The sequence below is a fragment of the Oncorhynchus nerka genome, linkage group LG15 (assembly GCF_034236695.1).
Source record: "Oncorhynchus nerka isolate Pitt River linkage group LG15, Oner_Uvic_2.0, whole genome shotgun sequence".
Lineage (NCBI taxonomy): Eukaryota > Metazoa > Chordata > Actinopteri > Salmoniformes > Salmonidae > Oncorhynchus > Oncorhynchus nerka.
In genome coordinates this window covers 77,043,257-77,187,435 of record NC_088410.1, presented here as the reverse complement: position 1 = coordinate 77,187,435, position 144,179 = coordinate 77,043,257, and the positions used below count along the sequence as shown (strand labels likewise).

Below are 144,179 nucleotides of genomic sequence, written 5' to 3'. Positions count from 1 at the left end.
TGAATTTTTCATTTTTTATTTGCTTTGGGATTGAATATGTTCACTCATTACAACTTTTCCATGAAATGTTAATCAGGAGTGGAGTGTTTATTTTGCCATATTAAATACATTAAGTCAAAAGCCTCGTACTTGACACCCAACAGTTTCCTCGAGTTTTGGTGTAGGGTGAGATGCCTAACAGTGACAGAACTAGCTGTATACACATTTTCACTAGTTCAGCAGTAAGGCGATTCCACGGTAACAGAGTGATGCTGAGACTCAGATTTTTCACTTTAAAAGGTATGCCAAACAAATATCAATGATTTCAAAGTTAAACAAACCATGCAAGGACTACTTGAACATTTTACTAAAACATGTTTAATTAAAGAACAATGCAGATGCAAAATTTGGTAACAGAATGACGGTTTATGCCGTTGGTGCCATCACTCATCGTTTGACATACATTTTAAAGTGAAAAATCGGCATTATTTTGTTACTGTGGAATTGAAAAGTATTATACACTTCCTACAGCCTACTACAGTATGTCTCTAGGTAAGCTGATGCATTTCTGCATGTGAATATTTTCTTGTGTTCTCTGACCCTCATTGGTGTATCATTTTGACAGCCTTATTTCAGCTGCTAGGTTCCTCATAGCCGCTAAAAGTTCATATGGTTACACATAGTATATCTCAGTCGCTCTACAACCCTCATCCACACACCTGATTCTAATGGTTACACATAGTATATCTCAGTCGCTCTACAACCCTGATCCACACACCTGATTCTAATGGTTACACATAGTATATCTCAGTCGCTCTACAACCCTCATCCACGCACCTGATTCTAATGGTTACACATAGTATATCTCAATCGCTCTACAAACCTCATCCACGCACCTGATTCTAATGGTTACACATAGTATATCTCAGTCGCTCTACAAACCTCATCCACGCACCTGATTCTAATGGTTACACATAGTATATCTCAGTCGCTCTACAACCCTGATCCACGCACCTGATTCTAATATTTACACATAGTATATCTCAGTCGCTCTACAACCCTGATCCACGCACCTGATTCTAATGGTTACACATAGTATATCTCAGTCGCTCTACAACCCTGAGCCACGCACCTGATTCTAATATTTATCTCACATCTAGTCCACACATCTAGTCGTATATCTCAGTCCCTCTACAACCCTGATCCACGCACCTGATATCTCAGTCGCTCTACAACCCTGATCCACGCACCTGATTCTAATGGTTACACATAGTATATCTCAGTCGCTCTACAACCCTGATCCACACACCTGATTCTAATGGTTACACATAGTATATCTGTCGCTCTACATCCCTGATCCACGCACCTGATTCTAATGGTTACACATAGTATATCTGCCGCTCTACAACCCTGATCCACGCACCTGATTCTAATGGTTACACATAGTATATCTCAGTGATTCTAATGGTTACACATAGTATATCTCAGTCCCTCTACAACCCTGATCCACACACCTGATTCTAATCAACAGGTTACTGTTGACGTATATCTCATATCCCCTGATCGGATTCTAGTTATTGGGGTCAAGTTTGTCTCCACCTTTGTGGATTGGTGTGATCAGTCCTTGGTTCCAAATATTGGGGAAGATGCCAGAGCTAAGAATGATGTTAAAGAGTTTTAGTATAGCCAATTGAAATATGTTGTCTGTATATTTGATCATTTCATTAAGGATACCATCAACACCACATGCCTTTTTGGGTTGGAGGGTTTTTATTTTGTCCTGTAGCTCATTCAAGGTAATTGGAGAATCCAGTGTGTTCTGGTAGTCTTTAACAGTTGATTCTAAGATTAGTATTTGATCCTGTATATGCTTTTGCTCTTTATTCTTTGTTATAGAGCCAAAAAGATTGGAGAAGTGGTTTACCCATACATCTCCATTTAGGATAGATAATTCTTCGTGTTGTTGTTTGTTTAGTGTTTTCCAATTTTCTCAGAAGTGGTTAGAGTCTATGGATTCTTCAATTACATTGAGCTGATTTCTGACGTGCTGTTCCTTCTTTTTCCGTAGTGTATTTCTGCATTGTTTTAGTGATTCACCATTGTGAAGGCGTAGACTCAGGTTTTCCGGGTCTCTTTGTTTTTGGTTGGACAATTTCTTTCTTAGATTTTTGCATTCTTCATCAAACCATTTGTCATTGTTGTTCATTTTCTTCGGTTTTCTATTTGCGATTTTTAGATTTGATAGGGAAGCTAGAGGTCAAATATACTGTTAAGATTTTCTACTGCCAAGTTTACACCTTCACTATTACAGTGGAACATTTTACACAGGAAATTGTCTACAAGGGATTGAATTTGTTGTTGCCTAATTGTTTTTTGGTAGGTTTCCAAACTGTATTCCTTCCGTCAATAGCATTTCTCTCTCTCTCTCTCTCTCTGTCTCTCTCTCTCTCTGTCTCTCTCTCTCTGTCTCTCTCTCTCTGTCTCTCTCTCTCTGTCTCCCTCTCTCTCTGCCTCTCTCTCTCTCTCTCTCTCTCTCTCTCTCTCTCTCTCTCTCTCTGTCTCTCTCTCTCTCTCTGTCTCCCTCTCTCTGCCTCTCTTCTCTCTGTCTGTTCTCTCTCCCTCTCACTCTGTCTTCTCTCTCTCTCTCTGCTCTCTGTCTCTGTCTCTCTCTCTCTCTCTCTCTCTCTCTGTCTCCCTCTCTCTCTGCCTCTCTTCTCTCTGTCTGTTCTCTCTCCCTCTCACTCTGTCTTCTTTCTCTCTCTCTCTCTCTCTCTCTCTCTCTCTCTCTCTCTGCTCTCTGTCTTCTCTCTCTCTCTCTGTCTCTGTCTTCTTTCTCTCTCTCTCTCTGTCTGCTCTCTGTCTTCTGTCTCTCTCTCTGTCTCTCTCTCTCTGTCTCTCTCTCTCTCTGTCTCTCTCTCTGGCTTCTCTCTCTCTGTCTCTCTCTTTCTCTGTCTGCTCTCTCTGTCTCTCTCTTTCTCTGTCTGCTCTCTCTCTCTCTCTCTCTCTCTCCTCTGTCCCTCTCTCTCTGTCTCTCTCTCTGCCTCTCTTCTCTCTGTCTCTCTCTCTCTCTCTCTCTCTCTCTCTCTCTGTCTCTCTCTGTCTCTGTCTCCCTCTCTCTCTGCCTCTCTTCTCTCTGTCTGTTCTCTCTCCCTCTCACTCTGTCTTCTCTCTCTCTCTCTGCTCTCTGTCTCTCTCTCTCTCTCTCTCTCTCTCTCTCTCTGTCTCTCTCTCTGTCTCTCTCTCTCTCTGCCTCTCTTCTCTCTGTCTGTTCTCTCTCCCTCTCACTCTCTTCTCTCTCTCTCTTCTCTCTCTCTCTCTCTCTCTCTCTGCTCTCTGTCTTCTCTCTCTCTGTCTCTGTCTTCTTTCTCTCTCTCTCTCTGTCTGCTCTCTGTCTTCTGTCTCTCTCTCTCTCTGTCTCTCTCTCTCTCTCTGTCTCTCTCTCTCTCTCTGTCTCTCTCTCTGGCTTCTCTCTCTCTGTCTCTCTCTTTCTCTGTCTGCTCTCTCTCTCTCTCTCTCGGTCTGCTCTCTGTCTCTGTCTCTGCCTCTCTCTCTCTGTCTCTCTCTGCTTTGATCTCTTCAGCTAATTCTATTCCAACTGTAAGATGCACCTGGAGTGTACAGCTGCTGCTAGAACAGACCGTTTCTGGGATTAGATATGATTAAACCTTGTTTCATTGTTTTTCCCCTCCTTTCTGCAGTTGGAGTACAGCATGGATTAGGTACATTAGAAAGAGGAAAAGACAAAGGAAGAAAAAAAGCCATATAGGCATAAAAAAGAGGTTGGAGAAATAACTTAAGTGAGTGTTGATGTGAATGTATGTGGGCAAAGCCTATTAATTTCATTGAACATGCTGTTCAATGGTGTTCAAATTCTGTCACCCCCCCAAATCTAGGCTGTATCACATCTGGCTGTGATTGGGAGTCTCATAGGGCAGCGCACAGCCTCCGGTTTGGCCGGGGTAGGTCGTCAATTGTAAATAAGAATTTGTTCTTGACGGACTTGCCTAGTTAAATAAAGGTTAAATCAAATGTAAAACATTCACCTGTAGGCAGTGCCCAAATATCATCCTTATAACACTGACTCCTGCTCTGTCCTCATAGGAAGTAGCAGAATAATGCTTTTCACAAGTTCACGTCCATTTTGTTCGGAACACTGTATTTCCTAGGTGGTAGTGAAATATGGCGTCTATAAGATGAGGCTGTGCTCCTAGACTGTGTGACAACAGGAAGTGACTGGTTACCTGTGGGTGTTTTCACACTGCTGTGTTTAAGGTGTGCCAGGAATGACACGGCTAGGTTCTCTGAACCTCCGCTTCAAGGTGAAAAAAAGTGATTGGCTTTGGCACATTAGCGTTTAGTTCATGCAGTTCAAAGGCTGAGAGGGGGAGAGTGTGAGACGGTGTGTATTTGGCTGGGTAACCAACTTAAGATGGAAATCACATTGGTGATTAGGCATGCTGAAGTTACTCACTATCTTCACCTGTGGCCTCCCTAATGGGTTGTGTATGTGTGTGTGTGTGTGTGTGTGTGTGTGTGTGTGTGTGTGTGTGTAATGTTTTTGTTCTAGAGGTGTGTACTCACGCTAATCATCCAGCATCACCTGAGCCTCCCCTGCAGCCGTTTGTGAGTGTCTGTGATTCCCTGTGTGTGGTTGTTTGCAGATGGTATTCACTAAAACTTTTGTGTTCCTTGCAGCAGTGTGTGGTGCATTTCAAGCATGAGTGTTTCTGCTCTGCCTCACCTGTGTCTCCCTCTTGGCCAGCGTTAGCTGCTCACACAGCTAGAGAACAAAGAACACCCTTAAGGACTATTTGTCCCATCTTTGGCATGGTGTACCTCATGGAGAGGTCCTGTTCCCGTCACATTTCAGCTCCAAATCTCCCCATTACCTCCAGAGAATTCATGAAAGGTCTTATTGTCCACTTGCAGTGGATATACCCCAGTGTATGGCAGTGCTCTTCCTTCTTCCAGTCTTTGATCTGCTAAATCCACTTAAGGCAGTGTTGTGATGGGCTCCCCCCAGCGTCACACTGCCTCACAAAGGTCTGAGGAGCAGGTCCAGCCACTCCACTCTGGACCTGCCACTCACTCTCTGTTCATAAGGAGATGTCTAAGCCCATGTGGAATGTCAGAGCACCTGCTTAGACATGATGTGAGGCTGTAGGAGACAGGACTCATTGTGGCCCTCTTTAAGAGCCCCACACTGTGACGTGATTGGTTGTGAGTGGCAAATCATCCTCTCCTCCTCGCGCCAGCGTTCAAGAGGCACAGTGGGAATGACCCCTCTTCATGTCCTTGGATTGGTTTCATCCACACTGCTATCACACAGGCTAAGGCAATCATGCACCTCACAAATACAGACACACCGAAACACACACATGCCTAGCTCTCCGGGGACTCAAAAAGTCAGTCATCATGGACTTGGCTGTGGCATTGGAGCTCTGGGTTTCCTGTGTGTGTGGGGGGGGGGATTGTGTCTCAGCCTGCAGGCAGGCCTCTGGGAACAGCCAGTCCCCTGTGTCGTGAACACAAGCAATGAGAAGCCAGCGAGAAAGCCCAGAAACAGGCTCCCACTTCTTAACGGAGTTATTTCCCTCTGTGTAGAGCATGAATCCTTGTATTACAGAGGGCAGGCTATGGAGCCAGCAGCTGAGACCTGTGCTGTGGGACCAGTAAACATTGAACTGGGGAGATGAGGAGAGAACATTAGAATGATGAGCAGGTCATGCCATCAAGAACACCTTTTGCTAAGAGTGGTAATAGCTCCCTGGGTGGACTGAGCTCTGAATGATGTGATTGTTTTTCTATGGTGGTGAGGTGGTTTGACTGCAAAGCACAATATTGACAGTGCCATTTAAATTGTATGGTGCAGGTGAGTAGAGTAGGGAGCATTATTTCAGTAATCTTTAGGTAGGTCTAACCATTGACTAACATCAGTGTTTCCTGAACTCAGTCCACCAAAGCTTAATGATTAGTTGATTATTTGAATCAGCTGTATAGTGTTAGGGCAAAAACCAAAACATGCACCCCTTGGGGTCTGAGGACCGAGTTGAGGAAACCCTGGCGTACATACTACAGTACTAGCCTGGGTACCAGTCTGTTAAGCTAACATACCACTCCACTCTGTCATACCAAAGATGTTTAGAATGACAAGGAATGGAATAATAGCTCACCAGACGGTTACCCAGACTACTACAGTACTATGGTTGCAATGAAATGATCATATCCATAGAGAACTATGAGCTATAGGGGTCTCTTAAAAGCTCTCCAAGCCCATATCTCTGTGGAGACTCAGGAAACACTAATAACTTTGGTATAACTGCTGATCATGGACTAGCAGCAGACCCCATCAGACCTCAGTGGCCTGCTCAGTTCATCATGCTCAGTTCATCCCTCATTAGGCCTCCTTGACCCACTATACTGTAGCTGAAGATTTGCTTACAGTGCATTACTTTAATGCAGTCAATGATATAGTATACTGCACATCGTAGCTAGCTGTTCCACTTTCCTGCTTATAAGACCATAGCATAATGTGGGCCGTTTCTACTTGGTGTCAGGTCCTTTGTTCACTGAGTACTGGGTCTGGCTGGGCCAAGCCTTGACTTGTACAATGGGATGTTAATGGTAGGGAGAGAAGTCAAGGTTCTGGAACACTGTAGTCTAAAATGGAGCAGCAGTTCAAAGAAGCATTTTGACACTACAGAGACACTGGATGCACAGTGTGATGTTTGAACTGAACTCGGTGTCAAAACGCTGGACTTTTCCTTTTTTTTTATATACTTCGTTTAAGGAGCCCAGAAAAGCACACTAATGTTTTCTGGACATGAGTTTGCTTGTTCACTTAATTTCTTTGTGTTTAGTCTAACTGGTTGGGTAGAGAGTGCTGTTTTTATGTGGTGACAAGCTATAGGCTACTCCAGGCAAGAAGCTCCAGTCAAGAAGCAAGAAGTTGTTTCATTTTCATTTTAGAAAACAAAATGTTTTTTGTTCATGTTTTGCATAATTAACCAACTGTGAATGACAGACATGTTTATTAACACTAAGTGAACGCAAGTTCTCTTGACACATTGTTTTTATCCTTGAGGATGTTTAGAGAGTTATGTCTCAGCCTGCTACATTCAGTTACAGGCATGATAATGATACCTCTTCATTTCAATATGTGGAATAAATACTGCTTGTCACTGTGTTGGAGCATTTATTGCTGTGTCACCAGATGCCAATAACAGTTGGAAAACAATTGGAATGTGTAGTTAATGTTGCTTTGAAATGTTTTTCTTTGAGTTGTCGGGATGCTGTTGGTGAAATGACACCCTCAGAGACTTGTGTATTGTCTTAATTTGTTTGTTCTTATTGTCTCTGTTTACCTCAGAAGGCTCAAAGAATGAGATCCCTAAATAACTTTACAATTGCTGGGTGTAATAGTGTTTTGCGTATCTAATTAACCCTTGTGTGGTGTTCATGTTGTTGTTATTCACCCAATGTCCGCGGGTCTGATGGACCCACAACGTTTTTGGGTTTTTAAAACAATACAGCCATAACAATTGATGTAAAAACAACTTAACTTAGATGTTGACTTATATCAATTACAAGCAATATAGACGGCATACATGGTTAATATTTGCCATTTACCTCTGCTAGATCACATTTATCAATAAAAGCTCGTATTTTTTAAATAAAATGTGATTTTTGTTTACAAATCAATTATAGTCAAGACATGGAGTGGAATAAATCATGTTTATCTTGAACAAATATAAATGAAACCAGGTTTTTATCACTTAATGTTTATTGCTTTGAACTGAACAAATTGGAAGGACAAATGTTACATCCAGTATTTTACAGAAATGATAAATGAGCCCTATTGAACACAAATGAAGTCCGGTCTACACACCACATGAGGGACAGTTTTACTGTGTGTGTAATGCAAATGTATTTCTTGCACTTGATACATGTGTGTTGTCGTGTCTTTGGCTATGCCGGATTAAGTGATATGACATGCTATTCTATAAAATAATTTCTCCGTAATTAATATTACCTGATTGAGCTAATCATGTAAATGTAATTAACTAGAGAGTCGGGGCACCACAAAATAATATTTATAGAGCTGTTATCTTCCGAATAAACTCTTAAAGTCCTAGTCATATTTTACATCAATAGCAGTCAAAATGAATCACATTAATTCAGTCTCATCTGAAAATTGTAAATTCTTGTTTATCTTCACGAACCCTGGCTAACAAGTTGAACCAGCAATGCAAAATTGCGTTTCATTATTTATTTACTAAATACCTAACTAATCACACAGAATTACACATACACATAATTAATCATAACTTGATTACAAATTACATCATACAGGAAAACGTCCCTAGCGGGCGGAACAGATATGACAGCTTGTTACACAAAATAAAAGGGGTTGGGTTTGAGTGAAAGAGCGGGAAGACTGTGGAACAAAGGGCGAAGCTGTGCTATCGTAAATACAGTATCTTATGCATTCTAAATTACCGTCCATTTGGAAAAGGAAAATGCAATAAATATTTACTCTGAGCTGCGCTTCAGTAGGTTGGTGGTAGATGGAAGGCCATGTTGCCCAACCGAGTCCTTTGAAGAATGTCTCTGCTGGTAAATTAGATGCGTTGTAGTAACGTCGTTGTGTGGTAGACGGGATACCCTGTCTGTTCCTTCCTAACCTGCGTTTGCAGCTGCTGTTGCTAACTCAACGGCTAGGAGGAATCACTTCTGTAGTGAATAAGAGTTCAAAGTTCATACCATTTGCAACCAAAGCTCACGCTGATGTTGGCTTCGTTCTGTAGTTATTATCTGAACCATTCTGACATCGGACCATCGTCCTCAACTCCTCAGAACAGGAGGTTCTATTATCATCAAGGCTTTATATAGGAAGGGAGAGGAGGGCGTGTTTGAAAAGTTTTATAGCCCATTTCCCTTCACAGGGGCGGGCCACTGATTGAGCAGAGCCCTACCTTATGAAAAAAATCACATTTCATCCCATCACGAATAATTTTATATTCAAACATTTAAATTGAACAACAATTCCATGTGAATCTGATAACTCTGATGTGTAGACTTTCCACTGTAGAGTTTATGTCATCTTCTCATTGATGAGAATGTCTCAGATGACAACCGAACTGACATCATATTCATTAAGTACCACCGCATATGTTCAATTGGTCGGATTACCAGAATATAGTTCATTTCCCCCCACCTTCTGATGTTCCCAGAATCTCTGTTAACCAAGGGGTTTGCAAATGTAACATCAGTAGGGTAGAGAGAGGAAAAAGGGGAAAAAGAGGTATTTATGACTGTCATAAACCTACCCCCAGGCCAACGTCGTGACAGTGTTTTTTTATTTGATTTAACCTTTATTTAACTGTGTACTGTTTCATTCTGTCTTTCTCGGGTCCACACACATTGCAGCACTTCTTGTTGCTACTGGCTGAAATCTAGAATGATGAAAACACTTAGGAAAGGAATTTTACTAACATTTCACTCACATATATAGTTACAGCAGGCCAAGGTAGGAGAGTCAGACATACATCACTTACTTATGGTATTGGAGTTGTTGGTTCTGTGAGTCGGGCAGATGGGGCACCAGCATCCTCCTCACGATGGCTGCAGACGCTGGGGTCCTTGGGATATGTTGCCTCCTCTGGATTTGAGGTCTTACCAATGCCTTGCCCGTCTCCTCTGGAGCTTCCCTCTGTTCCAATTTGTGTTCAACGCCATCCAGATGACAAACACGTTGTACGCCGAGATGTCCAAGATGTTGAAGAGCATCACAAGTGGCCAGCGTAGGGTTCTTCTTTTGCAGCTGTAGCCAGTCACCAGCTTGTCTAAATTGTCCACTCCTCCTTTTATGGCCTTGATGTTCCTGGCCACAGATTCTGCCATCCCTATGCAGCGTACTCATGAGTACCACATGTTTGCCTTCCTTTGGCACGTAGGACACGACGACTTGTCGGCCGTGAACACAAACTTGAGCAATTGATAGGCCTGTTCCGTGTATTCATCAGCTCAGGTGGGAGCTCTGGCTTGTTTTTTCGTACTGTTCTTACCATCGTCAGCTTCCTCTTGAGGAGCTTCTGTCCCAGCTTGTGCAAAGTAAAAAAGTTATTGTATGTGATGTTATAGTCACGGACTTCCTGTGTCACATCCAGGACAACCCGCATCCCGTGGTCCTTCTCAGGGGCTCCTCCATCTGGTTTCCCTGTATACACTTGCAAGTTCCACGCATATGATGAAGCAGCATCACAGGCATCCCACATCTTGATTCCATATTTTGTGGGTTTAGATGGTATGTACTGCCTGAAGCTGCTCATCAACAGTAACGTTGGGCCCAGGGTTGTACAACAGGGGAAGGCGGTCCACCCACTTGTCCCACACTGATCTGATTGCAGCTAGCTTGTCTCTCTGGATAAGAGTGTCTGCTAAATTACTCAAATGTAAAACGTTCCATGGTTTGATTGTGAAGAAACCAAAATACAACTTGCTTTCACAAGAGTTATAAATAATTGTTTTGGAATGCCCTTTACACACACAGCTTGTTATCTCACAGTAAAAGAGTTGACATGGCGTTCAGTACAATTTCTCGATTAAGGTTAAAAACAAGAAATAAGGCTGAATTGTGATCAGATTTCAATCTCCTCTAAATTGCACCTGCTGTCTATGTGAATGGCCCTGAGAAGAAGCACTTCATCCCAGCTGAAAATGTGGCGCCAGACAACCTGAACGGGAAGATTTTAATTTACTGTCCATTTTGAGATATTTACTGGACCCATGTTCACTGGGTGCGTAACCCATTAGTGCATCCACCCATGGTGCTCAGAATGACAGAAACCACATTTAGATTATGGTAATGCCTCTTAACAGAACATGCAACTCCTGTAATGAATGTGTGAAAACCAATAGAACAGGAGGGAAAGGGCATATGAGGAAGTCTTTCATAGGCAGCACGCGTGGCAAAAGACCTAGCTGATTATTGAGTTGCGGCTGTCAATGAAAAGCATCTATTATATATATATAATTTAAAATCTTGAGACAAGAAGAAGGGGAGTGGTGTGTGGCTTCTCTCCAGAATGTCTGCGCTCAGGTCTCCAGCATGCACTCAGCTGTCTCCTGTCTATTCTTGCGCATTTATTGTTTCATTGTGCGAATTGTTTGGCACCCGTAGTAAATGTACCTTTAATCCCGCTCATTTGGTTATTCATTTCTGTTAATGCATTGTGTTAAGAGGCCTACAGTCACTTACCGTTCTCATTCTTGGAGTGGAATCGTTGTTTGCAGAGTTCACAACCTCTTACACTTGTGAGAAACAAGTTTTAGATGATTTCCTAACCATCATGTTTGGAGTGCTCCATCTGAGCAATGAGCATGGGTCTGGTTTCTCTGTCTTGTTAGTGTTGAGGGAGCATGCACACATTGAAGTAGCCTACCTGCGTGTAAATGTAAGAATGTGCCCATTTTGGGTTGTTTTGATTTATTATTGTTTTAACTCACCACGCCCACCACTAGTAAGCTGAGCATCTCAGAAATGTTTTTCTTCACCTCACACAGTAAGTGAAATATTTTTTATATATATATAGATATCATTTTTTTTACATCCACTGCAAATTATAGCCTAATAGTTCCTCGCAGTAGGCTAATTTGAGTAATATTTCCAACAATCTCCTCGATAGTCTCGGTGTGAAAGAGCAAAATATCATGATCTGATGATCCCATATATCCAGTGGAAAAGTCATAAAATAACTTTGACTGATGAGCTCACTGTCATGAAAACTCCAAAGGCCCGGAATAGGCTAGTTGATGTAATGTTGCAAGTTCGCTAGACTGCTTCAGGCTGATCCAGTTGATTGATTTGATACAATGTTTCACTTCACTAGCGATCGCTCAGGTCAAGACATATAGAAAGGGAGGTAGACAGGCAGAGTAGAGAGATGAATTTCCATCAGGATATTTTCTACTGTTTTTATTTGTTGGCTTCATGTATTTTTAGTTAGTTGACAATGGAAGTTATAGGCCAACAGCAGCTTTGGCCATCTCTGAGTTCCATGTACTAATTTAGGCTATTTAGGCCCCAATGATCACAACGTGTCCATTTGACAGAGGCTGGCGCTCTCGCATTAGTTGTAACTTTTTATATTTTGTGGTCATTTTAATTCCGATCAACCATGTGACACAGATTTTTTTTTTTGAGAAAGAAAATTATTATTATTTAAATGAAACTGTTCCACAAAAATGCACGCTGGCACACAGATAAATTGTATGCTTCCCCAAACTTGAAACTCACAAGCCACCAAGAAGTCTTTATAAAATCATTTCCTCCATGTTTTTATGGTTGTATTTTCAAGTAAGGTAAGACATGCCTCATAATATGAAGTGAAACATTCAGGGTTCAAACAATTTAAGTATGTTTTCAAAATGCATAGTGCCTCCAGCTCACATTGAAAAGTGGTGTGCGACACGCTAATAGCCTACCTACCATTGTTTTTTCTCCCAGTCAATTATCCGGCAACAATTATTTATCTGCTTAAAAAATACAGAGCTGGCAAATATCGGCTCACGGAAACACTGATTCACAAGCAGCCCGCACAGTCTGACACAGTTATCATACATGTGTGTTATATGGAAGGTTAATTTCAGGAAAGATTAAGTTATGGAGGATTTTATGTGTGTGATTGATCTGATCACACCTTCAATGAGCTCATACCGGCAAGCGGTACCGGTGCGCCAAGTCTAGGTCCAAGAGGCTTCTGAACAGCTTCTACCCGCAAGCCATAAGACTCCAGAACATCTAGTCAAATGGCTACCCAGACTATTTGCAGTGCTAATTGAGCCCTTGCCTCACTCTTATTGCTACTTTCTTCGTCTCAACAGCAGACCCAAGATAGGGCAAGGGACTAAGTAGCCCTAGAAAGGCCTTCAGATGCCATAGGAGCACAGCCTATGATTTAGTGACCTTCTAGAAGTCCAGCTTTGCTCCTATAGGAAAAGTCTGGACGGCTCAATTTTTTTCTCATGTTCTATAGCACCTCACATTTCCCACACCACATGATTGTATTAGATTGAAAACCTTCCTCAGTCACTGACTGTGTTAGTCAGCAACAGGAGGTAGATTTTTCCTCTTTCCAATGTTTGGAGAAAGGGAACACAATAGTTCCTTTTCACTTATGAGGAAAGAGAAAGGGGGATACCTAGTCAGTTGTACAACTGAATGCATTCAACTTAAATGTGTCTTCTGCATTTAACCCCACCCCTCTGAATCATGAGGCACACTGCCTGAGGAGGCAGTCTCAATGCTACAAGGAAATTCACCCAGAATACTCTGACTGAACACCCCCACTGATCATTAATATCATAGCATGAGAAGCTTGGCCATCTTTCTGCCTGCTTGCATGTGACTGAACATCCTGATGGATCCATGTTACAGTAAACAAGGGTGACGCCCCTCATTACTGCCCTGGCCTTGATGTGGCGTGCTGTGGTGTCCAGCAATACGAGCTGCCCCTCACAATTTAACGGATGATGCTTCCCTCCATCCGGACGGACGGGTGTCAGTCAGGCATCCGTCCATCTCTCTGTCTGTCCGAGCGTCTCGGGGGGGCTTCCGGCGTGTAACGAAACATTGAGCTGATGGTGTGGCTAAGGCCAGGCTCATTTCACGACTCTTGGCTTTGATGTACACACATGCTGCTGTTGGCTCATCTGAGACCAGATGATGAGATCAGGCCTGCTTTATGGGCAGTGTACTACAGTACAGTGTAGTGCAGCAGCATGTCCTCTGTTGTCCTCTGTCACAGCCTGACGCTATGTCAACACGGAGGAGTCTAAAGAGGGGCATGCCATCGCGGTCAGGGGTAGCGTCATGTTGATAGATCATGGGGTTCATTGCTGTGGGAAAGATGAATAAAGCCGCTTTGAATGTTACTCTAATAATGAGAGCGGACTTTGTCTATAAGCTGTGGCTCTAAAACCTAGAGAGATGTTGTTGGTTGTCTATGAGAACTGACTGTGTTAGCCCCGATATGACTCATCCCATGGCACACAATACACAGGAGATGAATATCCAATCCAGTAATTCAATAATCAGACATCCCTTTATTTGAGTTGGAGGGCAACACCGATGATAATTTACCTGACACAGCCAAGGCTATAGCAAGTGATTAGGTCAGGTTAATCAAATCAAACTTTATTTGTCACATGCGCCGAATACAAGTGTAGACTTTACCGTGAAATGCTTACTTACAAGCTCTTAACCAACAGTGCATTTCAAGAAGAGATAAGAAAATATTTACCAAGTAGACTAAAATAAAAAGTAGTAATACAAAAAGTAACATAATAAGAATAACAATAATGAGGTTATATACAGGGGGCAGCAGTACCGAGTCAGTGTGCGGGGGTACAGGTTAGTTGAGGTCATCTGTACATGCAGGTGGGTTGAAGTGACTATGCATAAATAATAAACAGCGAGTAGCAGCAGTATACAAAAGGGAGTGGGGTGTCAATGTAAATTGTCCGGTGGTGATTGTATTAATTGTTCAGTCTTTTGGCTTGGGGGTAGAAGCTGTTGAGGAGCTGCTTGGTACTAGACTTGGCACTCCAGTACCGCTTGCCATGCGGTAGCAGAGAAAACCGTCGATAACTTGGGTGTCTGGAGTACCTGACAATTTTATGGGCTTTCCTCTGACACCGCCTATTATATAGGTCCTGGATGGCAGGAAGCTTGGCCCCAGTGATGTACTGGGTCGTACACACTTCCCTCTGTAGCGCCTTACGATCGGACGCCGAGCAGTTGCCATACCAGGCGGTGATGCAACTGGTCAGGATGGTCTCGATGGTGCAGCTGTAGAACCTTTTGAGGATCTGGGGACCCATGACAAATCTTTTCATTCTCCTGAGGGAGAAAATGTTTTGTCATGCCCTCTTCACGACTGTCTTGGTATGTTTGGACCATGATAGTTCGTTGGTGATGTGGATACCAAGGAACCTGAAACTCTCGACCCACTCCACTACAGCCCCGTCGATGTTAATGGGGGCCTGTTCGGCCCGCCTTCTCCTGTAGTCCACGATCAGCTCCTTAGTATTGCTCACGTTGAGGGAGAGATTGTTGTCCTGGCACCACACTGACAGTTCTCTGACCACCTCCCTATATGCCGTCTCATCGTTGTGTCGTCAGCAAACTGTCGAGTTTGGCCATGCAGTCGTGTGTAAACAGGGAATACAGGAGGGGACTAAGTACACACCCCTGAGGGGCCCCAGTGGTAAGGATCCGCGTGACAGACGTGTTGTTGCCTACTCTTACCACCTGGGGGCGGCCCGTCAGAAAGTCCAGGATCCAGTTGCAGAGGGAGGTGTTTAGTCCCAAAGTCCTTAGCTTAGTGATGAGCATTGTGGGCACTATGGTGTTGAACGATGAGCTGTAGTCAATGAACAGCATTCTCACATAAGTGTTCCTTTTGTCCAGGTGGGAAAGGGCAGTGTGGAGTGCGATTGAGATTGCGTCATCTGTGGATCTGTTGAGGCGGTATGCGAATTGGAGTGGTCTATGTGTCCGGGAGGATGATGTTGATGTGAGCCATGACCGGCCTTTCAAAGCACTTCATGGCTACCGACGTGAGTGCCACTGGGCGGTAATCATTTTCGCTTCCTTGGGCACAGGGATTATGGTGGTCTGCTTGAAACATGTAGGTATTACAGACTCGGTCAGGGAGAAGTTGAAAATGTCAGTGAAGACACTTGCCAGTTGGTCCGTGCATGCCTTGAGTACATGTCCTGGTAATCCGTCTGGCCCAGCGGCTTTGTGAATGTTGACCTGTTTAAAGGTTTTGTTCACATCAGCTGCCGAGAGCGTTATCTCACAGTCATCCAGAACAGCTGGTGCTCTCATGCATGCTTCATTGTTGCTTGCCTCCAAGCGAGCATATAAGGCATTTAGCTCATCTGGTAGGCTCTGGGCAGCTCACATCTGGGTTTCCCTTTGTAGTCAGTAATAGTTTTCAAGCCCTGCCACATCCTATGAGCGTCAGAGCCGGTGTAGTAGGATTCAATCTTAATCCTGTGTTGATGCTTTGCTTGTTTAATTGTTCGTCTGAGAGCATAGCAGGATTTCTTATAAGCGTCCGAATTAGTCTCCCGCTCCTTGAAAGCGGCAGCTCTAGCCTTTAGCTCAATGCGGATGTTGCCTGTAATCCATGACTTCTGGTTGGGATATGTACGTACAGTCACTGTGGGGACGACGTCATCAATGCCCTTATTGATGAAGCCGATGACTGAGGTGGTGTGCTCCTCAATGCCATTAGATGAATCCCGGAACATATTCCAGTCTGTGCTAGCAAAACTGTCCTGTAGTGTAGCATCCTCGTCATCTGACCACTTCCGTATGGAGCGAGTCACTGGTACTTCCTGCTTTAGTTTTTGCTTGTAAGCAGGAATCATGAATATATAATTAGTCAGATTTGCCAAATGGAGGGCGGGGGAGAGCTTTGTCTATGGAGTGAAGGTGGTCAAGGATTTTCTTTTTTTGGTTGCACGTGACATTCTGGTAAAAATTTGGTTAAACTGATTTAAGTTTGCCTGCATTAAAGTCCTCGCCCACTAAGGGCGCCGCTTCTGGATGAGCATTTTCTTCTTTGCTTATAGCCTTATAGAGTTGGTTGACAGCGGTCTTGGTGCCAGCTTCGTTCTGTGGTGGTAAATGGACAGCTAGGAATAATATAGATGTGAACTCTCTTGGTAGATAATGTGGTCTATAGCATATCATAAGGTACTCTACCTCAGGCGAGCAATACTGTGAGACTTCTTTAAAATTAGACATCGCGCACCAGCTGTTATTGACAAATAGACACAACCTCACCCCTCGTCTTACCAGAGGTAGCGTCTCTGTTCTGCCGGAGCATGGGAAATCCCGCTAGCTCTATATTGTCTGTATCTTCGTTCAGCCACTTCTCGGTGAGACATAAGATGTTAGTTTTTAATGTCCCATTGGTAGGATAATCTTAAACGTAGCTCATTAATTTTATTATCCAATGATTGCATGTTAGCAAGAAGAATGGATGGCAGTGGGAGTTTAGTCGCTCGCCTACGGATCTTCAGAAGGATGCCCGATCTGCGGCCCCTTTTCCTGCGTCTTTTCTTCATGCAAAAGGTGGGGATCTGGGCCTGTTCCAGTGAAAGCAGGATATCCTTCTCGTCGGACTCGTTAACGGAAAAAGTTTGTATGTCCAGATGTTATTTTCGGTCATAAGAGACACTAGCAGCAACAAAATGCAAAAAAAAGTAACAAAACAGCACAATTAGTTGGGAAAATGTAAAATGTCAGCCATGTTTTTCTGCGCCATCTTAGTAGCGTATTTGTCTGTGCGTTTGTGTGTGTAATTTATGTGTGTGCTTTTCTCAGTTAATTATGGTTAATATTCTCAGTAGCCTGTGTATATGTTGCTGCTGTTGGTGTAATTTAGATTCCTCTCATTAACTCTGATCTCTGACAGGCTGATTCCTCAGCCCCTCCAGCTCTTCCAGCATGGACCCCTGTTTTTGAGCATGAGGTCAGGAGAAGCACCCTCTGTGGGCAGGAGAACATGCTGCAATGAATTTGATGAGTTGTAACCAATATGATGGGATATGTGCCCATCCCTGGCTCCTCTCCTCTAGGCTTCTGCATGTCCTAGTCCATATCACATCATGTTTGTCCACTCTGTGGGAATGGAGGAGAGAAGGTCACTTAGATGGCGCTCTGGAAAACAACATCTGGGAACACTGCTGGATATGAGTAATGTTTGTTTTTTAGTGATCTGCTTTCTGCAATTCAAGTAAATGAACTCCATCTAAATAAAAACCTGATAACTAACTGAAGGATATGTGTTATAAGGAATATGCTGTTTATTTAGGTTGTGTTGTACCGCTGTCTGTTTCACCTTTATCCCAGACCCCCTCTCCTCTCCCTGTTAGGGTTGGCTATACTGAGCCTCACTGGCAGCAGTTCAGACAGATTACTGTCACGGTAATTGGCTTTTCCAGACCTGATTTGATACTGTATGAGCTTCTTGTCTGATCCGTACACCTCTTTACTGCAGTAATGGAAAGATGATGAGGCCCACATGAACTGTTTTTCTCATCATATTGCTGGTGAAATCATACGTCTCGTGTTACCCCTGTCAGGAGCGCTGCTTTATCACAGTCTGAACATGTGCAGTATAGGGAGAATTGCATTAAAAATAGAAATGTCGCAAGAGAGAATTTATCCAATGTGCTTGTGGAACTTGAATATGAACCTTAGATTTATCATAGTAGCTGTTACCACACATAGTAGTTAGTCAGTAGTTTCTTGTTGACATTTGTCTAGAGGTGTGTGTCTGAGAGACACAACTATTTTACTGCACTACACTACTATTAATACAGTCACAGCACTGCTACCAGTCCTGACACTGCTAGCTTTCATGTCCTACTTTAGGTGTAACCTGACTGTTACCAGACAAGTTGATACAGCATCGTCTCCTTCAGATTTATCCCAACAGCTGTGGTAGAGCTGACATGGCTGTGTCTCTCCAGTTGCAGGTGCCTTAAGCCCTGGGTGTGAATGAGCGGGTACATGCTGGAATTAGAATGCACCTTAGTGAATGAGAGAAAGCAAACGGACCGCGAGTACCAATGCCGTCATGTGCTTCAAATTAGAAAGCAAGTCGATTTTTCTCGCTTCTACGCAAAGCAATGCTGTTAAAGTGAGCGGATAAATTGCCTGTTTGTGCATTGTTATATCTGGAATTGTGACGTGTATAATTAAAAGGTGCGTATTTAGTGTTAAGTTTAGCAGCAGGTGCCAACAATACATATTTTAAAAGAATAACTTTAAGCCTACCTTTGTTGATTTCAAGTACAGGCATAAAGCGTAGACAGGCTACAGATGGGACACTCGAGGAACTCCGTTCAAGAGGGAATACTGTTCTGTAGAAATAACGACACTTGATAAATTCTTTATAAACTGCTAGGATATATTAGCTACAACTCTCCTCACGTTCATGAGCGAACAGGAGGCAGGTACGGTGAGTCATAACAAACACAACAATAACTGACAAGGGCTACGTAGTGAACATAACAAATGCAACTGTTTACTATGGATTATCATGGCGATTAAGTTGGCATATACGTTATGCAGTGAATGTGCATTGATGCTCTACTCTCGCACAAATTTTGATGCGGTTGACGGCGCATCTCTGTGCGGTTTCGGCTTCATCCTAAACATTGAAGAGGACGCTGTGCTACATGTACTAGAGCTGTGTGATATGGACAAATCCATTTCACGATAAATAGCCTAGATTTATGCGGTAGCGATGAATAGAACGATACGTTTAACAATGCACCACAGTTGTTTTTGTTATATTGTCCTTTAAACTACTACTACTAGTTTGATGGTTGCAGCCATCAATTGTCCCATTAACAATCACCATATTAGCAAACTTATTTCATTTCACACTTCATTGGGCTAGTTATTGGGCTAGTTATTGTAAAGAATGATGTCAGCAAAATGCGTGCGATAAGTCATTAATATGGTCTGGGTCGATCATTTTCAGTTTGTTGTCCCAGCTCTAACATGTATTCATATCCTCCTTTGTTTCCTGGAGCATCTGCTGTTGGCAAATATTGCACTTTTACTTTCTTCTCCAACACTTTGTTTTTGCATTATTTAAACCAAATTGAACATGTTTCATTTTTTATTTGAGACTAAATAGATTTTATTGATGTATTATATTAAGTTAAAAATAAAAGTGATCATTCAGTATTGTTGTAATTGTCATTATTACAAATTTATATATATAAAAAAACGTCCGATTTAATCGGTATCTGCTTTTTTTGGTCCTCCAATAATCGGTATTGGCGTTGATAAATTATGATTGGTCGACCTATAGTTGAGACGCAGAGCATCCAGCTTGATGATGAGCTTGGAGGGTGCTATGGTGTTGAATGCTGAGCTGTAGTCAATGAACAGCATTCTTATATATTATTTTTGTCCAGATGGGATAGGGCAGTGTGATGGCGATTGCGTCATCTGTGGACCTGTTGGGGCGGTATGCAAACTGAAGTGGCTCTAGGGTGTTAATCGCTCCCTAAAATACTTCTGTGAGCAGGCCTTTCTAATCGACCTGGCCCGGGTATCCTGGAAAGATATTGACCTCATCCCGTCAGTCGAGGATGCCTGGTCGTTCTTTAAAAGTAATTTCCTCACCATCTTAAATAAGCATGCCCCATTCAAAAAATGTAGAACTAAGAACAGATATAGCCCTTGGTTCACTCCGGACCTGACTGCCCTTGACCAGCACAAAAACATTCTTTGGCGGACTGCAATAGCATCGAATAGTCCCTGCGATATGCAACTGTTCAGGGAAATCAGGAAAGCAAAGGCTAGCTTTTTCAAACAGAAATTTGCATCATGTAGCTCTAACTCCAAAACTTTTTGGGACACTGTAAAGTCCATGTGGAACAAGAGCACCTCCTCCCAGCTGCCCACTGCACTGAGGCTAAGTAACACGGTCACCACAGATAAATCCATGATAATCAAACATTTCAATAAGCATTGGTTATGCTTTCCCCCTGGCTACCCCGAACCCCGGCCAACAGCTCCCCCCCGGGCAGCTACTTGCCCGAGTCTCCCCAGCTTCTCCTTCAAATCAGCTGGGCTAGACAATCTGGACGCTCTCTTTATAAAACTGTCCGCCACCATTTTTGTTACCCCTATTATCAGTCTGTTCAACCTCTCTTTCGTATCGTCCGAGATCCCTAAAGATTGGAAAGCTGCTGCGGTCATCCCCCTCTTCGAAGGGGGTGACACTCTAGACCAAACTGTTATAGACCTATATCCATCTTGCCCTGCCTCTCTCTAAAGTCTTCGAAAGCCATGTTAATAAACAGATCACTGACCATTTCGAATCCCACCGTACCTTCTCCGCGGTGCAATCTGGTTTCCAAGCTGGTCACGAGTGCACCTCAGCCACGCTCAAGGTACTAAACGATATCATAACCGCCATTGATAAAATACAGTACTGTGCAGCTGTCTTCATCAACTTGGCCAAGGCTTTCGACTCTGTCAATCACCATATTCTTATCGGCAGACTCAACAGCCATGGTTTCTTAAATGACTGCCTCACCTGGTTCATCAACTATTTTGCAGACAGAGTTAAGTGTGTCAAATCGCTTCCAATACTCTACTCAGCAAACTGGATGCAGTCTATCACAGTGCCATTTGTTTTGTTACCAAAGTCCCTTAAACCACCCACCACTGCGACCTGTATGCGCTAGTCGGCTGGCCTTCGCTACATATTCGTCAGCAGACCCACTGGCTCCAGGTCATCTATAAGTCTATGCTAGGTAAAGCTCTGCCTTATCTCAGCTCACTGGTCATGATAACAACACCCACCCGTAGCACGCACTCCAGCAGGTATATCCCACTGGTCATCCCCAAAACCAACGCCTCCTTTGGCTGCCTTTCCTTTCAGTTCTCTGCTGCTAGTGACTGGAACGAATTGCTGAAATTGGAGACTTATTTCCCTCACTAACTTTAAACATCAGCTTTCTGAGCAGCTAACCGATCGCTGCAGTTGTACATAGTCCATCTGTAAATGGCCCACCCAATCTACCTACCTCCTCCCCATATTGTTTTTTTAACTTTTCTTCTCTTTTTGCACACCAGTATCTCTACTTGCACATCATCATCTGCTCATTTATCACTCCAGTGTTAATTTGCTAAATTGTAATTACTTCGCTACTATGGCCTATTTATTGCCTTACCTCCTCACGCCATTTGCACACACTGTATATAGACTTTCTTTTTTTCTGTTTTGTTATTGACTGTATGTTTGTTTATTCCATTTGTAACTCTGTGTTGTTGTTTGTCACATTGCTTTGCTTTATCTTGGCCAGGTCGCAGTTGTAAATGAGAACTTGTTCTCAACTAGCTTACCTGGTTAAATAAAGGTGGAGGTGATATGATCCTTGATTAGCCTCTCAAAGCACTTCATGTTGACAGAAGTGAGTGCTATGGGGTGGTAGTCATTTAGTTCAGTTATCTTTGCCATCTTGGGTACAGGAACAATGGTAGCCACCTTGAAGCATGTGAGGACAACAGACTGGGATAGGGAGCGATTTAAATATGTCTGTGAACACATCAGCCAGCTGGTCTGTGCATGCTCTGAGGACACGGCTAGGGATGACGTCTGGGCCAGCAGCCTTGCGAGGGTTAACACGTTTAAATGTTTTACTCACATCAGCCACTGAGAAGGAGAGGGGGGGCTTTGTTAGCGAGCCGAGACGTTGGCACTGTATTATCCTCAAAGTGGGCAGAGAAGTTAGTTTGTGTGGAAGCGTGACGTCGGTATCCGTGATGTGGCTGTTTTTGTTTTTGTAGTCTGTGATTTCCTGTAGATCCTGTCACATACATCTCGTGTCTGAGCCGTTGAATTGCAGCTCCACCTTGTCCCTGTACCGGCATTTCACTTGTTTTGATTACCTTGGGGAGGGAATAACTACACTGTTTATATTCAGCCATATCTCCAAACCTCTTTCCATGGTTAAATGCAGTGGGTCGCACCTTCAGTCTTACGCGAATGCTGCCATCCATCCACACTTTCTGGTTAGGGTAGCTTTTAATGGTCACAGTTGGTACGACGATGGACAGGAGATGGCTGGCCTCTACCATCCCTCACAATGCTGTTCTATCCTTCTAGAACAATCTGCAGCACAGGAGATTCAACTAGGCCAATAAACCATTTATTCAAATAAGGATTTATATGTTAAATACACTCTCTATATGCCCTGTAGTGACCACATGATTTATAGTTAAGCCTACACTAGTTTGACCTGGATTGAACCTACAATGTACAGTATATAAGCGATCTGGTATACTGTTAAGCACTTACGTATAATTAACGTATTCATCTTTCTTAAAGCTTAATTGAGCAAGATGTATTTATTGTTTCCCTCTACCTCCCTCCATTACCCTTTTCTGGTTTTCAACACAGCCTCCCCCTGTGAAGGATGCATATTTCAGAGGCAGTGTTTGGTTCACTTCCCTCACCACTCCAGCCCTGCCAGGACACTGACTGTAGCAGTTTATAGAGCCCTTTCACATTTCACATTTCTCAGACCTGCTGTCATAGCTCTGTCTGCCAGGCAGCAGGAGAGAGGGAACGAGAGAGAGTGGGAAAAGGAGAGAGGGTGAGTGGAAGTCTCTCCTTTTTAAAGCCCAGCAGTGATTACATTGTCCATCAGCCGCCAGGATGACCTGCATCAACCACAGGATTGATGTTTGACAGAATAATTAGAAAACTGTCTCTGGTTGTAATCACTGAAGCTCATCTTTGGGTAGCAGGCTTCTATTCAGTAACTCCCCCCACTCGTCCACTCCCCAGTCCTGTCCTAGCCATCCAGGGAGTGCTCTGGGAGGGAAGGAGGGAGAGAGTTGATAGAGTGGTATGGTGGGGGCGTGGGTGGTTGGTGTTTATTCTAGTGGAACTGGAAAGGCACATTGGAGGGAATGGGGGAGAAGTGAGTTAGAGAGCAGAGCAGTCACTGCCACCATCAGCTATGACTGCTACTGGCTCAGTAGGAGTGGGAGGGAACTGAAACAGTTGGGAGGGATTTTGGGGAATGGACTGGAAGGAAGAAAAAGCATAGACCGGCCAGTACCACCAGTAGCTGTTATTGGGATAATGCTCTTGCTATTCTGAGAGAAGTAAATTGAGCCGTTTCCACTACATTACTCCATTGACTACCCTGGCTAGTCTGTTAGGGCTAATGATGAGCTCTTCATTAGGCTGGCCCCTGCTGGACTGACCCAGTAGAGCAAAGGGCATAATATTGGTCCACCTTCCTCATACTGTAAATCCCCTGATTGCTTCTGTACTGACCAATTGCCAGGGAGCCAGACTCCAGATGAGGCCCTCCTCTCTCCTTTGGGCTTTACCCCTTACCCTTTATGTTGTGTTGTCTCTTCTCGTGATGTGTGTTTTTGTCCTAAATTTGTATTTTATTTTTAATCCCAGCCCCTGTCCCCGCAGGAGGCCTTTTGCCTTTTGGTAGGCTGTCATTGTAAATAAGAATTTGTTTTTAACTGATTTGCCTAGTTAAATAAAGGTGAAATAAAATAAATACCCTGGGCAGGTTGTCTCTCCTCTGGGCTTTACCCGGGGCAGGTTGTCTCTTCTCTGGGCTTTACCCGGGGCAGGTTGTCTCTCCTCTGGGCTTTACCCGGGGCAGGTTGTCTCTTCTCTGGGCTTTACCCGGGGCAGGTTGTCTCTCCTCTGGGCTTTACCCGGGGCAGGTTGTCTCTCCTCTGGGCTTTACCCTGGGCAGGTTGTCTCTTCTCTGGGCTTTACCCGGGGCAGGTTGTCTCTCCTCTGGGCTTTACCCGGGGCAGGTTGTCTCTCCTCTGGGCTTTACCCGGGGCAGGTTGTGGCCCTTACCTACCAGAGAACTAGGCTTGTAGCCGAGGAAATATCTCAATGACTGAGGGCTTCTTTCCTCCCCCATCCCTCCCCTGATAATTTATCAGCTCCTCTGATCGCTCTAATACCTGAGAAAACCTATTATGGCTAATTGATATTCTGTAGAGTTCCACGGGCAGCTTCAAAACCTGCAGGTCTTGATCCTAGGCTGACATTAACTGGTCATCTCACTGAAAGACTGCATGCAGGGGGACTTAGAAACCATTCCCGTCATCTGCATAAGTCGAATCTGGTCTTTGGTCGGGTTTTGGTGGCACGTACAGGCGACGACATTATACAAGGGCTTCCAAATGCCACAGAGAGGGCTGGGAAAAGTGCACTAACACGCTCAATCAGTGTATGTATCCGTGTCTTTTTGGAAATTAAATCTTGATAGCACCCATCTGTTTCGCCCTAGTTTCTGGTTTTCTGGCAGTACGGCATCCCACGCCCCAGACCTGTCAGGACTGAACAAGCGGAGGAGAGACGGGGTTTGCAATATGTGTATTCTATCAGTTTCTAAATGACTCATTTAGCCAGAGCCGAGTCACAGCGGAAAGTAGTCATTGCTATTCAATAACTGCAGTGGTTCAGTCATTCACTCAGATGAATAACAGATGAGTGTGTCTGAAAAGCCTTTCTGTTTAGAGCAGAGGAGGCAGTGGGTGCTATATACTGGGGAGGTATTTTGATATGGCACTATCAGGATTAATGCTCTACCACGTTATTTCATTGCCTCTAAATTGCCTTTCTTGCTAAACACCACCAGAGAAGGGATTTACTCAGTGTCTCCTGGCACTTTCTCTCGCTCTGCTCTCTCATTGAGTAGAAATACCTTCCCTTGGGTATTTATGGGTCGCTTCTCCCCTGTTTTGGGCCCTATATAGGGCCTGGCAAGTTTGGGGGGTCAGAAATGAATAATTTGGGGAAATTGAACTAAACTCTTATGGCTGGCAATAATAATAAGGATCCCCTTCCCCCATAAAGGCCATAAATCATATGTTATGGTCATATTCATACAGTATGCAATGTATGTCAAGTCACCAAAAATGCTAACATTTAGTGTGCATGGAAAAGGGTATACCCTGATGGTCAATGTAAAGAAATGCATTCCCTCTCCACATTACCTTGTATGCATCCTCCACATGCTCCGTTGAGCTATCTCACTCATTTACAATAGGAATTGTGAATGGGAAAAGAAGTATGAAGTTTCCCTCACAGGACGGGGCTGATCCACGCACCCTTGTGGGGCCCCCGTGTTGAGGAGGCGTAATTGCCTACCTTCACCACCTGGGGTCGGCTCGTCAGGAAGTCAAGGACCCAGTTGCATAGCGAGGGGTTCAGACCCAGTATCCTGTGCTTAGTAATGAGCTTGGAGGACACTATGGTGTTGAAGGCTGAGCTGTAGTCGATGAACAGCATTCTTACGAAGGTATTTGTCTTGTCCAGATCGGATAGGGCAGTGTGCAATGAGATGGCAATTGCGTCAGCTGTAGATCAGTTGGGGTGGTATTCAAATTGTTGTGGGTCTAGGGCTGTGGTCACCAAGGCATTCCTAGTAAAAAATAATAATAAAAAGTTACAATAAAGCCTTGCATTCCAATTTGTTAGATTTTTTTCGTGCTGTTGGCTATAGGTGCACTTGATTAAGCAGCCCCGGCGCTGGGAAGTCAGTGTTCCCATTTTGAACTATTTCATGTGTCTGAAGTTAGAACTCCGCCTACCCGGCGAGCCCAGAGAGCAAATTAAGTGCACTTATAGGCCTACCACTAGCCAATCTGATAGCTCAGATCACTGCCTGCACAGTTTCTAGCGCCATAGACGGTAAAAAGAAGCCTCGAACACACAGCAAAGTTGATTAGTGTAAGATCTCCATTTTCTTTAACCATGACTAGAGACTCAACGAGTATAGCAAAGAGCTGCTGTTTTTATGAGGAAGTGCATGTTGAAGTTGTTTAAAATGTGCATTCTCCCTATTTCCACTCGCGCTACAACCAGCACTGCAGCTGTAATGAATGAGTACAACCAGCACTGCAGCTGTAATGAATGAGTACAACCAGCACTGCAGCTGTAATGAATGAGTACAACCAGCACTGCAGCTGTAATGAATGAGTAGAGCAAAGTGTTTCTTTAAGCTTGCGTTGTTATTATTAGCTGCTTGTCTTTTTTAATATCGAGGAATATTTCACTTTCTCTGGTCATAGGAATAACACCATCAATTGGAGCATGAGGCAGAAATAATGCAGTGAGACTTAAGTTTCGCCATCAGTTGGAAGACTGTCCCCTTTTCTCAGCAGAGAGAGAGGAGGGACGGCGATTCTCACCGCTGCTTCCTCCCTCCTTCCCATCAGACGGACCATCAGATGCAAGCCATCAGTCCAGTAAAAAAAGAACAAGTTATTATGCTCAGTCAGCTGTGCCTCACAAGTAACACAACAAATGATCCATTACCAGTGTGATCATATACCCAAAATGTTGAAATGTAATTCAAAATAGTCTGAAAAGAACAATTGAAGCATAGCCAATATGCAGTGACAATGTATTGGGCCTATAGCCTACTGCACAAACATCATTGCTAGAGAACTGTTTGGTTAATGGTTAATGTTGCATAGTAAGAGGGATGTGGCTAAATTAATGGTAATTAAGTCTGGCTGTGTAACCGATTTGGCAAAAATCATGCGACTAAACTGAATAAAAATAAGAAACTATACTATTAAACAAAGATAAATGATATAACGAATGATAGTAAAAAGCTTTGGAAAACCTTAAATGACATTTTGGCAAAAAAGGCAAACTAAGCTCCATCATTCATTGAATCATGTCTCATTCATCACAAAACCCAGTGATATTGCCAACTACTTTAATGATTTTGTCATTGGCAAGATTAGCAAACTTAGGCATGACATGGCAGAAACAAATGCTGACCCTAAACATCTAAGTTAAACTCACCAAATTATGAAAGAAAAGCAGTGTAAAAAAATATATATATATTGTCTATCAAAAATGACAAGCCACCTGGGTCTGACAACTTGGATGTAAAATTACTGAGGATAATAGCAGACGATATTGCCACTCCTATTTGCCACATCTTCAATCTAAGTCTACTAGAAAGTGTGTGCCCTCAGGCTTGGAGGGAAGCTAAAGTCATTCTGCTACCTAAGAATAGTAAAGCCCCCTTTACTGGCTCAAATAGCTGACCAATCAGCCTGTTACTAACCTTTAGTAAACTTTTGGGGAAAATGGTGTTTGACCAGATACAATGCTACAGTAAACAAATTGACAACAGATTTTCAGCACTATTAATGCTAGAACTGCCAGAGTCCAACGGTCACTGATGTTTGATTTTAAGTACAAAAACCAGCCCCCCCAAAAAGCAATGTCCTGCTCCTCCATTGACGTTTCTTAAATGTTTGTATTTTACACTATTCATTTGTCAGAATTTTTTAATCACAAACCGAAAAGTATCCAGGGCCTTTTTACCAGTTTTTCTCACACCTATTCCCAACTTAATTCACCATGTCAATGTGCTGTAGGATGTTGGTACCCAGCCAGGCACTAATGCATCTCTCTCTCTCGCTGAATGAATGACGAATGGATGAATTGGTGATAATTGTGCACCTTACTTCACAAATGAATTTAAATGAGGCCTAACTGAATAATAGGGAGGAGGAAGAGGTTGATTTCATTTAGAAAGACAGTAGTGTAATGGTGAGTTTGTTATGCATATTTATCAGCAGCAAAAATGTGTCTTGTGCCTTGGGGGTTGATACCATTCTCTTTTACATTTTACTTTTTTTAAAGAAGCTCTTATGGGACAGTTTTATTTACTATAATCTTATTATCAATCAAATGTATTGTGAGGGAAAGGAAAGCATGCAAAACATTTTCTTGACTCTATCCAGCGAAGAAAAGGATCCCAGCCCACTGAATGAATGACAAATGGATGGAATGGGCGATAATTGTGCAAGTTACTTCACAATCAAATTTAAATTAGGCCTAACTGAATGATGAGGTTGATTTAATTTAGAACAACAATAATGTGATAATGATGTTTGTGTTATGCTTATTTATCACGGTTAGTGCTCATGTTAATCATTTGACTGCATATGCCTTGCAAGTTGATAACATTCTCTTTTATGTTTTACTTTGTAAAATGTAGCAGTTTACAGGACTGTTTTATTTACTGTAACTCTATTACTCATGTAATTTATTATAAGGGAAATTATGCAGTAGGCCTTTAGAATAGTGCAAAATATATCCTTGACCCTTTTGCCTTTTGAAGTTGATGAGCAGGAAACAAACGATGCCAGGCGGCCTGCTGGACAATCGAAACTACACCTAAACTATACTGAAACTACACCCGAACTACACATAAACTATACTGGAAACTACACCTAAACTATACTGAAACTACACCTACACTACACCTAAGCTACACCTAAACTACACCTAAACTATACTGGAAACTACACCTAAACTATACTGAAACTACACCTACACTACACCTAAGCTACACCTAAACTACACCTAAACTATACTGGAAACTACACCTAAACTATACTGAAACTACACCTACACTACACCTAAGCTACACCTAAACTATACTGGAAACTACACCTAAACTATACTGAAACTACACCTACACTACACCTAAGCTACACCTAAACTATACTGGAAACTACACCTAAACTATACTGAAACTACACCTACACTACACCTAAACTATACTGGAAACTACACCTAAACTATACTGAAACTACACCTACACTACACCTAAGCTACACCTAAACTACACCTAAACTATACTGGAAACTACACCTAAACTATACTGAAACTACACCTAAACTATACTGAAACTACAACTAAACTATACTGAAACTACAACTAAACTATACTGAAACTATACCTAAACTATACTGAAACTACAACTAAACTATACTGAAACTAATTTCACAGATAATAAGAGTTAACCTACAGACAAGATTAAATTGACAATAATCTGGTGAGTGACAATATTAGGTCTATCAGTTGTCAAATTGTACATGAAGAGATGGGCGCATCTTATTGACAGATTCAGGAAAAGGAGCATTGCTTTATCAAATCTTCCTTCACATGTACATGGGCCACATGGAGGTAAAACATTTTGATTTCTATATAGTATTTGAAAGAGCATATTCTGCCATTTCTATGACAACTCATAATAAAATGTAAATATGTTATTCTGTCGTCAATGGATGAATGGGTGATAAAAAAAACAGATAGAAACTGGTAATGGTGCATGTGACTTCAGTTTTGGTTAGCCACCAAGTACTTGCTCAATGGCTTTCCATATCTGCTCAAAGTCAAAACCAGGCCATGGGGTGAGTGACTGTCTAAGACTGGATTTGAGACTCTGCCTTACATGGGCATAGGCAGCCATGTGACCATAGACAATTTCTTCACATGAATTTCCCTGGCAGACAAGTTGATTGCAAAGTAGATTAGCCTGCTCGGAACAGGGAACAAACAAAGGCCGGAGCTACCCCCCTCTGCACAAAACAACATACACACGGTGGACAGATGGAAAAGAAATAAGTGTTTGCATCCTCAGCACCATGCATCCAACTGTTGCCATCGGCAGTGACCAGAAGAAGAAATCAGAGATGGTAACAGACTACAATTGCACAAAGGTATAGATCTCTGCCATATACAAATAACCTTTCCATCTGCCAATCACCAAATACAGTGCATTGGGAAAGTATTCAGACCCCGTGACTTTTCCACGTTTTGTTACGTGACAGCCTTATTCTAATATTGATTTAAAATGTGTTTTTTTCCTCATCAAGCTACGCCCAATACCTGATAATGACAAAGCAAAAACTTTTTTTTTTGTTTGTTTTTTTGCAAATGTATTAACATTTAAAAAAATAAACATCACATTTACATATAGACCCAGTCAAAAGTTTGGACACCTACCGGTATTTTCTACATTGTAGAATAATAGTGAAGACATAAACTATGAAATAACACATGGAATCATGTAGTAACCAAAAAAGTGTTCAACAAATCAAAATATATTTGAGATTCTTCAAAGTAGCCACCCTTTGCCTTGATGACAGCTTTGCACACTCTTGGCATTCTCTCAACCAGCTTCATGAGGTAGTCACCAGGAATGCATTTCAATTTCTTTCCTTAATGCCAATCAGAGGTGTTGTGACAAGGTAGTGGTGGTATACAGAAGATCGCCCTACTTGGTAAAAGACCAAGTCCATATTATGGCAATAACAGCTCAAATAAGTAAACAGAAACAACAGTCCATCATTACTTTAAGACATGAAGGTCAGTCAATATGGAAAGTTTCTTCAAGTGCAGTCGCAAAAACAAACAAGCGCTATGATGAAACTGGCTCTCATGAGGACCGCCACAGGAAAGGAAGACCCAGAGTTACCTCTGCTGCAGAGGATAAGTTCATTAGAGTTACCAGCCTCAGAAATTGCAGCCCAAATAAATGCTTCACAGGGTTCAAGTAACAGACACAACTCAACATCAACTGTTCAGAAGACACTGCGTGAATCAGGCCTTCATGGTCGAATTGCTGTAAGGAAACCACTACTAAAGGACACCAATAAGAAGAGACTTGCTTGGGCCAAGAAACACGAGCAATGGACCGGTGGAAATCTGTCCTTTGGTCTGATGAGTCCAAATTGGAGATTTTTGATTCCAGCTGCTGTGTCTTTGTGAGACGCAGAGTAGGTGAACGGAGTATCTCTGCATGTGTAGTTCCCACCATGAAGCATGGAGGACGTGGTGTGGGGGTGCTTTTCTGGTGACACTGTCTGTGATTTATTTAGAATTCAAAGCACAGTTGACCAGTGTGGCTACCACAGCATTCTGCAGCGTTATGCCATCCCATCTGGTTTGTGCTTAGAGGGTCTATCATTTATTTTTCAACAAGATAATGACCTAACACACCTCCAGGCTGTGTAAGGGCTATTTGACCAAGAATGCGAGTGACGGAGTGCTGCATCAGATGATCAGGCCTCCACAATTACCCAACCTCAACCCATTTGAGATGGTTTGGGATGAGTTGGACCGCAGAGTGATGGAAAAGCAGCCAAAAAAGTGCTCAGAACTCCTTCAAGACTGTTGGAAAAGTTTTCCAGGTGAAGCTGGTTGAGAGAATACCAAGAGAGTGCAAAGCTGTCATCTAGGCAAAGGATGGCTCCTTTGAAGAATCTAAAATATTACATATTTTGATTTAACACTTTTATGGTTACTACATGATTCCATGTGTTATTTCATAGTTTATGTCTTCACTATTATTCTACAATGTAGAAAATAGTAAAAATAAAGAAAAACCCTTGAATGAGTAGGTGTCCAAAATTTTGACTGGTACTGTAAGTATTCAGACCCTTTACTCAGTACTTTGTTGACGCACCTTTGGCAGTGATTACAGCCTTGTCTTCTTGGGTATGACAGTTCAAGCTTGGCACACCTGTATTTGGGGAGTTTCTCCAATTCTTCTCTGCAGATCCTCTCAATCTCTGTCAGGTTGAATGGGGAGGGTTGCTGCACAGCTATTTTCAGGTTTTTCCTGAGATGTTCACATCTGGGCTCTGGCTGGGACACTCAAGGAGATTCAGAGACTTGCCCCGAAGCCAGTCCTGCATTGTATTTGGTGTGTGCTTAGGGTCGTTGTCCTGTTGGAAGGTGAACCTTCGCCCCAGTTTGAGGTCCTGAGTGCTCTGGAACAGGTTTTCATCAAGCATCTCTCAGGGCTTTGCTCCATTTGTCTTTCCCTCGATCCTGACTAGTCTCCCAGTAACTGCAGCTGAAAAACATCCCAACAGCATTATGTTGCCACCACCATGCTTCACCCCAGGGATGGTGACAGGTTTCCTCCAGACGTGACACTTGGCATTCAGGCCAAAGAGTTGAATCTTGGTTTCACCAGACCATAGAATCTTGTTTTTCCGTTTAAGAATGATGAAGGCCACTGTGTTCTTGGACCTTCAAAGCTGCAGGCATTTTTTGGTACCCTTCCCCAGATCTGTGCCTCGACACAATCCTGTCTCGGGGGTCTACGGACAGTTCCTTTCTACCTCATGGCTTTGGTCCCACATTTGACATGTACTGTCAAATGTGGGACCTTATATAGACAGGTGTGTGCATTTCCAAATCATGTCCAATCAATTGAATTTACCACAGGTGGACTCCAAATTGTATAAACGTCTCATAGCAAAGGGCCTGGATACTTATTTACATAAGGTATTTCTGTTTGTCATATTTAATGTTTGCAAAATTTTAAAAACCTTGCTTTGTCTTTATGGGGTATTGTGTGTAGATTGAGGACACATTTTTATTTAATCCATTTTTGAATAAGGCTGTAACGTAACACGATGTGGAAAAAGTGAAGAGGTCTCAATACTTTCACAATGCAGTGTATTATCCCTTTTATTATATTGAATATACAGTATTATTATTATTATATATAATTCTAACCTTTTCTATTCTATTTTATGCGATAGGTTGGTGTGGATGCACTGGACCAGATGGCTGGACTGTACTCTGTAAAATTAGGTACTCGCAGCTGGCCTGTTGCGGCATTCTACAACGTGCTCGACATGGCTGCTATCAACGCACACGTGTTGTACAAGCAATGCCTTGACAAGACAATCAGCAGGAGAGATTTCATCATGGATCCGGCATGTGAGCTTCAAGGCCCATGAAAACTGTGTGCAGTGCAGGCGAAGCTGTGTGCTGTCTGGACCTGAAGCATAAAGAGAAGACACGATTGATTCATGTATAAAGACACGGGTCTAAGGTTACAATACAGCGTCCGATAGAATCAACGGATGACTTTTTATATCTTGTCATGAATATATTTCCACAAGTTTTTTTTTGAATACAATAAGCCGTTACTATTGTTCATGCACTGGTGCTTGTCTTTCGGAACACAGCAAATGATTTCACCTGCACACCTGGCTGGTTATAATATTATCCTCATTTTAGTTTCTACTTTGTCAAAAGAAGCTGTATCTGGACTTTATTAGTTACTTTATTAGTTACTAACTCTAATACTAATTTAATCTCCAAATAAAGTTGTTCAAATAGATTACACTGTAATGTTTTTCTATTGTAAGGGACTTTTTCTAGGACTTTGTAGAGTTATACAAACCATATCCTTGACTCCATCTAAACAAATAACTCGTTTTTTAGATGCCTTGGCAGCAGCTAATGGGCATCCGTAATAAATACAGTGGTAGATCTCGGCTTGCATTTTGACTCAGAAAGTGGTCTTGACTCAGAAAATGGTGATGTTGGTTAAGGTGGACGACAGAAGTGAGTGCAATGGGGCGATAGTCATTTAATTAAGTTACCTTCGCTTTCTTGGGTACAGGAACAATGGTGGACATCTTGAAGCATCGTTAACAAGTGTGCGTTCTTAATTGGTGGTTGCATTCTTTCACCGCTACGATGAGCCTGTGACTATGTTTACGCATATCAAAAGAATGTAGCTAGTTCAGTTGTTAGCTCCTGAAGTCAATGTTACTGTGAGGTGTAAATTATATGATTTCATTTGTGTGGGTGCAGTCTGTAGGTTAGGTTGGTAATATATCCAGACCTGTTGTTTGTCCACTCACTGATATGACTGTCTTTGGCTGAGGCATGCATGCCTGTCTGTCTGCCTGGCTGCTTCAGTGCTGTGGGTTAAAACGCCCAGTTGTTTACCCATTAGCAAATGCACTTCACTAAAGAAAAGTGGTGTGTCTATGCAAGCAGAGTGATAAAAAGAAGTTGGAGATGATTTGCCTTGCAAAACAACCCAGCTGCCATTTATGGCTCATTGTCTCCCAAGATCAGGTGCAATCTGAACTGGAATCATTTGGATAATTGACCTTCTGTGTGCATACATTAGAATAAATTAAAATTTGATTGGCCATGTAGCATTATGAACAAAGTAGGAATGTTGGTCTGTTATATTCAGTGCTGGTTTGTTGTGCTAGGTCTCGGAGGTGATTATGTATGCCATTCCCTGCTATTATGCATTCCTTCATTTTAATAAAGTAATCCTCGCTCGGAGCTGAGTTGAGCAGAGCACCACTTTGCTGGCTGAGCTCTGCAATGATTGAAAGGAGAAATATCTGAGGATTGTGTATAGTAATCACTGTTCACATTTAACAATGTCTGTGCGTGTACTATGTGAATGTGTCTGATAGTTTGAGGGGTTTGGATGTGTGTGTGTCTCCCTTTCCAGTCTAATCTCAACAGCGCTCACGCTACCCTCAAACAGTAGTGCTTTAAATGGAGCGATACTGTGTGTCTGTATGCACACGTGGCCCTGCATATCTCTGTTGGCCCCTTCCCTTGCTGATCGACAGCCATTAACCCTTGCTGAAAGGGTTGAGGAATATTTATGTCTGCCTGTCAGCGGTGACATGCGGCCCTCGGGATGAATAATATGGCTGCTGTACAGTCTCTGCCTTTATCACCGCACCATGGCAGCTACATCGTGTGTGTGAACATGCACAAGATCCTGAGGTGAGCAGCAGGAAATGAGTTCTACATCCCTGACTGACATCTGACAATGTCCCCTGCCAGTGCTGGTCTCTGTGCTCCCTTCTCTCGCTCCTGTGGCGCTCCTTTTTTCGGTCAAGATTTGACCTCCTATGTGTTTTCCACCTATTCTCTGTCTCATTACTCTTCTCATACTTGGCAAACTTGAGCCCTTTTTCCACTTTCACTCTAGATTGCTTGCATTCTCCCTCTTTAGGACCACGTATTGACAGTAGATAGATTTCCCATGAAACCATTCTAGTGTCAAATGACTAAATCTCCAGCCTGGATTACTGATGGTAAATTGGACTTTTGCTTTAGAGCCCTTCTTGTTGTGGATTTCTTTTCCTGCCCTCCCATCTGATTAAAAAACTATCGGTGGCAAACGCTGAGGGACGTGACCGAGTGCAGGGTCGTTCGACAGACCGACGGCTCCATCAGATATGCCTCTGTGTTTTAATAGTCACTTCAAACTCAACAACAAAGACACGATCCAACACAGCGCACGCCACCATCTCCATAAAAAAGGGATAGGTGAAGTGCACTACAAAGTGCAATTCAGTCTTTTCCAAAGTCGGGTTCCAAACTCGATGAGGCCCCCAGGGCTCCTTGCGAGCACTCGGTGCCTGGTAGCATAGAGAGAATATGAATGATGTGACCTGGGAAACAGCAAAGGGATGGGAGAAAGCTCTGATCAGAGGCTGGGGTTGTTGGTTCAGTCAGGGTGGGATGGATGGGGTGCAGAAGTACGTGTGTGAGCATGGAGGCCAGCAGCTTGCAGACATGAGCACAAATTGGAATTGGTTTATTTGGTTTTTCTAACACTGACTTAACGAGAAACTTAATGAGACACTAAATGAGACAATCCAATGTCATCAGGAGTATTTATTCCACTTCTGTAGATCAGGCTGTCTACATTAAACAGCCCCTATTGTGTCAATGGATGAAATGCCATTGTTAACGCTGTGCTTTACATTTAACTTGGCCTTGATGTCTGTCCCCAACCACGACCTTCAGAAAACTGTCTCTTGTCTGTACGCTGCAAACTGATAGAGCACTTGGTAGTTTAGTGCCATGTACATTACTCATTGACTGAAGGATTCAACAAGTGAAATAAAAATATGAATGCATTAGGTTTTATAACATTATACAACTAGTTTGAGTGTGTGTGGGTCTGTGTGTATGAGTGGTTTGGTGTCTTTTAAATTTGTGGTTAGCGTCTCGGTAGCTGCTTTGTCTTGGCCATATTGGCGAGTGTGTTGAAAAGTGTCTGAGTGATAGGACGACTTGGGAGATGGGTTCACCGAGAGCCAGCTGTCACAGTTCACAACACCCCCGCTCTCTCACAAGAGAGATGGACCTTGAGGCGGAAATGACTGGCTCCAGTATCAATTCACAGGGACACTGTTGTCCCCCCATCCCCCGCATCTCCACCTTCGCCTGTGCCTCCCCTGGCTTGCTGCAAACCCATTTCTGCCTTGATTGTTTTTTTCTTCAGCGCAGAGAGAGTGTGCTGGTCAGTCACGTGGCAACAGGGCCTGAGGAACAGAAGGACATGGCCATCTTCAGATCTCGCAGCATAGAGAGCTTTTCAGGACAGCAGGATGTGTCAGGAGATGGAGAGAGAGAAGGACGTATTGTATAGGATAGGACATTGTTTTTTAGAGTGGGTTGGTTTGTGCTATGTCACTGTTAGGTCATATCAGGGCTCAACAAATTGTTGACATTTATATTTCTTGATACCTAGTGACGACCAATGCAATGAATGGTTTCTGGATTTGTCATGACATATGGACAGTCACCTACCTGGTGCTTGAGTATTCCAGGAAAATAACTTGGGTATTCCAGGAAAAGGACATGGATTTGGAAGAAACGAGAGAATGGTCTTTGATACAGAATCATACTACTTCTACAGCTATTTTTATAGCTACATTTTCTATACTTTCACACATACAAATATCTTCCAAATGACATTTGCGCACACATTTGTTTATCTAAAGCTTTACTAAGAGGGACAATGTTTGCAGTAAAGACTCAGTAAAGCCATCTTTCACTGTGTGTCGGTAGAGAAGCATCTCCCATCCATTGATCACGTAGGTAGCCAGCCGTCAGTCACTGAGGGTTTCTTAAAATGAAGTGAAACTTTAGATGGCGGTGTCAAGATGTGTTTGTGAGCAGGATTTCTTGACATAATGCTTCATCTCTTTCACTTTGGGCGAGGAGGAGCTGTCATGCTTCAACAGCCCGGATAATTATTTCCCTCTTATCCCCCTCGCCAGGCCCAATCCCAGCCTTCAATAGCATCCAGGCCTGCACGGCACCACGACACGTATACCCCCGCATCTCTATCTCTCTCGATCTCTGTCTGTCTCTCTCGCCCTCTGAAGAGTAGCACACCAGAGGGAATGGATTTGCAGAGAGGAAAATAGCCCTTAGATTTAATAAGATGGTGCCAAAAGAGAAAGCCAGGAGGAGGATACAAAGAAGAACTACAATCAAATGGACGGTCTTATTGTCCAGGCCAAGTGTCCTGTTTGTAGCGCTATACACAAACGTACATATGCTATTTAATATCCATGCTGTGCACGTGTGTTGTATGACTGACCATGTATGTGTTTTTTTGTCCTCAGAAGTGATGAGTCATTTTGAGGTGGGTTCAATCGGTTATTTGTTTTTGGGATAAACTGGGAGCTCCATTGATGTAGTGAGGAGGACTTCTGGTTTATATGGTGATTGCTTCACCGGGTTTTCCAATAGGCTAAGTAAGAGCTTTCAAACTATTGCTCTCACCTACCTGTGGGAAGGTGGTGGGGACCTAAATAGAACTGGGCCCAATACCACAGCTGAACTGCTGATTCATGGTAGATCATTAGTGCCTGTAGGCCCTGTCTGCATTTGGAAAGGCTGCATGTTAACCGTTAGCCCCTGTTTTGGGTGGTGCAGCCCGGACCTGGACCTGCAGGCCTGTCAGAGGAGGCTGCTGCCACCAGATAAAGCAGAACAATGCCCTTAATAGGCCACAGAGAGACCAAGGATTTCCAGATGTTTCTGGACTATCTGCTAGGCTACAACAAAAGAGCTGCGTTTCCTCTGACAGATTAGCAGTGGTCAGCAGGGGTACACTGCTGTTAGTGTGAAGCACAGTGCTAAATGTGTGTCGGCGTGATAATTCAGCAGTACACACTTACCACAGGGATGCTGTCGGCAGACAGAGGAAATGCAATTATGGATGGCTGGTTAGTTAGTTAGTTCAAATGAGCGGAAGAAAATCACTTTTTAGGTGTTGAGAGGTCTATAGGGGAGAAATATTATGGTTTCTCCTCATGTCTATTTTGTAGGTATCATGGGTTGTTTTGGGGATGACTTGTTGGGTTATAATGTTGTGTATATACCAGTCAGTGATATGACATTCATCCTCATATTGTGTTGAACATGAGGCATAGGCATAAAATATAAATGTGTTTTATAAAATGCATTGACACTGGGGATTTGCAGTTCCTCTGTCTGTCAGCGTAGAGTCTACGAGGCTACATTTCATCCAGTCTTAAATGCAGTTCCTCTGTCTGTCAGCGTAGAGTCTACGAGGCTACATTTCATCCAGTCTTAAATGCAGTTCCTCTGTCTGTCAGCGTAGAGTCTACGAGGCTACATTTCATCCCATCTTAAATGCAGTTTCTCTGTCTTGTCATTTCATCCCATCTTAAATGCAGTTCCTCTGTCTTGTCAGAGTCTACGAGGCTACATTTCATCCCATCTTAAATGCAGTTCCTCTGTCTGTCAGCGTAGAGTCTACGAGGCTACATTTCATCCAGTCTTAAATGCAGTTCCTCTGTCTGTCAGCGTAGAGTCTACGAGGCTACATTTCATCCCATCTTAAATGCAGTTCCTCTGTCTGTCAGCGTAGAGTCTACGAGGCTACATTTCATCCCATCTTAAATGCAGTTCCTCTGTCTGTCAGCGTAGAGTCTACGAGGCTACATTTCATCCAGTCTTAAATGCAGTTCCTCTGTCTGTCAGCGTAGAGTCTACGAGGCTACATTTCATCCAGTCTTAAATGCAGTTCCTCTGTCTGTCAGCGTAGAGTCTACGAGGCTACATTTCATCCAGTCTTAAATGCAGTTCCTCTGTCTGTCAGCATAGAGTCTACGAGGCTACATTTCATCCCATCTTAAATGCAGTTCCTCTGTCTGTCAGCGTAGAGTCTACAAGGCTACATTTCATCCCGTCTTAAATGCAGTTCCTCTGTCTGTCAGCGTAGAGTCTACAAGGCTACATTTCATCCCGTCTTAAATGCAGTTAGCAGGCTGGATAATGGAGGCTGAAAAGCCTGTTTCTACTGTGAAGCTCTTTCGCAGTTTGATGTGAAAGAGCCTTGACGGTATTGGAGCAGAGGCTGCTATGATCCTATTATGTGAAGTTTGAATCATTCACTGGGCCAGGTAGAACTCCTCATACGTTACAGGCATCAAGGTTCCCAAAGGATCCCGGTACAATAAACTTGATTCCTTTATGCTCTGCTGCAAGCAAATAAATGGCCTATATTTATCCTAGCTCAAATGATGAGGCTACTGTATCACAGGGGCAATTGGAGAATAGTACAATGTATGTTATTGAATTGCATCCGAGTGGATTTGAATTGATCTTTGTGTGATTTTGGGTTGGTCAGAGTTTGAGTCCGAGCTCGAATCGACTGGATCACATGTAAGATTGACTTTTGAATGGAGAAGGGATTGAACCAAAGGGATTGACCCTAACATTCCTTTCTGCTATTAATCAGTGTGACATTTAAAGAGCCAGATCTACGGTGGAGAGGCTCTGTGGTTCTACTGCAGCTCAACGTCTCTAAAGCCACTACAGTATGTAACCAATATGTCGTCAACCGTTTGCAGAATGGCTCCCGCGCGTCATCCAGGTGCAACAAATTGGTGACGGAGGTGACACCTTACCCCCTCACAGTATAAAGATCATTGAAGCTTGATGTGAATGACATATTTGCAGAGCTTTCTGAATATGGTGTTGTCTTCATCCATTTCCTGAACACTGAGGATTACAAGGAACTTAGAGAGAGTCTTTTAGACCTCTGCTCATGGTGGCGCTGTGTGACAGCAGGTGGATGATCATGTGTGCCTAGTCTTTTAACTCTGTAACGATACATTGGAATCATGGCTAGTGATCACACTTAACCAAACATTTCTCAAAAACTGTGTTGCAACCGTTAAAAGCCTGTTTGGTGAAAGTTGAACTCTTGTACACGGGCTAGGGGGCTGCTCTGTTTAACATGTTTTTGAATGACAAAACTCCACTGAAGTGAAGCCAACTATTTTTCATCCATATTTCTATAAAGTGCTTTTACTTGCATGCGGGCCTACATAAATCATGTCTCATGTATCATTTATATACATAGATGTTAATAGGACACTCGTGAATGGAAGAAATATGGTGCTACTGAATAGAGCTGGGATTGAAAAATGTGCTGCTGATGGCAACAGAATAGGGCTTGTACTGAGCTTCAGAACCAGCATCTTAATATTTATTGCCCCCCAGTGGTGAGGAGACAGAATAGCAGGACATTCACCAGTTTTACCCTGCGCATCCCTGTGTTGTGTTCTGTAAATCAGCCTCAAGCGCTGATGGGAAACTTCAATCACTCTGTGTGTCGCCAGAAACCGGCCGAACCACATGGTGAAGGAAAGATTCATTGTGAGATGTACTTGTCTTACTGAACATGATTTTTATTGAGTTTGATTATCCACAACAGTGCTGTTACAGTATGTCCAGTAAATCACAGCTGGGAGCCACCACGGTGGTCCACAAGTCAGATCATGGGCATTGATTGGGCTTCCTTGAGTGACATTGTATAAAGTTAAACTCGAATGTAATATGTATGTTGATGTGTAGATATACCCTTCCTAGTGTGGTGTCCTTGGAGTATAGATAGTCTAATGAGCTACAGGGAGAAATCAATGGCAGGGCTAAGGTTCAACAGAGCTTGGAGTATTGACAGATCTCACCACCAGAAGCCACAGCGACCTCTGCCTGTCTCTCTTTCTGTCTTTCTCTTATCTATTACTCTCGCTCTCTTTCTAGCTTGCTGTAACTCTCCCTTTCTAGTGCTCTCTCTTCTCGCTCTCCTCTCACTCTCTCCTCTCGCTCTCTCTCCTATTGCTATTTCGCTCTCCCTCCTCTTGCTATCGCTCTCTCCTCTCGCTCACTCTCCCCTTGCTATCTCGCTTGCTCTCTTCTCGCTCTCTTCTCGCTCGCTTCGCTCACTACTCTCGCTCCTCTCGCTCGCTCTCCTCTTGCTATCTCGCTCTCGTTCTCTCTCCTCTCGCTCACTCTCCCCTTGCTATCTCGCTTGCTCTCTTCTCGCTCTCTTCTCGCTCGCTTCGCTCACTACTCTCGCTCACTTCCCTCACTACTCTCGCTCCTCTCGCTCGCTCTCCTCGTGCTATCTCGCTTGCTCTCTTCTCGCTCACTACTCTCGCTCCTCTCGTTCTCTCTCCTCTTGCTATCTCAATCTCTTCTCGCTCCTCTCATTCTCTCTCCTCTTGCTATCTCGCACTCGTTCTCTCTTGCTGTCTCGCTCTCGTTCTTTCTCCTCTTGCTATCTCGCTCTCGTTCTCTCTCCTTTTGCTATCTCACTCTTGTTCTCTCTCCTCTTGCTATCTCGCTCTCGCTCGCTCTCCTGTTGCTATCTCGCTCTCATTCGCTCTCTTGCTGTCTCACTCTCGTTCTCTCTTGCTATCTCGCTCTCATTCTCTCTCCTCTTGCTATCTCGCTCTCGTTCTCTCTTGCTATCTCGCTCTCGTTCTCTCTTGCCATCTCGCTCTCGTTCTCTCTTGCTATCTCGCTCTCCTTCTCTCTTGCTATTTCGCTCTCCTTCTCTCTTGCTATCGCGCTCTCTCTCTCCTCTTGCTATCGCGCTCTCTTCTTGCGCTCTCCTCTCGCGCTCTCTCACCTCTTGCCGCTCTCTCCTCTTGCGCTCTCTCTCATCTTGCTCTCTCTCCTCTTGCTATCGCGCTCTCTCTCTCCTCTTGCTATCACGCTCTCCCTCTCCTCTTGCTTTCGCGCTCTCTCTCTTTCTTTCGCGCTCTCTCTCCTCTTGCTATCATGCTCTCTTTTCTCTTGTTATCACGGTCTCTCTTGCTATTGCGCACTTTCTCTTGCTCTCTCTCTTGCTATCGTGCGCTATCTCTCCTCTCGCTATCGTGCTCTCTCTCCTCTCACGTACTCTTCTCACTCTGCTCTCGCTCTCTCTCCTCTCACGTACTCTTCTCACTCTCCTCTCGTGCTCTTTCTCCTCTTGCTCTCTCTACCTCTCTGTGATTTTGTCTGATTGTAATGCTGTAACTGGGCAGAGGCAGTGTCAGGATTAGACCAATCTGCTGTCTGTGCCTGGGGCGAGAGCTACCTAGGGCCAAGGGGAACACACACTCACACCTCCAGGCTGTGGAGATGACATCTACCTTTAGAAAGGAACATTCAGGCCCTGCTTCAGATCTCACCTACAGTAGCAGGTTGTAAGGCAGACAGCGAAATTGTTTTATGCAAGTTTGGACCAATGAGACTCTCTCTCACACCACCTCTCACTCACTATAGACAGAATGTTCTGTGGAGAAGCAATTTTGTCTGTGCGTGTGTAGTGCATGTGTGTGTCTTTGGCATGGCTGTCCCTGTGTTATTGGTTATGGTACTGGCTCTAATAGTGTGGTATCAGTCACAGATGACAGTGATGAACAACACCTCCACCTGAGGACTGCTTCTCCTTGGAGATTGACAGCTGCTCCACATTAATATGGCTGTCTGACGAACACACACAAACACACACCATGTAGTGTGACCTCAAAGAGGACATATTCAATGGCGAACATATAGAATGTTGTCTGACTTGAATCCAGGAAAAGCACACTCATCAAATGGCAATACAATTCTTGAACCAATATGTTGTATTCCAATGTTCAGTCTATACACTGGCTTTTTTTAGTTACATATGCAGATCTCAAGAATGTGACCCAAAGAGATTGGATTTGGCCCAAGAAGAGTGTGTAAACATCATTAACTCACACACGCACACACACACACACACCATTCACACACACAGTGGCTCTTACAGATTAGAGATGATAAACAAACATGCATGATTAATCCTCTGCTCACACTCAACTTTTCACACAACTGCCCTGAGTAATTACTGTTGTGTTTTGTTAGTGTGATTACCCTGCCTGGTCAGACATCATACAGTCTGGCCTGAGTAATTACCCTGCCTGGCCAGACATCACACCGTCTGCCCTGAGTAATTACTGTTGTGTTTTGTTAGTGTAATTACCCTGCCTGGTCAGACATCATACAGTCTGCCCTGAGTAATTACCCTGCCTGGCCAGACATCACACCGTCTGCCCTGAGTAATTACTGTTGTGTTTTGTTAGTGTAATTACCCTGCCTGGCCAGACATTACACAGTCTGCCCTGAGTAATTACTGTTGTGTTTTGTTAGTGTAATTACCCTGCCTGGCCAGACATCGCACAGTCTGCCCTGAGTAATTACTGTTGTGTTTTGTTAGTGTAATTACCCTGCCTGGCCAGACATCACACAGTCTGCCCTGAGTAATTACTGTTGTGTTTTGTTAGTGTAATTACCCTGCCTGGCCAGACATAGCACAGTCTGCCCTGAGTAATTACTGTTGTGTTTTGTTAGTGTAATTACCCTGCCTGGCCAGACATTACACAGTCTGCCCTGAGTAATTACTGTTGTGTTTTGTTAGTGTAATTACCCTGCCTGGCCAGACATAGCACAGTCTGCCCTGAGTAATTACTGTTGTGTTTTGTTAGTGTAATTACCCTGCCTGGCCAGACATCACACAGTCTGCCCTGAGTAATACTGTTGTGTTTTGTTAGTGTAATTACCCTGCCTGGCCAGACATCGCACAGTCTGCCCTGAGTAATTACCCTGCCTGGCCAGACATCGCAGTCTGCCGCAGGTTTACTGTTTCAGTCTTTTCTCTCCCTCTATCACTTTACTGTAAACATTTTCAGATATGAAGACATCAATATGTGTAAGACGAATTGTAGGTGTACAGCATAGGAAAATCCGTTATAAGTTTGAACATTTCCTAGGACTATAATAACCCTCCTGTCCTCCGGGCCACAGGTGGAGGCCATCCTGGTGAACATCTTCGGGGGCATCGTCAACTGTGCCATCATTGCCAACGGCATCACCAAGGCTTGCCGTGAGCTGGAGCTCAAAGTTCCCCTGGTTGTCAGGCTGGAAGGTGGGTACTGTACAGGTGGTGCTACACCCACAGCTCTACACCCCTATCTACCATCAGTTTGACTAGTCTTTACACTCCCGGCCCACAGCTCTACACCCCTACCTACCATCAGTTTGACTAGTCTTTACACTCCCGGCCCACAGCTCTACACCCCTACCTACCATCAGTTTGACTAGTCTTTACACCCCTGGCCCACAGCTCTACACCCCTACCTACCATCAGTTTGACTAGTCTTTACACCCCTGGACCACAGCTTTACACCCCTACCTACCATCAGTTTGACTAGTCTTTACACCCCTGGCCCACAGCTCTACACCCCTACCTACCATCAGTTTGACTAGTCTTTACACTCCCGGCCCACAGCTCTACACCCCTACCTACCATCAGTTTGACTAGTCTTTACACCCCTGGCCCACAGCTACACCCCTACCTACCATCAGTTTGACTAGTCTTTACACTCCCAGACGCTAGCGTCCCACCTCGACAGCCAGTGAAATTACATCAATAAAATCAATTTAGCCTCAAGTAAATAATGAAACATGTTCAATTTGGTTTAAATAATGCAAAAACAAAGTGTTGGAGAAGAAAGTAAAAGTGCAATATGTGCTATGTAAGAAAGCTAACGTTTCAGTTCCTTGCTCAGAACATGAGAACATATGAAATCTGGTGATTCCTTTTAACATGAGTCTTCAATATTCCCAGGTAAGAAGTTTTAGGTTGTCGTTATTATAGGAATTATAGGACTATTTCCCTCTATAGCATTTGTATTTCATTAACCTTTGACTATTGGATGTTCTTATAGGTACTTTAGTATTGCCAGTGTAACAGTATAGCTTCCGTCCCTCTCCTTGCACCTCCTGGGTCTCGAACCAGCAACACAACGACATCAGCCACCATCGAAGCAGCGTTACCCATGCAGAGCAAGGGGAACAACTACTAGAAGGCTCAGAGCGAGTGACCTTTGAAACGCTATTACCGCGCGCTAACTAGCTAACCATTTCACTTCGGTTACACCAGCCTCATCTCGGGAGTTGATAGGCTTGAAGTCATAAACAGCGCAATGCTTGACACACAACAAAGAGCTGCTGGCAAAACGCAAAGAAAGCGCTGTTTGAATGAATGTTTACGAGCCTGCTTCTGCCTACCACCGCTCAGTCATATGCTTAGATACTTGTATGCTTGTATGCTCAGTCAGATTATATGCAACGCAGGACACGCTAGACAATATCTAGTAATATCAGCTAGTTAACTAGTGATTATGATTTATTGTTTTTTATAAGATAAGTTTAATGCTAGCTAGCAACTTACCTTGGCTTACTGCATTCGCGTAACAGGCAGTCTCCTTGTGGAGTGCAACGAGAGAGAGGCAGGTCATAATGGGTTGGACTAGTTAACTGTAAGGTTGCAAGATTGTATCCCCTGAGCTGACAAAGTGAAAATCTGTTGTTCTGCCCCTGAACGAGGCAGTTAACCCACCGTTCCTAGGCCGTCATTGAAAATAATGTGTTCTTAACTGACTTGCCTAGTTAAATAAAGGTATAAAAAAATATATATATATTTTTTTTACATTTAAATTCGCGCCCAAAAATGCCCTAATTAATCGGCCTTTCTGATTAATCGGTCGACCTGTAATATATATATATATATATATATCTTTATTTAACAAATTCTTATTTACAATGAGGGCCTACCAAAAGGCACTCCTGCGGGGATGGGGGCTGGGTTTAAAAACAAACATTTTAAATTAAAATATATGACAAAACACACATGACAAGAGAGACAACACTACATAAAGAGAGACCTAAGACGACAACATAGCATGACAGCAACACATGAAACACAGCATGGTAGCAACACATAACGTTGCAGTCGCTAGCTGCAGCGAACTGAAAAGACGAGCGACCCAGGGATGTGTGTGCTTTGGGGATCTTTAGTAGACTGTAACTGGCAGAGCGGGTGTTGTATGTGGAGAATGAGGGCTGCAGTAGGTATCTCAGATAGGAGGGAGTGAGGCCTAAGAGGGTTTTATAAATAAGAAACAACTAGTGGGTCTTGCGTCGGGTCTACAGAGATGACCAGTTTACAGAGGAGTATAGAGTGCAGTGATGTGTCCTATAAGGAGCATTGGTGGCAAATAAAACTCAGATAAACACTCCCTGTTGTTGGACACAGGGCTGAAAGAGGCAAATGATTGTGTTCAAATCCATAGCTGGGATTGACTTCCCTGAATAGTGGTGGCAGCATGTTTAGTGTGATCGATACTGCTTTGATCACACACACGTGTTTGTGTTGACTCTGCCAATATCTTTTCATGGAAGACACACACAAAAACCTTAATTAGCGGTTTCACTTTTCACAAACATGTCACAAATTGCCTCTGGCTCTCAAATTGGGGATTGGCTCAGAAGTTCATGGTGACCATTGGGTTGAATCAGAGTCCTCGTGGCGTTTAATCCTTGATTTAGCTGTGGTCATTACGGCTGGGGCATCATAGAGCGGGATTGGTCAGAATCAATCAGCCTAGCTAGCTGCGCTGACCACAGACCCCATAATGGCAGGCTGCTCTTCAAAAGGATCAGCCAGGATTAACTCTGCCACTTTTAATTGGAAAGCCTTTTTTCTGCATCCTTTGGCCACATGGTGGTTGGCTGTGACGACAGAGTGCCACAAGATGTGGAGTTGAGAATTTTATGCCAGTGGTTGATGTTTTATTAATGGGCTGGCTTTCATTCATTGGACTTTCGTTTATTGATGGACACTGCCTGGTTGTCAGGCTCTCCAATGCAGATAGTCATGCCTGATGTTAACACACACACATGCACGCTAAATCTAAATGAGGAACTACTGTCCCCTCTCAGAGACTCTGGCCACAGTGTGTGTGCGAATGTGCATGTGTGGCATGTGTCTTTGTGTATGCATGAGTGTGTGTGTGTGTGTGTGTGTGTGTGTGTGTGTGTGTGCATGAGTCTGCGTGTGTGCGTGTGTGTGTGTGTGTGTGTGTGTGTGGATAAAAGTCCCTTAAACGCGCCACACGGCCTTGTGAAAAAGGGACTATATTCCCTTCAGGCCATTCCGCTGGCTGGCTGTCGAGGCCAGGCACTCTCCTTAATAAAGGAGAATGTGGGGGATATAGACGTTTTCCAATGTAATTAGAATGGACTAGTGGTTCTAGAGAGAGGTCGTGCTGACAGTATCATTCTAGCTTAATCTACTGCTGACTAGCTTCAGACCACACACACACACATCACTGACAGTATCATTACAGCCTTAATAAAGCCATCAGATACTTTGGTCGGGCCATCACTGTCCAGCCGCGGACCACACACACACACGCCACAACAGACACGCCTGTCACATGCCCATTACCACAGACGCATACATAAACTCTCACTCCCTTCTCTCACTTTCTCTCTCTCTCTCTCACACACTCTTAGACACTCTAACATGTACACTTGGGGAAGGAATTATAGTCTGAGTAGTTAGAAGTGTAAAATGAGAGAAGGAGAGCAGGGGAGGTGTTCCCTCCTTCAGGTCCCAGGCTGTGGCAGTGTAGTTGCCTCAGCAGGACAGTCCTCCAAGGTACAATAGGCCCCTGCTACAGCTTAATTTACAATGATCAGAATCTGCTATAAACTCAGGCAGGGCTGTCGGGGCTCATGGTGCTTCTGGAGCCCGTGTAGCTCCGGCTCTGTCTCAGTGCCACTGTTTAGATCCCTCTACTACAACAGGAGGCAAGCTCCCACCCCAGAGATCCCAGCTGAAGGTACTGGACAGGGCTAGTCATTATCACACACTCCTTGTATTGTATAAGGGAGGATGTATTGACCATGTATGTTCATTCAGTACACTGCAGTTATGTGTTGCATAGAGAGAACATAGTTCTTTATTCCACATAGTAGAAATCCATTCTATTCTGTATGATACATATGTTCACCATTCTATTCTGTGTGTGTGTGTGTGTGTGTGTGTGTGTGTGTGTGTGTGTGTGTGTGTGTGTGTGTGTGTGTGTGTGTGTGTGTGTGTATATATATATATCAGCACCATTGTGAATGTCCTTCCTCCTAGTAGTATAGTATAAAGTGTCTCTTGAAGGGACAGGCCTCTGCTGATGTTTTCTTTAGACCTGACTGTGAGGTCTCTGGCAGCACCTAGTGGCTGTAGGTGAAACTACACCTCCCGTACAGTATCAGTATGCTGGGCTGCTGCTGTAGACAGACAGACACTGCTCCCTGCCGCTCATTCTGGAACTGCACTCTGCTCACTGACACAAGCTCTCTCCACACACCCTCCACAATCACACATGCAGAGGCACTCACACACACTCTGTGTTTGTTGAACCCTATGTGTGGTGAAATTCTTAGAAAGTCTGTTGGTGTTAGATCTAGGTGTTTCAGTTCCAGGATTCCCGACAGAGCTAGGAACTAAGTATTTTCCTTATACAATATTTGTCTATAATCTTTTCTGTAAAAATATATTTGTATAGCAGCAGAGTGAAGGCCATATAAAGATGAATAGGAGTGTTTCTTGTCTCAGATTGGATTTGTTTATTAGCTGATAACCTCTCCACGACCTCTACAGGAATATGATCTCTGTGATTTGTCAATCCAAATGAAATTTATTTCAGTTTATTGAGCCTCTGAGTGAAAGCAGTGCCCTTTTCCATATAGATTTAGCAGAGGACAGAGAAGATGCTGTTCGTTTCGAAGACTTTGGATCCCCTATCTGCTGTGTGTCTGCCCAATGCCTTCCCTTCCTCTAATTAGATTACACAATTGATTGCTTTGTGCAGAACTCAAAAAATGTGTTTAGAATGAGTTATTATCTCACCGGACAAAAGCGCTGAAATATTAGGAGTTAAGTGGCGGCGGTAATATAATTCCTCATGAAACTGCTATTGATTAGAACATCCAGGCTCCTGAGATTTCACATATCATGCAATCTTAATTACACACCAGTCAGGAGAGCCGCGCCGACGCGCACACACACACACACACACACACACACACACATCATAGTGATGTGGAACACCTGCGTTATGTAAATTCCCTCCTCCCTGCAGTACCATTCTCACCTGTGAAATCAGTGAATCAGTGAACAGCACATAGACATCTGGGCTCTGTTGTTTCTGTGGGTTGGCCTTTTCTCTAAGGGAGAGCAGAGACAAGTTTGTGCGTAAGCTCTCACTATCTCATTATTTTTTCCTATCTCTTTCTCGATCTAGCTCAACCTCTCCCCCATATCTCTCTTTTTCTGCCCCCCCTCTCTCTCCATCATTGCTCTCATGGTTAGGGCTGTGCTTTGAGGGAGCCAGTGTAGGCCTCAGAGCTGTAGTGTCTCAGGGTGTCTCTGCATGGCTAGAGCTCCACTGGGGCATGATCAGATCAGCAGAGACCCCGCCAGCTGCCTGCCTGCCTCTCCTCTGACCTCCACTGCAGCCAATGGAACGCAGTACATTCCCTCTGCCCTTTTCAAGACCACTGGCTTTCTCACTCCTTCACAGACACATCTGTTCTATTTCACCAATGGAAGTATGCCAGTCATCCATTTCTCCATCTCTTGGTGCACCTGTCATTGGGTTAAGTTCTCCTGTGTTCTGTGTCTTTTTAGTCAGTGGGTGTAGCGGTGTGAGATGCAGCATACAACTCTCTCCTTCTACATCATAGACCATTCACTAACATGAGTGTGTGTGTGTGTGTGTGTGTGTGTGTGTGTGTGTGTGTGTGTGTGTGTGTGTGTGTGTTATAGGGACAAATGTGCAGGAGGCCAAGAGGATCCTGTCAGAGAGTGGACTGCCCATCGTAGCCGCCAATGACCTGGATGACGCTGCCAAGAAAGCTGTGGCCGCCATTACCAGGAAGTAGAGAGCCTCAGCCTTCCATAATACTGACCAGTCCTTTCCCCTCTCTGTTCTGAGCACCCTAGTCCCTCCTAACTCCACCCAAAACCAACCATGCTGGCTCCTGTTCCACTGCACAGGGCATGTACACCAATCCTTCAAATCCCAGTGCAAGAGGCGTCACTACAGTCCCTGGTTTGAATCCAGGCTGTATCACATCCGGTCGTGAATGGGAGTCCCATAGGGCGGCGCACAATTGGCCCAGCATCGTCCAGGTTTGGCCGGGGTAGGCCGTCATTGTAAATAAGAATTTATTCTTAACCGACTTGCCTAGTTAAAAACAAAAAAGAGACTAAATATTCAGCGCATCGCTACGTTTCAACCTCCTGTGTTATGATGATTACCGTAACTGCAATATATCAGGTTGATTTATCATATAGCTTTCATCTATTTTCTGACCATAAAGTTTATACTGTATTTCTGAGATTTGTTGGTATTTGGTTAGGTTTATACTATATTTCTGAGATTTGTTGGTATTTGGTTAGGTTTATACTATATTTCTGAGATTTCTTGGTATTTGGTTAGGTTTATACTATATTTCTGAGATTTCTTGGTATTTTTATGTGGGTGACTCTTTAATTGTGCATTCCATTTTGATGAGCTGAGAAACTTAAATCTATTTCTCTAGCTATATGATTACCTTTTCAAAAAAGCAAGAATAATATTGTATAACATTGGTGTTATTGTTTTATTAAACCATAGTAATACAAAAGGAAAGACAAGGATTTTTCAAAGTAAATGACATGTTCCAGACTGCATTTTCAGATGCCACTGTGAAATCATTCATAAACATATCCCGGTATTCAGGAATGAATAGTAGTGTGTAGCTCACTTGACCCGCCTGGAGTATTAGAGAGCAGCATTTAATGGATTATGATTTTGTGTAATTGTTTATGCGTTGTAGTAGGTGACCTCACTGTTTTGCCTTTGTTAAAATCCAGTTTATTGATGCCTTAATCAGAGGTCCTTAGTATGTGAAACCTCAACCTCACATGAGTATTACAGTATGTTTGAAACAACTCGTATGAAATGTCAAATGTTGTTGCCCTGTTAACTTTGTAATTCCATGTATGATATTAAAGTAGGTCTACTACTTTGATCTATATAGCAGTATGTAACTTTGATAAATCATCTGTGCCTACCTGATGAGGGTAAACTGGTTTGTGAAGCCAAGCAGCCAACACACTGTCCGTCATATGAATAATGCGGTAGAGATAGTTTAAATGATTTTTATAAGCATGAATGTATGTCATTCAGTTGAGATTAGGTCAACTGTACAGTATGAATAATTGGAGAGCTTAATAAAGGTGACTAAGAATTGTCTGTTGATTTATTTGATGCTGTTTGTGCTAATCTGGTTCTAGTTTTGTACCGGGCCTTTAGAAAGTATTCACATCCCTTGACTCATCCCTAATCTGGTTTTAGTTTTGTACCGGGCCTTTAGAAAGTATTCACATCCCTTGACTCATCCCTAATCTGGTTCTAGTTTTGTACCCGGGCCTTTAGAAAGTATTCACATCCCTTGACTCATCCCTAATCTGGTTCTAGTTTTGTACCGGGCCTTTAGAAAGTATTCACATCCTTTGACTCATCCCTAATCTGGTTTTAGTTTTGTACCGGGCCTTTAGAAAGTATTCACATCCCTTGACTCATCCCTAATCTGGTTTTAGTTTTGTACCGGGCCTTTAGAAAGTATTCACATCCCTTGACTCATCCCTAATCTGGTTTTAGTTTTGTACCGGGCCTTTAGAAAGTATTCACATCCCTTGACTCATCCCTAATCTGGTTCTAGTTTTGTACCGGGCCTTTAGAAAGTATTCACATCCCTTGACTCATCCCTAATCTGGTTTTAGTTTTGTACCAGGCCTTTAGAAGGTATTCACATCCCTTGACTCATCCCTAATCTGGTTCTAGTTTTGTACCGGGCCTTTAGAAAGTATTCACATCCCTTGACTCATCCCTAATCTGGTTTTAGTTTTGTACCGGGCCTTTAGAAAGTATTCACATCCCTTGACTCATCCCTAAGCTGGTTCTAGTTTTTGTACCGGGCCTTTAGAAAGTATTCACATCCCTTGACTCATCCCTAATCTGGTTCTAGTTTTGTACCGGGCCTTTAGAAAGTATTCACATCCCTTGACTCATCCCTAATCTGGTTCTAGTTTTTGTACCGGGCCTTTAGAAAGTATTCACATCCCTTGACTCATCCCTAATCTGGTTCTAGTTTTGTACCGGGCCTTTAGAAAGTATTCACATCCCTTGACTCATCCCTAATCTGGTTCTAGTTTTGTACCGGGCCTTTAGAGAGTATTCACATCCCTTGACTCATCCCTAATCTGGTTCTAGTTTTGTACCGGGCCTTTAGAAAGTATTCACATCCCTTGACTCATCCCTAATCTGGTTCTAGTTTTGTACCGGGCCTTTAGAAAGTATTCACATCCCTTGACTCATCCCTAATCTGGTTTTAGTTTTGTACCGGGCCTTTAGAAAGTATTCACATCCCTTGACTCATCCCTAATCTGGTTCTAGTTTTGTACCGGGCCTTTAGAAAGTATTCACATCCCTTGACTCATCCCTAATCTGGTTCTAGTTTTGTACCGGGCCTTTAGAAAGTATTCACATCCCTTGACTCATCCCTAATCTGGTTTTAGTTTTGTACCGGGCCTTTAGAAAGTATTCTCATCCCTAATCTGGTTCTAGTTTTGTACCGGGCCTTTAGAAAGTATTCACATCCCTTGACTCATCCCTAATCTGGTTCTAGTTTTGTACCCGGGCCTTTAGAAAGTATTCACATCCCTTGACTCATCCCTAATCTGGTTCTAGTTTTGTACCGGGCCTTTAGAAAGTATTCACATCCTTTGACTCATCCCTAATCTGGTTTTAGTTTTGTACCGGGCCTTTAGAAAGTATTCACATCCCTTGACTCATCCCTAATCTGGTTTTAGTTTTGTACCGGGCCTTTAGAAAGTATTCACATCCCTTGACTCATCCCTAATCTGGTTTTAGTTTTGTACCGGTCCTTTAGAAAGTATTCACATCCCTAATCTGGTTCTAGTTTTGTACCGGGCCTTTAGAAAGTATTCACATCCCTTGACTCATCCCTAATCTGGTTCTAGTTTTGTACCGGGCCTTTAGAAAGTATTCACATCCCTTGACTCATCCCTAATCTGGTTCTAGTTTTGTACCGGGCCTTTAGAAAGTATTCACATCCCTTGACTCATCCCCAATCTGGTTTTAGTTTTGTACCGGACCTTTAGAAAGTATTCACATCCCTTGACTTTTTCCACATTTTGTTACAACCTGCATTTAAAATGGATTCAATTTAGATGTTTGTTCATTGGCCTACACACAATACACCATAATGTCAAAGTGGAATTATGTTTTTACAAATGTTTACAAATTAATTAAAAATTAAAAACTTAAATGTTTTGAGTCAATAAGTAGTCAACCCCTTCATGGCAAGCCTAAATAAGTTAAGTACACATTTGCTCAACTCATCAGAGGTTTCATGGACTCTGTGTGCAATAATGTTCAACATGATTTTTGAATGGCTACCTCATCTCTGCTGTACCCCACACATGCAATGATACAATGCTTGAGGAGTGCATTTCAACAGATTCAACTTCAAAGACCAGGGAGATTGACCAATGCCTTGCAAAGAAGGGAACCTATTGGTAGATGGGTAAAAAAAATATATTGAATATCCCTTTGAACATGGGGAAGCTATTAATTGCACTTTGGATGGTGTATCAATACACCCAGTCACTACAAAGATACAGGCGTACTTCCTAACTCAGTTGCCAGAGAGGAAGGAAGCCACTCAGGGATTTCACCATGAGGCCGATGGTGACTTTAAAACGGTTACGGAGTTTAATGGCTATGATGGGAGAAAACTGAGGATGGATCAACAACATTGTAGTTACTCTACTATACAAACCTACTTGACAGTGAAAAAAAGGAAGCCTGTAGATAATACAAATATTCCAAAACATGCATCCTGTTAGCAACAAGGCACTAAAGAAATACCAAAAAATGTGCAAGGCAATTAACTTTTTGTCCTGAATACAAAATATTATGTTCAAGCATAATGGTGGCTGCATCATGTTATGGGTATGCTTGTAATAGTTAAAGACTGGGGAGTTTTTCCAGGATACAAAATAAATGGACTGGAGCTAAGCACAGGCAGAATCCTAGAGGAAAACCTGGTTCAGTCTGCTTTCCACCAGACACTGGAAGATTAATTCACCTTTCAGCAGGACAATACCCTAAAACACAAGGCCAAATCTACACAAGTTGCTTACCAAGAAGACAGTGAATGTGGCAGAGTTACAGTTTTGACTCAAATCTACTGAAAATTATTGTCTAGCAATGATCAGGAACCAATTTGACAGAGTTTGAAGAATTTTGAAAATAATAATGGGCAAATGTTGCACAATCCAGGTGTGGAAAGCTCTTAGAGACTTACCCAGAAAGACTCTCAGCTGTAATCGCTGCAAAGGTGCTTCTCCAAAGTATTGACTCGGGTGTGAATACTTATGTAAATTAGTTATTTCTTTATTTAATTTTCAAGAAATATGCAAACATTTCTACAAACATGTTTTCACTTTATCATTATGGGTTGTGTAGATGGGTGAGAAAAATATATTTAATCCATTTGAATTCAGGCTGTACACACAAAATGTGGAATAAGTCAAAGGTATGCCTTTCTGAAGGCAGCTGTCTTATATAAACCTATTTTTGGGTCAAACCTCAAGAATGTAAGTGGTTGAATACTGAACCTGAGTGGCTACACCTCAAATCCAAAAGCTGTTAAGGCTCTCAGTACACACATTGTCTCTTCTAATGAATCTCCATGTGTGTCCAAAGAGGGGCAGGGGAGAGGAGTGACTGTCCTTCATGGGCCGGAGTAGAGTGAGCTGTAAAGAGAGAGAGAGAGATGAAATCCATCCCTGTCAGACAGACTGACTCTGATGGATTATCTGTCACAAGATCTGAGGACACCCACACCCAGCAGATCAACTGCCACCTCAGTGAGTCATACACGCATGTACTGTAGACCCAACATGACCAAAGACAGTTTCTCTCACACACAGAATCATTGAATAAAATGACCTACAAGCCTTTTGCATACACTCTCACACTCACTCTCTCTCTCTCACATACACACACTCATTTTACGAGACTACAAGGTCCAGTCACAGCTCATTCAGCCTTCTGTGTGTGAGAGAAAATTATCTGAAAAGACTCACTGGCAATTTGAGAGCTTGGGACTATAAGGTTATATCTGTAAAAAGAGGATTCTGAGATAATTGTCTTTAAAATTCCGAACCCTCATTGGTTTGAATGGTGTCTGCAAAATGTAATCTTGTATTGTTTTGAACTTAACATGAATTGGGGGTATTTAGAGTACTATATAGGTAGAGAACATTGAACAGAACAAGGCTATGTCAATATAACTACAGTTTAACAAAAATGCAGATAGAACATGAACTGCTCTAGAATTATCTGAATGAAATCATTAGCTCTTGGTAGTCAGACTGGGCTGCTTTTGAAAGGTCAACCACATTTCTGGGAGGTTGGTCAAAAGCACAGGTAGTGAAAAAGATTCAGAACGACAAGCCTTAAACCTGCAGTAGAGAGACCTACAGCACAATAGCTAAGTTGCTATTAGTCATAAGAGGGTAGTTATCACCTTGTTTGGCTTTCCCATTGCAGTGCCATCTTCTGAACAAGTCAAACTTCTTCCCCAGCTTTCCACGGCTACAGTATCCGTGTAAATGGGCTGGATGGTTCAATAATTGCCTTATTTCATGCTCTTCCTACGGTGTGTCAGAAATACCCCGGCTGATGGATTGGACTGTGGAATTTAAGGCTTGTTAAAGTGGGCATTGGCGTTGACATTGTTTAATTCAGCAGCGAGGTAGAGGTCAGAGGAAAATGTGTGCACTGATTTACTCTCCAAAATTAGTGCAGCGCTGTCATATAAATATGAATGAGGAGAGAACCAGTGGAGGTCATCCAATGGATTAGATCATTTACCCCCAGCTCTTAACTTGTTTAATACCTTCTGAGACAGAGAGCAGGCTAACACCACAGACATACTGCTTAGAAAGAGATCTCCATGTTTGCTTATTCTTTCATTAAACTGCATTATTATACCAGGATTGCATTCCTCCCTTTATTCATGCTTGTATTTCTACATTTTGCTTTCGGAAAGCTTTGCATTTGTTTTTATATATCTGTCAGAATTGATGTCAAAACAGTAATTGCCACTTTATGAAGCTGCCTTTTGTGTTTAACTCTAAGCTGAGAGCTAGCGCTCATGAAAACCGTAAGGTCAAGTCGGCCTTGCAGGAAGTAGTGGTTATTCATTGAGTCATATGTTGGCAAGAACTACTAATACATAAGATCATACAAAACACATAGCATTGTAAATTGCATACAGGTATTGTACTTTGCCTTTCAGGGACATTGGTTGTCCAATATAAACCTGTTTCAGATGGCTTGTTTGGCTGCCAAGGCAGTGGACAGATGATAGGAGGCTAGAAGGACAGTGTATGTGTGGGAGGTGGGGGTTGGATGTTGTTATTGAGCATTTTCCGCAGCAAGCTCTACCTTACTACCCACAAGGCCCTCAAAGCAGGACAGTGTCCTTGAATTCCTATGGCTATTGTCACATTACAACAATACCACACTGTAAGGTAAGAAAATCTCCTATTTTTCCTTCACCTGCACCTTTAGTTATTCAGCTTCTAAATCAAACCATCATATATAATATACTCAGACAGGGTTTACGGCAAAAAGCAGCTAGGAGTCTGAATCAAAATGTTGGGGAGAAAGGCTCTAAAACTTTTGATAATCTGTTTGTCTCCATGGTTGTTGTTCAGGTCTTAACGTTTGGCCTTGGCTCACAGACAGGCTGAAAAATCAATTTCCCTCCCAGAATTGTTGCCAGTGTGTCTGTAATTGAAGGACTTTAAAATCGATTGAAATTACCTTCAGTGCCTTCTCAACAAAAAATTGAGCGGTGAAGATGTTTTAAAGTTTTGGTATGAGCCACTTTTCTCAATTTCTTTTGCTATGCTAATATAACCTATCTAACCTCATTCATTGTTTATAGTGAGAAACATGTTCTGTTGTTCAAGGATTTAATGGATTCAGGAACATGAGTCTCTTGACCTCAACTTAATTATTTATTGTTTCTTGGCTTCACCGTTTTGAATATAGTTTTTTGCCAGGGCAACAGAGATTGGGAGTTCTTGCACAATTTTCTAGCATAAACCACGTTTCCATCCACAGTTTCTTTGCAGTAAAATCATACCTCGTAAAATAAAAAAGAAAGTTAGGACGGCTGTGATGGAAACAGTAACTTTAGGTACAATTTGATTAATGACGACAGATAATGCGTTCATTCAACATGGTGGGATCTTTTTGCATTCGTAAAATGATACGAGAAATGGCAGTGGAAACACCTTTATGTGCAAATAATTATATAATAACCATCATATCGAAATGAACTTGGAGTCATGCGATTATATGGTGTGTGGTCCTTCCACGACGACTCGGGAAACCATGCAGTTTATTAGGCTACAGATAAAATAAGTTATGATGAACTTCACAGGGTGGTGAAAGTGCACGATGCTCGTGATGCTCCTTTCCAGTAAATGGGTGATTTTGCAAATACGGGCCTTGTTGTGTCTCAGGGTTAGAATTTTAAGATCAAATGTGAATTTAGATGTTTTTATTTCAAATCCATTAAAGCAGAGAACCTTCAACATTTTTCGTCCTGTCTCACACCCAGACTTTTGACAGTCTGCTATGTATTACACTCACAAAAGTCTTGATCATAAGAAAATATTTAATGCACCTGTTTAAAAAATATAGTCAAATAAGTGGAAACTATATATATATTTCACACAAAATACTTAGTCCTCTCTAAGTATTGGGTCATTACCACCACGACAAGCAAATTACATGATAATAATGTTTTTTCAAAAGTATGTGTTCTTGGTTGCCATGGATGTGAGTAGTGACAGTGGAGAACATGGATGTCATGGAGGGAGATTCACATTTTGATGCTGGGAAATGATTGAAAAATAGAGGTAATTATGACCAATATTATATTTTTTATTGTATGTCATTACCAAAGAGGCTATCATTTCATCAAATTATGTTAGATTTTTGAAATTATGTTTTAATTATGTGTATTTAGGATACATTGTATGCTAGCTGTTAGCATGCTAGAATATCTGCTATTTATGAACAAATACTGTAAAAATGTCATTCTCACCGCACATCCTTACCACCACGTAATGAACTGTGATGGTAAGGACAGAATGTGGTGGTAATGACTAAATATATTAGCTATTACATTTTTACTTACCATAAGACCTGAAAGACACACATATTACATATATGATCATGGTTAAGTTGAAATTGAACAGTTATTTTCTAAATAAGACCATTTCAATTTGTATTATGTGATTTTGATTTATGTGACTTACTATGGTTATTACTGACTTTAATTATCTTTTTTTAAATGTTCTATAAAATGCCCCATAAATCAACCAAGGATAGGACAAGGACATACACTATATCTACAAAAGTATGTGGACACCCCTTCAAATTAGTAGGTTCAACTATTTCAGCCACACCCGTTGCTGAAAGGTGTATAAAATAGAGCACACAGCCATGCAATCTCCATAGACAAACATTGGCAGTAGAATGGCCGGTACTGAAGAGTTCAGTGACTTTCAATATGGCACCGTCATAGGATGTCAACTTTCCAACAAGTCAGTTCGTCAAATGTCTGCCCTGCTAGAGCTTCCCCAGTCAATTGTAAGTGGAAATATCTAGGAGCAACAACAGCTCAGCCGTGAAGTGGTAGGCCACACAAGCTCACAGAACAGGACCGTCAAGTGCTGATGCGCGTAGCACGTAACAATTGTCTGTCCTCAGTTGCAACACACTACCGAGTTCCAAACTGCCTCTGGAAGAAATGTCAGCACAAGAACTGTTCTTCGGGAGATTCATGAAATGGGTTTCCATGGCCGAGCAGCCGCACACAAGCCTACTGTAAAATCACCATGTTCAATGCCAAGCATCAGCTGGAGTGGTGTAAAGCTAGCCACCATTGAACTCAGCAGTGGAAATGTGTTCTCTGGAGGGATGAATCACGCTTCACCATCTGGCAGTCCGACAGAAAAATCTGCACAGTGCCAAATGATAAGTTTGCTGGAAGAGGAATAATGGTCTGGATCTGTTTTTCATGGTTCGGGCTAGGCCCATTGGTTCCAGTGAAGGGAAATCTTAACACTCCTGCATACAATGACATTCTAGATCATTCTGTGCTTCCAACTTTATGGCAACAGTTTGTGGGAAGGCTCTTTCCTGTTTCAGCATGACAATGCCCCCGTGCAGAAAGCGAGGTCCATACAGATATGTTTGTCAAGATCGGTGTGGAAGACCTTGACTGGCTTGCATAGAGCCCTCACCTCAACCCACATTTAATGGAAAGCCTTCCCAGAGAAGTGGAGGCTTTTATAGCAGCAAAGGTGGGACCAACTCCATATTAATGCCCATGATTTTGGAATGAGATGTTCAACAAGCTTTTGATCGTGTATATAAACAAGATCCTAAAAGACACCAGGAGTATCTTAAGAAACAAAAAGAAAGATCGCTTAAGCGAAAAGAAAGTGGTGAACTGAAATCCATCTCACAACTTTTCCAGCGAGATAAAAGGGAAAAAAGGAGTCAACAGAAAATAAACCAAAGAAAGAGAAGATCAACTATCCAGAACAGAGTGGTTATGGAGTCCTACCTGTCAAGGAACACTCCACCACACTCACCTGAAGTCTTACAGCTACAGAATGATGACCTACCTGCCCCTCAAATGACTCCACATCTGTGTGATTGTTTTGGCCCACAGACCGCGATAATTCAACAAAAAGAGGCAGACAAAGCACAACCTGCCACTTCCACCTGCACAGCACCACAGCCACCTCCTAGTGCAATACAGCCCATTGCAGACATACAGTTGAAGTCGGAAGTTTACATACACCTTAGCCAAATACATTAAAACTCAGTTTTTCACAACTCCTGACATTTAATCCTATTAAAAATTCCCTGTCTTGGGTCAGTTAGGATCACCACTTCATTTAAAAAATGTGAAATGTCAAAATAATAGTAGAGAGAATTATTTATTTCAGCTTTTATTTCTTTAATCACATTCCCAGTGGGTCAGAAGTTGACATACACTCAATTAGTATTTGGTAGCATTGCCTTTAAATTGTTTACGTGGGTCAAATATTTCGGGTAGCCTTCCACAAGCTTCCCACAATAAGTTGGGTGAATTTTGGCCCATTCCTCCTGACAGAGCTGGTGTAACTGAGTCAGGTTTGTAGGCCTCCTTGCTCGCACACGCTTTTTCAGTTCTTCCCACAAATTTTCTATAGGATTGATGTCAGGGCTTTGTGATGGCCACTCCAATACCTGGACTTTGTTGTCCTTAAGCCATTTTGCCACAACTTTGGAAGTATGCTTGGGGTCATTGTCCATTTGGAAGACCCATTTGCGACCAAGCTTTAACTTCCTGACTGATGTCTTGAGATGTTGCTTCAATATATCCTCACATCTATTTTGTGAAGTGCACCAGTCCCTCCTGCAGCAAAGCACCCGCACAACATGATGCTGCCACCCCCGTGCTTCACGGTTGGGATGGTGTTCTTCAGCTTGCAAGCCTCCCCCTTTTTCCTCCAAATATAACAATGGTCATTATGGCCAAACAGTTCTATTGTTGTTTCATCAGACCAGAGGACATTTGTCCAAAAAGTACTATCTTTGTCTCCATGTGCAGTAGCAAACCGTAGTCTGGCTTTTTATGGCGGTTTTGGAGCAGTGGCTTCTTCCTTGCTGAGTGGCCTTTCAGGTTATGTCGATATAGGACTCATTTTACTGTGGCTATCGATACTTTTGTACCTGTTTCCTCCAGCATCTTCACAAGGTCCTTTGCTGTTGTTCTGGGACTGATTTGCACTTTTCACACCAACGTACCTTCATCTCTAGGAGACAGAACGCGTCTCCTTCCTGAGCGGTGTGACGGCTGCGTGGTCCCATGGTGTTTATACTTGCATACTATTGTTTGTACAGATGAATGTGGTACCTTCAGGCATTTGGAAATTGCTCCCAAGGATGAACCAGACTTGTGGAGGTCTATAATATATTTTCTGATGTCTTGGCTAATTTCTTTAGCTTTTCCCATGATGTCAAGCAAATAGGTACTGAGTTTGAAGGTAGGCCTTGAAAGACATCCACAGGTACTCCTCCATTTGACTCAAATTATGTAAAGCTTCTAAAGCCATGACATCATTTTCTCGAATTTTCCAAGCTGTTTAAAGGCACAGTCAACTTAGTGTATGTAAACTTCTGACACACTGGAATTGTGATACAGTGAATTATAAGTAAAATAATCTGTATGTAAACAATTGTTGGAAAAATTACTTGCCAAAATTATAGTTTGTTAACAAGAAATTTGTGGAGTGGTTGAAAAACTAGTTTTCATGACTGCAACATAAGTGTATGTAAACTTCTGACTTCAACTGTACATGAGGAACTGATTGGAAAGTGGTGTGTTGTGAAATATGATGAAGACCGTTACCCTGATATTATACAAGATGTTGATGCAGAGAGCTACACTCTAGTCAAGACCATAAGTCGTGTGGGAGCCAACCAATTATTTTGGCCAATGAGAGAGGACATTGTGCAGTACCAACCAGAGAATGTTCTTGGGCTTGTCCCTGAGCCTCATTCAGTGACAAAACGGCATGCGATGCTTGATGGCGCAGTCTGGGAGGAAATCTGCTCTCTCGTTAAGCAGTAAGGGAAACACCTAATCTTGAGTGACCACACACCTGTCTCATGTGTCTGAATCAATAGACTGCAGCCAGTGAACAAGAATTTGTTTAATGTCAACCAGTGTTTCCAACCTTGTACATGCGTTGAATCCCAAATTGTTCTAAAAGATGCTTTAAGTTCTTGAGGTATGTAACCTTTGTTTTTTGAAGTTTTGAATGGTGTGTTCTATATCTTCAATAAAATGAAACATGTACAACTGTGGCATGAAAATGTTTAATGGTATTTTTCATCAGTTGTTTGTCATTCCCACACCGCTAAGTCACAGTGATGAAAAAAGTACCCAATTGTAATACTTGAGTAAAAGTATAGATACATTCATAGAAAATGACTCAAGTAAAAGTGAGTCACCCAGTTAAATATGCTTAAGTATCAAAAGTAAATGTAATTGCTACAATATACTTAAGTATCTAAAGTAAAATTAAAAATATAAATAATTTCTAATTCCTTACATTACATTAAGCAAACCAGGCGGCCCAATTGTCTTGTTTTCTTAATTTACGGATAGCCAGGGGCACACTCCAACACTCAGACATCATTTCTAAACAAAGAATGTTTGTTTAGTGAGTCTGCAAGAATAGAGGCAGTCAGGATGACCAGGGATAAGTGTATGAATTGGACCATTTTCCTGTCCTGCTAAGCATTCAAAATGTTAGAAGTACTTTTGTGTGTCAGGGAAAATGTATGGAGTAAAAAGTACATTATTTTCTTTCGGAATATAGTGAAGTAAAAGTAAAAGTTGTCAAAAATACTGCCTACCCGTACTGCCCACCCGTACTGCCCTCCTGTACAGGCTACCCGTACAGCCTACCCGTACTGCCTACCCGTACAGCCTACCCGTACTGCCTACCCGTACAGCCTATCCGTACAGCCTACCCGTACAGCCTACCCGTACTGCCTACCCGTACTGCCTACCCGTACAGCCTACCCGTACTGCCTACCCGTACAGCCTATCCGTACAGCCTACCCGTACAGCCTACCCGTACTGCCTACCCGTACAGCCTACCCGTACTGCCCACCCGTACTGCCCTCCCGTACAGGCTACCCATACAGCCTACCCGTACTGCCTACCCGTACAGCCTACCCGTACTGCCTACCCGTACAGCCTACCCGTACAGCCTACCCGTACTGCCTACCCGTACAGCCTACCCGTACTGCCTACCCGTACAGCCTATCCGTACAGCCTACCCGTACTGCCCACCCGTACTGCCCTCCCGTACAGGCTACCCGTACAGCCTACCCGTACTGCCTACCCGTACTGCCTACCCGTACAGCCTATCCGTACAGCCTACCCGTACAGCCTACCCGTACTGCCTACCCGTACTGCCTACCCGTACAGCTTACCCGTACTGCCTACCCGTACTGCCTACCCGTACTGTATCTGCCAGCTGTTGGCTAGAGCTCACGTGCCAAGACCAGAGTAGGCACATTTGCTCAACATGTCAGTTTGGTAGAAACACACCACTGGTGGGAAAATGTGTCCACTACGTCATCATGCACCGATTTGTATCCTCAACATGTCAGTTTGGTAGAAACACGCCACTGGTGGGAAAATGTGTCCACTACGTCATCATGCACCGATTTGTATCCTCAACATGTCAGTTTGGTAGAAACACACCACTGGTGGGAAAATGTGTCCACTACGTCATCATGCACCGATTTGTATCCTCAACATGTCAGTTTGGTAGAAACACACCACTGGTGGGAAAATGTGTCCACTACGTCATCATGCACCGATTTGTATCCTCAACATGTCAGTTTGGTAGAAACACACCACTGGTGGGAAAATGTGTCCACTACGTCATCATGCACCGATTTGTATCCTCAACATGTCAGTTTGGTAGAAACACACCACTGGTGGGAAAATGTGTCCACTACGTCATCATGCACTGATTTGTATCCTCAACATGTCAGTTTGGTAGAAACACGCCACTGGTGGGAAAATGTGTCCACTACGTCATCATGCACCGATTTGTATCCTCAACATGTCAGTTTGGTAGAAACACGCCACTGGTGGGAAAATGTGTCCACTACGTCATCATGCACCGATTTGTATCCTCAACATGTCAGTTTGGTAGAAACACACCACTGGTGGGAAAATGTGTCCACTACGTCATCATGCACTGATTTGTATCCTCAACATGTCAGTTTGGTAGAAACACACCACTGGTGGGAAAATGGGGATATTTTCTTTATGGGGATTTTAGAATATTTGCATGAAAACCTGTAGTCAATTGGATGGAAACCTAGCTACATATAAACAGGAACTGAGCATGCAATAGCTGAAATGAACTCCTATATTGAACCAACTGCCTTTTTTTGTACTCAAGAATGATCCATGTGGCTGTTTATATCTCCTCCGAATGAATCTTTCTTTCCCTTCATCACTCTCTCTCTCTCTCTCTCTCTCTCTCTCAGCCTACTGTCCCTCTTCACAGCCACTCTCTCTCTCTCTCTCTATCTTTCTCTCTCTCTTTCTCCCCCTCTCTCTCTCTCTCTCTAGCTCTCTCTCTCTCTTTCTCCCTCTCTCTCTCTCTCTCTCTCTCTCTCTCTCTCTCAGCCTACTGTCCCTCTTCACAGCCACTCTCTCTCTCTCTCTATCTTTCTCTCTCTCTTTCTCCCCCTCTCTCTCTCTCTCTCTAGCTCTCTCTCTCTCTCTCTCTCTCTCTCTCTCTCTCTCTCTCTCTCTCTCTCAGCCTACTGTCCCTCTTCACAGCCACTCTCTCTCTCTATCTTTCTCTCTCTCTTTCTCCCCCTCTCTCTCTCTCTCTCTCTCTAGCTCTCTCTCTCTCTTTCTCCCTCTCTCTCTCTCTCAGCCTACTGTCCCTCTTCACAGCCACACTCTCTCTCTCTCTCTCTCTCTCTCTCTCTCTCTCTCTCTCAGCCTACTGTCCCTCTTCACAGCCACTCTCTCTCTCTCTCTCTCTCTCTCTCTCTCTCTCTCTCTCTCTCGCTCATTGTCAGTGAGCAGTTAATGGCCCTTTCTTAATGAAAAGAGAGTGTGGCAGAGAGATGAACTGAATACAACCTGCCGTCTTTCAAATATTTGTTAGCTCCCCTTTGTTTGCTAAACTTTCGTGGGAGCAAACTTTTGACAGTGATTTGTATGTGTGTTTGTGAGCTGTCTCTGATCCAATTATCTCCGAAGCGGTATCGGGAGAGAAGGCTTCAATAAAGGAGGAATCTGCTGATACCCTGACATTAATTAAAAGCTCATTTGGTGTGACCTCTGAAAGCCTCTTTAATTAATACAGAAGCAGAAGCAACATAACGCTGTTTCAAATTGCCTGATAATTAGGCTCCGGCACTTCCTGGTGGAGTTCTCAGCAGGTGTGCTGGTGACATACTCACATAGTCCACCGTCCCATAATGCACTCCTCTGAGTTTATGGCCCAGGAAGAATAAAAAGGGAGATGAAATCCTCAGAGGTTAAAACAATGGGCGTACTGATGACAAAACAATGCAGATATTTCAGAAATGTACTGCAGTCATTTTCTTTACACTGCTTTGTTATACAGGATTTATAGGCCCTAGAATGATAATAGCATTCATGCACACAGTAATTAGACCATTTTAACCAGTTTGCTCACTACTATTTATTCTAGTATAAAGATGAGAAAGCAACACAAAAGGATGATGTGTCTTAATTTTGTGTGTGAATGTGGTGAGGTTGAAGGGGACTTTGTGAGTTCATAGCTATTACCAGAGGGTTATCTCTTCTTCCGTCTCCTTCCTCGAACTCAGGGTGAATATATCAAGCCTGTGCATGTCAAGTGCTATTGCCGTCAAACGTGTTTGACTGCAGCGTAGGATTGGAGGAGAGTGTATACGGAGCGCCCTGGAAAAGTGGCCTGTCACCTGTGATTTTGGCGATGTGATAAAGCATGACGTTAATCAGGAGATGAAGGCTGCAGAAGCGATACTGAAGCAGTGAAGCACACACACTCACACACACACTCACACAACAAGGCGATGAAGTTTGGCATCCTGGCTTGTGTGGAGATCTCCCCTGCTGCTCAACACTTCTTGATGCAAGCAGGCATGGCAATCAGAGCGCATGTGGGTTTGCTTGTTTTCTGTGTGTATGTGTGTACCTGAATGAACATGATGATAATAATTGGGTGTGTGGGAGGGTGTGGGGGTGTATGTGTGCTTGTGGAAGTGTTAGTGTGTTTGTTCAGGTGAATGTGTTTCTGGTTGGTGGGCGGGGAAGGTGTTTGAGTATGGGAATATGTTTGTTTGTACGTATACACGTTTGTCTGCTGATAGTTTGTTGAAAAAATCTGTTTGTTGAAACAATCTGGAGATACTGTTGATTGGTTTTCCATCAGTAACCTACTACACAGGTACATTAGCCCTAATGTGCCTCAAAACCATGGCAAGGCTGGATCTGACAATGTCTGGGACATGATTACATTCAACTGATCTACCACTAAACTAGTTATAGATGTTACCCGTATATAATCTAACACACCAACTTCCTTTGCAGTACTAACGGTAGTCTATAAATGTTGAATAGCTTTTCACAGGTTTTCCCTTTCAAAATGGTGCACAGTGTGTATACAGAGAGGGACTGCACTGAGTAATATTTTCATGTGTGTGTGTGTGTGTGTGTGTGTGTGTGTGTGTGTGTGTGTGTGTGTGTGTGTGTGTGTGTGTGTGTGTGTGTGTGTGTGTGTGTGTGCGTGGGTGCGTGCGTGCGTGCGTGCGTGCGTGCGTGCGTGCGTGTGTGTGTGCGCCTCTGTGTGTATGTGTGATGACTCGCTTGCTATCTGTGAAATCAGAGTGCGCCACCTCTCCTAAATGAGCACATTACTTACATCCACTGGATATTTCAAACACTTCCAGTTGTAAAATTCTCTATTACCTGGGTCAGCCAAGGGCAATGGGAGACGAATAAGTACCTATCCTTTTCAAAAGGCTCAGCCTCACCAATAATTCCCTCTTGCTGAGATGTCTGTCAGCACTCTGATTGCCTTTTTATAAAGCCTCATTCACACAGACAAGTCGTTTTTTTTTCTCAAGGAGCCATTTTCCCCAGCATGTCAGCTATTGGGATATTAATGAATACACAATGACAGTCCTTAGGAACGAGACGGCCGTCCTGCCGCCGGGAATTTACCTGCAGGTCCTTCGCCAGAAAAAAAGTGAGACTATAAAAACAAATAGGCAGAGGTCAGAATCTCATCCCCTCCCAGAGATTAAAAACTCATCTCTCAAAGCAGAGCTGCTTTATTGAGGCTGATTCTGTGGGCTCTACATGCAAATGGGGGTTTGATTAGACTGGGTGTTAGCTTGGCGGAGCCGCAGTGGGGTGAGGACACCGTGTCCCTCTGTCCAATTACCACTGTCTGTATTACAGCAGGGACCCAGAGGCTCTGTTCACACGCATCATTAAGGAACAGAGCTCTCCTTGACAAATACACACACACACACAAACACACACACACACACACACACACACTGGAACAGTCTTTGGAAGCAAAGTGCAGTGTAATGCCACAGATCCCCTTTAACAACAACCACTATTAACTTTGGTAGTTATAGATAACTGTTCAGATTCCATCCATGAACCATCGAAGAGGGTTACACTGTTTAACCACTAAAGAATGGCCTTTCTAAGAACCTTGGTATTATTAATCTGGTGGATCACAAGAACATGTCAAATGTAGGAATAGAGGATTTGGAATCGTTTATTCTCTTTGGTGGGAAAATACAGTATAAACTCAGTGGGATTCCAGCAGCTAAGTTCCTACCATTCTGTAGTTCTTATGAATGGGTCAGAGGGCTCCTCCACTGTTGACATCAATAAGTCATAAGCCTAATATTATCAAGTTCATCTCTCTGATATTACTGTGGTAGGTCCTGTATATTAGCTAGCTGGTTTAGAGGGTGTGCAACAGTTCTGGGTGATCTGTTACATACCGTTTGACTGACCATAGATGAGAATGAACTTCTCTTTGAAAGTAAAATGTGTGAGATGTGATGTTATAATGAGCAGAAATGTGTATGATTTCACAAATCATTAAAAAGTGGCGCCTGATGCCTTTTTCATGAAGGGGGGCCTAGCAGAAAGGCCTGGGGAAGGTGGGATGTAATATTCATACAGGGTTGTTTCCGCATTAACCTTAAATTATGCAAGCTAATGCAGTTCAAACTCAAATTTATGAAAGAGCATCTTATAAAAAAATGATCTCCCCGCAATCGTTTCAAGTTGACGAGCGATGTCTGAGGGCCATGTCTACTTTTCATCTGGACTGGATTCACTAAGAGTTTTCTCTTTAATGAGCCTGGTTTCTGTGGGAAGGTCAGGACCGTGTGCCAGAACCACACCAGCTGACATGTATTCAGTGTGTATCATTCCTCACCATGTTATTGAGACACAGCGCTGACACAAGGTCAGGGAAAACAAACTCCTAGCTCCCAACACATACACACACCACACACATATACAATCACACACACTTCCTCCTTCCCTTCCACCCAACCCCTCACTGGAGACTACAGTTACCTGACTGGGATTAGGACACGCCATCCTCCTGGCCTGCAAGGCTATGTATTTTAATAAGGTATGTATATTTATCTCAAATCCCCTATCCATGTCTCTATCTGGATCAATAAGGATTAGTATTTCACACCAAATCAAATGTCACCCTCAGGGGGTTGATGAAGATGCAGCCTGAACCTGCAGACATTTATAGGAAGTTTATATTGCATCGAATTCATACACTACCTGACCAAAAGTATGTGGACACCTGCTCATCAAACGTCTCATTCCAAAATCATGGCATTAATATGGAGTTGGTCCCCCCTATGCTGCTATCTACTCTTCCGGGAAGGCTTTCCACTAGATGTTGGAACATTGCTGGGGGGACTTGCTTCCATTCAGCCACAAGAGCATTAGTGAGGTTGGGCACTGATGTTGGGCAATTAGGCCTGGCTCGCAGTAGGCATTCCAATTCATCCCAAAGGTGTTCGATAGGATTAAGGTCAGGGCTCTGTGCAGGCCAGCCAAGTTCTTCCACAACGATCTCGAGAAACCATTTCTGTGTGGACCTCACTTTGTGCACGGGGGCAATGTCATGCTGAAACAGGAAAGGGTCTTCCCCAAACTGTTGCCACAAAGTTGAAGCACAGAATCATCTAGAATGTCATTGTATGCTGTAACTTCAAGATTTACCCTCATGGAACTAAGGGGCCTAGCCCGAAACATGAAAAACAGCATCAGACCGTTATTCCTCCTCCAGCAAACTTTACAGTTGGCACTATGCATTCGGGCAGGTAGGGTTCTCCAGGCATTCGACAAACCCAGATTTGTCAGTTGGACTACCAGATGATGAAGCGATTCATCACTCCAGAGAACACGTTTCCACTGCTCCAGAGTACAATGGCGGCAAGCTTTACATCACTCCAGCCGACGCTTGGCATTGCGCATGGTGATCTTAGGCTCAGCCATGGAAACCTATTTCATAAAGCTCCCGACGAACAGTTCTTGTGCTGAAGTTGCTTCCAGAGGCAGTTTGGAACTCAGTAGTGAGTGTTGCAACCGAGGACAGACGATTTTTACGCGCTACACGTTTCAGCACTCGACGGTCCCGTTCTATGGTCCCGTTCTGTGAGCTTGTGTGGCCTACCACTTCGCGGCTGAGCCGCTGTTGCCCCTAGATGTTTCCACTTCGCAATAACAGCACTTACAGTTGACCAGGGGGCAGCTCTAGCAGGACAGAAATTTGACGAACTAACTTGTTGGGAAGGTGGCATCCTATGATGGTCCCACGTTAACAGTCACTGAGCTCTTCAGTAAGGCCATTCTACTGCTTATGTTTGTCTCTGTTAGTGTGCTCGATTTTAAACACCTGTCAACAATGGGTGTGGTTGAAATAGCCAAATCCACTAATTTGAAGGGGTGTCCACATACTTTTGTATGTATAGTGCATCTATTATGATCTGTGTGGAGTACTGGAAACATTATCTGACCAATCCAAACTAACAGCCTATAGATGAAGACTGACAGGCATGGTTATTTACAATAAATGTTTTTTGTATTCTGTAGTTACTGTCATATTCTCAGTCTGTGTTGCTTTGCGAAGGCAGCCTTTTTGTGACATATGATGGAAAAGCTTGATAAGGTTACGCTGTAGTTGGTGTTCCCAATTAATTTCTTCCCACTACTATGACTTACAAATTGTCCTTGAATGATACTCTATGGGCACATTGTCAGAGTGAATAGACCTTTAGAGTGCACAACAGTGTATGAAAGAGAACCCATCATTTGTCTCAGAATTTTATGAGTCATACATAACAGCTCAACAGAGAATCAAAAGATTATATTACAGAATTCAAACCTCTCTACTCAAGCAGTGAAACAGCTGTCAATTTGCCTCCTTGGTGGAGCAGGTAAGTTGTTGGGTGAGTTTGACTCCCACCTGTCATCCCACCAGGATTCATTGTCCTTGAACCATCCTTTAGGGAAGAGCTGCCTGGGCTGGGCTGCAAACTCCATGTACAACACTGCTCAGCACATAATGACACCGATGAGCCTCGTTCTGCAGCTGCTGGAGCATTATGTGGGGGTGAAGTATGTGTGAGCATTAACCCCCTCCCCTCTCCTCCCTTCTCCTCCCCTCTCCTCCCTTCTCCTCCCCTCTCCTCCCTTCTCCTCCCCTCTCCTCCCTTCTCCTCCCCTCTCCTCCCTTCTCCTCCCTCTCCTCTCCTCCCCTCCCCTCTCATCCCTCCCCTCTCCTCTCTCCTTTCCTTCTCCTCCCCTCTCCTCTCCTCCCCTCCCCTCTCATCCCTCCCTCCCCTCTCCTCCCTCCTTTCCTTCTCCTCCCCTCTCCTCTCCTCCCCTCCCTCTCATCCCTCCCTCCCCTCTCCTCCCTCCTTTCCTTCTCCTCCACTCTCATCCCTCCCCTCTCCTCTCTCCTTTCCTTCTCCTCCACTCTCCTCCATCCCCTCTCTCCTCTCCTCCCCTCCCCTCTCATCCCTCCCTCCCCTCTCCTCCCTCTTTTCCTTCTCCTCCACTCTCCTACATCCCCTCTCCTCCCCTCTCCTCTCCTCCCCTCCCCTCTCATCCCTCCCTCCCCTCTCCTCCCTCCTTTCCTTCTCCTCCACTCTCCTCCATCCCCTCTCCTCCCCTCTCCTCTCCTCCCCTCCCCTCTCATCCCTCCCTCCCCTCTCCTCCCTCTTTTCCTTCTCCTCCACTCTCCTCCATCCCCTCTCCTCCCCTCTCCTCTCATCCCCTCCCCTCTCATCCCTCCCTCCCCTCCTCCCTCTTTTCCTTATCCTCCACTCTCCTCCATCCCCTCTCCTCCCCTCCCCTCTCATCCCTCCCTCCCCTCTCCTCCCTCCTTTCCTTCTCCTCCACTCTCTCCTCCATCCCCTCTCCCTCCACTCTCCTCCCCTCCCCTCTCATCCCTCCCTCCCCTCTCATCCCTCCCTCCCCTCTCCTCCCTCCTTTCCTTCTCCTCCACTCTCCTCCATCCCCTCTCCTCCACTCTCCTCCCCTCCCCTCTCATCCCTCCCTCCCCTCTCCTCCCTCCTTTCCTTCTCCTCCACTCTCCTCCATCCCCTCTCCTCCCCTCTCCTCTCCTCCCCTCCCCTCTCATCCCTCCCTCCCCTCTCCTCCCTCTTTTCCTTCTCCTCCACTCTCCTCCATCCCCTCTCCTCCCCTCTCCTCTCCTCCCCTCCCCTCTCATCCCTCCCTCCCTCTCCTCCCTCTTTTCCTTCTCCTCCACTCTCCTCCATCCCCTCTCCTCCCCTCTCCTCTCCTCCCCTCCCCTCTCATCCCTCCCTCCCCTCTCCTCCCTCCTTTCCTTCTCCTCCACTCTCCTCCATCCCCTCTCCTCCCCTCTCCTCTCCTCCCTCCCCTCTCATCCCTCCCTCCCCTCTCCTCCCTCCTTTCCTTCTCCTCCACTCTCCTCCATCCCCTCTCCTCCCCTCTCCTCTCCTCCCCTCCCCTCCCCTCTCATCCCTCCCTCCCCTCTCTCCCTCCTTTCCTTCTCCTCCACTCTCCTCCATCCCCTCTCCTCCCCTCTCCTCTCCTCCCTCCACTCTCCTCCATCCCCTCTCCTCCCCTCTCCTCTCCTCCCCTCTCCTCTCCTCCCCTCCCCTCTCATCCCTCCCCTCTCCTCTCTCCTTTCCTTCTCCTCCACTCTCATCCCTCCCTCTCCTCTCTCCTTTCCTTCTCCTCCACTCTCCTCCATCCCCTCTCCTCCCCTCTCCTCTCCTCCCCTCCCCTCTCATCCCTCCCTCCCCTCTCCTCTCCTCCCCTCCCCTCTCATCCCTACCTCCCTCTCCTCCCTCTTTTCCTTCTCCTCCACTCTCCTCCATCCCCTCTCCTCCCCTCTCCTCTCCTCCCCTCCCCTCTCATCCCTCCCTCCCCTCTCCTCCCTCCTTTCCTTCTCCTCCACTCTCCTCCATCCCCTCTCCTCCCCTCTCCTCTCCTCCCCTCCCCTCTCATCCCTCCCTCCCCTCTCCTCCATCCCCTCTCCTCCCCTCTCCTCTCCTCCCCTCCCCTCATCCCTCCCTCCCCTCTCCTCCCTCCTTTCCTTCTCCTCCACTCTCCTCCATCCCCTCTCCTCCCCTCTCCTCTCCTCCCCTCCCCTCTCATCCCTCCCTCCCCTCTCCTCCCTCTTTTCCTTCTCCTCCACTCTCCTCCATCCCCTCTCCCTCCCTCTCCTCTCCTCCCCTCCCCTCTCATCCCTCCCTCCCCTCTCCTCCCTCTTTTCCTTCTCCTCCACTCTCCTCCATCCCCTCTCCTCCCCTCTCCTCTCCTCCCCTCCCCTCTCATCCCTCCCTCCCCTCTCATCCCTACCTCCCCTCTCCTCCCTCTTTTCCTTCTCCTCCACTCTCCTCCATCCCTCTCCTCCCCTCTCCTCTCCTCCCCTCCCCTCTCATCCCTCCCTCCCCTCTCCTTTCCTTCTCCTCCACTCTCCTCCATCCCCTCTCCTCCCCTCTCCTCCCCTCCCCTCCCCTCTCATCCCTCCCTCCCCTCTCCTCCCTCCTTTCCTTCTCCACTCTCCTCCATCCCCTCTCCTCCCCTCTCCTCTCCTCCCCTCCCCTCTCATCCCTCCCTCCCTCTCCTCCCTCCTCTCCTCCCCTCCACTCTCCTCCATCCCCTCTCCTCCCCTCTCCTCTCTTCCCCTCTCCTCTCCTCCCCTCCTCTCTCCTCCATCCCTCTCCTCCCTCCCCTCCCTCCCTCCTCTCCTCCCCTCTCTCTCCTCCCCTCCCCTCTCCTCCATCCCCTCTCCTCCCCTCCCCTCTCATCCCTCCCCTCTCCTCTCTCCTTTCCTTCTCCTCCACTCTCCTCCATCCCCTCTCCCCTCCCCTCTCATCCCTCCCTCCCTCTCCTCCCGCCTTTCCTTCTCCTCCACTCTCCTCCATCCCCTCTCCTCCCCTCTCCTCTCCTCCCCTCCCCTCTCATCCCTCCCTCCCCTCTCCTCCCTCTTTTCCTTCTCCTCCACTCTCCTCCATCCCCTCTCCTCCCCTCTCCTCTCCTCCCTCCCCTCTCATCCCTCCCTCCCCTCGCCTCCCTCTTTTCCTTCTCCTCCACTCTCCTCCATCCCCTCTCCTCCCCTCTCCTCTCCTCCCCTCCCCTCTCATCCCTCCCTCCCCTCTCCTCCCTCCTGTCCTTCTCCTCCACTCTCCTCCATCCCCTCCTCCCCTCTCCTCTCCTCCCCTCCCCTCTCATCCCTCCCTCCCCTCCTCCCTCCTTTCCTTCTCCTCCACTCTCCTCCATCCCCTCTCCTCCCCTCTCCTCTCCTCCCCTCCACTCTCCTCCATCCCCTCTCCTCTCCTCCCCTCTGCTCTCCTCCCCTCCCCTCTCCTCCATCCCCTCTCCTCCCCTCCCCTCTCATCCCTCCCTCTCCTCTCTCCTTTCCTTCTCCTCCACTCTCATCCCTCCCTCTCCTCTCTCCTTTCCTTCTCCTCCACTCTCCTCCATCCCCTCTCCTCCCCTCTCCTCTCCTCCCCTCCCTCTCATCCCTCCCTCCCCTCTCCTCCCTCCTTTCCTTCTCCTCCACTCTCCTCCATCCCCTCTCCTCCCCTCTCCTCTCCTCCCTCTTTTCCTTCTCCTCCACTCTCCTCCATCCCCTCTCCTCCCCTCTCATCCCTCCCCTCTCCTCCCTCTTTTCCTTCTCCTCCACTCTCCTCCATCCCCTCTCCTCCCTCCTTTCCTTCTCCTCCACTCTCCTCCATCCCCTCTCCTCTCCTCCCCTCTCCTCCCCTCCCCTCTCATCCCTCCATCCCCTCTCCTCTCCTCCCCTCCCCTCTCATCCCTCCATCCCCTCTCCTCCCCTCTCCTCTCCTCCCTCCCCTAACATCCCTCCATCCCCTCTCCTCCCCTCTCCTCTCCTCCCCTCCCCTCTCATCCCTCCATCCCCTCTCCTCCCTCTCCTCTCCTCCCCTCCCCTCTCATCCCTCCATCCCCTCTCCTCCCCCTCTCCTCTCCTCCCCTCTCCTCTCCTCCCCTCTCCTCTCCTCCATCCCCTCCCCCCCTCTCATCCCCTCTCCTCCCCTCTCCTCTCCTCTCCTCCCCTCTCCTCTCCTCCATCCCCTCCCCTCCCCTCTCATCCCTCCATCCCTCTCCTCCCCTCTCCTCTCCTCCCCCTCTCTCCTCTCCTCCCCCTCTCCTCTCCTCCATCCCCTCCCCTCCCCTCTCATCCCCTCCACTCTCCTCCATCCCCTCTCCTCCCCTCTCCTCTCCTCTCCTCCCCCCCCTCTCCTCCATCCCTCTCCTCCCCTCTCCTCTCCTCCCTCCCCTCTCATCCCTCCCTCCCTCTCCTCTCTCCTTTCCTTCTCCTCCACTCTCCTCCATCCCCTCTCCTCCCCTCTCCTCTCCTCCCCTCCCCTCTCCTCCCCTCTCCTCCCCTCTCCTCCCTCTCTCCACTCCTCAGCGCTGCAGATGACATTTCATAAGATATTTATAAAAAAAACAATCTCTTAACAGCGTAATTAGAGGCAGGTATTAATGTCGGCCTAATCCTATAGGGCTCTTATTTTGCCGTCGTCCTCCATGTGTGTTACAGGAGCCCATGCCGCAGTGCCGCCACACACATTCGCCCAGGCGCCGCTCGCTCAGCCAATTACCTCTCTGCCAGGTTTTGTCATTTAAAATGCCCTACTCAAACCTGGTCTTTGAATGCATGCTGGGTTCCTTACCCTCTTCTCTTTGATGTGTCATCAGTATAATACCACTACTGTAGTACATAGAGCAGCAACCAACGGTTGCATGGAAACAAACTGTCATCACTATAACACCTACTACATTCCTGCTGAATGGGCTGTAGAATAGTTGTCTGCACATTATTGCATTTCAGGTTATTAATTACTTTCCAATTGCTTAAACAAATATGGGACATTAAGTGACTAATTTCCCAGCTAACTGTGAGCAGATGGATACTGCTGTGCTGGATAGTGAGTAGGCTACCTGGGTCTAACAGAGGAGAAAGTAGAAGCTGAGTGATATCATGCACTATTGCCCACTGCACTGCACTGCATCTCTCTTCACAGCTGCAACACCTGTGGCAGGTACTCATACTGCAGGTTTTCACATTAGGGGGCTATTGAACCTGATGTTAGTGGAGCAGGACTTGCATATGTTTCATATGACCCTCTGGATGAGCTTGTATCCATTTATTATTCATTTATTATAATTTGATGCGGAAAGTCAAGTTTTTAAAATGTACTCTGTGACACCACTTGATAGCAGTGTAATGGTTTGGAGTGGTTTTCTTCCTGTATGAGAGTGATGTATGTATGTGCAGAGTGATATTGAGGGTGACGTGGAATACGTCTTGTCACAATTATTGTGTGTCACGCCTTCATGCCAGTTTTCACACAGCTCTCCTAATATTGCAACATGGTTCACATTTGCTGGTGAAATGCTCTGTCTTGACTCTCCCCCTCTAGAGTCAAGATGGGAGGTGCGTGCGTATGTGCGTATGTGCGTGTGTGCGTGCGTGCGTGCGTGCGCGTGCGTGCGTGCGTGCGTGCGTGCGTGCGTGCGTGCGTGCGTGCGTGTGTGTGTGTGTGTGTGTGTGTGTGTGTTTGGATGAGGTAGAAGGGAGACAAACTTCTCTGTCACCATGAGAACCCTGATGGGAAATATTTCCCTAATTAAGATGCATGAATAATTCAATCCATCCCATGCTAATTAGTATTCCATCAGCCAGTGTGGAGATGACGGCCTGTCAGAGCTGCACTCCGTTTGGTGTAGGCTGGGGCCACAAGTTAAGGAATGCACACACCTTGAGGCTAGGTTGATGAACTATATTCTCAAACAAGCCATATGTATCAAATCTAGATCAGGAGTGTCGTATAGGCAATATGTTTTCCTATAGCTAGTTAGCTTGCTAGATCAGATGAGTTAAATGTTATTGGCTTTAAGCTATTACTGTATGTGTTGTCTAGAGAGTAGCAGAATGAATATGAAATATTTCAGAGGTTTTCAGCTAAACTGGACCTGTTTATTTTTATTTCATATCCTAAAAGGGACAGAAGAATTATAATAAAGTACAAACATGCTATAAATGCATAATTTGCCAGCACTGTGGTGCTGTAGTTAAAGAGATTCCTCCATGGAGATATTACATGTTAATAAATGCAATAACAAGGTCTTTAGAAGGGAATTAAGTGCCGATAAATCACCAAGGTTAACAAGGCACTGGCTTATAATTCCTGTTGGGCCAAATAACTGGTGTTCTTTATTTCCTACCAGTACATTACCCCTGGTGGAATGTCTATGATCATTATACTGTCTGCACATTGCTGGGGACTATTAGCAGCCTTTTAGAAGTTGTGAATCCTGGATGAATCAAACATTTCATTTTCTGTTGTATTTCCATACTCAGTCCTAGTGCTGTACTACTGCAGGATTAGCTCAAATGATCATAAAGGGCAAATGATATCTTACACAAACGCACACACACACACACACACACACACACACACGCTCACACACACACATGCACGCACGCAAGCATACACACACAAACGCACGCAAGCATACACACACAAACGCACGCACGCACACACACACGCACGCGCGCACGCATACACACACACACACACCAACACACACACGCACGCACACACACCAACACACACACACACACACGCACGCAAGCAAGCATACACACACAAATGCACGCACGCACGCACACACACACACACACACACACACACACACACACACACACACACACACACACACACACACACACACACACACACACACAGCAAGGTGCCTGGAGACTGACTTGGTGAGGTTTCTCCTCTCCTCTCTTCTCTTTGTGGTGGATTTAACCTTGGCTCTGGGATAAACGCATGGGGAGTGTTCAGAGAGGACCTCGAACTATCAGCTGTGGTTTTCATGCAGTGCTCTGGTCCTCTGGGAATCGCCACAAACACAACTATTGATCCACTGTCATACTCTCACACTTTCTCTCTCTGTGCACTGGCTAGGCATGGGTCTGGGGGATAGGGCTGGAGAACGTGCTAATAATACTTTTTGGTGGTCATGGACCCTTTGTTGTGGTATTGGGATATTGATGGTATGTATGTTTCATGTGGGCTTGAGGTTTTGAGGTTTTGTGTTTGGTATATTTTAGTGCTATAGGCTTTACTGAACGCCGATATGGTGGTCTTCTTTACTACATATGGTATGAATTAATATCACATTGAAATCACATTCTGTTTGATTCATAATTCAATGTTTGCATTATGGTATGCAGTATGTACACTATGTGTAGGTTAGATGGGTTAGTGTATGCATTGTGGTCTATGATATTTAGGCTGTGTGAGTTAAGTTAAGTCTGTGGACTGCTTACTATGTGGCCTCATCAGAGTCTTTGGGGCCGTGCTCTGGTGCCATTATAGGCATCACCTTTCATGCACATCTCTAGAGAGAGAGGGGGAATAGGAAAAGAGAGATAGAGGGGGAGAAGGAGAGAGGGGGGTTATGATGAATCATTACCAGTCATATGTGCTATGAATAAATAGCAGGCCATTTCCACATCATAAATATTATCCTGGCATAATCTGCTCTCTCCAAGGTGGGACCAGATTTTTGTGCCCTGGGGGTTTGGGAAGGAGGAGGAGGGTTTACCCAGGAGGGGGCCAAGGGCAGCTTAATACCTGAAGCGGTGACTAGATCTGTCCTGGTCCCTATGGGTAGATTTGCTATAGATGCCAGGCTGAACATCATTAATCATTCTCTGCCTGATGGCTCTCCTCTCCCATTCATACCCCTCTACCTGCATGGAGGGACTGTGTGGATCCATCCTGCTCCTCTACTGCAGTGTTCCTCAACTCTGGTCCTCGAGTACCCTCCAAGCCCCGGACAAAAACACCTGATTCAACTTGTCACGGTCTTGAAGATTAGTTGACAAGTAGAATCAGGTGTGCTTGTCAGGTGCCACAACAAAAATATGTACTGTTGGGGATACTGGAGGACCGGAGTTGGGAAACACTGCTCTACTGGGATCGTGAATACAGCCTCAAGCTCATTACCATAATGCAACGTTAACTATTCATGAAAATCGCAAATGAAATGAAATCAATATGCTAGCTCTCAAGCTTAGATTTTTGTTAACAACACTGTCATCTCAGATTTTCAAAATATGCTTCTCAACCATTGCAAAACAAGCATTTGTGTAACACTATTGATAGCTAGCGTAGCATTTAGCGTAGCATTTAGCGTTAGCATTCAGCAGGCAACATTTTCACAAAAAACAGAAAAACATTCAAATAAAATCATTTACCTTTGAAGAACAGATGTTTTTAATGAGGAGACTCTCAGTTAGATAGCAAATGTTCAGTTTTTACAAAAATATTATTTGTTTAGGACAAATCGCTCCGTTTTCTGCGTCACGTTTAGCTACGAAAGAAACCTGTATCCAGGATTGTGTAAATCTATCCGCAAGCTCATTAGCATAACGCAACGTTAACTATTCATGAAAATCGCAAATGAAATGAAATAAATCTATTTGCTCTCAAGCTTAGCCTTTTGTTAACAACACTGTCATCTCAGATTTTCACAAATATGCTTCTCAACCATTGCAAAACAAGCATTTGTGTAACACTATTGATAGCCTAGCATAGTATTATGCCTGACATTCAGCAAGCAACATTTTCACAAAAACCAGAAAAACATTCAAATAAAATCATTTACCTTTGAAGAACTTCAGATGTTTTCAATGAGACTCTCAGTTAGATAGCAAATGTTCAGTTTTTACAAAAATATTATTTGTTTAGGACAAATCGCTCCGTTTTCTGCGTCACGTTTAGTTACGAAAGAAACCTGTATCCAGGATTGTGTAAATCTATCCGCAAGCTCATTAGCATAACGCAACGTTAACATTCATGAAAATCGCAAATGAAATGAAATAAATCTATTGGCTCTCAAGCTTAGCCTTTTGTTAACAACACTGTCATCTCAGATTTTCAAAAATATGCTTCTCAACCATTGCAAAACAAGCATTTGTGTAACACTATTGATAGCCTAGCATAGTATTATGCCTGACATTCAGCAAGCAACATTTTCACAAAAACCAGAAAAACATTCAAATAAAAATCATTTACCTTTGAAGAACTTTGAAGAACTTCAGATGTTTTCAATGAGGAGACTCTCAGTTAGATAGCAAATGTTCAGTTTTTACACAAAGATTATTTGTGTTGACAAATCGCTCCGTTTTCTTCATCACGTTTGGGTAAGAACAAAAAAAAAAATATATATATATATATATATATTAAGTCATTAAAACGGGAACTTTTTTCCAAATGAACTCCATAATATCGACAGAAACATGGCAAACGATGTTTAGAATCAATCCTCAAGGTGTTTTTCACATATCTATCGATGATAAATCCTTCGTGGCAGGTGACTTTCTCTTCTGAAGAAATGGAACGCACATGGACCTAGAGAATACGTCACAATGCTGCAGACATCTTGGACGAACGGCAGAGAGCATAAGCTCGTTCACAGCACATTCACAGCCATATAAGGAGACGATAGAAAAACAGAGCTTCAAAAATTCTGCTAATTTCCTGTTTGAGTTTCCTCTTGGTTTCGCCTGTAGCATGAGTTCCGTGGCACTCACAGATAATATCTTTGCAGTTTTGAAAACGTCAGAGTGTTTTCTTTCCAAAGCTGCCAATTATATGCATAGTCGAGCATCTTTTCGTGACAAAATATTGCGCTTAAAACGGGCACGTCTTTTTATCCAATAATGACATAGCGCCCCCATAGGTTGAAGAGGTTAACACTGGAGTGATAAATGATCAGATGGTCATGTGCAGGTAGAGATACTGGTGTGCAAAAGAGCAGAAAAGTAAATAAATAAAAACAGTATGGGGATGAGGTAGGTAAATTGGGTGGGCTATTTACCGATGGACTATGTACAGCTGAAGCGATCGGTTAGCTGCTCAGATAGCAGATGTTTGAAGTTGGTGAGGGAGATAAAAGTATCCAACTTCAGTGATTTTTGCAATTCGTTCCAGTCACAGGCAGCAGAGAACTGTAAGGAAAGGCGACCAAATGAGGTGTTGGCTTTAGTGATGATCAGTGAGATAGACCTGCTGGAGCGCGTGCTACGGGTGGGTGTTGCCATCGTGACCAGTGAACTGAGATAAGGCGGAGCTTTACCTAGCATGGACTTGTAGATGACCTGGAGCCAGTGGGTCTTGCGACGAATATGTAGCGAGGGCCAGCCGACTAGAGCATACAGGTCGCAGTGGTGGGTGGTATAAGATGCTTTAGTAACAAAACGGATGGCACATGTGCACGCACACACACACACACAAAAACACACACACACACACAAACACACACGCACACACACGCACACAAACACACACACACACACACACAAACACACGCACACACACACATAAACACAAACACACACACACACACAATACTATTTGTTCATGCCAAGTGTAGGGGGTGCTAAGCATTCAAAATGCAATGAGTACTTTTAGGTGTCAAGGAAAATGTATGGAGTAAAAAGTACATTATTTTCTTTGGAATGTAAGTGAAGTAAAAATAAAAGTTGTCAAAAATATAAATAGTATTGTACAGATACCTCAAACAACTACTTAAATAATACTTTAATGTGTTTTTACTGAAGTACTTTACACCACTGCCTTTAGTGTCACCAGCAGTCACACTACAGGGATCAACCATCACAGATACATCACAAGAAGATCTGGGTACAATCTAATCAAATCATGTTTCAATCTTGCCCTCTCTCATATTCTTTGTGAGGGCTTTTGTGTTGAGCAACTTAGTGACATTGGGATACAATCTGTCCTGACGTCTGGAGGAGAGGGCTCATTTTTCTTTGTGTCAGACGGTGTCCTTCCTGATGAATTCACAGGCCTCACCAGAGTGGATTTGCTTGCAGCGCGGCTACAAGCAGGTGATTGATGACAGGGAGAAAAGTCCTCAGCTTTTCTCTGATTTCCCCAGATCTGACATTCTGACAGCCCCAATCGCCAGGCAGACATCTGAATTGGGCGTCCGCCCCACACCCATGCCATCTCAGACTTAAAGCACTGTTACAGACATAATCTAATTAACAGTGGTGAAATGTGACTTAGGCTAAACAGTTGGACAATGTCAGTGAAATATTCTAAATATTTAAAAAAAACAATAAATGTATTTTATCATAGAAATGTGGCCTAATTATACAAAAAAAATACCATTAGTACACTGCTTTTAGACTCAATACTTAATGAGTTCTCAGAACGACTTCTCAGCAGCACTATGAGAAAAGGCCATTAGCTTAAGTTCACAGGCTTAGCTTGATGGCACTGCATCAGCCGTTTGGGTGGGGCATTGTCTCTTCAATTAGCAGCTGATCCAGAGTCCCTCCCCCATTCTCCCTCTCAGCGGGAGAACTCATTCTAAAGCCTCTGCCCGCCTGGTGGGCCTCTCGTGGCTGCTCCTCTTTTCCCCTCTAATCTCTCTCTCTCCCCCTCCTTTTCTCTCCTCTCCTCTCTTCCCCTCTTCTCTCCTCTCTTTCCCTCTCTTCTCCCCTTCTCTCCTCACCTCCCTTCTCCTCTCACAGCTGCTGAGGCAGCACATGCCTGTCAATCCAGTGGCCAGGGGTGGCACCACCATGCAGGGGGTTATGGGGGAATCACCAGCCAGACCCTGGGAGGGGGAGACCAGATGAGGCCTTAATGACTAAATTACAGCCCTCACTTTTTGAGCTGTCATTAGGTTTTCTGCGCCACGCTGGCTGTGCCAGTCCTACACATCTGTTCAGACAGTCCAACCCTCCCCTTTCCTCCCTTAGTCCCATGGCAGCCTGCCTGGCAGACTTAAAGTGGCACTTGGCAATTACCGCCCACCCAAAGGTGGAGCATGGAAAAATGTTGCTGTGGATTGAAGGGGTGGCTTGGGCTATTGTGCTGATGGATGACTTCTTGGACACCTGTCTCAGCCAACAGAGGAGCAGGTGAGGGCCACGCAGACACTAAATGGATTTATTTTGGATTCAAGCCTTTTTTTCTGGCAACCATTTACTTTCTTCCAAGCTGCAGCTGCTATACTTAAACGCCGTTTCTCTGTCAGTCTGGAGATCAGGGGCTGGTCAGTGCTGCTTCTGGAGGATACATAAACACCAGAGAAATGGCCCTGATAAAAGAGACCATACGAACAGGGGAGGTATAAAGGTGATCAGGAGAAGTTTTAACTGGTAGGCCTATCTGTACGCACATGACAGGTTGTTGACCAAATACACACATTTACACACTCAAAACATACCCTGCCAGATTGACCCATAGTCCAAACAGAGCAGTGTGTGTAGCAGTATGGCTCTTCCACTCTACCACTGGAGTTGTTCCAGCAGGTCCCCCAGACCCAGCCAGCGTGGAATCATTAATGCAGCCGCTGACACATCAATTTATTCATCTCCAAATTCCGGAACAGCCAAGCCAAACATTTGTCATATAGTTAGCTTCTTTTGACAGGCACAGGAAGCAGCAGGTCCTGTTTCCTGGGCCCCAGACCGAGGGCTCAACGAGCAGCAAGCAGCAAACAACATGTTATTAAATCACCAACCTGGAGCTGGACGAGGGATAGCAGCCAAGCACAGACACATTACCGTGGCAACGTTCCCAGCATCCTACCCATCAGAGCCCAATAAAATATTCTATTACATTATTCTCCAATTTCTGCCCCTGTCCGCATCAGGGCTGCCTATGCTCTGACAGTGGAGGAATGTTTCCTCTACAGCCATCTGTCCTGATGGGCAGACATATTGGAAATCAAAGCAGGAACAGGAGGGGAGGAGAGCAGAGGGGCAGGTCCCAGGGCTCTGGAGGGTCTCCTCTCTGGCCAGCAGCTACACAGCTATACACAGCCATGGAAAAAGAATGGGGGGAGAGAGAGAAAGAGGGAGAGAGAGAGAGAGAGAGAGAGAGAGAAAGAAAGAAAGAAAGAAAGAAAGAAAGAAAGAAAGAAAGAAAGAAAGAAAGAAAGAAGGAGAGGGGGAGAGAGAGAAGCTATACATGGCCATGGATAAAGAGGGGGGAGACAGTGAGAGAGAGAGAGAGAGAGAGAGAGAGACTTTTTCACTTTTGGTCTTTCTTTATTGAAACATTCTCAATTCATTTAAAACTCACCCCCCCACTCCTAAAATAAAAAATAAAATAAAAATATATCCTGTACAAATCACCATACACAAAAACCCTCTCCTACAACCGTATATCCAAAACATCTTCCCCAGCAATACAGACAGCCCCCCCCAACACACCATATCTCCTCAAACATCTCCACACATTTGATCATTTTATAGAACTCAAACTCAACCCTAAGGCGCGCAGAGACCATCCCATTAAACAGTAGTAAAGTGTCTGTTATCCCCCCACCTTTGACCCTGTTCCTCCTTGTTAGCCAAATAGCTAACTTTGCCTGAGCAAACAGAACATTCAACAAAACACATTTTTCTTTCTCCTTACTCGAATACCTGTATCCCATTATAAACATCCCAACAGCAAAAACCACCCCCAACCTGTCACACAGACATTCCAACAGAGACATTAATGGCATTAACCTGGTGCACACAGAAAACACATGAATTACAGTTTCTTTCATTTGACAGAAAGGACACCCCTGCCCAATTCCCGGATCAACCCGTGCCAACCAGCTGTTAGTGGCCAGGGCTCCATGAAGAACCCTCCACTGGAGGTCCCCTGACCTCTTTGGTACTGGGGGTTTGTAGAGCGCCCTCCATCTAAAACCCACCATACTCTCCGCCCCACATACCCCCTGCCACTGATGTGCCTTCACCCTGTTAGGCTTCTAATGCTCCTAACCTTAACGCAGAGGTTGTAGAGGGCTTTACCTCCCACCCCCTCAAACTCCCCAGGCTCGGAGTGTTAAAATCTAACAAGTCCTCCAGACCCCCTTGCCAGTCTCCAGTCTCTGTCGTCACCTGCAGTGGCGGGAACATTGGTGGCCCCTCTCCCTTTGGCCTCTCAAACACCCCCTTACCGGCTCAGACAGTGCCTCCTGGACCTCCTCCAGGAATCTCTCCAGCAGCCTAAGAGACGTTATTCCTGTTTGTTGCGCCAAGACCTCCGGGGTTTTCCACCCTCCTCTCCCAGCAGTCTCAGGTCACCCAGCCTTTGTAAACCCCCTGCCATCAGTTGCCTCTGCAGGGTGGCCGACTGAACCGATCTCAAAGGGATGGCTGGGTTGTGGAAGATAGGCTCCTCCCACACCCACTGCCCAGGCTCCACACCCCTTCTCGTGTGGGCCTTAGCAGCTGCCAGGCCCTCAGCACCGCAGAGTAAAACTCTGAGAGACCTGCTGTACTCAGCCTCTCCAGCTTCATAAGGAACAGCTGCCGGTCCAACCCTAATCCGCCAGCTCTCCTCAGCAGCGCGCATGCTGGTTCCCTCCAGCCAACATCAGTGCGGTACAGCAGTCTCTGCACCGCCTTTAGTCGGAAAGCAGCCATCCTGCTCTCCAGTTCCACCAGGCCCTGTCCTCCTTCGTGGACGGTCATGTACAAAACTGCTGCCTTCAGCCAGTGATGTCCCGACCAAAAGAAGTCCACCAGCTTGCTTTGCAGGTCTGCAAGCAGACCGGCGGGGGGGTTGAGGACAGCCAGTTTATGCCACAAGGAAGATGCCACCAGGTTGTTGATTATCAGCACCCTCCCTCTATATGACACTTGGGACAGGAGCCACCTCCACCTGGCCAGTCTTGACACCACTGCCTGTGACAGCCCCTCCCAGTTCTTGCTGACCCACCTCTCCGAGCCCAGGTACACCCCCAACACTTTAAGCCCTTCACAACCCCACTGCAAACCCCTGGAAGCAGAGGAGGAGCCCTATCCCCCCATGCCCCACATAACAGAGCTTTGCTCTTTCCCCAGTTTACCTTAGCTGATGAAGCTCCCTCGTACACCTTCAGACTGGTCTCTAGTTCCTGCATATCTTGCCCATCCCTGACCATCACAGAAACATCATCTGCATATGCTGAGACTGCTATTCCTGTCACCACATCCATGCCTGTCCAGCACACTCCCCGCAGTCTCCTGCGTAGCAGTCCTAAAAAAGGCTCAATGGCTATTGTGTACAGCTGCCCAGATAGAGGGCATCCTTGTCTAATGCCCCGTCTCACCCAGACTGGCCTACTGAGCCCCCCTCCCACCTTAACCATACATGATGCCCCAGCATACAACAGCTTCACACAGGTCACAAAACTCTTCCCAAACCCAAACACAGACATCACATTAAACAGATACTCATGATCCACTCTATCAAAAGCCTTCTCTTGATCTAAAGAGACCAGTCCAAAGTTCACATTAGAACCTCTCGACAAGTCCAACATGTCCCTAATCAAGAACAAGTTGTCCGTGATTGAGCGTCCCGGTACACAATATGTCTGGTCCTTGTGTATTATAGAGTCCAGATGGGACTTCAGTCTGTTAGAGAGGACCTTGGCAAAAATCTGGGTTACTGCCTCTGCCAGTTCATGTGACAACAGAGGAATGTCCATTTCATCCCTCTGTGCCCGAGAGAGCTTAGGGAGTCCTGCGAACAAGACCTGAGCACACATAGGATCACACATTTCTGCCCTATACAATTCAGTATAAAACTCCACAGTCCGCTCCCGCATCTCCCCCACCACAGAGGTCACCCGCCCATCAGACAGCCGTAGACAATGCATACCCTTGGCTTCACTGCTCTGTCTTTCCAAACCAAAGAAGAAGGAGCTGGGAGCATCCATCTCCTTGAGCATGGAGAACCTTGCTCTTACAAGTGCTCCTTTTGCTTTAACCTGGAAAAAACTGCCCAGGTCCCTACGTAATTCGGCTAAGTTAGCCTGGAGGCCTACATTGCCTTGCCCCACCATCTCTACCTCCATCTCACTAATACACCGCTCTAGTTCCCCCAATACTCTCCTAGCCTCTGAGGATGAGAGAGCTGTGTACTGTTGACAGAAAAGCCGAATTTGCACTTTCCCCACATCCCACCATTGACTCAGAGACTCATACTCTTCTCTTCGCTGCCCCCATCTTTCCCAAAAAGTCTGGAAACCTGAGCAAAAAGTGGCATCTTGTAAGAGCTTTACATTGAACTTCCAATAAGATGCCTGCCGGGGCCCTGGTGAAATAGACAGCCGAGCCATGGTTATGTGGTGATCCGAAAACCCCACTGGGAGAATGGTAGCACCCAGCAGCCTATTGCTCTGATTCCTGGACATGTAAAAACGATCAAGTCGAGCTGCACTCACCCTAGCCCCAAAAACCTTCACCCACGTATACTGTCTTGTGTTTGGATGTTTAGTTCTCCAAACATCCACTAGGTCAAACTGATTAAAGATGTCCCTTAACACTCCCACTGACACTGAATGAGGCTCTTCCCCATTTCTGTCTTTTGTAAAATCCATTGTACAGTTCCAGTCACCTCCGATCACCAGCGTCTCCTCAGGCGCTACTTGTGAGAGTTCCTGTCTAAGACTCCCAAATAGAACCCCTCTTTCTCTCCCTGTGTTAGGCGCATACACATTTATAAAGACAAAGCACATGTTGTTAATTTCTGCTTTAACAACAAGCAACCTACCCCTACACACCTCCTTTGAGGAGCAAATTTTTACAGCCAGACCCGGTGCAAAAAGGACTGCCACCCCTGCACTAAGATTTGTCCCATGGCTCAACACACTTGCCCCTTTCCACCAGAGCCCCCAATCAACTTCATTCACCACATCACTATGCGTCTCCTGCAGAAACAACACCTGTACTTTTTTTTGTTTTACATATTCACCCAACACACTCCTCTTTCCCGCATCTCTGGCGCCATTTATATTGAGCGAGCCTACCCGAAGAGTCTCCATAAGAAGTGGGAGAAAAGCCAGCAGAGAAATAGACCAATAGCAAAGCTCAAAAAGCCCCAGTGTCAGTAAGAAATTAAACATTTAAACAGTGTCTGAAGGTAAACCTTTACGCACTGTTGTGACCCACTTCCTCAACCTAAACCGTTTCCTGGGTGAGAGGACACCATGCACCTCATTACTCATAGCATGTTGTACTGATCTTACAAACTTTCTAGGATCAGGAAAAAAAGCCTCAAGATTAACTTTTTTCCCCTTAGTCTCATTCAGGAACCTTGTCAGTTCTCTCAACGTGTACTTAGACCCCTCTGGTTGACTGGCTGTCAGCTCCGGGCCAATTGAAGAGGAGTCTGAAAAAAATAACTCCTCATCCTCTTCCTCAGACTCACTTTCCTCCTCTTCTCCATCTCCCACCCTGACCACCTGCCCTTTCTCTCTGGTTAGGGCCTCACCCACAGCAACAGGCAACATTTCCATGGTGCCTTTGTCCACACCCTTTTTCCTTTTCCTCTTGACACCCTCCTCCTCCCCCCCTAATCTCTTACACTTCCCCACTATACTCTCCTCATCCACTAGAATAACCTGACTAGACGCAGTATCATCTGCACCACCCTCCATAGCATGACTAGGGCCAGCCTCATCTGCACCACCCTCCATAGCATGTCTAGGCCCAGCCTCAGCTACCCCACCATCTCTAGCCTGACTAGACCCAGCCTCTGCTTCTCCACCATCTCTAGCCTGACTAGACCCAGCCTCCACTACCCTACCATCTCTAGCCTGACTAGACCCAGCCTCTGCTTCTCCACCATCTCTAGCCTGACTAGACACAGCCTCCACTACCCTACCATCTCTAGCCTGACTAGGCCCAGCCTCATCTACACCACCATCTCTAGACTGACTAGGCCCAGCCTCTGCTGTCTGCATCTCCTTACCCCCTGCATTTTGACCTCGATTTCCCCCACTTGCGCTAGTACCCTCACTTTGTCTATGGCCTTTATGTGGGCACGCAAAGCTCTTGTGCCCCAAATCCCCACATTCAAAACACCGTAGACTATCTGTGCTGGCAAAACCTGCATAGAGCGCCTCCCCATGCCTCACTTTGAAATGCACATTTAGCTGTTGCTCATTATTGTTCAGAAACATAAACACTTGCCTCCTGAACGAAACAACGTGCTTAACGGCATCTGCCTGAAAACCTGCTGACAGTACACGGAAACCGCTAGCAAACTTACCAAAACGAGCCATTGCGCACACAACACCTTCCAACCCCCAGGAAAGTTACTCTGTCCTCTTCCACCCTAACTTTGAAAAAAAACTTTGGATACCGCTAAAAACAAATATTGCATTAACCCTCCACCATAGAAAATAACATGTAAAGAAAAGAATCAAGAAAGTTAGTTAGGATAGAGCTCTCCACACCAAACACCCAAACTCCAAAAACACCCAGCATGCACCGAGAGAGAGAGAGAGAGAGAGAGAGAGAGAGAGAGAGAGAGAGAGAGAGAGAGAGAAAGAAAGAAAGAAAGAAGGAGAGGGGGAGAGAGAGAAGCTATACATGGCCATGGATAAAGAGGGTGAGACAGTGAGAGAGAGAGAGGGAGAGAGAGAGAGAGAGAGAGAGAGAGGGAGAGAGAGAGGGAGAGAGAGAGAGAGAGTGCGAGAGAGAGCAACAGACAGAGAAGCTGCACACACATACACACACTGATTGAAAGAAGGGCCCAATATATACAATCTTATACACAACAGGGACTGTAACAAGGTGCAAAATAAATGCCAACTCATATACAGAAATGTGAGTTTATGTGTTTGTCTGTGAAAATAATGAATTAGTGAGACATACTCCAGTGAGGTTTTTGGGGAATTTCACTGCATAATGAGTTTAGTATGAGTCAGACTGTCTGAGAGCAGATTCCCACTGGAACAGAAGAGATCAACCCCTTAAACCTTCTGGAAAGTAAGAAGGAGAGGGGAGAGAGAAAGAAGTAGAGGGGAGAGAGAGAGAAGCTATACACGGCCATGGATAAAGAGGGGGGAAACAGAGAGAGAGAGAGGGAAGCTATACACGGCCATGGATAAAGAGGGGGAAAACAGAGAGAGAGAGAGAGAGAGAGAGAGAAGCTATACACAGCCATTGAAAAGGATGGGGGGAGACACAGAGAGAGAGAGAGAGAGAGAGAGAGAGAGAGAGAGAGAGAGGGAGAGGGAGAGAGAGAGAGAGAGAGAGAAACTAGAAAGAGGGAGTGAACTGTGAGAAAATGGAAGAAAGTAGTTTATGAGAGAAGACAGTGACAGAGATTCATTTAAGATGTGTAATACAAAGTAAAGAACCCCTCCCTTGCTCCTCCTCAATTATACTAGCATTGGATGTTATGTTGTAGCCTCATACTGTTGCACTCTGAGGGGTTGTCTATCCTCATACCAGAGGCACATCCTCAGGCTTTTCTCATTTCAACACTCATTACAGACAATCTGGCCTTGGTCTTTACTGTTGGGAAACACAGCAGGATATTTTTTGGGGAGGACTCAACATTTTCCCCTCTTATCACGATCAGTCTTTCCACTGCCTCCAATGCAGATGTTGGTCCGTGGCAGTGGATTGCAGGCATACGGTGGGGACTCTGTGGAAGGAGAGGCTGACTTACTGCTGATGGGACATGGAGAAGGAAATTGAGAAACCTGTCCAACCAAAAACATTGAGACCCAGAAAACCTGAGTCTACGCCTTCACTATGGTGAATCACTAAAACAATACAGAAATACACTACGGAAAAAGAAGGAACAGCACGTCAGAAATCAGCTCAATGTAATTGAAGAATCCATAGACTCTAACCACTTCTGAGAAAATTGGAAAACACTAAACAAACAACAACACAAAGAATTATCTATCCAAAATGGAGATGTATGGGTAAACCACTTCTCCAATCTTTTTGGCTCTATAACAAAGAATAAAGAGCAAAAACATATACAGGATTCTCCAATTACCTTGAATGAGCTACAGGACAAAATAAAAACCCTCCAACCCAAAAAGGCATGTGGTGTTGATGGTATCCTTAATGAAATGATCAAATATACAGACAACATATTCCAATTGGCTATACTAAAACTCTTTAACATCATTCTTAGCTCTGGCATCTTCCCCAATATTTGGAACGAAGGACTGATCACCCCAATCCACAAAGGTGGAGACAAATTTGACCCCAATAACTACCGTGGGATATGCGTCAACAGTAACCTTGGGAAAATCCTCTGCATTATCATTAACAGCAGACTCGTACATTTCCTCAATGAAAACAATGTACTGAGCAAATGTCAAATTGGCTTTTTACCAAATTACCGTACAACAGACAATGTATTCACTCTGCACACCCTAATTGACAACCAAACAAACCAAAACAAAGGCAAAGTCTTCTCATGCTTTGTTGATTTCAGAAAAGCCTTCGACTCAATTTGGCATGAGGGTCTGCTATACAAATTGATGGAAAGTGGTGTTGGGGGTAAAACACACAACATTTTAAAATCCATGTACACAAAAAACAAGTGTGTGGTTAAAATTGGCAAAAACACACACATTTCTTCCCACAGGGCCGTGGGTTGAGACAAGGATGCAGCTTAAGCCCCAGCCTCTTCACAACATATATATCAACGAATTGGCGTGGGCACTAGAAAAGTCTGCAGCACCCGGCCTCACCCTACTAGAATCTGAAGTCAAATGTCTACTGTTTGCTGATGATCTGGTGCTTCTGTCACCAACCAAGGAGGGCCTACAGCAGCACCTAGATATTCTGCACAGATTCTGCCAGACCTGGGCCTTGACAGTAAATCTCAGTAAGACCAAAATAATGGTGTTCCAAAAAAGGTCCAGTCGCCAGGACCACAAATACAAATTGCATCTAGACACCATTGCACTAGAGCACACAAAAAAAACGATACATACCTTGGTCTAAACATCAGCGCCACAGGTAACTTACACAAAGCTGTGAACGATCTGAGAGACAAGGCAAGAAGGGCATTCTATGCCATCAAAGGGAACATAAAATTCAACATACCAATTAGGATCTGGCTAAAAACACTTGAATCAGTCATAGAGATCATTACCCTTTATGGTTGTGAGGTCTGCGCTCCGCTCACAAACCAAGACTTCACAAAATGGGACAAACACGAAATTGAGACTCATGCATGCAGAATTCTGCAAAAATATCCTCCGGTACAACATAGAACACCAAATAATGCATGCAGAGCAGAATTAGGCCGATACCCACTAATGATCAAAATCCAGAAAAGAGCCATTTAATTCTACAACCACCTAAAAGGAAACGATTCCCAAACCTTCCACAACAAAGCCATCACCTGGAGATGAGTCCCCTAAGCAAGCTGGTCCGGGGGCTCTGTTCACAAACACAAACACACCCCACAGAGCCCCAGGACAGCAGCACAATTAGACCCAATCAAATCATGAGAAAACAAAAAGATAATTACTTGACCCATTGGAAAGAATTAACAAAAAAAACAGAGCAAACTAGAATGCTATTTGGCCCTAAACAGAGAGTAAATAGTGGCAGAATACCTGACCACTGTGACTGACCCAAACTTAAGGAAAGCTTTGACTACGTACAGACTCTGTGAGCATAGCCTTGCCATTGAGAAAGGCCGCTGTAGGCAGACATGGCTCTCAAGAGAAGACAGGCTATGTGCACACTGCCCACAAAATGAGGTGGAAACTGAGCTGCACTTCTTAACTGAGCTGCACTTCTTAACCTCCTGTCCAATGTATGACCATATTAGAGACACACATGACATTTGTAATGTCTTTATTGTTTTGAAACTTCTGTATGTGTAATGTTCACTTTCTTTGGCAATGTTAACACGTTTCCCATGCCAATAAAGCCCGAATTGAATTGAATTGAGTGAGGTCAGGTCAGGTAGTGAGGAGAGAGGAGGACAAGAGATGGAGAGGGAAAGAGGGAAAGGGGAGGGTGAGGCCATGTCAGGAGAGGGTGAAGGTGTCAGGAGGTGATAAGGATGAGAGGGGAGGAGAATAGAGATGCTACTGAAGACAGAGGGGATCTGGATGGGCAGACAGCAATTTATTGGGTAGAGGGGGAAGGGGTTGGGGGGGTCAGGTGGTGATTGGTGAGACATGTCCCACAGGCGATCGGTGTCAGGAAGGTTGTGAGGTGAGAGAAGAATTTGACCTGGGAGAAAGGGGGTCAGGGGGTTTGTGAGGTGAGAGAAGATATGACCTGGGAGAAAGTTGGTCAGGGGGTTGTTAGGTGAAGGAAGATATGGCCTGGGAGAAAGGAGGTCAGGGGGTTGTGAGGTGAGAGAAGAATTTGACCTGGGAGAAAGGGGGTCAGGGGGTTTGTGAGGTGAGAGAAGATATGACCTGGGAGAAAGTTGGTCAGGGGGTTTGTGAGGTGAGAGAAGATATGACCTGGGAGAAAGTTGGTCAGGGGTTGTTAGGTGAAGGAAGATATGACCTGGGAGAAAGGGGGTCAGGGGGTTGTGAGGTGAAGGAAGATATGACCTGGGAGAAAGGGGGTCAGGGGGTTGTGAGGTGAAGGAAGATATGACCTGGGAGAAAGGGGGTCAGGGGGTTGTGAGGTGAAGGAAGATATGACCTAGGAGAAAGGGGGTCAGGGGGTTGTGAGGTGAAGGAAGATATGACCTGGGAGAAAGGGGGTCAGGGGGTTGTGAGGTGAAGGAAGATATGACCTGGGAGAGAATTAAGAAGAGGAGGAGAAGGTTAGCAGAAGGCCTGAGGTTAATGTGTGTACTGTATGTGTAACTTATGTGTGAGAGGAAAAGAGAAGGAAGGTGTCATTACAGAGAGAGGTCATTCCATTGAGATAGGTATGGGTCAGTGAGGGCTGGTATAGAGGCAATGTTTTGGCAGCCCTTGTCACTTCTATACACAGCGGTGAGACTGAACAGAAAGAGGGAGAAGGAAAAGACTGGTAGTGAGAGAGAGGACGATGTATATATAGGTGGAGGTAAAGGCCTGGGTGTCGTGTCGTGGCAACACCGCTCACCCTTTACCATGTCGTTGCTGAGGTAATGTCAGTCCTCAGAGGACCCCCTCAGCTGTCCGGGCTGCTCGTGTCAGGCCCAGTGTACGAAGACAGTCACGCGGGCAGGGCTACTATGTCGCCCTTCATGAATTATGCAGCTTAAACAAACTTACAAGCCCCAAGGGCCACCCTGTCGGCATCCATGAGGGAGAGATGGAGATGGAGAGAGCGAGAGCGTGAAAGAGAGAGAGAAAGAGAGAGAGAGAGAGAGAGAGAGAGAGAGAGAGAGAGAGAGAGAGAGAGAGAGCAAGAGCGTGAAAGAGAGAGAGAGAGAGCGAGAGAGAGAGAGAGAGAGAGAGAGAGAGGGCAGCTCATCGACTCAGCTCTGAGAGAGGGACATCCACAGAGACCGTCTTAGCCCCCCCCCCTGCCTCTCACACCGCTCCATTTGCTCCCTACATGAGCCGCCAACACCCCCCAGTTCCCAGCAGGAGAGTAGGGGGCATCTCGGAGCACTCTGACAGAACAGCGGGGGTCCAGAGGTGGGCCGACTGGGCAGGGGAGTGGAGGGTGGTGAAAGGGGGATGAGGTATTCGGCTACCATCCCCATTAAGAGTGACCGGCATGTAGATCAAACCAAGGACACATGCTCAGGGCTCTCCTGTAGGCCTGTCCTCAATGACAACTGGTGTGTGTGTGTGTGTGTGTGTGTGTGTGTGTGTGTGTGTGTGTGTGTGTGTGTGTGTGTGTGTGTGTGTGTGTGTGTGTGTGTGTGTGTGTGTGTGTGTGTGTGTGTGTGTGTGTGTGTGTGCGCACGTGTGTGTGTGCGCACGCGTGCGTGCGTGTGAGCGTTCATGTTTGTCTTGGCAGGGGGAACATGATAAAATATTCAATCTCGAAGATTCATGGGGATTCTTGGCTAGAAGGCTCTACAACATTTTACATGCCATTTTTATATGCCTTTGGATCAATTATTTTCAAATACATTTTTACATTTATGAAAAGTTAAATTTTCCTCACAATTGTTGTCACCATTTTTCTGATCATTATTGTTACCATAGCAATTGATAAGTGAGAAACTAACTGAGTGGCTAGCCTACTTTAGTTCAGTCACCAGAGACCAGATGGTGCACAAATGATTAGCAAAGCATGTAGCTAGACGTGCTCATGTTACGGCCTTCCAAACAGACGCAGAACATATGTACGTGTGCTGGGGCATGTCATCAACACATTTTTTGACCTGCTTGCTAGGTGGTCCTGTAAGCAGTTGCATTTGCTCTCACTCTGGACACCATTATGGATTCAATATGAGCATTAAGGATTCAGAATAGAAAAACAGTGATGCGTTCCTAATTTCAGACAGTTTACAGTAGCCTATGCCTATTGTAGGCAAGATGTAAACTGAACAATTTAGCAGCATGCTTAGTTCCAATTATGCTTAGTTCAAACTAATTTCTTCAACATGAATAGCTTGATTTCGAGGTAAGAAGTGCTTGTGTTTCCCAATAGCCTGCTGTAATAGGCTACTGAGGATGGGGTCATCATTTCAATCACTGAATTAAATATGAATAATATATGTAGTAACTGAATATGCTTGTCAACAACAGCCAGTGTTTATCTGTTTTAAACCTGTAGCCTAATCTGACTACTGTTACCATCAATCTACCGTGTTCTAATAACTGATCGGCAATTGCAATAGAGCTTTGATAACTTCCAATTTCATTAACTAAACATGTCCATTAATAATTGCATAATAACACAAGGCTACAACAACAGTAAACTGAAGTTATAGGCCAACATTGAAATAGCCCAAAAACCTCCAACCCACGACCAATACATTTTCACCCGCGGCATAGTTTTTGAAGTGGCCCAATTTGACTGGAAAACTGCGGACATTGTTCTGTGCATCCTATTTCTATGCTTCCCGTTCATAAGTTTAATATTTGCTTATTTTACTTTTGGTTTTGTACACCAGCTTCAAACAGCTGTAAATAATATTTTTTGGTTATGGAAAAGATATTTCACTGCAGTTTAAATGGTACAATGACTGTCTACACAAGGGGTATTCAACTCTTACCCTATGAGGACCGGAGCAACGAGCAGCTATGACCTGTGCAGCTCGATTCATTGTCGAAAGAGTATGAACAACATGTTGGCAGAATGTGTCGTTTCAACTATACCCATGTCCCATAGATCTTTAATCACTACTTTAGTAGCGGCCATAGCTTCCTTGCTAACGGTGGGGCAACACATGACAAATACATTGGTTCCATATCCAAAGTTACACACTCCTTTTTCTTCGTCGTCCAAATAGGATGGCTCTGAACTGTAGATCCCTGCAGTTGTCTAAATAACCTCACACTCAACGTCAACAAAACAAAGGAGATGATCGTGGACTTCAGGAAACAGCAGAGGGAGCTCACCCCTATCCAAATCGACGGGACAGTAGTGGAGTAGGTGGTAAGTTTTAAGTTCCTCGGCGTACACATCACGGACAAACCGAATTGGTCCACCTCTTCAACCTCAGGAGTCTGAAGAAATTCGGCTTGTCACCGAAAGCACTCACAACCTTTTACAGATGCACAATCGAGAGCATCCTGTCAGGCTGTATCACCGCCTGGTACGGCAACTGCTCCGCCCACAACCGTAAGGCTCTCCAGAGGGTAGTGAGGTCTGCACAACGCATCACCGGGGGCAAACTACCTACCCTCCAGGACACCCACACCACCCGATGTCACAGGAAGGCCATAAAGATCATCAAGGACAACAACCACCCGAGCCACTGCCTGTTCACCCCGCTGTCATCCAGAAGGCGAGGTCAGTACAGGTGCGTCAAAGCAGGGACCGAGAGACTGAAAAACAGCTTCTATCTCAAGGCCATCAGACTGTTAAACAGCCACCACTAACATTGAGTGGCTGCTGCCAACACACTGACTCAACTCCAGCCACTTTAATAATGGGAATTGATGGGAATTGATGTAAAATATATCAGTAGCCACTTTAAACAATGCTACTTAATATAATGTTTACATATCCTACATGACTCATCTCATGACTTGTTTACATACTCATCTCATATGTATATACTGTACTCGATACCATCTACTGCATCTTGCCTATGCCGCTCTGTACCATCACTCACTCATATATCTTTATGTACATATTCTTTATCCCTTTACACTTGTGTGTATAAGGTAGTAGCTTTGGAATTGTTAGTTAGATTACTCTTTGGTTATTACTGCATTGTCGGAACTAGAAGCACAAGCATTTCCCTACACTCGCATTAACATCTGCTAACCATGTGTATGTGACAAATACATTTGATTTAATATTTGGCTAAGGTATATGTAAACTTCCCACTTCAACTGTACACCAGGTTTCTCTTCTGCTGAACGAATAATGTTGTTGGTTTCACTCGGAACCTGCACAACTCTGATAACAGCTGGTTTATTATGTTGACTGATGTCTCTATCCAGTCGTGGCAGCCTTTCCATGATGTTGCCGTGGTTTTGTCTCTCCCAATCAGTAGTTGTGGAAACAAACGTTTTTTTGCAAATCATTGTGTATAGATTGAGTGATTGGCCCATTTTGGAGGAATTGAGTGTATCTTCATCTTCCATGTCAGGTAACCCACTGTGTCTAACCACTTCTGCTCTAAACCTTCAAATTCAACAAACGGTTCTTTCGGTTTTTGAACACATTGGTTATCTCTGCCCAATTGGTGGTTGCATTGGTCAGACTCTTAAGGAAAACATGTATGGCTCTCCATCCATCGACCACATCTTGCTCCTCACCACCCACAGCTCTTTAAATCTTTTCATCAACAACACCATGTTCATGGTTGTTCAAAACAAAGGCTAATAACTGTAACCCATCATAAGGATGCAGATTGTAGAGTTTTGTGTAACGCTTCAACATTTTAAAAAACATTTTATTTCACAGGTAGGCCAGTTGAGAACAAGTTCTCATTTACAACTGCGACCTGGCCAAGATAAAGCAAAGCAGTGCGACAAAAACAACATCACAGAGTTAAACATGGGATAAACAAACGTACAGTCAATAATACAATAGAAAAGTCTATATACAGTGTGTACAAATGTAGTAAGATTAGGGAGGTAAGGTAATAAACAGGCCATAGTGGAGAAGTAACTACAATTTAGCATTAACACTGGAGTGATAGATGTGCAGATGATGATGTGCAAGTAGAGATACGGGGTCCCACATCTTCATACCCCTGTCTCGTGGATGCTTCAAAGTTTTTGACCATTCATCCAACTGTTTTGGAGATGCTGATTTATGTGTGATTACTGTCACCAGAGGTTTGTCTTTACTACCTTTTACAGCCTGTGTTCTGGTTGGCCTAAGACATTGTTTGTCACCGCTGTCAGAATATATGAACTCAAAGCCACGCAATGCAGACCAGATGTTTGAAACCCTATCATCCTTGCGCAATTCAGCCTGAGGGAACAAAAGGTCCACAGGTTGGGACCAAGTCTGCTTTTACGACCCTTGCCTGTAATTGTTGAATTTCTTCTTTTAATGTTTTTATCTGTTCACCAAGAGCCCTCAAAGTCTCTTTATTTCTCTTTAATGTCCTATCACGGTTCTCAAGACAGCATTTATCTTCCCTTTTTCTGATTTTGGCAAACACTGTTAAAGATCATCGTGTTTTTGTCAACGAGTTAGACATTCTCTGTATTTTTCCCTAAGCTTTTTGCATATCAGACAGATTCCATGTTCCATCTTTGTCAACAATGACGGAATATTTCTTTATTATCTCTTGCCTACACTTCTCTACTTTGAAATGGTTCTTCATGTCACTAGACAGTGAATCTAAAATATTTTTCATGTTCACATCCGGAGGAGCTGTCCTGCCCTTTTCCAGAGTGGTTCTCTCACTTACAAATGGTATTACATTAACTTCAAAAGTTGTATAACATCATCATACAACGTGACACACCATGTAATCCTGCTACGCTGATGCTTCCTCCAGACACCACATTACTTGAACACCACTGTTGTGAGTTGGTTTGGGATCAGCTCTCTGATGGGTTTACTAAGAGGCATCCGTAGGAAAAACCGGAGCTTATCTTGTACACAGATGGTTCAAGCATTGTAAAGGAGGGTGTGAGGAAGGCAGGCTGGGCAGTTACTATAATGGACAATGTGATACCAGGCACATTAGATTTGAGGAAAACAAACGTTCACTTTGTGAGTGACACATTGATTAACTATTGCATACAACTCTCTAATGCAGAAGGGGAAGCAGACAGACAAGTAAAAGAGGAGAATAACTCCCGAGGGGGGACATGACGTAGAACCAGGACAGTGGGTGATGGTAAAACAATATGGAACAGAGACATTAAGACCAAACTGGGAAGGTTCTTATCATGTTTTGCTCATAACAAGGTCAGCAGTGAAAGTTCAGAGAAAATCACGATGGATACATGTCACTCATTGCAAGATTATCCATTTTGATGACTAAGCGGAGCCTGGAGAATGAAGAACTGATTGATTAGCAATCGGGGGTCAATCTTGGGTGAAGAAGCATAGTAAGATGATCAGAACCTGATAAGCTTCTATGTTGTACACCGCAGTCGTCATATTAGGGATATCTAGGTGAAATGTCAATTTCTCTTGAAACTAGGACATGTTACTTTCATAGGACGATTGAATATTATTGTCTTGCAGACAATTATTTATTTTGTGAGTTTCCTCCTAGTCAAAATCAAATCAAATCCAATTTTATTGGTCACATACACGTGATTAGCAGATGTTACTGCGGGTGTAGCGAAATGCGTGTGCTTCTAGCTCCAACAGTGCAGTAATATCTAACAAATTACACAACAAATACCCAATGCACATAAATCTCAGTAGGAATGAGTTATACATATGAACGGACTAAGATACAGTGTAATAGTATAGAAAAAACAGTATATCCATATAAGATGAGTAATGCAAGATATGTTAACATTATTAAGTGACTAAGATACCGTAGAATAGTATAGAATAAAGTATATACATATGAGATGAGTAATGCAAGATATGTTAACATTATTAAGTGACTAAGATACCGTAGAATAGTATAGAATACAGTATATCCATATGAGATGAGTAATGGCAGATATATAAACATTATTAAAGTGACTAGTGTTCCATTCCTTAAAGTGGCCAGTGATTTCTAGTCTATGCCTATAGGCAGCAGCCTCTAATGTGCTAGTGATGGCTGTTTAACAGTCTGATGACCTTGAGATAGAAGATGTTTTTCAGTCTCCCTGTCCCAGCTTTGATGCACCTGTACTGACCTCACCTTTTGGATGATAGCTGGGTGAACACGCAATGGCTCGGGTGGTTGATGTCCTTGATGATCTTTTTGGCCTTCCTGTGACATCGGGTACTGTAGGTGTCCTGGAGGGCGGGTAGTTTGCCCCCGTTAATGCGCTGGGCAGACCGCACCACCGTCAGGAGAGCCTTGCGGTTGCGGGCGGTGCAGTTTCCATACCAGGTGATGATACAGCCCAATAGGATGTTTTCAATTGTGCATCTGTAAAAATGTGTGAGGGTTTAAGGTGACAAGCAACATTTCTTTAGCCTCCTGAAGTTGAAGAGGCTCTGTTGCACCTTCTTCACCAGGCTGTCTGTGTGGGTGGTCCATTTCAGTTTGTCAGTGATGTGTACGCCAAGGAACTTGACGTTTTCCACCTTCTCCACTGTGGTCCTGTCGATGTAGATAGGGGGGTGCTCCCTCTGCTGTTTCCTGAAGTCCACAATCATCTGCTTTGTTTTGTTGACGTGGAGTGAGAGGCTGTCTTCCAGGCACCACACTCCCAGAGCCCTCACCTCCTCCCTGTAGGCTGTTTCGTCATCGTTGGTAGTCAACCCTACTACTGTTGTGTCGTCTGCAAACTTGATGATTGAGTTGGAGGCGTGCTTGGCCATGCAGTCATGGATGAACAGGGAGTACAGGAGGGGGCTGAGCACACACCCTTGAGGATGTGTGCACCCTAATAGGATGTGGTAGGAGTCGTAAGGGACATCATCATGACACCTGTTAATACTTATTGTTTATAACTTTGTTTGAAATGTATTTCTTATTGTAGCAGCAAGTAAAATATACCCTTTGTGTTTTATAGAAATGCAAGTGTCACAGCATTCATCGGAAGAAGAAGAGGAATCGTCAGACCAAAATGCAGCGAGGTACGTATTCATTTTTAATATACTGAACTGAACACTCAAATACAAAACAACAAAAGAATAGCCGAAACAGTTCTGCAAGGTGCAACCAACACTAAACAGAAAATAACCAACCGCAACTAACAGTGGGAAAACAGGCTACCTAAGTATGGTTCTCAATCAGAGACAACGAAAGACAGCTGAAACAGTTTTATTGCAAGGAATTCTAATTGGTCAACCACAGGCTAGGGTTCGGATATAAAACTATATCCTGCCTCTTTGTTCTATGGAAAGAATCACTGAGGATAAGGAAGAATGAACATCTACTTCTCAGCACAACATCTATGATTTGGTTTTATCTTTGAATAAATCTTTTTTTCTCCCCCTGATTTGCTTTGGATCTGTGTTATTGAAGAGTAACATCAAATGCCAACATTCCTGATATTTAATTGCACACAACTGGTGTCCCGGGTCTAAATCAGTGCCTGATTCGAGGGGAACAATGAAAAACACAGTGGAACTGGCTTCGAAGTCCATAGTTTGAGGGCTCTACACTATACTTTCTTGTTTTGTCACATAAACTGAAATTAGGTGAACTATTAGGCAAACTACATTTTAGAAACCAGGAAATGGCGGAGCGAATACTGCATAGTGCATCTTTCATTTGACTAACCTGTAACAAGTCCAGAGAAAGTCTAGTTAAACATCTATCTGTCGAATTGACCTGAAATCGCCTGCTGCTGTGGAGATTATAGCTTTCCAGCATTGCAGCAAGGGTTACCCACATAAAAGTGTTATAGTATACTATAACATGGTATAAATATTATAGTATTCACTGTAGTGTTTTTTCAGACTTTATTGTAGTATTCAATCTAGTGTTTTTGCGGACTGTAGTATGTGCTATAGTAATTAATGTAGTATTTTTGCAGATTATAATATACTGTAGCATTTACTGTAGTGTTTTTGCAGAATGTTCTATGCTGTAGTATTTACTGTAGTGTTTTTGCAGAATGTTCTATGCTGTAGTATTTACTGTAGTGTTTTTGCAGAATGTTCTATGCTGTAGTATTTACTGTAGTGTTTTTGCAGAATGTTCTATGCTGTAGTATTTACTGTAGTGTTTTTGCAGAATGTTCTATGCTGTAGTATTTACTGTAGTGTTTTATGCAGAATGTTCTATGCTGTAGTATTTACTGTAGTGTTTTTGCAGAATGTTCTATGCTGTAGTATTTACTGTAGTGTTTTATGCAGAATGTTCTATGCTGTAGTATTTACTGTAGTGTTTTATGCAGAATTTTCTATGCTGTAGTATTTACTGTAGTGTTTTTGCAGAATGTTCTATGCTGTAGTATTTACTGTAGTGTTTTTGCGGACTTTACTATACTGTAGTATGTGCTATAGTAATTAATGTAGTATTTTTGCAGATTATAATATACTGTAGTATTTACTGTAGTGTTTTTGCAGAATGTTCTATGCTGTAGTATTTACTGTAGTGTTTTTGCAGAATGTTCTATGCTGTAGTATTTACTGTAGTGTTTTATGCAGAATGTTCTATGCTGTAGTATTTACTGTAGTGTTTTTGCAGAATGTTCTATGCTGTAGTATTTACTGTAGTGTTTTATGCAGAATGTTCTATGCTGTAGTATTTACTGTAGTGTTTTTGCAGAATGTTCTATGCTGTAGTATTTACTGTAGTGTTTTATGCAGAATGTTCTATGCTGTAGTATTTACTGTAGTGTTTTTGCGGACTTTACTATACTGTAGTATTTACTGTAGTGTTTTTGCGGACTTTACTATACTGTGGTATTTACTGTAGTGTTTTTGCGGACTTTACTATACTGTAGTATTTACTGTAGTGTTTTTGCGGACTTTACTATACTGTGGTATTTACTGTAGTGTTTTTGCGGACTGTAGTATGTGCTATAGTAATTAATGTAGTATTTTTGCAGATTATAATATATTGTAGCATTTACTGTAGTGTTTTTGCAGACATTACTATAGTATTTACTACAGTGTTTTTTTTTATCTTTGACATAGAAGTGGAGGCTTTCTTTTTCAGGAAACCAGCTGGAGAAATACTAAAAGAGCAAATTTTCTATAAAGTGTATGTAGTTACACTGCCGGCCAAAAGTTTTAGAACACCTACTCATTCCAGAGTTTTTCTTTATTTTTACTATTTTCTACATTGTAGAATAATAGTGAAGACACCAAAACTATGAAATAACACATATGGAATCATGTAGTAACCAAAAACGTATTTATTACTACATAGCCACCCTTTCCCTTGATGACAGCTTTGCACACTCTTGGCATTCTCGCCAAAGGGTTCTCCCACCAAGTCAAAACGGGGATCCGTTTTGGCCACCGCCCACCGGGCCAAGCTCCCAACCACCAGGCAACCAACCATCAAAGATTCCCCACAGTTCCCCAAAAGCTGCCCCTCAACCATCCAAAACCTCTCCCTCTCCTTGTGCTGATCTATTGGAGTCGTGGTGAGAGGGTTACATAAGCAAGTGACATCATCATTCTACTCTCTATCCAGTACCTCCCTAACGATGAGGCACTTTGATCTCTTGGAGCAATTAGCTCATGGTGGAGATAAAGATAGGCCAGTCTCCTCCTCTCCTCCTGTTCTCCTCTTCTCCCTTCATCCACCTCTTCTCTTCTTCCTCTACTTCCCCCTCCTTGGCTCTGTGGCGAGGCCAGGCGAGGTGAGGGAGGAAGATGACAGCCTCACTTTCTGTGAACATCCTTATCAGCTCGGCACATATTGATCACATTAACATTACGTCACACTCTAATCAATGGCTGGCCCAGCTACTGAGCTGTGCTTAAAGTGAAGACAAAAGGATTTTATTTTTCATCATCTCATCTCATCTATCATCTCTATCTCCTCCTCCCGCTCGCTCGCTCTTTGTTTATTTATCTCTCTCTTTCTTTCTCTGCCTCTTCCCTGCCTCTTCCCTGTCTCGGTCTCTCTCTTTCACTCACTCTCTCTTGATCCCTCGCTTTCTCCGTCCATTTTCCCCTCTCTCTCTGTTTTTATGATGGGGACCCAGGTGTTGGCTGAAATGGAGGACATGAAGACAGTGGAGAGAGCTATTGAGCAAGCAGCAGGAGTTAAATGGAACAAATACAATCCCTGTTTTTGTTTCTTGTGGGTAACTGAACATCACCAAAATATGTTCTTACATGCGCATGCACAGACACACACACACACACACACACACACACACACACACACACACACACACACACACACACACACACACACACACACACACACACACACACACACACACACACACACACACACACACACACACACACACACACACACACACACACACACACTGATAAACAACCTTGTAAACCCTACACTACAGCTTTGTTCCAATGTCCTGCAGCAAATATTCTCTGTGATCTTTCAGAATTGATAGTGACCCCCTTTATATCCATTTCTCTCCAACACAAACAGCAGAGCCAGCAGACTGTGGATGTAGCCCCTGCAGAACATAAGAATTACTGTCAGTCTCTCACCAGAGCATGCCCAAATCCTTAGAGCAACTTTGGACCAAATGTATTAATATGATTTACATGAAGTTCAACTTCTCGCATGCAGCCAAGGAGGCCATTCTAAAATAAGCAGTGGTGACAGAGCCAATGTGTTATGTGTGCCAGACCCGGGGCAGGGGGGTCTCCCAGGGGAGCGCTGGCCTGGAAATGACACAGACTGTGAGAAGAACACAGATGCAGGAGAATCAGTCATCTCATCTGCAGGGGCCCAAAAAAAGGACAAAGATGCATTACAGGAGCTATGGACACAAACACCTGATATTTCACGCATAAGGGTTTAAATGTTACTTCAGAGAGGGATTATTATGCAGGAGAGATGATTCAAGGGCATGTTTTCAGCACCAAGAACACTTCATCTTTTCAGAGGCACTGTGGTAGCTATATTTTTCGAAGTGCTTATTTACAGAAAATAGCATTATTTATGACATTGTTCTAAGGACTCTACTGAGGATTTCTTACAAACTAAATGACCTTCCAAGATGTTTGATGTATAACTAGGTAATAACAGGTTTAATATAATAACAAGGGGTCAAAGACAGCGATGATACTGACATTGCTGAAATATAGCAATATACAGTATTATGATAAAATAAGTGGTCATGTCATAGTCATGTTTACCGCAAGGTCAATATCCTCTCCAACATCTTGACTGCATTATAATCTGCAACTAAACTGACACCTTTTAAAGTGGAATGATTTTTGAGAAACCACAATGGAATCTCTGGAGAGCTGAGGTGATAGAAGAGAGGAACACAATCCAGTGTCAAATGGAACATGAGGTACAGAAGAATGATTCCCTCCAGAGCCACACAGAATGGCCTGGAATATTCTAACAGGGCCATGGCACGCAACAAGAAACACCAGGACCTGTAAAAAGCAAGAGCTTCACACTTAAGCAAAGGCACCATGCCGTAAAGCGAAAGAAAAGCCCTATGTCAAGGGTATCAACAACACTACAGACCCAATGTCCCCCATGCATGCCTCCACTATTCCCAGCCACAACTGTGAAATGACCAGAATGCCTTCCTCTTAACTGTGAAAAGGTGAAAAAAACTCAAATTTCAACACCTAGTTTTAGCTTGAGACCCCAAAGACAACTGTGACCGAGTCAGAAACCCATCAAACAGAGAGAAGAGGAAGTAAGGATTCATTTAACCATGTAAGGAACTTTCTAGCCATGCAAATCTGATTGTCAGTTTCTGCCAGGAAATCCATAACCACAGTGCGATATTAATTACTCCTGCAGGATCCATTCTATATTTAATATGCAAGGCGCATCCAGTCATTACCAGCCTGTGTTTCAGCCCTGGCCTGCATGTCAGCAGTAATCAAATCTAAATGTTAACAACAACACGTCCAGCAATCAATACAGAGGAGGAAGGAGGAGGGGGAATTTACAGCACAATATGAATTCATCATTTCATGTGTGTTTGTTTCTTCATTTTTACACCATGTCAAAATCCTATTGACACATATCAACCTCTCGCCCCTTCATATTCCATTGGGGCTCCCGAGTGGCACAGCGGTCTATGGCACTGCATCTCAGTGCAAGAGGCGTCACTACAGTCCCTGGTTTGATTCCAGGCTGTATCATACCCGGCCGTGATTGGGAGTCCCATAGGGCGGCTCACAATTGGCCCAGTGTCATCTGGGTTTGGCTGGGGTAGGCCATTGTTGTAAATAAGAATTTGTTCTTAACTGACTTGCCTAGTTAAATAAATGTTTAATTTTATCAAATAAACATAAAATGTTTAAAAAATATTCCCTGAATATGATTCTCTCAGTGTTCTTTTGCATCACTTTTCACACAAACCTACTTTTGTAGTAGATATTCTTCAGTCCACATACATTCAATCTATTTATTGATCCTTTATCAAACATTTCATTATGTATTGTAATACAAAAAAACTATTATATTTTATTATCACTAAATACGTAGTTGATGAATCAGATTATGCATGACATAATGTATCTGAAGATAACTGCTCCAGTCGCCCAGTTTATCAAGCCCTCCAGCTGGTCTAACCTCAGCTTTATGCAGGGAGTGACCAGAGACTGTCAGACTGCCATCAGCCCTGGCTCAATCAGCCTCAACTGCAGTGCTTAGTTACTGGGCAACAGTCAGATGAGAATTTAAACAGCTCAGATAACGCTGCCCTGAAACTTCAACAGTGGAGCAACACTGACCTCTAGTGTCTGAGAAAATCACAGAACAACTCTGCCTGTTGCTCTCCCACCCCGCAGCTACTTGAGTTCTCAAATTGCTTTCTTAAATCATTCTGAATGTGAGAGGGGACATAGATCAAGCCCTGGAGGAATACAAAAAAAAACAAAGCACTGTGCCAATTACTGGCCGTGGGTCCACATCAGACTTTTAAAAACCTAATCAATCACTTTCCCCCTACATGCTATGTGTGTGCGTGTGTGGGTGTGTCTATGTGTGTCACCCAGATCGTAGCCCAGAGTTTACACCACCACTGTAGGTAGACAGTAGCCTACCTCCACTGCCTGTGACTTATTCAGAATACTGAAATGTTTAGTGACCTTGGGATAGCTAGAAATCGGAAATGTGCACCTGTCACACAGCTCTTCTCTCAAAAACCAGCCCTCCAGATCAGTTCTGTTTTAGACAGGCAGTGAAGAGGCCACCTGCAGGTGTTAGTGCTCAGAGTGTGTCAGGGGCACTGAGCTATAATTATAACAGTTAGGGGCAACCCAGGAGTCCTCCCAGGTCTGGACAGGCTCATTAGTATAGGTATGTTACTGAACATAGGGATCCACTGTAACAAACAGGCAGGGCCAGGGCTGACAACAACAAAAACATTCTACTGTGAAGAAGAGACATGTTCGATTGGCACCACGTTCACACAGGCAGGACTGAACAGATGCCATTCATTTCTGCTGGCCAGTGGCCCAAAGATCAGTTGGCCACCCATCTCCAAAAAACACCAACCAGTAATGAGTGAAATTAATGCTCAACTCAGTGATAAGACAGCAAGAAGCTACACTACATAGTTTTTTCCTTCTCTCCAATTCCCTTTCTCTGTTCCTCTCTTTCTCCCAACCCCCCTCCCCCACGCCCCCCCCCCCCTCTCTCTCTCCCTCTTTGTATCTTCCTCTCACTCTCGCTTCCTCAATCTCTTTCACTCTCTTTCACTCTCTCTCTCTGTCTCTCTCTCGCGCTCTAGCTCTCTTTCTCTCTCTCACGCTCTAGCTCTCTTTCTCTTTCTCTTTCGCGCTCTTGGTCTCTTTCTCTCTCTCGCTGTCTCTCTTCGGTAGTTGGCATGTTGGTTGCTGATGCATTCCTATGACATATTGAGGTAATAAAAAGCCCCTCCTCTGGGACAGCCATGCTGGACTAATTAAACACCTCCTCTGTGACCTTATTGCGGAGGCAGTTGCCATGGAATAGCAATACATTTGGGCCCTGCGTCATCTAGATCTCTCATCTCCAATTTATAGGGTGTCGTTACCTCAAAAGTCCCAATTACACAAAATAATCTCCTCAGTATAAATGAGCTGGATTGACCTCCAGCACAGAGACACTACTTTGATAGGAGGGGTACAGACTATTTGTGTTTGTCGAGCACATGTGAGATGGATGGAGAAAGGTTGTCTTATCACTATGTGCAGTAGGTTATAGTTCCCCAACCAATAGAATGAATAAACATGACCAAAGAACACTATCTTCCCTGCATAAGTGGAAGCAAATAGATTTTTTTCTGCCTCAGGCAAGGTAAATAAATGTACAGGCCGCTCTTGAATAAGCAATCTGGAGGCCAGTTTGTAGTTATTCCCCCTCTCATTATTAACCAGAGAAGAACATTAAATTAACATGAAGAACATTAAATCCTAAACCATATGTCTCGTGTTGCTCAAAAACATAATTACTTCCTACTAAAGAACAAGATGTTTTCTATATTGTGTGACTGAGTGGGTGTGTGTAGACACAAGGCAAGCTGAGGAGATGAGAGAATCCAAAATAGCAAAGTAAAGAGTGTGAAACTGAGGCACCTGGTGCTGTGCAATGTGTGGTCAACCTGTAAGACTTCAGAGGTTGTGTGCTGTGTGTGTGCTGTGTGTGTGCGTTGTGTGTGCGCTGTGTGCGTGTGTGTGTGAGGGGGTTGAAGGTGTCCTTTGATTTGGCCTGTTGTGCACTGGGGCTCAGTGCGACAGATGACTCAGCACCTGTCATCACGATTCACCACTCATCAGTCATCCTCTCCATATGCTGCCCATTAAAACCAGACATGTGAGCAACTTTCTGGCAAAGTCCAAGCACCTACTGACCCACTCAACATCTGCTTACAAAGCCTTAATCACATTCAGTGGAGAGATGAAGAGGAAGAGAAGAGAGAGAAAGAAAGAAAGACAGAAAGAAAGAAAGAAAGAAAGAAAGAGAGAAAGAGAGATTGAGTGTGAGAGTGTGCGTGTGTATGTGTGTGAGCCTGGGTTTCTGAGAAAGAGATGCAGAGGTTATTCTCTTCAAAAAGACAGGATTCAAAGAGCAGGGAGTTTCAAAAGGAACCAGCACTGAGGGCAGTTTGGTTTGAACTGTGTTTGTGAAAAGGACTCTGGGTAAGAAATACATTTCTGAAGACCATTAAGTGAGTTTCTGTCAGAGATAGGAGAGGAAAGTAGTATGAGAAATGAGGGGGGTGGGGGGTTGGAGGAAGGCATCGGCACATCTGCAGAGGGGCTATAGGGGGCGGTACAGGAAATGTACAGAAGCAGCAAAAGTGTGTGCTCACATTGAGGGAGGAAGAGAGAGAAAGAAAGAAAGAGAGAGAGAAGAGAGAAAGGAAAGAAATAGTGAGACACATAGTGGGACAATAGTGAGACACATAGTGGGACAATAGTGGGACACATAGTGGGACAATAGTGGGACGCTTAATGTGACAATAGTGGGACACATAATGTGACAATAGTGGGACATATAATGGGACAATAGTGGGACACATAATGGGAAGATAGTGGGACACATAATGGGACAATACGCCCTGACCGTAGATTGCTTTGTATGTTTCTATTTTTTTGTTTGGTCAGGGTGTGATGTGGGTGGGTATTCTATGTTTTGCTCTATGTTTGTATTTCTATGTGTTTGGCCTGGTATGGTTCCCAATCAGAGGATGCTGTCAATCGTTGTCTCTGATTGAGAACCATACTTAGGTAGCCTGTTTTCCCACTAGGATTTGTGGGTAGTTGTTTTCTGTTTTGTGACAGAACTGACAGAACTGTTTCGTTTCTTTCATTCACTTTGTTATTTTGCTTTGTGTGTTCAGTCTAATAAATTAACATGGACACTTACCATACTGCATATTGGTCCGATCCTTCCTACTCCTCCTCAGATGAAGAAGAGATTCGTTACAGGGAAACATAATGGGACAATAGTGGGACACATAGTGGGACAATAGTGGGACACATAGTGGGACACATAGTGGGACAATAGTGGGACACAAAATGGGACAATAGTGGGACACATAGTGGTAGAACATTGGCCTCGGGCTGTGCTACGTGCTGTGACTCCCATCTCTGCCTTCAGGAAGCTGTGTGTGTGTGTATGTCTGTGCATGCATGCACGTGTGGGTGTTTGAGTTAGGGGCCAGCATCGGCCCACATTCCCTGCTCAACCTGGTGCTGTAGTGATGGCTACAGCATTACAGTGTCAGTGGCCCTGTGCCCCGCCACGCAAGCTCCTTCACACACACGTAATAAACCCACTCCATCACCCGATCAAGCTCAGCCGCACAGACCAATCACATGCAACAGCCCAAAGAGAGCAAATTAATTATAGATGTACGTTAAATTACTTTCACTACCTCCCCTGGTCCATGGATGGGACAGAGAGAGTGACTAATGAAATAGTGTTTCAATACCTCCTCTAGCCGTGAACTCTCCCCTGTCTCTCTTACTCTCTACTGCTCCCACTCTTTTTCCAACCCTCTATTTCTCCTTCGCTTTTCTACCCCACCTCTTCTCTGCTCTGTACCTCCCCTCCTTTACTGCCTCTCTCCTTCTCTCTCGCTGTCTCTCTCTCTCCTTCCCTCCCTCCATCTATCTCAATGTGGCTGACTGCTGAACAGTTTTTATTCTATTCAGTTTTTATTCTGTGTGTGGGTGTGAATAGATAATGCATTAAGGAAGGTCTACTGGGGGGGATGAGAGGTGGAGAGAGAGGTGAATTGTGCAAAAAAGACCGAAATGACCCAGGATCCATCACTGCAGGATTCCTAACAGGGGAAAGTGTGAAATAGGTTCTGATCCATGTAGGTACTGGGAAGAGAGAGGAGAGAAGGGGAGGGATAGATTATGGCCAGACTCCACAATAAGGGAAAAAGTAAACCCTCCTGTATATACCATCTCTCATATAAACAATATACAAAACTCACACATATAAAGATAGTGCAACAGACCCAACTGTTAAACAACTTCATTTTGGTCAGAATAAACCCCCTTGGTCAGAATAAACCCCCTTGGTCAGAATAAACCCCCTTGCGGTAATGTTTAAACTGGTCAATATTTATATTGTCTTCAATCATAGGAAATTCTTCTGTCCTACATTCAACTGAAAAAAGTGCCTCTCAAAAGGAATATATTCTGAATATATTAGCTAGCTCTGGTGTAAATTGTCACAAAGACGGTTCTGCCCACCCTCCCACTCTGTACTGTAAAGCAATCTAATCTGGCATTTCTTGCATGATGTCAAACCATACACATGAGGACACATTCTGACATTTAACAAAGCAGTTTGTCAAACCTAAGCTGCCTCTGATGAACCTCACTTTCATATGGTTAATAATACAAATACGCAGAGAACACTCCAATGGGAATCACACATTACCAAACATCCCATCTACAATACATAATGAATTCTCCCTGGGCTGCTTAGTGTGGAAATAGTACAGGCCTGACATTATACTCCAGGGTACAGGGATGTTCTCTCTAAACTAATAACTAGAACACGTCATCTCCAAAGACAGATAGACAGACAGACAGACAGAAGGTTTCCCCAGAGTTGTGTCAGTGTGCTATGCTTGATCCTACAACAGTAGCAGAAGCAAGATAAGCATACTGGTAGCCTCTGTTCTGCTTGCACAACATCTATGCCTATCTAATCTGTGAAGCTCAGAGAAACACAACCCATTCAATTTCTACTGCTGATAGATGGTGGTGCTCTTTGAGCCCTGAGGGACTAAATCTCACCACGGCCGACTGTGTTTCTTGTGCAAGCCAACTCTAAATTCATCAGATGGGCATTATCTTGTACACAGCATAGACCTGCATTACCAGGTGTCAAGGGTCAAGAAAAACATCCATTCAACTAACAGTATATCCATCTTATTTCATGTTAGGCTTTTCACCTGCTGTAGCAATTACACTTTCTTAACGAAGACGGTCTTTAATTTGACTATTGTATCTTAGTTCTTAACTATAATTGACATTCTACTGTGGTCTGCCATACCGTGTCACGTATTTTACATGCATGGATCACCATCTGAGGTCATTTTGATCCCAAGAAGAAACTATTGGAAAAAGCAAAACATCATTATACATTTAAATAATGTTATATGAAATAGAAAATAACCAAAACAGACTATTCATTTAGCAAAATTACAGTTAAATACAAATGTTTCCTTAAAAAAATGTGTTCAATCCACAAGTACTAAAAAGCAGATTTACCATCATTTGATTGGAATATCATAAAACATTTTAATATACATAATTTTATTGACAAAAAGTTATTTATCCATTGATCCTGAGAGACAATGACCACAACTATGGCTTAGTTTTATTTATTCACTTACCCTACAGTTAGCATCAGCATTACTGCTTGTGAAACAATGGGAGTGGTAGGACCTATTGCAGGAGGCTTTAAAAAGTTAGCCCAAATCCTCAAAGTCACTTCAAATCAAATGTTATAGCAACGGAAATACCATAACAAGTTGTACATGTAGAATATTGGACGATTTTATAGGAATTCTGGTATTAATATGCAATTCCATAGAATAACTATTTTTTGGCAAAATACACACCAATACAGTCATACGTCATTATACCCAGTTATAACTACAGTATATGCGAGCCCATTAGGTGCTCCATCTCTGCAGGTGATCTGTCTATCAGGCCATGATCACTCCAACACGTCCTCCTCCACCTTCTGAGGATATGTTTAACTTAACAGTACATCTCCAGAGAATATCTGGATTCAAATAAATACGCTTTTACATTTCTCCTAGAATAACTACTTTTTGGAGAAAACATACCAATACATCTCTCTGTGTACATTCAGAGTGTATCTAAGTTTTGTATTGCAGTTCTATCAAGTATTTAAACAATTAGCATATGTTGTATACCATTATCAGATTTATATATGCACAAAAATAAGGCCATTTTGGTTTTGTACACAGTCATTTGATACGTGGTACAGCTATATCTCTGCAGATGATCTGTCTATCTGGTCAAAATCTGTGACACAGGTACCCCTCCACCCTCTGGTGGTATGGATAACTTGCTATTATGTCTCCAGAGAAACATACAGTGCCTTGCGAAAGTATTCGGCCCCCTTGAACTTTGCGACCTTTTGCCACATTTCAGGCTTCAAACATAAAGATATAAAACTGTATTTTTTTGTGAAGAATCAACAACAAGTGGAACACAATCATGAAGTGGAACGACATTTATTGGATATTTCAAACCTTTTTAACAAATCAAAAACTGAAAAATTGGGCGTGCAAAATTATTCAGCCCCTTTACTTTTAGTGCAGCAAACTCTCTGCAGAAGTTCAGTGAGGATCTCTGAATGATCCAATGTTGACCTAAATGACTAATGATGATAAATACAATCCACCTGTGTGTAATCAAGTCTCCGTATAAATGCACCTGCACTGTGATAGTCTCAGAGGTCCGTTAAAAGCGCAGAGAGCATCATGAAGAACAAGGAACACACCAGGCAGGTCCGAGATACTGTTGTGAAGAAGTTTAAAGCCGGATTTGGATACAAAAAGATTTCCCAAGCTTTAAACATCCCAAGGAGCACTGTGCAAGCGATAATATTGAAATGGAAGGAGTATCAGACCACTGCAAATCTACCAAGACCTGGCCGTCCCTCTAAACTTTCAGCTCATACAAGGAGAAGACTGATCAGAGATGCAGCCAAGAGGCCCATGATCACTCTGGATGAACTGCAGAGATCTACAGCTGAGGTGGGAGACTCTGTCCATAGGACAACAATCAGTCATATATTGCACAAATCTGGCCTTTATGGAAGAGTGGCAAGAAGAAAGCCATTTCTTAAAGATATCCATAAAAAGTGTCGTTTAAAGTTTGCCACAAGCCACCTGGGAGACACACCAAACATGTGGAAGAAGGTGCTCTGGTCAGATGAAACCAAAATTGAACTTTTTGGCAACAATGCAAAATGTTATGTTTGGCGTAAAAGCAACACAGCTCATCACCCTGAACACACCATCCCCACTGTCAAACATGGTGGTGGCAGCATCATGGTTTGGGCCTGCTTGTCTTCAGCAGGGACAGGGAAGATGGTTAAAATTGATGGGAAGATGGATGGAGCCAAATACAGGACCATTCTGGAAGAAAATCTGATGGAGTGTGCAAAAGACCTGAGACTGGGACGGAGATTTGTCTTCCAACAAGACAATGATCCAAAACATAAAGCAAAATCTACAATGGAATGGTTCAAAAATAAACATATCCAGGTGTTAAAATGGCCAAGTCAAAGTCCAGACCTGAATCCAATCGAGAATCTGTGGAAAGAACTGAAAACTGCTGTTCACAAATGCTCTCCATCCAACCTCACTGAGCTCGAGCTGTTTTGCAAGGAGGAATGGGAAAAAAATTCAGTCTCTCGATGTGCAAAACTGATAGAGACATACCCCAAGCGACTTACAGCTGTAATCACAGCAAAAGGTGGCGCTACAAAGTATTAACTTAAGGGGGCTGAATAATTTTGCACGCCCAATTTTTCAGTTTTTGATTTGTTAAAAAAGTTTGAAATATCCAGTAAATGTCGTTCCACTTCATGATTGTGTCCCACTTGGTGTTGATTCTTCACAAAAAATACAGTTTTATATCTTTATGTTTGAAGCCTGAAATGTGGCAAAAGGTCGCAAAGTTCAAGGGGCCCGAATACTTTCGCAAGGCACTGTATATGAAAAGAAAGTTTTGTTCTGTTTACATTTTTAGTTTAGAACATACATTTTTTTTCAAAGTCTATATTGATACAGAAACACTAAAAAATGATTTAGAATTGTTAAGAACAAGTTTATTGACAAGGTCATGAAAATTTGAAGCAGAAAAAAAACACCTTTGGGCTATGATAGAAAATGTGTCTCTGGGGTTCAAATGACCCCAGTCGGTAGTATGAGGGTTAAAATGACCCCAGTCGGTAGTATGAGGGTTAAAATGACCCCGGTCGGTAGTATGAGGGTCAAAATGACCCCAGTCGGTAGTATGAGGGTTAAAATGACCCCGGTCGGTAGTATGAGGGTCAAAATGACCCCAGTCGGTAGTATGAGGGTTAAAATGACCCCGGTCGGTAGTATGAGGGTTAAAATGACCCCGGTCGGTAGTATGAGGGTCAAAATGACCCCAGTCGGTAGTATGAGGGTCAAAATGACCCCAGTCGGTAGTATGAGGGTCAAAATGACCCCAGTCGGTAGTATGAGGGTTAAAATGACCCCGGTCGGTAGTATGAGGGTTAAAATGACCCCAGTCGGTAGTATGAGGGTTAAAATGACACCGGTCGGTAGTATGAGGGTCAAAATGACCCCAGTCGGTAGTATGAGGGTTAAAATGACCCCGGTCAGTAGTATGAGGGTCAAAATGACCCCAGTCGGTAGTATGAGGGTTAAAATGACCCCGATCGGTAGTATGAGGGTCAAAATGACCCCAGTCGGTAGTATGAGGGATAAAATGACCCCAGTCGGTAGTATGAGGTTTAAAATTACCCCCGTCGGTAGTATGAGGGTTTAAAAAAAGTTTGTCAAACCTAAGCCACCTTTGATGAACCTCACTTTCATATGGTTAATAATACAAATACGCAGAGAACACTCCAATGGGAATCACACATTACCAAACATCCCATCTACAATACATAATGAATTCTCCCTGGGCTGCTTAGTGTGGAAATAGTACAGGCCTGACATTATACTCCAGGGTACAGGGATGTTCTCTCTAAACTAATAACTAGAACACGTCATCTCCAAAGACAGATAGACAGACAGACAGAAGGTTTCCCCAGAGTTGTGTCAGTGTGCTATGCTTGATCCTACAACAGTAGCAGAAGCAAGATAAGCATACTGGTAGCCTCTGTTCTGCTTGCACAACATCTATGCCTATCTAATCTGTGAAGCTCAGAGAAACACAACCCATTCAATTTCTACTGCTGATAGATGGTGGTGCTCTTTGAGCCCTGAGGGACTAAATCTCTCCATCTTACCACGGCCCTGACTGTGTTTCTTGTGCAAGCCAACTCTAAATTCAAACACAGTATAGACCTGCATTAGCAAGGTCAGGAAAAACACCCATTCAACGAACAGTATATCTATCTTTCTAGCTTTTCATCTGAGGTAAAAATGACACTATCGTAACAAAGAGTGAGTCTTTAATTTCCATATTGTATCTTAGTTCTTAACTATAACTGACATGTTCATGTGGCCTGCCAATCAGTGTCTTATATCCTAATTTCATAAGAGAAGCATGTACAGTACCAGTCAAATGTTTGGACACACTCAAGGATTTTTGTTTATTTTTTACTATTTTCTACATTGTATAATAATAATGAAATCATCAAAACTATGAAATAACACATATGGAATCAAGTAGTAACCAAATAAGTGTTAAACAAATCAAAAAATATTTTCTATTTGAGATTCTTCTAAGTAGCCACCCTTTGCTTTGATGACAGCTTTCATAGTTTTGACTTCTTCACTATTATTCCACAATGTAGAATCTGGATCTGAACCAGGGTGTCTGTAGTGACGCCTCTAGCACTGAGATACAGAGAGATAATCTGAGATACTGAGAGCCCCCCAAATACAGGTGTGTCAAGCTTGTAGCTTCATACCCAAGAAGACTTGAAGCTGTAAACGCTGGGGCTTCAAAGGGGCTTCAATTAAGTACTGAGTAAAGGGTCTGAATACTTATGTAAATGCAATATTTCAGTTTTAGATTTTTAATACATTTGCAAAAATGTAAAAAGAAAACTGTTTTTGCTTTGTCATAGGGTAAAACAATGTAATCCATTTTAGAATAAGGCTGTGAAGAAACAAAATGTGGAAAAAGTCTTGGGGTTTTCCGAATGCACTGTATGTTACATTTGGTATGGTTACATAAGAGAGATGGTTACTTAATGAATAAACAAATGTAGGGTGGTTGATCAGGGTGGATGGGTAGGCATATAACGTGAGTTTTTAGCAACTCAAACGTTGCGAGTATGAATCTTATCATGGACAACTTTAGCATTTTAGCTAATAAGCAACATTTCAACTACTTACTACTTTTTAGCTACTTTGCATGTTAAATAACCCTTCCCTTAACCTTAATCCTTTATTAACCTAACTCCTAAACTTAACTTTAACTCCTAGCCTAACCAATGTTAGCCAGCTATCTAGTGTTAGCCACCTAGCCAGAATTCGTAACATATCATACGTTTTGCAAATGGTAATTCATAACATATCATATGAAATGGGTGATGGACATCCACAAAGTTATACAGTACATAACATGTGAAACAAATCATACTAAATGGAGTGTCTCGGATTTATGTACAACATAATACAAAATGCTCTGAGACCAGCTTGTGTCAACATGACCTCAAAGTTCTGTGGAGAGGTTGGTCACTCAACCACCCCTGTGGACACACCAGAGACCAGGAAGTTGTTCTGAGGAAAAGCATAAAGGGACATTATGGGAACACACAGGGTGTAGATGGGGGTTGGGTAGGGGGTCAACAGGGTGGAGGAAGCGGGGTGAAATAAAATATAATAATAATAATAAGATCCTCAGCCTCAGCAACCATCCCCCGGGTCTCTGGGGCATCTACCACCTTGTCATGTCCCAGGACCTTGGGCTGGGTTCAGTGGGCTGGTGTGTGTTCTAACTTATTGGCATAGTGTTTCAGACTGCATGCGGCTCAGAGCGCTAGCCTGGAACATCGGGGCCTTGATTCATTAGCTAGTCACACCCTTAGAGCTGACATTTTCAAACTTGTTACACAGCGTTCCAATTGGCGTGAAAAATTGGACACAGCTACAAACAAACAGTCATGGCTGCATTGTAAATCTGTCTTTGACACCATGTTGACTGTCATTTTCCTCTTCCAATGTTAACATGCTGATAAGAAATAGAACACACAGACATGGTTTTGTCTTAGCTGAATTGTAATGGTAAAATTACAAGAAACAATAATCTTACCCATTTTAATAGCTACCTGAGTAGACACAGGTGAATGACACGGTATTCACATCTGGTGAATTGTAATTGATACAATTTCTTTATGAAATAATTATATGCAAATACTGAATGATAATGATGTCATTTATTGCTGAGCACTCTACTCAACAAACATATTTACTTCAAAAAGAGTTCTTCTACAGCATTTAAAAAAGTGAGTCCCATCAGTATCTTATAACAATAAACGCATCTTTCAAAAGACACTAATGCAAAGCTACAACCTATCTAGACATGAATTACATGGTTGTCATCATAGACTTCATAACAGCTGAAACTGTTTGTGCATTCATTCTATGATCTATATGTGAACATGTAAAAGCAGACATTTATTTTGGTCATATTCAAATATAAATGGATCCTGAGCAAGAATATAAAATGACATCATTATGTCTGTAACAGTGCATGTAGAAACATGTGTCATTCTTCATTCACTCATTGGAACATCAATACAGGTGGAAGAGTCAAATGTTCATGACTTAAATATTACATCGTCAGCATGTACGTGACACACATCTCAACTGCTAACATGTGTTCAGTTTCATGATTGATATAACATATGAATTTAACTGTCAAAATTCACAGAATAACACTCAATATAAATGTAAATATCATTTGTAGGTGGTTTTAACTTATACGGTATACCTAGGGCCAGGAGAATTTACTGAGCACAAAAGACAAAATGGATACTAGCTGGAACTGCGATACTAGTGGGGAGTGGCACACCTGCAGCTCAAATAAATAAATAAAGGCCCAGAAAGGATTACACTGCTATTTGATCTCATACAGTCAGAAGTACTTCTTTCCAAACAGCCTTTGTCAGCATGGGGGAAAAACTGCTACATGGAGAAAAACAGCATAAGAGTAAAAACTTCAGGAGTGTCCCCCTCCAAAGTTAGTAGTAGTGTGTGTGTGTGTGTGTGTGTGTGTGTGTGTGTGTGTGTGTGTGTGTGTGTGTGTGTGTGTGTGTGTGTGTGTGTGTGTGTGTGTGTGTGTGTGTGTGTGTGTGTGAGGGTGGACTATATACAGTATTGGGTAGGCCTATATACTGATATACTGGCATCAATATATGAGAGTGTACTTGTAAACAGTGGTATCATGCATGGCTTAATTTAGTCTCTTCCGCTTCTGATTCGTCTCCCTAGGGGATTTGTTGCTTCTTAGCCTCCTTCCCTGCCTCTCCTTGCTCCTCTGAGGAGGGCTCTCCCCTCTCCCTCAGCCCCAGGCCCTGCTCCTGGTCCTGCTCCTGGCTCTCACAGCCCTCCTCTACCTGTCCCTCCTCCTGCCTCCTCTCCCGCTCCAGCATCCTGTAGTTGTAGACATTCATAACAAAGAGGAAGAGTCCTGCGAACACCATCACCGCTCCACACATGAGGTACAGGTACTTGTAGTCACCAAAGGTGTCCACCAAGGCTCCTGAAGGGGAGGAGAGGGGAGATGTTACTGAAGGTTACATAAAGTAGCTACGTTTTCCCCCCTATCAGATAAAAAGTTCAGTTATAGGAAGGATAGTTAGACAAGATGCCCACAAAATCCCCCCTGCTTATAGTATATTCCTATCAACAGTTTGTTATGGGTTAAGGTAAGCCTTTCCCCATCTCTCTCCACGAGGTGAATCAGGAGGTGTAACATGGGTATGGTTTAGATGTGCTTTTCAAACTCTGTTCTGTAGAGAAGAAGATCCTACTGGAGACATGACATGGAGCCATTACACCTGACCTTGCTTGCCACGGCTCTCTGGGGAGGCAATTTTGGCTGCTGCACCAGAACAAATCAGGAGTGTGGCCATGTCGATTCTGAAAACGATCAAAATCTAGCCCGCTTCAGAGGAAAAGTGACAAATGGAGTTTATATCAGATTGGAGCCATAAGCTTCTTGAACCTCCCCCTGGATCGATCGGCAGTCCTCCCCAACTCACTCAGCCTCCACAGTGAACATCTAATCAACTGTCTGTCCATCCGTCTGTGCATACTGTATATCAATTTGCAGGATCATGCAAGTCAGATGTTTGTAGGAACCACTAAATTGATGAAGGGAAGATCAACTGTGACAACAGTGTACTTTCCCAAGCTATTGTGTGCTCAGTTGAAGGTCATTGACTAATTCATTCACAATGCACAACTTTAGAAAGTATAAGACAAGAGCTTGGAACTAGAAGGTTCTATCTATAAAAAGAGGATTCTGAGATAATTGGCTTTAAAGTTCCGAACCCTCATTGGTTTGAATGGTTTCAGCTATTTTTATATTGTATTCTTTCAAACTTAACAACATGAATTATATAGGTAGAGAATATAAAACAGAACAAGGCTATGTCAATAATAAAATTTTTATAAAAATGCAAGAAACGTATAGTTCCAAGCACTCGAACACCCACAGCAGAGCGACACTACATGATTTAACCACACCCCTTTTATGTATCTTATGTAACGTCGCCTTGTTTATGCAATGAGACAGGGCCTTTGATTGCTCTCTATATTTCAAACTTATATTGAGGTGTTTATCTGTAATGGACTCATTTCCCGCAAACATCAGTAACTAATGGTCAATTACCGAGTCTGGCGTTATTGAATCATCTGGGAGACACAATCAACACAACACCCCACTATACATAAACACAGAGTTAGGTTGTTAAATAGAAGGGCAGTTTTCAGGTTAGGTAAACCAATTAAAAGACAGGTCTTAATGAGTCAATTTTCAATTAAGTTGATGATGGGGGCATGAGTTTGTCTCTCTCACTCTGTGTGTGTGTGTGTGTGTGTGTCTGTGTGTGTGTGTGTGTGTAGGTCACTTTGCCCGTGGTCCAGTACAAAGCAGCAACAGGGACATGGTCTGATTAATGGCGTTCTATCCTGTGGGTGTGTGCAGATGACCATCACCCTCATTAAGGCAACTCTTGATTGGCTGAATGGTAATTAAGTCCATCTGGCAGAGTCACCTCTTTTTTAAATGTATTCATAGCTTCATTATGGTCCAGGTACGGGCCTCTAATGAGTGAAGTCTGAACTGAGATTCATTAAACACCGAAAGCAAAAGGCTAATTACACCAATTACCTCACTTTCTCCTAATTAGGCTGACCCCCAGGTTTGGGAGGAGGCATGGCGCGGCATGACGAGGCTGGCTGTAATGAGGAGACTTGTAAAGGGAAATGTAGAGACTCTGCCCTCTGGAGAATAACGCTCAACGTGCAGGGAGGCGCTTATTTACCCCCATTAAATGAGCGCCTCAGAACAGGGTCGCACAAAACAACCAGGAGGACTATACATTTACACATCATTAAAACTCTGCAGAGGAGAGAGAAGCATAGGAATGCCAACAAACGTGATCCTACTTCTACCAGACAGACTAGACAGACAACCAGTTTGTATGGAGAAGAGAAGTGTGTCCTGACAGAGCCCGTTCTCCCTCCTTTTTCACTCCACCGTTTGTGTCTGTCTGCCATTTCAGAGACTGTGAAATGAGATGGGCTCTAGCAGCACTCTGAGGAGAACATTTGTATTCTGTCAGAGAAAGCCCACAGGTGGTTCAAAGACTAAGCAAGTTGACTTCCATGGAAATGTGTTATTTAACAGCTTGGGCTGAGCAGAGAATGTTAGCATTGTTAGTTCTCCTCTGTGCCAAATAAGACCAAAATGAAAGTGGGCTGTAGGAGACAGAGTTTTCAAAATGTGTGCTATCCCTAGTAATCTCAGGGAAATATGGGCGGGAAACATAACCTTTTTGATTACACACTCTAAAAAGCATGAAAGGAAAAAGGTCCTCTAAAACTCACTGCTTGTGGTTTACAAAAAGAAGACCCGTCTTGGAATAACCTTGCACAATGACTCCTGATGTTCATTTCATCAGTAGTAAGCTATTATTGGGAAAGGTCTTTCTCATCTTAAACCTTAGATTTTGAGAGAGATTTATGCCATGGTAAAGTGTACCAGAGTGTGCACGCTAATTAGGATTTGGGGTTAGGGTCAATGATTTGACTAGTATTATCAGCTAATCAAATGAAGTTGGTAACATCACAATGGTCAAAGTTTTCCGTAACTGAAACTCTCTAAGCTTGTGATTTTGCTACCTGACAACTTTACGGTTTTCACTTTTTAATTACCGTTCATATATTTATTTATTTTTTCCTCAACTTTTTCACTCCGGACGCTTTATCTGGACACGATTCGTCAGGACCTCCAACAGCCGAAGCTAAGTAGTAACATTAACATGATGCCTTCTAATTGCAGTCGCTGTACTCGCCTTATGGCGAGGATAGCTGTGCTACAAGCCCAGCTTCAGACGCAATCGTTAGGCAAGGGTAATTTCAGTGTAGGAAAGGATGAAACAGCTTCTGTGCCACCAGTAAGTACAGATAGTAGTATAAATTCCATCGCACAGTCCCTGCAGCCGGACAACTTTCTCACGGTTTCTGGAAGGAAATGCTGTAGGAACGCTCAACCGGTGTCGCTCATTCAGCCGACAGAAACTTTCAACCGGTTTTCCCCATTAAGCAGCGGGTGGGAGTCAGAGGCCGAGTCTTCTCTGGTCTCTACTCCTCCCGTTACGGGGTCTGAGACGCCGAAGCTTCCCACCATTAGCTCTGACAAATTGAAAACTCTAGTCATTGGCGACTCCATTACCCGCAGTATTAGACTTAAAACGAATCATCCAGCGATCATACACTGTTTACCAGGGGGCAGGGCTACCGACGTTAAGGCTAATCTGAAGATGGTGCTGGCTAAAGCTAAAACTGGCGAGTGTAGAGAGTATAGAGATATTGTTATCCACGTCGGCACCAACGATGTTAGGATGAAACAGGCAGAGGTCACCAAGCGCAACATAGCTTCTGCGTGCATATCAGCTAGAAAGATGTGTCGGCATCGAGTAATTGTCTCTGGCCCCCTCCCAGTTAGGGGGAGTGATGAGCTCTACAGCAGAGTCTCACAACTCAATCGCTGGTTGAAAACTGTTTTCTGCCCCTCCCAAAAGATAGAATTTGTAGATAATTGGCCCTCTTTCTGGGACTCACCCACAAACAGGACCAAGCCTGACCTGCTGAGGAGTGACGGACTCCATCCTAGCTGGAGGGGTGCTCTCATCTTATCTACCAACATAGACAGGGCTCTAACTCCTCTAGCTCCACAATGAAATAGGGTGCAGGCCAGGCAGCAGGCTGTTAGCCAGCCTGCCAGCATAGTGGAGTCTGCCACTAGCACAGTCAGTGTAGTCAGCTCAGCTATCACCATTGAGACCGTGTCTGTGCCTCGACCTAGGTTGGGCAAAACTAAACATGGCGGTGTTCGCCTTAGCAATCTCACTAGGATAAAGACCACCTCCATTCCTGTCATTACTGAAAGAGATCATGATACCTCACATCTCAAAATAGGGCTACTTAATGTTAGATCCCTTACTTCAAAGGCAATTATAGTCAATGAACTAATCACTGATCATAATCTTGATGTGATTGGCCTGACTGAAACATGGCTTAAGCCTGATGAATTTACTGTTTTAAATGAGGCCTCACCTCCTGGCTACACTAGTGACCATATCCCCCGTGCATCCCGCAAAGGCGGAGGTGTTGCTAACATTTACGATAGCAAATTTCAATTTACAAAAAAAAAAAATGACGTTTTCGTCTTTTGAGCTTCTAGTCATGAAATCTATGCAGCCTACTCAATCACTTTATATAGCTACTGTTTACAGGCCTCCTGGGCCATATACAGCGTTTCTCACTGAGTTCCCTGAATTCCTATCGGACCTTGTAGTCATAGCAGATAATATTCTAATCTTTGGTGACTTTAATATTCACTTGGAAAAGTCCACAGACCAACTCCAAAAGGCTTTCGGAGCCATCATCGACTCAGTGGGTTTTGTCCAACATGTCTCTGGACCCACTCACTGTCACAGTCATACGCTGGACCTAGTTTTGTCCCATGGAATAAATGTTGTTGATCTTAATGTTTTTCCTCATAATCCTGGACTATCGGACCACCATTTTATTACGTTTGCAATTGCAACAAATAATCTGCTCAGACCCCAACCAAGGAACATCAAAAGTCGTGCTATAAATTCACAGACAACACAAAGATTCCTTGATGTCCTTCCAGATTCCCTCTGTCTACCCAAGGACGCCAGAGGACAAAAATCAGTTAACCACCTAACTGAGGATCTCAATTTAACCTTGCGCAATACCCTAGATGCAGTTTCACCCCTAAAAACTAAAAACATTTCTCATAAGAAACTAGCTCCCTGGTACACAGAAAATACCCGAGCTCTGAAGCAAGCTTCCAGAAAATTGGAACGGAAATGGCGCCACACCAAACTGGAAGTCTTCCGACTAGCTTGGAAAGACGGTACCGTGCAGTACCGAAGAGCCCTTACTGCTGCTCGATCATCCTATTTTTCTAACTTAATTGAGGAAAATAAGAACAACCCGAAATTCCTTTTTCATACTGTCGCAAAGCTAACTAAAAAGCAGCATTCCCCAAGAGAGGATGACTTTCACTTTAGCAGTGATAAATTCATGAACTTCTTTGAGGAAAAGATTATGATTTTTAGAAAGCAAATTACAGACTCCTCTTTAAATCTGCGTATTCCTCCAAACCTCAGTTGTCCTGAGTCTGCACAACTCTGCCAGGACCTAGGATCAAGAGAGACGCTCAAGTGTTTTAGTACTATATCTCTTGACACAATGATGAAAATAATCATGGCCTCTAAACCTTCAAGCTGCATACTAGACCATATTCCAACTAAACTACTGAAAGAGCTGCTTCCTGTGCTTGGCCCTCCTATGTTGAACATAATAAACGGCTCTCTATCCACCGGATGTGTACCAAACTCACTAAAAGTGGCAGTAATAAAGCCTCTCTTGAAAAAGCAAAACCTTGACCCAGAAAATATAAAAAACTATCGGCCTATATCGAATCTTCCATTCCTCTCAAAATTTTTAGAGAAGGCTGTTGCGCAGCAACTCACTGCCTTCCTGAAGACAAACAATGTATACAAAATGCTTCAGTCTGGTTTTAGACCCCATCATAGCACTGAGACGGCACTTGTGGAGGTGGCAAATGACATTTTAATGGCATCGGACCGAGGCTCTGCATCTGTCCTCGTGCTCCTAGACCTTAGTGCTGCTTTTGATACCATCGATCACCACATTCTTTTGGAGAGATTGGAAACCCAAATTGGTCTACACGGACATGTTCTGGCCTGGTTTAGATCTTATCTGTCGGAAAGATATCAGTTTGTCTCTGTGAATGGTTTGTCCTCTGACAAATCAACTGTAAATTTCGGTGTTCCTCAAGGTTCCGTTTTAGGACCACTATTGTTTTCACTATATATTTTACCTCTTGGGGATGTTATTCGAAAACATAATGTTAACTTTCACTGCTATGCGAATGACACACAGCTGTACATTTCAATGAAACATGGTGAAGCCCCAAAATTGCCCTCGCTAGAAGCATGTGTTTCAGACATAAGGAAGTGGATGGCTGCAAACTTTCTACTATTAAACTCGGACAAAACAGAGATGCTTGTTCTAGGTCCCAAGAAACAAAGAGATCTTCTGTTGAATCTGACAATTAATCTTAATGGTTGTACAGTCGTCTCAAATAAAACTGTGAAGGACCTCGGCGTTACTCTGGACCCTGATCTCTCTTTTGAAGAACATATCAAGACCATTTCGAGGACAGCTTTTTTCCATCTACGTAACATTGCAAAAATCAGAAACTTTCTGTCCAAAAATGATGCAGAAAAATTAATCCATGCTTTTGTCACTTCTAGGTTAGACTACTGCAATGCTCTACTTTCCGCTACCCGGATAAAGCACTAAATAAACTTCAGTTAGTGCTAAATACGGCTGCTAGAATCCTGACTGGCTGCTGAATCCAAAACATTTGATGATATTACTCCAGTGCTAGCCTCTCTACACTGGCTTCCTGTCAAAGCAAGGGCTGATTTCAAGGTTTTACTGCTAACCTACAAAGCATTACAGGGCTTGCTCCTACCTATCTCTCTGATTTGGTCCTGCCGTACATACCTACACGTACGCTACGGTCACAAGACGCAGGCCTCCTAATTGTCCCTAGAATTTCTAAGCAAACAGCTGGAGGTAGGGCTTTCTCCTATAGAGCTCCATTTTTATGGAACGGTCTGCCTACCCATGTCAGAGACGCAAACTCGGTCTCAACCTTTAAGTCTTTACTGAAGACTCATCTCTTTAGTGGGTCATATGATTGAGTGTAGTCTGGCCCAGGAGTGGGAAGGTGAACGGAAAGGCTCTGGAGCAACGAACCGCCCTTGCTGTCTCTGCCTGGCCGGTTCCCCTCTTTCCACTGGGATTCTCTGCCTCTAACCCTATTACAGGGGCTGAGTCACTGGCTTACTGGGGCTCTCTCATGCCGTCCCTGGAAGGGGTGTGTCACCTGAGTGGGTTGATTCACTGTTGTGGTCATCCTGTCTGGGTTGGCGCCCCCCTTGGGTTGTGCCGTGGCGGAGATCTTTGTGGGCTATACTCAGCCTTGTCTCAGGATGGTAAGTTGGTGGTTGAAGATATCCCTCTAGTGGTGTGGGGGCTGTGCTTTGGCAAAGTGGGTGGGGTTATATCCTTCCTGTTTGGCCCTGTCCGGGGGTGTCCTCGGATGGGGCCACAGTGTCTCCTGACCCCTCCTGTCTCAGCCTCCAGTATTTATGCTGCAGTAGTTTATGTGTCGGGGGGCTAGGGTCAGTTTGTTATATCTGGAGTACTTCTCCTGTCCTATTCGGTGTCCTGTGTGAATCTAAGTGTGCGTTCTCTAATTCTCTCCTTCTCTCTTTCTTTCTCTCTCTCGGAGGACCTGAGCCCTAGGACCATGCCCCAGGACTACCTGACATGATGACTCCTTGCTGTCCCCAGTCCACCTGTCCATGCTGCTGCTCCAGTTTCAACTGTTCTGCCTTAATATTATTTGACCATGCTGGTCATTTATGAACATTTGAACATCTTGGCCATGTTCTGTTATAATCTCCACCCGGCACAGCCAGAAGAGGACTGGCCACCCCACATAGCCTGGTTCCTCTCTAGGTTTCTTCCTAGGTTTTGGCCTTTCTAGGGAGTTTTTCCTAGCCACCGTGCTTCTACACCTGCATTGCTTGCTGTTTGGGGTTTTAGGCTGGGTTTCTGTACAGCACTTTGAGATATCAGCTGATGTACGAAGGGCTATATAAATACATTTGATTTGATTTGATTTGTTTGCAGCCAGTGGCAGTAGGTCTATTCTAGACCGAGGGGACCCGGTAAAGAGAGAAGGGGAAAATAGACTAAGAGAAAGAGTCGCAGAGAGACCTTCATTACCCTTACTTACGGCTTCTTAGCTCCGAAAAATGTTCCATCATTTGTGTGGAGGACGAATCCTCTAGCGGGCGTGCCCTGAAAGCCAGAGCGGCCCGGGCTTATTTACAACAGTAAAAAACCGTGACCAATTACTGCTTTTCTCTGGGCAGGCCGTGCGCTCCAGGCCGCCCTGCTCACCGATGATAATCCAATTCTACTGGAATGTCTTACAATAATGACACCCTGGAAAGTAGTTGGGCTCCACTCCGGCACCATGCAGCATGCAGCACACGGCCGTGACCGAGGAGCAGAGTGAGAGAGAGGGGAACAACTGACTGGTGGGTTTTCTCTGCTCCAAATCCATTTTCTGCTTTATTTACCGAAGTTATTCTAAAGAAGGACTTTTCCTATACTCTGACAATAAAGGTTCTCTCAAGTGCATGCGTAACACTGGGATACTGTCAGCCATGTATTAAATGACCATGGAGAGGTGGTCTTGGGGTAAATGGAGGGAGAGTGTTTGTTGACTAAAGGGAAAATAGTGCTTGTCCTTTGTCAATAGGGAGTACGTTTGTCTAAAGGTGTCATAGCATTAGTTGTCTAAGAGCTGTATGGTTGTGTATTAACTTTAGAGAGAGCGGGAATGTGGGCTGTGTGCAGCGTGAAGGCTTACCTCCAATAGGTGGTCCCAGGAGTACGGGGCAGCACTCTATGATGGTGGCCAGTCCCACTGCACTGGAGAACCGCTGAGGCCCCACCAGGTCCATGAGCGTCTCAAACAGCAGGGCACACACCATTCCAAATGCTATGCCAAAGAACACTGAGTAGGCCGCCAGCCCCCCATACCCACTGGCCAAGGGACACAGCAGGTGGCATAAACCATTATAGATGATAGCAAAGCTGAAGAAGTACTGTATCCTGGGCCTGATCCACTTAGTGTTAGCCATCAGCCCTGTCAACGGCCTGGCAAACATGTCTACGAAGCCCATGATGGACAAGAGGAAGGCAGAGGAATACTCGTCGAAGCCATGGCTCAGAGCGTAAGGGGCCAGGAACACTACAGGGGCGAAGAAACCAAAGAACATCACCGCGTTCCCTACGATGTAGATCAGAAAGCCCCTGTGTTTGAAGAGCGAGAGGTCCAGAAACTTGTTGACGTTTTCCAAACAGCCTTTCTCCAACTGTGTGTTGTGTCCATTCACCTGGGCCTCAGACCGGTCAGTGGGAGGTTTCCTTGGGGTTCCGTTTGTCTGCGTGAGTTGGCCTCCAGTTGGCTTTGGACAAATGGGCCTCATGAGAGAGCCGGCAACACAGCAGTTGAGCAGCAGAGCTCCCAGGATGAAGAAACTGCCCCTCCAGCCAAATTGGTTAAACAGGAACTGGTTGATAGGTGCTAAGGTACAGAGGAAGACTGGACTTCCTGCCATGGCCAGCCCATTAGCTAACGGCCTCTTGACCTGGAAGTACTTCCCAATGATGGTGACGGATGGCTGGAGGTTAAAAGAAAGACCAAATCCTGCGGGAATACAAGAGAGGAGAGCAGTCACATTCACAAGTTCCATTTTCAGAGGCTAAAACCTTGACATAAATGCCTGGTACTGCAGGATTAAATTAAGACCAATTCTACTTTGTGCACATTAAGGTTCCATCTCATTGAACATTGCCTACTAAAATCTCATTAAGGAAAGCAGGAATAATTTCAGAAATGATTTCTCCATTTAAATGGAAATAAATTACAGGCTCCGGGTAGTCCATTCACTACCACCTCCTTTCCCAAAAATCCAATTTAGTAGCATTTCAGCCTGTAAATGAGCATCTTATTCTCTAAATGAGTCTTCACTTTAAGATGTAGAGCTTCAGGTAGTGACCTCGAATGACCCATTCCATCATTCTAACATTTGCTAAATGTCTTCTGCTCACAATTCCACACTAATGCCCACTGAGCTACACAATTTCCAAAGCATTATTTTACGAAATATACAGATAAAAAAATAGTTCTTAGTATGCATTCTTCCTGGATTAAAATGTCATAATGCCAACACAGATTTTGATTCGTTTTCACCTCCAATTATGGCTGTCTCAACTTGATTGAATTTGGAGGCTCATTAAAGTACACTGATTAGAAATGAATACTCATTTGATTTATTATTTGTCTCTTTTAGAAGGTACAAACTAAGAAAATCACTTCCATTTAAATGGTAGCTGCATTTACAAGGAGTTCTGTATCTCAACTACCATCAAAACTCACCGGGTGTTTGTGGCAGCTTTCAACAGACTGGTAAGATGTATGTGCGAAAGGGATGTGTGTGTTAGCCTAGCTAGCTCATCTCACCGGACCAGGGCAGAGGGGATGCAGAGAGATTAGAACACAACACAAGGCCCTATATCTATAGCCACCTCCTCCCTCTATTCATCTTCCAGGCCTGCGGGCCTGGCGCTGGCTAATGAGTCTCGCTGGGTGGCAGTGACTCCCGTGAGAGGACCAGGACTGAAGCCTACGGGAAAGAACAGGGGTCCTGGTAGACCATACTCTCTGGAAACCGGAATGACACCGTCTTAATTACACCTGCGCTGTCCTCACAGTGCTCCGGCCCAAGCCCAGAGGCTGAGAGACTCCCTGGGCCCAGGCGGCAGGGTAGCCTAGTGGTTAGAGCGTTGGACTAGTAACCGAAAGTTTGCAAGTTCAAATCCCCAAGCTGACAAGGTACAAATCTGTCGCTCTGCCCCTGAACAAGCAGTTAACCCACTGTTCCTAGGCCGTCATTGACGGCCTAGTTAAATAAAGGTAAAAAAAATAAAAGACAGACTGTATGCCAGGGAGACCTGGCCACCCAGGGAGGATACATACTCCTAAAGGAGCACCACCAGGGCTGGTTGAGAGATGGGAGAGGGTTGGTCTAGCGGTGGGATAAACAAGTCTCCCTGTCAGGAGACTACTTCACATACACAACATCCAGCCATTGTGCCAGATGTCTTTCCTGAAGAAAACTATGAGGCCTATATCTAAAGTTGTGTTTTATGTATAATGAATCCACTACAGTATCTTCAATAGAACCAATAATTAAATTGCTTAGGTTTTCACATTTAGAGCATATAGTAAGCTTATGGATTAGGCCTACAAAAACTATTAGTATCTCTCATTAGTCAACTTTAATGGCATTAAAAACAAGTGATTTCTGTTTCTGTTGGCCCACACATAATATACACATCAATCGCAAAACAAGCCATGTCAATCAAATGTATGGTATGAGTGGGTACCATACCTCCAACGACTCCTACGGATATGTACAAATGCGTAATGGTATTGCCAAAAGAAGCAGTTACCATACCAATGCCACATATCACTCCACCAGCTATGACCACAGGCCGGCTTCCATAGCGATTGACCAGAATACTGCTGATAGGTCCTGCAAAAAAAAAAGTGAAAGAGGAGAGATGAAAAGGGGAGAGAAAGTATTCGTCTTAGGTTCATGCAGCATTGAGATAATAGATAGGCAGTTGACATCGGACCGATAGATCCCTCCCGAAACCTAACCCTTGATCTTACGTTACCCCTAATGCACTGCTGTTCAAATATCCACACAAAGTAACTTATGTCGGGCGTGAATAGATGGCTGATGCTCTAAATAGTTATCTTACCTACATAAGCAAAGCAGACCAGTGCCTAATTTGCACGTCTCCTGATAATGTTCCCACAAAAAAAGTGTGATCAATCATTAAATAGCCGTCTATATTCTGTCTCTCTTTATCCTTCATTCATAACCCTGCCACAGAGAATACGTACAACAGTCCTTTAGCATCACACAACCTAACACCCACTTCTGTTCCCTGCTAAAACCAGAAGATTTAAATAGTCACTGAATCATTCCCTTCAGCATCAATCAAAACAATATGTAGGCTGACACGAATATTGAAATCTCAACATGCTGACTTTCTAGTCAGTGCTGGAATGATACTGCAAGGCGGGTGATAATTGAACATTCCTAGTAAACAATAAGAAGATTACAGTTTTGGCATACAGCTGAATCCATTGTCCAAAATTGATTTCATACATTAAAAAACACATCTTAAATCGTTCTACATTGATCAGGACTTATGCACATCAAAAGGACGTTTAAATGTGATAAAACAAATCATTTCCCTCGTCAGTTAGACATTCTGACAATGACCTTGGTGTTATACTTAATATAAAAGCAGCAGTACACTGCACATCTACAGAGTTACTCTTTCTCCATATCTAGTCTTTTATCCTTTTTTATCAATGTAAAATGCTATGTTTAGTCATTACAGCGTAAACATCGTTTGTTTTATTACTACAGCTGAATCGAAAGATAAAAAGATGCACTTTTATATGTACCTATCTACAAGATACAGAAGAAATCTCTGGATTAGCTATTACATCAAATAAATTCATCCTAGCAGTGACCTTAGCTATTGCTTGATCAGATTCATTCAGCCTAGCAAACCCTGTGTGGATATATAGACTAGGTGTACATACAGACCGTGTCCTCCTAGTGACTGTGTCACTTTGGGGTGGCATCCCAGACATCATCACAATTTCCTCACCCATTAGAACCTTATCACTCTGGCTCCCTAAGTCATAGGTCCCCTGAAATGCTGTCACGTTCGTCCCATAGGGACTTGTTGTGAGGCCCAAATGTACTGAACCCATGTCTGATATATTCCCCCTGTCTTTTTCCCACTGTGTGACATTGCAAAAGCAGAGTCAAGGACAATATGATAAAGACATGTGCCTCTGCCACTGTGCGTGGGAATATTTCACAGGATTCTCTATGCTGGTGAATGCAGGTGAGTCAGGCGCCCTGTCGTCTTTTAACCTTGCAGCCACTGATGGATTTACCTCCAACTTCAATTGGATCATTCTATTATAATATCTCAGTGTCATCTAATGAGTCATTGAAGGTGCATTATAAAATATCCTTACACTTGAGCCACAGACTGACAATAATGAATATACAAATGTTCATGCAAACAGAGCACGGATAGACAAAATAAATAACATTTGCAACTGACAGTGCAGACATTTGTGACCTGGATCACTCCATGATGGCCTACTGAACGTGCCCCAGGGTGAATCACCTGCCGCTGCACGTCCCCAATGATAAGTGAAAGAGTGGGTTTGTTTAAACATCCAAATTTGTGTCAGATGCAAAAGCACATGAACAACCCATTTCTAACCCTTCCATATGAAGCCTAACAATAGGCAGCAAGACGCAGCCACTGGTTTAGCAGTTCGTTTTACTCAATACATTTTATTTACAGGTTTCCAAGAAAGAGGTTTCTGTCAAAGATCATTATACTAAAGTAAGGGGTAACAAGGTGTTTATTCTATCAACATGATTAAGTAAGTTAGGTTACTTACAATTGCTTGTCTTTCATCTTAAATAGCCTACTACAGTATTTTCTTCAACTAGTAAACTTACTAAATAAACTACAAACAGATGTTATTATCCCTGAATAATATATATGATTTTAGAGGAGACAACTGCACAAAGACTTTACTTTTTAGGCATTCATAATAATTTGAACATAGCAATACTTATTACTCTTGATCAGTTACAGCTATTACAATGAGTCGTCACATGGAAGATATAGGCCTACATTTTAGGGATGAAAAAACAAGCAACTGCAACGCTCCATAGAAGCCATGCATCCCTTAATACATAATCTGTGCATTGTGGTCATAATTGACTCAATGCTGACTGGGAGCTGCTTGGCTACATGCATGTCTACTCACCACCGGCATACATTGCTGCCAGCATGATGGAAGAAATCCATGCAATCTGGCTGTAGGAGGCACCGAAGATCAGCTGGATGTCTTTGAAGAAGACAGTGAGGGCTTTGGGGAAGGCATACGAGAAGCCGATAGAGATGAAGGCCCCAAACACCACGGCCCAGCCCCAGCCCCCGTCCGGAGGGGTGTCCCGCAGAATAGATGCTGGTGCAGGGGACATGTTTCTGTTGATAGAGGGGAGGAGGATGATGATCTAAGTGTTTCATGAAAGCAAAAACATAATGCTGAATGTACCTTTTTTTAGAAAGCAGATGAATCACCACAGAGAGCAGTCAATCAAATCATCACTTCATTTACCCAAACCAATTGTTCGACTCAGGGTGTCAGGACTGTGTCATATATTTTGTTGACATTAAATAAGACCTAAATACGAGTTTATCAAGAAATGTCCTCTGTAGTGGACACCCGGATGCCGCAACTTTGTTTTTCATCTACTGTACCCATTGACTGAAATATAAATGTTGCCATATTTACACCATAATGACCACTAAAGAGGCCAATTTTGCACTTACAATAAAATAAAATAATTGTTATACCTCCAACTTATATTATGTGAAAAAAATCCCAAACGAGTTTTTTTCGTGTCTCAGGGGGATATGGAAGTTGCATCAGTCTACCTGATGAGACGCAAAACCGCAGCACGTAAACGAACGAGGGCACTTTAGTTTAGGTTCTAAGAATGTAATTTCAGAAGTAGCCTAATGATGATTTGTGCTACCCTCAGCAAACGAAGACTCAAATGTGGTTTGTACACGTGGATATCCGACTTGGAATACATACACACAACAGAAAGTTGAAGCGCGTCAAAATATTTTACATTGTCTATTGTCTATTTACATTGTCTATTGTCTAAATTAAACGATCTTACCTTGGTGACGAACAGCGCAGAACTTAAACTCCCAGTTCAAGCACAACGTTTCTGAAACATCGATTTGATTTTTCAGTCGACTTTAGACATGTGTACCTCATTTGCCCCTATTGGTTCATTGAATTATAACGGTGACTGTCTTCTACTCCCAAAAGTCCAGGAATTAGCATTTTAGGCTCCTAGGCTATCAATTCTGGCCGGTTTATCTTTTAGCTAAAGACAAATCTATTTCTGATTGTCTTATCTTTCACTAAAAAGGTCACAAGAATGTCGCTACTCAGGGATGTCAACTAGGTCTATTTGTTACAAAAGTTGCAACCTTGTAACTAACTGGTGATGGGTATCATGTCTCATAAGATGTTACATGAATGTGATCTATGTTAGCCTACTTTCAAAAATAGCTATATATGTACAAACACACACACACGGAGTATAGGCTACAAGGGGAATAAAAGGTTAGAAAACATTCATTCAGCACCAAATAATCATATGGCAATTTTTTTAAAGTCACTATGGTTTCACTTGTCATTTTATTCTCAAATTATGTGCAATGTGAATTTCACAGTTGAGCTCAACCACCACTATTCCCCAAACTACAGACAAACCAGCAAACAAAAAGAAAAGCAGTAAGATTCTACTGGTAGTAGCCATATCCATGCAGGATGCATACATACAGGGCTTGAATGAGCTTGGGCATGGCCACACAAGGCCAACTATATCTTTTGCACAAAAAGCACATTGACTGGCTGATTCGTTGTACACTTTAAGTATTTCACAAAACTGATGTGTTGGAGATAATGTAACATTGGAGTTACAGATCTGCTTATTGTGAAGTTTTGGTAAAGCAAAACTACTTTGAATATTTACATTAATCGCTCTTCTATAACTAAACATAAAAAATGGAAAAATAGCCATTGAAAATAACATTTCTACTTTTCAAGTTATAAAAGAAAAAAAGTTGTAAAAAACTGTGCAAGTACAGCAAACGTATATTACACATGAAACAAGACATTTAAATACAGTACTGTTTATCAATAGAAATCCTGAGTTGTCCATTCCTGGTTCCCACGTGAGTTTTTAGGCATTTGAGGAAACCCCTTTTCTCCTTCCTCACCCATGGAGGGCACTGCTCTGGCCAGATCAAACCAGTGCCAAGTGATGTGCAGTATTTTTCTTTACAAAAGTTCATGTCCACAGCTACAAACAGAACGTTTTCATACTACTCTCCAGTTGAAATTCTGTGATGACAGAACTGCATTTCCCAAGATTGCTTTGTGGTCAATGATATATTTTGGGGAAATGCTTTAAATATGAGATCAAATAAATGATCATATGTAGTGCAAAGATGATACAGGAACCTGCATGAGGAAATTGACGTCATTGAATTTGTTACAGTTCCATAGGGAACATCAGTCAATTGCTGTTACTTATTTAATATATACAAGATCATCAAAAAAGCAGCACCAATAGTTTGTTTTTCTTTATGTCATAGCATAGAGATGGATTCATGTATAAAATAAGCACACTCTGTGGTAATGCTCTGTCCAGGTGGGTGCTGCTTGGTCAAGTTTGCAGTGACGGACCGTTGAAGAGTGATTCAGTGCAATGATCAATAAGACTTGAGACACACTACCTCGCCAGGCTAAAACACACAGGACTACTATCTGGATGCCCCACCCACCCATAGGCACAATGGGATCTGGACTAAATTACACACCAACAATCTCTACTTTACTCCTCCTCTGACAACTACTGTACAGCAGCCAGCCACACAGGCAAATATTGAAACATTTCAACGAACAAAGGTAAGTACCCAAATTAAGCTTGAAAACAAAATGTAATCCACTTCAACTAGCGTAAACCTAAATGTAGGGCTGTGACGATACCAGCATTGCAATATTTTATCAACGGCAAAAATGAAAACATGAAGCAGACCACCCTCTTTGGCCCTTTAAAAACCTGCTGTATGTCAAATATTGTGCTATAGTTTGTAAAATAAATAAAGGTGACTCCGGATAACATAATGAGGTCTATTTCCAACATTATAACTGTTATCCTAAAGAAGTTAAATCTGCTTCATGTTGTTTCCTTGCCATAATAACAAGTATTGCAATACTGGTATCGTCCCAGCCCAACCTAACTGTATCAAAGTTTCCTTAGTTATAGCTAATTGACACTTTATCAACTTTTCAGATGAAACAAAAGTTCTTAAATGCATTTTGGCATTTAAGAGGTAGGTTAACCCAAACACTTTTTAAAGCAGATTGTAATGAATACCAGACATGCTGAAACCCCCCCCCCCCAGAAAAGACAATTCTGCAGCGAGCTGCCCACACTTTGGCCAAATCAATGCATCAGCCTGAACCATGTCCCTTCATTCCTTATCTGACTTCTGTTAAGTTGCTATCAAAGCAAACTGTTGCCTGGTTCGAAATGTCACACTTATCTTGGCCAACCACACATCTGACGCCCTGCTCGTTTCTCCAATGTGGAGAGTGAATCGTCTAACTTGGGGCGGCAGGGTAGCCTAGTGGTTAGAGCGTTGGACTAGTAACTGAAAGGTTGCAAGTTCAAATCCCCGTGCTGACAAGGTACAAATCTGTCGTTCTGCCTCTGAACAAGGCAGTTAACCCACTGTTCCTAGGCCGTCATTGAAAATAAGAATTTGTTCTTAACTGACTTGCCTAGTTAAATAAAGGTAAAATAAAAAATAACTTCTCTTAAGTTGTCTTGGCATGTGAAACTCGTTGCAACAAAATGGATGCCAGCTCTGAGAGTCCATTGCATTACGAATTCAAAAAGTATAAATCCAACTGCAACGAAGTTGCACATTGGTTGACAACTTAGGCCATCTCTTGAAAGCAAAGTATTAGTTTCATAAAATAGCATCATACCGATCACACATGGCAATAATACTAAATTGATCTAAATCACTAGCACACTTCATACACAACTAATAAACACTTCCACAAAGATGAACTTGCTGTAGGGAGCAATCAGCATTCAAATCAATACAAAAGTCAGACACAAAAACCCTCAATCTGGGCTAACAACCTACCAATGAGCAACACTGCTCATCTTACCCGTATGTATATATATAAAATTAATTATATATATATATAATTTTCACTTTATGCTAACATGTCGTGGTTCCATAACTAGAAGGTACTTCATCTGATCCATCAACTGCATGTCAATCAATTGTAAAATTTTGAACCTAAAATTTTTAAGATTAAATGGAACAAAATGGCTCAACAACAAGCAAACATAATAATTGCACTTATAATTCATTGGACTGTAAAACAAGCATCAGTTTGGGTATTTGGTGCTAAGTGGAAGAAAAAAACACAAATACTGCAATCTTTTGAAAGCACCCCCATTTGATCGTGTTAAACCTTATATGTTAATGCTTTAAGACTAAACTCTTAACTGCCCTTGTGGTGCAAAACAGGACAGCATCAGGCACAAGACAAGCAGGACCTCACGCTCCCTCCTCCCGGAGGGGTTCAACCCAATAAATGTTTGTCACATACACCAGATAGGTCCAGTGAAATGTGACGTTTTACAGGGTCAGCCTTATCAGTACAGCGCCGCTGGAGCAAATTAAGGTTAAGTGCCTTGCTCAAGGGCACAGAGATATTCACCTTGCCGGCTCGGGTATTTGAACCAGCAACCTTTCGATTACTGGCCCAATGTTCTAACTGCTAGGCTACCTGCCACCCATTCCCCAAGGTCCTCTCAGAGTACTTTCTGAAGACACTGCGGGTACAGTTTGGCCACCACACATTCAAAATGGCGGCCCAGGTCCCAGAGGCGGTCAGGCGTCTCGTAGACTTTGGTCCAAGCATCCGCCTCGTCGTCATACTGGTAGAGGGAGTTCTTCCTGCTGGTACGGAACACGTGTTCCTCCACCATGACCTGCGTGGCTCGGACAAACAGGTGCAGCTTGCCCTGGAGGAGCAGGGCCTTGATGTAGGGGCTGGTGGCCTGGTCGAAGGGAAGGTCCCTCTTGCGGGCCCAGGTGTTCTGTTCGATGTCGTAGACCTCCATGGTGAAGGTGCGCTGGTGGTTCTTGCAAATGCCAGCGATGTAATAGATGGAGCTCTTGTGTAAGGCAACCAGACCCTGGCTCCGGGGTACACTCATTGGGGACAGGTGGCCCCAGTAGTCCTTGCGAGGGTCAAAACAGAAAAAGTACTCACCTGTTAAACAGAGAAGAGAAGCACCAGTGTTAAGACACATTTTGAAAAAAGAATGAACTGTAGCTTTATATTTATTTAGTCTCCTACGCCTGCCAGCAGCATACCACCCTGCATTCCATGGCTGGCTTACCTCTGAAGCTAAGCATGGTTGGTCCATGGCTGAGAGACCAGATGCTGCTGGAAGTGGTGTTTGAGGGCCAGTAGGAGGCACTCTTTTCTCTGGTCTACAAAAAGATCCCAATGCCCCAGGGCAGTGTTGGGGACATTGTATAGGGTGCCGTCTTTCGGAATGGACATTAAAACGGGTGTCCTGACTCTCTGTGATCACTAAAGATCCCGTGGTACTTATCGTAAGAGCAGAGGTGGTAACCCTGGTGTCCTGGCTAAATTCCCAATCTGGCTCTCATACCATCATGGCTACCTAATCATCCCCAGCTTCCAATTGGCTCATTTATCTCCCCTGTAACTATTCCCCAGGTCGTTGCTGTAAATGAGAACGTGTTCTCAGTCAACTTGCATGGAAAAATAAAATACCTCTCCTGAATCTTTTTCCCACTGCATTTCAAGATCCCATAGTCGCTCCACTATCCCGACTCACCTTGGAGGATGTAGATGTGGTCTCTGTACTCCACAGCGCTGTGGAACTCCATGGCGACAGGCATGGGGCTGACGGCAGTCCAGCAGTTATCCCTGGCATCGTAGCACTCCACTGACTTCAGTGCATTCCTTCCGTCCCCTTCGTACACACGGCCCCCCAGGGCGTACAGCTTCCCACAGCAGTGGACCAGCCTGCAGCCGATCCGGGCCCGTAGCATGGGCGAACGCGCCAGCCAACGGTTCCCTGCATGCTCGTATTGCCAGAAGTCGCTCTCCGCACGGTGGTCGATGGACACCTCGCTGTTGCTAGGGCGGTAGCCCCCAGCGATGAATATGTCGTTCTCCGATGACACCAGGATGCCCACCTCCCGCAGGTCATTGGGGGGCTTGCAGAGCTTGAACACCTTCCCAGCAGCAGTGTCCAGGCAAGGCACGGTCTGCTTCTTCATTGAGTGTTTGTGTGCCGCGTCAAAGCAGATGACCATCTCGGAGGCGGTCATGCCCAGGCGCTGAGAGCAGCCGTTGAGACTTGCCTTGGTTTCGGCAGGTTCCCTGGACAGAGAGAGGGCGCAGGCGAAAGGGGCCGGGATGCGGCTGAGAAAAGAGTCATCCAGGAGGGGCAGTCGGATGCATTGAGAAAACACCTCAGCCAGGTGGGTCTCCCTGCGAGGGCTGTCGTGCTCCAACCAGCGCACAATGCTCTCATACACATGCTCTTCCTTCTCCACGTTCAGGTCATCGTTGTTCAGGATGCTCACCAGCTGCTCCTTGGTGAGCTGGAGGAACTCCTGCTCCCGTGCCACACACAGGAACTACAACACAGCACCGCATGTTACATTTCATCTGTCACAGCATGCTCAACTAACAGACCTGGGATACTTATCTTATTTAGTGTGTCATCTACCATATGTACTTCAATGTGCTCTCATATTACTGTAGTTATAAGGCCATATTAACAACAGATCCATACATTAATCCTTCCCAAAAGGCAAGCAAAGTGAAGCATAACAGGGGAACAGAACAGCTTGTTCTTAGAATAAAACCCACCTTCTTGCGTATGTAGTCCTGGGAGCGCTCCCTCAGCAACTGGTGGCCGTAGGCGTCTGCGAACATGTAGACCCCGGTGCAGTTCTGGGGGTCCAGACGACTGATCATGAACAGGGCACACTGGTCCTGCAGGGCTGGGATCTGGAAGATGCTGGCTGCCGTGAACAGGGCCTGGACATTGGACTCGGACAGCATGACTCTGGACGTGTAGGCATAGTCCAGGACCTGATGCATGGAATCAGACTCAACCCCGATGAGCCGCACCTCCCTCTGGCTGCTCTCGGTAAGGCCACTGGTGAACATGGACCTGGTAGGAAGAAGAGGAAACAGAAAATGCATAAAAGTTTGAAAGGTGTTGCAGCATATTTTAGGCTCTTGCCTACTCCATTGCGGTCATTGACATGACAATAAGTTACAGAGTTCGCATGATGGCGCAAACAAACTGGCACTCAGGCTAGTCGCGGTATTTGTTATCATATAAAGGTTTGACCCTTCAAAAACTCAGCATAGCTAATACATTTCCCTGAACTGAAAGTGATATCCCAAATGTAAAAGACTAAAAGCAAGCAAACGCCTCACATATCTGACCTACCTAAAGTAAGGGCTGATTGCTGCAAGGACATTTCGGTGACACGGAAATGTCTTGCCATGGTCCACCTCAACGACAATGTCTGTGAGCTGTGCTTCATCATACAAGGCTTTGAGCTGCTGGAGGATGTTACAGGCATGAACGGCATCAACCCCACTGTAGGTTGTGTTCGCAGGAGTCACATTCTGTACTTGTAACAGCTTGCCTACGTCTATGGAACAAACATGAAAGAGACAACATGCCTTTTAAAAATTATGGATTAAACAACACTGACATACGAGAGTCACAAACAAAAGGCTACAGATGTTAAAATTATGTTGGTACTAAATACGATTACTTAACGTTAATGGCATCATTAGCTAGCTATATGCAGCACAATTGAGTCAAGTGTACTTTACAGAGTGGAGAACAAATAATCTAGCTACAACACGTGGAGATTAGTAGCATGAATCTATTACTAAACTAAAATTACTTTTCGATACCTTGTTTGTAGCGCTAACGTTACCAGTGTACCATGGAAATTCCCCACCCAGTTCAACTTGTGTGCTCGAGTTAATGACAGAACAAAGACCCGTCTAAAACAACGAGGCTTTCACAACAAGCCAGCTAGCTCTGCGGATTAGAAACTCACAGTTGCATAGTACCAGAGCAAGTCATCCGCGGCATTATTAGCCGGCTAAAGCAGCTAGAAAGCAATCTTTTAGCCCTTAAAGCAGTCAAAACGGCCACTAAAACCACATAACGGATAGTCACGAATCTATTTGATCGTTAAGGATATCGTGCTGATGATGTTGAAATGGAGCTAGCCAGTTAACTGGCTATCCAAGTAAACTGGCCAACCACCGTTAATTGTTCGTCAGGATGAGACGTGGTACTGTAGATAACTGGACATATCTACTTTTCTGTTGGCTAACTATAGTAGCGGTAGATATTAACTAGTCAACTATCTAACTACACACTTTGACAACTATTAATAAAAGCTAAGATAGCTACGAACAGGTTGACAGTCTTAGCCACGACTGTCATTTGCATACAAAGACATGCAATTGTTTAGACTCGGCTGTACTAGCTAGCCATCTATCTGATCGAATTAGCTAAGGTTATAGCAATGCTAACTAGCTAGCACACATTTTAAAGAAGCCATTCGCTTACAGCTTCACTTGTAGCTAAAACAAAAGAGAAGTCATTGTCTATTACTTTTGTCAGAGTGTAATCTCGGCTATATATCCTTCATTATGAATGATGGAACTTTAAAATGCGTTAAATAAGTTTGAATCGTCAACACAAACAAACAAGAAACGCTAACCTCCACTGGCAGCCATTCTCCCCCAGTCTTTCTCAAACTGGTCTACAAGCTCAAAGCTGTTAAGGCTAGAAGGGATACAGCTTTTGTTAGATTAGACTTTTCGTACTAACAGGTTAAGATAATTTACGCAGCATGTTATGATAATTAACGTAGAATAATTATGTTCTGGGAAGGGTTAGCTAAAACGCAAAACATTTCAACTTTTGACGTTAATTTGATAAAAGCTGAATCCCTTCTAGCCAAAATCGTCTCAAAGCAGACCGTGAAACGTCACTACTGTGAGCCCCGGAAACAGACGACAGCCAATCGCAAGAGAGAGCAAGCCAATAAAATTATTTTGGGTAAAGAGAAAGCAAAATAAAATATCAAAGCAACCTTTCAAAAATGAATGATCAATTTATTGTCTCATTTTGACATAGCCCACAAGGTTCCGTAAATAGGTAAATGTGAGTTACTGGTACTAATTGATTGTCTACGTGAAAAATACGTTTTCTCCAATCAAAGGATAGATTATTGCATTGCATTTTCAAAGACATTTTGATACATTGAATGTATCCTGCAAAACACAGGAAAAGGGAAAAGCTATATGCTGTTCATCTATATGTTATTTTCACATTCAAATGTGATTTTATCTAAATATAATAAATACACCATAGAAATATATATACCCAGAGCATTTTATTTAGGAGAGAGAATGTTTTTGTAATGTTACCCAGATTTTACCCAGTTTGAGTGTCCAGCTCTCCATTAGTTAGGGGAACATTTGATTTATGTTAGCAAAACCTCCTGAAAACCTATTTAGCATGTTTTGGCATTGGTGTTAGGAGAGCATTCCCTAAATGTCTAACAGAATTTACCCAGAACGTGGATATCCAATATTAATGTTCTAGACATGCGTGGGAATGTTGCAAGAATATTCCTGTGTCCAGTTTTCTGAGGGTTCGGAAAATATTCCATTAATTTCCCACCAAACATACACAGAACATGGTTGTCATGTTCTTAGAATAATAGATAAGAAATGTTCTACACACGTTTCATGGAAATGCTGCAGTAACATTTCTGTGTGTCACCTGATGGTCCCAAAGAAAACGTTTCAACAACAAAAACAAGTTTTAATTACACACCATGTTGTTACTGTTTCTGAACCCATCAAAGCCCGATTGGTGAACCACTGATCCATTTACAGCGCTTTCTGTTGGCAAGATTATGGACAAGCACATACACACGTACACACACACACATATTTAACACACTTTGACTACAAGCAGATGATGGAGAAATGCTCAACTACATAGAATCAATAAATATACTGATATTTTCACGAGAGGTAGCGGACATGTGGTAATAATTTGTGCTCAAGGGCTAATCCTACAGATTCCCGTCTTTCAATGAGAAACCAATTTGAATTAGATCAGTTAGGGGTGTTGTAACTGTGGCCAAATAATTACATTAACATACAGTATATTGCTAAGAATGTGAGAGTAGTGTGTCTCCCCTAGCAGATCTTGAACCAAGGCCACCAGCACCAAGCACCAATGACCTAACCATGGTCCCAATAAGGGACCCCATACTCAACTGGCGGACTGCGGTCTGGATCTGGACCCAGAACTAGTTCAATACTACAAACGGTGTCCCAACTATTTTTTATTTTATTTAATAAAACGTTTGAATCGGTCGGGCTTCGACCCCTGGTATCATATAAAAACACATAAGACAAAATTAGCCGAATTGTAGGAAATACGCTTTGAAATAGCAAAAAATATATATCTGCCTCATGCAAAATTGTGTGGAATTGCGGGAAATTGACTTTAAAGCTTCTAAATGCTCAACAGGGGTGTGAACAGTTTGGGGTCGCATGGGTTGCGAGGTATCCTTTACCTATGCACATTGACTCGGTACCGGTACCCTGTGTACAGTATATAGCCTCATTATTGCTATTTTGTTGTGTTACTTTTTAAAAAACTTTAGTTTATATAGGATATATTTTCTTAACTCTCATTTTCTTAAAACTGCATTGTAGGTTTGGCTTGTCACCTAAAACCCTCACAAACTTTTACAGATGCACAATCGAGAGCATCCTGTCGGGCTGTATCACTGCAAAGCTCTCCAGAGGGTGGTGCAGTCTGCACAACGCATCACCAGGGGCAAACTACCTGCCCTCCAGGACACCTACAGCACCCAGTGTCACAGGAAGGCCAAAAAGATCCTCAAGGACATCAACCACCTGAGCCACAGCCTGTTCACCCCATTGCCATCCAGAAGGAAAGATCAGTACAGGTACATCAAAGCTGGGACCGAGAGATTGAAAACAGCTTCTATCTCAAGGCCATCAGACTGTTAAACAGCCATCACTAGCAAAGAAAGGCTGCCACCTACATACAGACTCAAATCATTGGCCACTTTAATACATTTATTTTAATTTTACCAGGCAAGTCAGTTAAGAACAAATTCTTATTTTCAATGACGGCCTGTTCAGGGGCAGAACAACAGATTGTCAGCTTGGGGGTTTGAACTCACAACCTTCTGGTTACTAGTCCAACGCTCTAACCACCCTGCCGCCCCTATGGATCACAAGTCACTTTAAATAATGCCACTTTAATAATGTTCACATATCTTGCATTACTCATCTCATAAATATATTTTTTGAATTTAACTAGGCAAGTCAGTTAAGAACAAACTCTGATTTACAATGACGGCTATGGCAGATTTTTATCTTGTCAGTATAAGGATTCAATCCAGCAACTTTTCGGTTACTGGCCCTACACTCTAACCACTAGGCTACCTGCCACAGTGTGCTTATAATGTACCTTATACCATCTATTGCAT

The 144,179-nt window shown here is 43.8% G+C and overlaps 3 protein-coding genes and 1 non-coding gene across 6 annotated transcripts in view; 1 reads left to right on the top strand and 3 right to left on the bottom strand.

Moving 5' to 3' along the window:
• The window catches only part of suclg2 (succinate-CoA ligase GDP-forming subunit beta), a 130,872-nt gene extending 79,394 nt beyond the window's left edge, over positions 1-51,478 (top strand). The window contains exons 10-11 of one of the 2 annotated variants that reach the window (XM_065001906.1): positions 44,142-44,262; positions 50,008-51,478. In XM_065001906.1, coding sequence (XP_064857978.1) covers positions 44,142-44,262; positions 50,008-50,123 — 237 coding nt within the window. In that variant the 3' untranslated portion in view covers positions 50,124-51,478. Of the gene's footprint in view, positions 1-32,965; positions 33,553-44,141; positions 44,263-50,007 lie in introns of those variants that run through there. The other variant, XM_065001907.1, reaches the window with a different exon arrangement.
• Positions 51,479-102,637: 51,159 nt separating this feature from the next.
• LOC115143808 (U7 small nuclear RNA) lies at positions 102,638-102,692 on the bottom strand. Its single transcript, XR_003865705.1, has one exon. It is a non-coding gene; the product is annotated as a U7 small nuclear RNA (small nuclear RNA).
• A 14,945-nt stretch (positions 102,693-117,637) lies between these two features.
• Positions 117,638-133,700, bottom strand: LOC115142343 (monocarboxylate transporter 2-like). The gene is made up of 5 exons (XM_065001905.1): positions 133,613-133,700; positions 132,688-132,908; positions 130,193-130,336; positions 127,603-128,445; positions 117,638-119,058 (listed from the first exon to the last, which is right to left on the bottom strand). The coding sequence occupies exons 2-5, from the start codon at positions 132,902-132,904 to the stop codon at positions 118,784-118,786; spliced, it is 1,479 nt and encodes a 492-aa protein (XP_064857977.1). The 5' UTR covers positions 132,905-132,908; positions 133,613-133,700; the 3' UTR covers positions 117,638-118,783.
• A 423-nt stretch (positions 133,701-134,123) lies between these two features.
• On the bottom strand, positions 134,124-141,624 carry LOC115143740 (kelch repeat and BTB (POZ) domain containing 8). Of its 2 annotated transcripts, XM_029684217.2 has the most exons (5): positions 141,354-141,624; positions 140,051-140,258; positions 139,459-139,765; positions 138,413-139,223; positions 134,124-137,814 (listed from the first exon to the last, which is right to left on the bottom strand). In XM_029684217.2, exons 1-5 carry the CDS (start codon positions 141,367-141,369, stop codon positions 137,351-137,353), a joined length of 1,806 nt encoding a protein of 601 aa, XP_029540077.2. In that variant the 5' UTR covers positions 141,370-141,624; the 3' UTR covers positions 134,124-137,350. The 2 variants fall into 2 exon arrangements, with proteins under 2 accessions (XP_029540077.2, XP_029540076.2); XM_029684216.2 differs by lacking the exon at positions 140,051-140,258.
• Positions 141,625-144,179: the final 2,555 nt, after the last annotated feature.

Coding starts and splice junctions, on each gene's coding strand:
- LOC115142343 (XM_065001905.1), bottom strand. CDS start 132,904: ATGTCCCCTGCACCAGCATCTATTCTGCGGGACACCCCTCCGGACGGG. Junction 128,446..130,192: donor ATCCGTAGGAGTCGTTGGAG/GTATGGTACCCA, acceptor GTATTCCCGCAG/GATTTGGTCTTTCTTTTAAC. Junction 119,059..127,602: donor CCTGGGACCACCTATTGGAG/GTAAGCCTTCAC, acceptor CCTCCCCTTCAG/GAGCCTTGGTGGACACCTTT.
- LOC115143740 (XM_029684217.2), bottom strand. Junction 139,766..140,050: donor GCAATCAGCCCTTACTTTAG/GTAGGTCAGATA, acceptor TCTTCCTACCAG/GTCCATGTTCACCAGTGGCC. Junction 137,815..138,412: donor CCACATCTACATCCTCCAAG/GTGAGTCGGGAT, acceptor TCTGTTTAACAG/GTGAGTACTTTTTCTGTTTT.